Source organism: Adiantum capillus-veneris, chromosome 1 (assembly GCF_014529385.1).
Source record: "Adiantum capillus-veneris isolate H3 chromosome 1, ASM1452938v2, whole genome shotgun sequence".
NCBI classification, from domain to species: domain Eukaryota; kingdom Viridiplantae; phylum Streptophyta; class Polypodiopsida; order Polypodiales; family Pteridaceae; genus Adiantum; species Adiantum capillus-veneris.
In genome coordinates this window covers 4,050,268-4,194,446 of record NC_140931.1, presented here as the reverse complement: position 1 = coordinate 4,194,446, position 144,179 = coordinate 4,050,268, and the positions used below count along the sequence as shown (strand labels likewise).

At 43.5% G+C, this 144,179-nt stretch overlaps 1 protein-coding gene and 1 pseudogene across 1 annotated transcript; one reads left to right on the top strand and one right to left on the bottom strand.

The window, feature by feature from the left end:
• The first annotated feature begins 38,179 nt into the window (after positions 1-38,179).
• EMB2775 (ATPase family associated with various cellular activities (AAA)) lies at positions 38,180-100,592 on the top strand. The gene is made up of 11 exons (XM_086513727.1): positions 38,180-38,555; positions 38,696-38,806; positions 38,879-38,911; positions 39,200-39,368; positions 98,995-99,176; positions 99,247-99,383; positions 99,459-99,557; positions 99,634-99,703; positions 99,807-99,881; positions 99,975-100,020; positions 100,115-100,592. The coding sequence occupies exons 1-11, from the start codon at positions 38,472-38,474 to the stop codon at positions 100,171-100,173; spliced, it is 1,065 nt and encodes a 354-aa protein (XP_086369853.1). The 5' UTR covers positions 38,180-38,471; the 3' UTR covers positions 100,174-100,592.
• Positions 100,593-115,623: 15,031 nt separating this feature from the next.
• On the bottom strand, positions 115,624-119,159 carry LOC147464226 (uncharacterized; annotated as a pseudogene).
• Positions 119,160-144,179: the final 25,020 nt, after the last annotated feature.

Below are 144,179 nucleotides of genomic sequence, written 5' to 3'. Positions count from 1 at the left end.
GAATGCCAGCTCAAGGTGTAGAGCTCGACATCTCAACATTAATGGCCCATCCAATAAGGTTTAAGAATGTTTTTATAAATCTTAATTCTCATTGGTCCTCACTTTGGCCATCCAGTAGGATTCAGGCTTCATTGGGAGCAACCTGTCTAGGGGCTTGACATGTGTCCTATATGCCTTATGTGCAAGGGGTGATTCTAGAGAGAGAGATTGTGTGTGTGTGTGTGTGTGTGTGTGTGTGTGTGTGTGTTCTCTTTCATCCCCCTAGAAGGAGGGCTTGCCCCTTGCAAGTTGCAACCCACTTGTCTAATTGCAACCCATTTGCAACCTTGGACTTTGTATTCAAAGGGTCCATAATACCTAATGTTGGTAAAAGTCTTACCCATTGGTCCTAGGCCTAAGGACTTTATCACTATTCTTTGGAGACTTTAATGAAGCTTACCATTAAGTCATTTCAAGCTTAGGTATATATTGCTCTTCTCTCTCCATTTGGACCCCTATTGAGATAAGGTTATCTCTCCTCTTGGTCCCCTAATGAGAATAGATCTAACATCACATATCAATATTATAACTCTTGTTCAATGTTCTTATTAAATGATCAGTTTAGTTTGAGAAAATCATTTGGGATATGTAAATATTAGATTTTATGACACAATATACAAAGAGTAAAAAATTGAAAGCGTTGACAAGCACAAAATACGAGGATTTAATCAAGATATTATTTCCTGTTGATTGAGCTGAATTTAGTGCAATCAAAAGGTTGTGAAAACCTCTATTCACATTGTATACACATTCCAATTTTCAATTAATGCTTTCAAGTAAAGTAAAGAGGCGTGAAAAAACACGAAGACACAAAACCTAGAGCTCGATCCCAATTACCTCTAATATCTTGGCTAGATCCGAAGAGAGAGATAATTAGGCAAGAGCTTACTTAGCCTACTCCTAGAGAGTTATGAATCAATTTAGTGCACGCACACACACACACACACAGGGAGAGAGAGAGAGAGAGAGAGAGAGAGAGAGAACTGAATCTAGCATAGAGATGTAATCAGTGTAATTAGGAAATGCTAATTGCACGTTAGCTCTGATACTACATGTACTGCCTATGGGAGATAGACCAACAAGAAATTCATCATAATAATAGATTCATAACAATCAAGAATGAGTAGATTAGAGAGAATGCACTCAATGTAAAAAGAAATGAACTTCCTTGATTGATTAGAATTGGAGAGTATTACAAGCTTTGGATGGTGGCCATTTATAGGCTCAATGTGGATAAGTGTAATCAATGATTGAATGGATATGTGCCACAAATGGAAATGGCAAGGGTCATGTGAGCTACCGCAAGTATCACGTGGCTATCAAGTGTGTAGCATGTGTTTAGGGAATGAGTAGCATGTGTGAGGCTTATAGGTTCCATAGGAAAATTGTGACTATGCGCATAAATGGTATATGCTTGGCTTAAGGACTTGTTCTCACCATGAGTGTAAGCTACATGCTTACGTCAATAGATTCATTGGTACTATTAGATTGTACTACAGTAGCTACTTTTGCTTAAGTACCCATCTTGTACACACTTCTAGTGTTAATTTGTGGTTAATAGTCTAGTTTGTTTTCATCTTGCTACATTTTGTGTATTGTGCCATTAATCATCATGTAATCAGCATTACAAATGCTACAATTATCAACCCACTCTAATCCTTACAATGAGTATCAGAGACATGAGAAGTAGTTAAATTCTTATGCTTGTAGCATTCTAATTGTAATGTAATTGGCCTGATAACTTGAGAGTAGTAGAAATTAATGAAGTACTTTTGAGAAATTACTTTGTGAGCATAGCGGGTGAACATAATCAAAGATAGCAACATAATCATAGAAATTAGTTAACTTGGCATGAACAATACTTTTGCAAGAGAAAGAATTTAGAGAACATGACAATAGTTGAGGACTGGATTTATGTGGAGCCGGTCCCCCCTCCAATAGCCATTTGTATTATGATTTCTCCCATTAGGAGAGACTTGTTACAATACAATCTTTGTGTTCCTTGTGGCCTAGGTGATGCAAAAAGATGGAAAGCTTCATGCATCACAAGCACAACAGAAACTTTGTGGAAAGCTTTAACTATCCCAAGACCTCAAACACCTTCGAAGGTGGAGAGAGCTAGCAGATAATGAGGGTAGGGAAGAGGAAGAAGAAACATTTCATAGGAGAAAGGATTAGTTCCTCACTTATAGTCACTCTTCTTGCTAGCATACATAATAGCATAGTCATGAAGATGGAGAAGATGACAAGCTTAAGCATTGAAGCATGGCTCTTGGTTGGATTTGCACTCCATAGCCAAGAGTGTTGGTGTAGGCTCTTAACCTCTACTTGCTTGGAGAAGGAGAGGGAGCTCTTGCACTTTTCACAATGCACAATGAGAGTGTGTGTGAGTGTGTGTGGGAGAGTACACCCCTCAAGCAACCCCCTAGCTTGCTTTTGTCGACCCCCCCTTGTAGCTCATGCTTGAAGCTCATTGGACCCCTCCAGGCCTAGCCAAATCACAAGCAAGAGGCATTACAAGCAACAAGGGTAGCCTTGGGACAAGTGTCCCCCTTTCCCCTTTGAGATAGAGGACTTGATAAATGCAAAGACAATTAAATAAATCTCCTAGATTATCATTGGACCCCTTGGGTGGCCAACCAATAGGCACACCATGAGGGCAACATGAGGAGGAACTTGACAAGTTTCCCTTTTGCTTTCTTTGTACTAGGCATGCCTTGCATGAGTGTGTGTGTGTGTTCTCTCTCACCCCCGCTCATGCAGGGCTCGCCCCCTCCTTGTAGGGATTGAATCTTGACTTTTTGACACCTCAAGCCCCTCAAGCTTAGGCCCAGTTCCCACCACAAGATTGGCCTTTGAGCACTTCAAGCTTGGGCTGGGTTTGCACCTCAAGTACAGCCCTAGCATCTCAAGCATGACAAGCACCTCAAGCATCTCAAGCACCTCAGTCATCAAGCACCTCAAGCTCAGCCCTAGCTTACATAAGGTCAAAGGACTTTTACACTAACTATTGGAGGTCTTCAATGAAGCTAACCCTAAGGTCTTATGCTCCATTGGTTAGCCTTGCTCTTTAATAGACCATCTCTCATTTGGGCCCCTTTACCATTGGGCCCATGTTGAGATAGATCTATAAGCACATGTCTATATCTTAACCCTTGTTCCCGTTTATTCTCCCATATTAAATGATCAATTTAATATGAGAAAATCGTTTGGGTTGGTTAGATATTAGATTTTAGGACATTTTTACCTCTCTCTTGAAATCATAGTCGTCCTCGACTATGAGGTAAAAGAGATAAAGCCTTAGTCATTAGTTAATCTTACTTAGCGGGTAGAGGATCCCTTTTTACCCTACGACATCTTTCCAAGATGGATGACTAATCCAGTTGGTGCTTGGGAGACATAGCTGCCGCAAGCATGTCTGCCCTTTAGTCCATTTCATTCTGCCAAAGTAGAGTGACAATATGTACTTGGTGTTTGAGAGACATTGTCATCACAAACATGATTCTAAGCATGCATACTATTTAAATTTGTGCACAAGTTTTTTAAAAAAAGAACTAGTCTAATAAGACAAAAACATGGGTCATTTAAAAGAATTTTTTACATTTGCTTACTCTAATGTAGCATTGTAAGCAATGCGAAGGTTCATATTATCCTTAAGTTGTATTCCTTGCATCCATCTAGCATCTTCAAAAGGATAATTTTTAAACTTGATAAGATACCATCAAATAATCTTACCATGTCGTATGATTAAGGCACACGACAGGCAAGAATCCTATGGGCCACCAAAAGTACTATGTTAAACTAGCAAAAAGGTACTATGGTCCCTTCCATATTCTTAGGCCAATCAATGAGATGGCCTATCAACTCAAGTTTCCCAATCATTGGCTCATACACAATGCTTTCTATGTGAGCCTATTAAAGCCTTACAAAGGAGAGCCACCTCAAGAATTAACTATTGAAGACCCACCGGAGATCAAGGACCAAGAGGAGGTGTTGCAGCCCGAGTCCATTCTCCGACATGAAGACAAGGTATTAAGAGGCGGTAAGACTATCCGACAATATCTTATTACGTTTAAGAATTCTCCTTTTGAAGATGCTAGATGGATGCAAGGCATACAATTAAAGGATAACCTAAACCTTGTCAATGCTTACAATGCTTCCCAAGAGTAAGCAAATGTACAAAATGTTAAAAATGAACAAAGTTTTTTGTCTTTTAAGACTCTCTTTTTCTTTATTGTGCACAAAAATGAATTAGTATGCATGCTTAGATCAAGTTTGCGGAGACGACGTCTCCCAAACACCAAGTAGAGCTTGTCACTCTACTATGGAAGACTGATAGGACTAATGTGCAGACATGCTTGCGGCAACCTCGGGCTCTCAAGCGCCAAATGGACTAGTCATCCATTGTGGAATGATGTCGTAGGGTAACATACGGATCCTCTACCCGCTAAGAAAAGGACTCATGAATATGTTTTATCTTCTCTACACCATAGTCGAGGACGACTATGATTTCAAGAGAGAGGTAATGTCATAATAATCAATATCTAATTCTCCTAAATGATTTTCTCATGTTAAACTGATCATTTAATATGGGGAAGTGCCACGGGAGAAAAAGCTAGAATATTGGTTAAGCTAGCAGACCGGCCACAGTAGGGATCCAAAGGACGGAAAATAGGGATCCAAAGGGGGGGGCATGTGCAACAATGGGCTAAAAAGACCCTAAGGTTCAGCCCATTAATACTTCCAAAATGCTAAGGTTGCAAAATTCAAAGGTTGTGTCCAAAGGTCAACCTTAAGGGAATTGGATGCTTTGTGTATGTACAAAAAAGTCTTTGCAATCCCTACTTGGGATGGGGGCGAGCCTTGCATGTACGGGATGAGAGATAAAGCCACACACACACACACACAAGCTCCCTTTACACAAAGGGAATGAGGGACACATGTCAGCTCCCTAGGCCAGATGCCCACAAGGTGTACCCAATTCCTATTGGATGGCCTTGGAGGTGGACCAATGAGAATTAGGCTAGAGTAAATCTAGTTTAATTAATTTAAAACACTTAATAAAAGAACCAATGAGAATTAAGTCCTCTAGAAGACTATTGGACAGTCTCCCAAGGAGTCCAATGAGCATTCAGCATCCCAAAGGCTTGCTTGATTCCTATTGGCCAGGAGGCAAAGGGGTCCAATGAGAGTTTAGTTGAATTATTAAATTACCTAAAGCTCTCACAAAGGGGGAAAGGGTGACACATGTCAGAAGGCTATTACTTATGCTGCTTAATAGTCATTGGCTTGACCTGGGGAGGTCCAATGAGGGTAGAGCAAGAGGGCTCGCCCAAGAGAGAGAGGGGGCTGATTTTTGCAAGGCATTATCACACACACACTCACACAATCTCATGTGTGAAGAAAAGAAGACTATCTCTTCCCAAGCTTTAATGGAGAGCTCATCACCTACTCCAAGCTTGTGAGATAGAAGCCTACATCGACACACTCTTGGTATGTGGATGCAAATCCAACCAAGAGCCAAGCTTCAATGCATGCTCATCTCCTCTACCAATCTAATTACTAAGCTAAGCTATGCTAATATGAGTGATTTTGTTGCTCTCTTTACCCAAGCACTCTTGTAATTCTCATTAGGAATCTATTCTAATGAAATGCCCACTATGTTCATGCTAATTTCCACGACACACAAGTTTTTAGGCCATTAAATGTTACATTGGTATCAGAGCACAAGGTTTCTCTTTTCTTGCTCAAGAAGGGAGGTCCTCAAGCTAGCTATAAATGGTTGGTATTATTAATTGCCTGTGAGTAAGTAGAATAGGGATTTTTCAGCCTTGCAGTGCGCCTGCCTTCGTGCAGTTAACGGGGCATCAGCGTCGAGAGCTATGGTCTTAATAGTGGAGTCCTATGGGGCTTGCCTACGGCTTAACCACTATTGAGCTATTAGAAGCTTGACAGGAGCCGGTGCTGTTTTGGTGTTGAAAGACCCTCTCTTCTATTCCTTGCAATTAATGGTATTCAAGCCACGAGTACAGTAGCTTGAGTGCTTTTTCTAAAGGGGTAAAGAGGAGTAGCAACTAGGGCTTGAAGTGCCAAAGTACACCTAAAAGTTGTTAGAATGGTTGACAATAGTAAAGTGAGTGAAATTAATGTTGATAACTTTGATTTTGCTAATGAGCAAGCTACTAATGATGCTCCAATGCTTGTTAACTATCTTGTTTCTAGGCTTCAACAAGCCATGGGCAATCCATCTCTCCAAAGTGAAGTGCAATGGCAGCTCCGTGCTCACGGGATTCTCCAAGCTCATCACCATGACAAGAGAACACCTAGGAAGCCTCCTTGTGAGACTCCCAAAAGAGGTCTCTCTCCGATTCGGGAAGAAGAAGAGAATCCATACGAAGGGCTCAAGAATTTACTTCTTGATGATGCATCTCCTTCCCAAAGGAGAACTCAAGAGCCTCCACTGAAGGAACGAGAAAGAAGTGAGTCTCCCGCCACCTCGGCGGAGATGGCTCCATGAAGACGGCGGGCTAAACGCTCTCCATCACCACCAAAGCGGAGAAGACCATCACACTCTTCTCCACACCATAATTCAAAGAGGAATGATAAAAAGCAAGAGAAGAAAAAGGCGAGAAAGAGAACACCCTCTTCTCCATCTTCTTCATCCTCTTCCTCTTATGAAAGTGATGGTGAAGACGACGAAGATCAAGACAAGAAAAAGGAGAGAAAGAGGTCACCCTCTTCTCCACCTTCTTCAAATTCTTCACCTTCTCAAGAAAGTGATGGTGCAACCTTTGAACCATCAAAAAGAAGAGGCCATAGGAAATACTATACCACATGGAAGAGGTCATCCAAGCTGAAGAAGTTCAAAGAGGGAGGGAAGAGCATCTCTTTCCTTACCTATGATGGCACCTTTGGTGCTACGGACAAAGTCTTGGCCTTTATCCAACAGTTTGATGCGGCGTTTGGAGATGAGGGCTTCACGTAGTCCTCTAAGCTACGCCATGTATCTATGCACTTTCAAAAGTCCGCCAGACAATGGTGGTCTAGCCTACGAGCCAACGGTGAAGCTCCACGAACATGGAAAGCTTTAAGAGCTTCCATTATGAAGCAGTTTTTGGCCACTGATGCCAAAGACAAAGTACTCACCGAATGGCGAAGCTTAAAGCTCTCTCCCTATGAATCCATCCACAAATATGTAGACAAGTTTTGGGACCTACAACTCAAAGCCAGACGGCACATATCGTATGTGTGTCGACTATAGAGCACTAGATAGGATCACTATCAAGAATAGGTTTCCCGTTCCACGGGTACAAGACCTATTTGATAAGCTACAAGGATCGACCTACCTCAGTAGGATTGACGTAAAAAGTGGCTATCATCAAATAAGGATAGTTGATCAAGACATTGTAAAGACCGCATTTTGCACCACATTTGGTCTTTATGAATACATTGTCATGCCTTTTGGATTGACCAATGCACCAGCCACAGTCAACCGCTTGATGGAGAAGCTGTTCAAGCCTCATCGAACCTTCACTGGAGTGTTCTTTGATGATATTATCATCTACTTTAATTCATTAGACGAACACAAGCAACACCTCCAGGTAATATTTCAAGTTTTGAGAGAGAATAAACTTTATGTTAATCGAAAGAAAAGTGAATTTTTCTTGCAAGAGATTCAGTATTTAGGTCACATTATCTCTCAAGATGGCATCCAAATGGATCCATCCAAGTTAGAGGTAATAAAAGGATGGCCTAAACCAAGGAATCTTCATCAACTAAGAAGCTTTATAGGTATGTGTGCATGCTATAGACGCTTCATAGAAAAGTTCTCAGAAATTGCGGGACCATTACATGACCTAACAAAGAAAAGAGTTAGGTATACATGGTCTGCTAAGGAGAACAATGCTTTCGAAAAGCTTAAAGAAAAGCTTATCTCTCAACCTGTGCTTACACTACCGGATCTCTCAAAACCATTTGAGGTCCAATGTGATGCTTGTGGTGATTGCCTTGGAGCTGTTTTGCTCCAAGAAGGGCACGCCATAGGCTAGGAGAGTCGAAGGCTCGACCCTGTTGAGCAATCTCTAGGCATATATGAAAAGGAACTCCTTGTAGTTATACATGCCTTAGACTCATGGAAGCACTATTTATTGGGAACTCCTTTTATTCTGCAAACGAATCACCAAAGTCTTAAGTACTTCATGATGCAGACCAAGCTCTCCGACAAACAAATGAGGTGGGCAAATTTTCTTTCGCAATTTCATTTTCATATTGCTCACATTGCTGGAAAGCATAATCAAGTAGCTGATGCACTCTCAAGACGGCCGAGAGTGAATGTGGTTTCCATAGCAACTCACAATGATCTATCTTCAATGATAGATGAGTATGCTATTGATCCCGATTTTAGAGATGTGATTTCAACCCTTGCATTAGGGAAGAAAGAAGAACCATTTACTTTACAAGATGGTTATCTTCTCTACAGCAATAGACTATGTGTTACTAACTCACTACGTGAGAAAGTAATGTATGAATCACATGCTCCACCTTATGCGGGTCATAGAGGGATTCAGTCTACCTTAAAGGGAATTGAAACATATTTCTATTGGCCTACCATGAAAGTGAACATACAAGAGTATGTTTCTAAATGTGTGGTATGCCAAAAGACAAAATTTGATAGAGGGAAGCAACTTGGATTGCATCAACCCTTGCCAATCCCTAATTCACCATGGAAGATCATATCCATGGATTTTATCTTTGGATTGCCTAAGTCTATCCATGGGAATACGGGAATATGGACGATAGTAGACAGGTTCAGTAAACAAGCTCATTTTATACCTGTCAAAAAGACTATCAAAGCCCATCAAATGGCAACCCTCTTCATTTGACAAATTTTCAAGTACCATGGCTTGCCAATGTCCATAGTGTTGGATAGAGATCCTAGAATGACCAGTAATTTCTGGAAGGGTCTCTTTGAGAATTTAGGGACAAGGCTAAACTTTTCTTCGGCCTATCATCCACAAACGGATGGCCAAAGTGAAATAGCTAACCTAACAATTCTCAATCTACTAAAAGCCTATGTAACGGAAGTAGATCAAAGATCCCAATGGGAGAAGTACTTACCCTTAGTGGAGTATGCTTACAATAACACTGTACATACTTCCACGGGAAAAGCACCTTTCGAGGTAATAGAGGAAAGATCAAAAAGTCCCTTGCTACTTAAGGTACATGGGAAGATCTTCGCTGCAGATGAGTATAGCCGAGACCTACAAGAATCTTTCAAAAGATTAAGGATGCTATCTCTATCTCACACCAAAGGCAAAAGGCTGCTGCTGACAAGCACAGAAGAGCCCAAGCCTTTAAAGAAAATTATTGGGTCTTATTAAAGTTTCCCAAGGCTCGATTAAGGCACACGACGGGCAAGAATCCTACGGGCCACCAAAAGTACTATGCTAATCTAGCAAAAAGGTACTATGGTCCCTTCCAGATTCTTAGACCAATCAATGAGATGGCCTATCAACTCAAGTTTCCCAATCATTGGCTCATACACAATGCTTTCCATGTGAGCCTATTAAAGCCTTACAAAGGAGAGCCACTTCAAGAACCAACTATTGAAGACCCACAGGAGATCGAGGACCAAGAGGAGGTGCTACAGCCCGAGTCCATTCTCCGACATGAAGACAAGGTATTAAGAGGCAATAAGACTATCCGATGATATCTTATTAAAGTTTCCCAAGGCTTGATTAAGGCACACGACAGGCAAGAATCCTACGGGCCACCAAAAGTACTATGCTAAACTAGCAAAAAGGTACTATGGTCCCTTCCATATTCTTAGGCCAATCAAGCTTAATAGTCATTGGCTTGACCTAGGGAGGTCCAATGAGGGTAGAGCAAGAGAGCTCTCCCAAGAGAGAGATGGGGCTAATTTTTGCAAGGCATTATCACACACACACTCACACAATCTCATGTGTGAAGAAAAGAAGACTATCTCTTCCCAAGCTTTAATGGAGAGCTCATCACCTACTCCAAGCTTGTGAGATAGAAGCCTACATCAACACACTCTTGGTATGTGGATGCAAATCCAACCAAGAGCCAAGCTTCAATGCATGCTCATCTCCTCTACCAATCTAATTACTAAGCTAAGCTATGCTAATATGAGTGATTATGTGAGGAGATGTACATCTTTCTCGTAAGATACTCCTTCTTCCTCTCAATCTACTCTCATACCCTACTAGCTCTCACCATCTTCGAAGGTGTGTGAGGTCTTGGGTCTGAGACCGGGGATAATTAATGTTGTGTTTGCTAAGTGTTTTGCTTAGTGCATGAAGCTTTCATCTTCATTGCACTAGCTAGTCTTGAAGAAACACAAAGAATTGTATTGTACAATGTCTTTGATGGGAGAAACCATAATACAAAGCCTTTTGGAGGGGGGACCGGCTCCATGCAAATCCGGTCCTCAACTGTTGTCAATAGCTTAATTTCTCTCTCTTTTGAAAGTATTGTTCATGCTATCTAACTAGGTGTTATGCTTTTTGTTGCTCTCTTTACCCAAGCACTCTTGTAATTCTCATTAGGAATCTATTCTAATGAAATGCCCACTATGTTCATGCTAATTTCCGCGACACACAAGTTTTTAGGCCATTAAATGTTACATCTTCCCATGTACTTTGAGTAGCAAGGGACTTTAAGATCTTCCCTCAATGATCTCAAAAGGTGCTTTTCCCGTATAAGTATGTACAGTATTATTGTAGGCATACTCTACAAGAGGTAAGTACTTTTTCCATTGTGAGTGTTGATCTACTTCTACAACATAAGTCTTTAGTAGATTGAGTATTGTAGATTGGCTATCTCCACTTTTCCATCCGTTTGTGGGTGATAGGCCGAAGAGAAATTCAATCTTGTTCCAAGATTTTCAAAGAGACCTTACCAAAAATTAATGGTCATTCTAGGATCTCTATCTGACACAATGGGTGTGGGTAATCCATGGTGTTTGAAAATTTGTGATATGAAGAGAGTTGCCATTTGGTGTGCCTTAATAGTCTTTTTGACAAGAATAAAGTGTGCTTGCTTGCCAAACCTGTCGACTATTGTCCATATTCCCATATTCCCATGGATAGACTTGGGCAATCCAAAGATGAAATCCATGGATATACTCTCCCATGGTGAATTTGGGATAGGCAATGGCTGGAGTAATCCAGGCTGCTTCCCTCTATCATACTTGGCCTTTTGGTATACTATGCATTTTGAAAAATACTCTTGTATGTCCACTTTCATGGTAGGCCAATAGAAATATGTCTCTAGTCCTCGAAGAGTAGGTTGAATACCTCTATGCCCTGCATAGGGAGGAGCATGGGATTCATACATAATTTTTTTACGAAGGGAATGGGTAACACATAGCCTATTGCCATGGACAAGATAACCATCCTAAAAGGTGAATGGCTCCTCTTTCTTCCTCAAAGGAAGGGCTAACAATATGTCTCTAAAGTCAAGGTCAGTAGTATACTCATCTATCATAGAGGATAGATCATTGTGAGTAGCTATAGACACTGCATTAACTTTCGGTCATCGTTAAAGTGCATTGGCCACTTGATTGTGCTTATCAGCAATGTGAACAATATGGAAATTAAATTGCGAAAGAAAATTTTCCCACCTCATTTGTTTGTCAGGAAGCTTGGTTTGCGTCATGAAATACTTGAGACTTTGGTGGTCAGTTCGTCGGATAAATGGAGTCCCCAATAAATAGTGATTCCATGTGTCTAGGACATGTAGAATAGCTAAAAGCTCTTTCTCATAAATGCCCAAGACTCGTTCATCAGTAATGAGCCTTTGGCTCTCATATGCTATGACATGCTCTTCTTGAAGCAAAACTGCTCCAAGGCAATAACCACAAGCATCACATTGGACCTCAAATGGATTTGAGAGATACGAAAGCATGAGGATTGGTTGGGAGGTAAGCTTCTCCTTGATCTTATCAAAAGAATTTTGCTCCTTAGCAGTCCATACATACTTAACGTTCTTCTTAGTCAAGTCATGTAGTGGTCCTGCTATTTGAGAAAATTTTGCTATGAAGGGTCTATAGTATGTGCACATACCAATAAAGCTTCTTCGCTCATGTAGATTCCTTGGATTAGGCCATGTTTTTATTACCTCTAACTTTGATGGATCCATATGGATACCATCTTGAGAGATATTATGATCAAGGTATTGAATCTCTTGTAGGAAAAAAACGCTTTTCTTTTGGTTGATAAAAGCTTGTTCTCCCTCAATGCTTGAAAAATCACTTGGAGATGATGCTTATGTTCCTCCAAAGACTTGGAGTAGATGATGATATCATCAAAGAACACTCCAATGAATTTGCGATAAGGTCTAAAAAATTTCTCCATTAGATGATTCAACGTAGCTGGTGCATTAATCAAGACAAAAGACATGACTAGATATTCATAAAGATCGAACGTTGTGTGAAATGCGGTCTTCCTGGAAGGAGCTCAATGCGATGGTCATCATCCCCTTGTTTTGGAGGTAAGTCCATAGGGATATCATCAATGAACACATCTTGGAATCCTTTTAGAAAATTAGACAAGTCTAACTCTTCTTGATTCCTACCATTTACATTTGATGAAACATTAGGATCGTTTAGAGATTCTTTGATAAAAATCAAGTATGCAAAAACAAAGCTCTTCATTGATTTATCAAAAGCAGGAGGACTTACGAGTGGAAAAGTGCAACCATGCTCACTAGCATCTATATACATGTTCTTTCCCCTGTAGGTGAAGTAGATTCTCCTTTTAGGGAACTTCATATTGGCAACCATGCGATCAAACCATGGTTCCCCTAAGACAGCATCCTCATATTGGAGAGGAGAGATGAAAAAGTCTTCTTTGTCGACATAGCTTTGGACATGAAGCCTCAACTTCCCAATCAAGGGAGTAATGGAGGCTTGATGTCCCTTGAAAGTTGTGTCAGCCATTACCATATCTCCCATCTCGAAAGCTTGAATTCCCAGCTTGGTGGTCAAGTCCGTTGATATGAAGTTGTGAGTAGAGCCAGGGTCAAACAAGATGAAGGCATCATGATCTCTTACCTTTCCCCAAGCATAGGAAAGTGATGATCCTTTGCAATGAACATCCTCTTTTGGAGCTTCGATGGTGGAAGCCCTAGGAGTCTCATTGCGAGCATTCTTCTTGGGGCAAGAACGATAGCCATGTCCTTGCTCCCCACACTTGAAACACTTATGGTCCTTGCGAAAAGCTTCAAGCTCTTCAGGAGAGAGTTTTTTTTTCCCTTTGTAAACTCCCTTCTCCTTGGACCGATTGTTGTTGTTGTTGGAAGTGCCTTGGGAAGAATTTTGAGCATTGGTTTTTCCCTTTGCATCATTTTTCTCTTTGTTTTCCATGGGCTTGACATTCCATCTAGCCCCTTGATGGAAATTGATGCGTGAAGCAACCATGGTGTGATGGATTACTTCGGTGATAGAACCAGGCTGTTGAGAGTTGATGTATTCAGTCATCTCTTCAGGTAATCCCGCACAAAATTGTTGCTTTTGCTCGACAAAAGTCTATCTTTTGAAAGACAGTAGCCTTGAGATGTAAATCCCAAAACTTGTCTACATACTTGTGGATAGACTCAGGAGAGAAGCTTCAAGCTGCGCCATTCGGTAAGCACTTTCTCCTTTGCATTGCTTGCAAGGAATTGCTTCCTGATGGAAACTTACAGAGTTTTCCATGTCTTTGGGGCTTCGCCATTGCCACGAAGGCTAGCCCACCATTGACGAGCTGATTTTTGGAAGTGCATAGCTATATGGTGTAGCTTGAGGACTCCGTGAAGCCCTCGTCTCCAAAGATCGCATCAAATTGCCGGATGAAGGCCAACACTTTGTTGGTAGCACCAAAGGTGCCATCATAGGTGAGAAAAGAGATACACTTTCCTCCCTCTTTGAACTTCTTTAGCTTTTGTGATCTTCGCCATGCAGGGTATTGTTACCATATACATGTGGTAGTGATGTGTGTGAACACACTAGGACCGCCGGGGCATTTTCCTTCGTCTTAGTGTCCCGCCGTGTGCCTTGAGCTTCCTTCGTCTTCTCCAAGTTGTGTGCATGTCTCTGCAACCCTAATTCCAACAATTGGTATCAGAGCAGGTTGCGTCCTCCCGGGCTTAGTCGCCAGCTGCTCCAGCACACGCCTGGTCACTTTCTCCGATTTCAGTGAGCTTTGGCAAGCTTTGTAGGTCGACAAAAATTTTGGGTGTGCTCGTAGAGCTCAGTTTGCTCAGATTTTTTATTCGGGCTCATTTTGGCCTCCATTTCCGCTACAGGCAGTACTACACAAGCTATTTCGTCATTTTGTGCAGAATTTCTGTCAGTGCCGTTTTTTGCATAACAGATGCCTCATAGTCTTCTACGGCTGGTGCTATATAGCACGTGTTGTTCGCGCTCTGTTTCTCCTATTTTCGGGCAGTTTTCACATCAGGTGCAGCATTTACCATGGCTGACAACAACACAGATGTGTTCAAGATGTTTGCTGCTGAGGACAGGTTGGATGGGGACAACTACCCTATGTGGGCTTATATGATGCAACATGTTCTTGTGTCAAAGGGCATCTGGAACATTGTGTCGGGCATTGATGTACGTCCTGGTTCTGAGGATGTAGGCGATCTTGAGGATGTTGCAGGTCTTGTTGCAAGGATTGCTGCTATTAGAGTTGTTTTGCCTATGGTAGAACAAGCTCGTTGGGATGTAAAGGATGCGCATGCTCATGCATTAATTGCGTTGTCTGTGAAGTGCACCATTGTTCCTCACATTAGTTCAGCAAAATCTGCAAAACATGCTTGGAATATTCTAGTAGGTCTTTATGCAAGCCGCAATGAGGCTAAAATTGCTTTGCTGTGTAAAGAGCTGGAGTCAAAGATTATGCATGAGGAAGATGATATGGACACTATCCTTGCTGGTGTCAAGGATATCAATGAGCAACTTATTTCTGCAGGTGAAGTCATTTCAGACAGCTCCCTTGTGTAGACTGTTCTTGATGCCTTACCAGATTCCTACCAGACTTTTGCTAGTACTTGGAGACTGATGACCCAAGGAAATCTTGAAGTTGTCAAGTTTGATGCATTATGCACATTGTTGTTGCAAGAGTCACTTTCCAGAAAAAACAGGACGAGGCAGCATGCAATTGAACAGGCTTTTATTGCTTCTCAAAGAAAGGGTGGTAACAACAATGCAGCCACTTCTTATGGTTCTGCTACGGGAGTGGCAAAATTATGTTCCTAATGCTTCTGCTGGCAGCAATTCATCTGGAAATTCTGGCGATAAGGGCAAAAGGAAGATGCGTTGCCATTATTGTAAAGCTAATGATCACTTGATCAAGACGTGTCCTAAGTTGAAGGCCAAAGAGGCTAAGAAGAAAGAGGGTGGTTCCACTGCAAATGCTGGTTCCACTACAAATGCAGCCATTGTTGAGTCTTCTGTGAAAAGAGACTGTGATGCTGATGTTGATGCAGAATGGGCTTTTAGCGTAGAGTGCACTTACAATCCTGTTGTCCATGATGTATGCTTGTCAGTTGCTGCAGATTCACATGTGTGGTATTTCGACAATGGTGCTACAAAGCACATTACCTCACATCGTGAATTGTTTAACTCTCTCAAGTCTGTCCCTCATGGGAATTCAGTCACTTGTGCCAACAATGCCTCTTATCCGGTTCAGGGAGTTGGAAAGAATTTGCTTACTACTGCAAATGGTAGTTCCTTCACACTTGTCGATGCACTTTATGTACTTGGGATCAAGAAGAATCTCTTGTCTGTATCTGCACTTTTTAGACTTGAACTTGTACTCAAATTTGTGGATGACAGATGTATAGTTCATGATCTCAGTTTTGGTGATGAAATTGTTGCATCTGGCCTTTTGTTCCGTGGGCTGTATAAGCTCACTTTGTACGACAAGTGTGGACAAAATTTTGCAAATGCTGTTGCAGATTCAAGGGCTATTTCAGATACAAAAATTTGGCATGCACGTTTTGGTCATCTAAATTTTGCCAATTTGCTGCGTTTGCAAAAATCTGATATGGTTGCTTCTTTGCCGCCTCTTGAAGCACCTGTCAAACATGTTTGTGAAGGCTATATTTTGGGTAAGATGTAGCGTTCTAAGTTTCCAAAGGATGGTTCAGTTCGGGCCACATGCAGGTTGCAGCTTGTGCATAGTGATGTTTGTGGGCCCATGCAAACTCCGTCCTTGGGCAATTACCTTTACTTCGTGAATTTCATTGATGATTACTCCAGGCATGCATGGGTATTTCAGCTTAAAGCGAAGTCCGAAGTTTTTATGTGTTTCAAACAATTTCTGGCTATGGCTGAAAATGTCTCGAAATGTACTATGGGCACCCTTCGTTGCGATCGAGGGGGGGAGTATATGTCTCATGAATTTAATGCATTTCTGGCTAGTCGTGGGATTAAACACCAATATACAGTGCCTTATACACCTCAGCAAAATGGTGTTGCTGAGAGGAAAAACAGGTCACTAACGAAAATGGCACGATGTATGGTCAAAAGTCAAGCTTTGTCGCATTCTTTTTGGCTTGAGGCCATCATGTGTGCCACTTATGTACTTAACATGTGTCCTACGAAAGCTTTGCAGTCTATTACTCCATATGAAGCATGGCATGATAGAAAGCCTTCTATTGAGCACATGCATGTTTTTGGATGTTTGGCATATGCTTTGGTGCCACAAACACAGTGCAAAAAATTGGATGATAAGGCTGTCAAATGTATTTTTGTTGGTTACAGTGCTGAAAGCAAAGGTTACAGGTTATATCATCTGCAAACAAAACATATTCTGGTTTCACGGGATGTCTTTTCAGTGGTGGAAATACGAATGTAATTTCCAATGAGGCAAATGTACAACCTATGGGGTTTTCTGAAAATGTTACAGATCAGCCTATTGCCAAAATGGTTGGTGCACACTTTGCATGACAGTAAATTGGAAGCACCTTTGTCTAGTCGTACTCGTTTAGGCTCTCGCCATGCATCTCATGCATCAGATTGTTATGCTTTGGCTATGTCTAGCTTACATGATGTTGAGGAGCCTCTGTCTTTGATGAAGCACAGAACTCAAAAATTGGATGACTGCCATGCAGTCAGAATATGATGCACTTATAGAAAATGACACATGGACTTTATGTGATTTTCCTCCTGGCAAAAAGGCCATTGGTACGAAGTGGGTTTACAAGTTGAAACGCAAGCCGGATGGTGAGATCGATCGCCATAAGGCTCGACTTGCTGTAAAGGGTTATGCACAGCAAAAAGGCATAGATTAAGAAGAGACTTTTTCTCCCACTTTTCATATGACTACTGTGTGTTTTCTATGTGCATTGGCAACTCATTTTGGTAGGGATGTACATCAATTAGACATTGTTACTGCTTTCTTGAATGGTGACATATTTGAGGAAGTTTATGTAACGCACCCTCGCGGTTTTGTCATAAAAGGACAAGGGGACAAAGTGTGCAGATGTAAGAAGGCTTTGTATGGGTTGAAGCAATCTCCTCGTGCTTGGTATGAGAAAGCTGACACTCATTTGGTTAAACGAGGCTTTCGTAACAGTCCAACACAAAGCACATTGTATATAAAGCATGAGAGTGATGTACTTCTCATTGTGGTTCTTTATGTCGATGATTTGCTAATCACTGGACCAAATGAGAGACATATTGTTGAATTTAAGGCTGATTTGAATGCTACTTTCAAGATGAAAGATTTGGGGCCGTTGCATCGTTACTTGGGTATACAGTTTAAGCAGTGTGATGGTGGTATTGCCTTGTGTCAGAAAAGTTACATAGAGACATTGCTATGTAAGTTTGGACTTGAGGATTGCAAACCTATTGCCACTCCCATGGAAACAGGTTTGAAGTTGAGTCTACATGATGCTGGCGATCCTGCTGATGTCACTCTTTACCAAACTGCTGTTGGTTGCCTCATTTATGTATGCAACACGAGGCCGGATATTCAGTTTGCAATCTCATAGGTCAGCAAATCTATGCATGGCCCAGGGTCTAAGCATTGGCAGGCTGTCAAGAGGATTTTCCGCTACCTTAGTGGCACTTAACATCTTGGCTTGTTTTATTCCAAGGGGGGATCATTGCCGCCAGACTTACATGCTTTTTCGGACTCAGATTGGGCTGGTTGTTTTGACACGCGAGTGTCCACAAGTGGTTTTTGCTTCATGATTGGCAGTTCATGTATATCATGGTTGATCAAGAAGCAACTACTGTGACGACTTCGAGTTGTGAGGCCGAGTACAGGGTAGTCTTCACAGCTACGGTTGAGTGTGTATGGATCAGACGCCTTATGGTGGCTGATTTGGGTGTTGGACAGGACACTGCCAACACTATCTACATTGACAGTTAGAGCGCATTGGGAGTTGCGAGGAACCCAGTTTTTCATGCTCGCACAAAGCACATTGAGGTGCATTACCACTATGTCATGGAGAGGCTCTCAGCAGGAGAGATCAACTTGGCTTATGTGCCAACACAGGACAACCTTGCAGATCTTTTCACAAAGGCATTGTCTCGTGAGAAGCTTGAAGCTTTCCGCAAAGCTTTGGGCTTACTCCCCTTTGTGGACTTAATCATGTCCTTAGGGCATGGCACTTCCCTTTACTCATGTGCCAGCTCTCGTTCACCGCATCACTCCAGGGGGGATTTGTTACCATATACATGTGGTAGTGATGTGTGTGAACACACTAGGACCGCCGGGGCATTTTTTCTCTCTTTAGGAGGGCTTTTCCCCGAGCATTGTATATACGCCCATCACTCTAGGGCTATCCATCTTTCCATTGCATACTAAGTAACACACACTCTATTGTGTGCCTTGATCTTCCTTCGTCCTCTCCAAGCTGTGTGCGTTTCTCTGCAACCCTATTTCCAACAGGTATGATTTGCGATGTCCTCCCCTCTTGTATTCTCTAGGAGAATAGCCATAGCTTTTGTCGAAAGAGGAGGAAGGTGAAGAAGAAGGAGAAGAGGGTGACCTCTTTCTAGCCCTTTTCTTCCCTTGTTTCCTCTCTTCCCTTTCGAAATGACGAAGAGAAGGACTATGTGTTGATCTTTTCCTCTTGGGAGGAGTGGGTGATCGTCTAGACCGCCGTTTTCCTGGAGCCACATCTTCAGAGGAACTTAAAGTTTCATTGCTTTCTTGCTCTTTGGATTCCTTCTCTCGTATCAGAGAGAGTCTTCTTTTGGGGTGTCTTCAAGAGGCTTCCTAAGCTCTCTCTCCTCTTCGAGAGGAAGACAAATCCCATAAACACGAAGTTGTTGTGTAACTTTGGCTTGCAAAGCAGGGTTGCCCACAGCTTGTTGCAACCTAGTAACGAGATAATTGACAAACATGGGGGCATCATCATTAGCACCTTCATGTGCAAACTCAAAGCTATCAATGTTCATTCTACTCTCTTGGTTATTGTCAACCATGTTAACAAAATTTATGTGCATACTTAGTGTATGCTTTGGCAATTCAAAACCTTAGTTGCCACTCCTCTTAGCCTTTGAAAATTGGCTCTTAAGTATCTACACCCACGGCTCAAAGTGGTTAATGATAGAGAGTAGTGGAGTAGGTCTAACATAGCAGAGTTGCCGAGGGCTAGCTCCTTTTGGACTTCTTATGGCTCAATATTTGTAAAGCCGTAGGCAAGTCCCAAAAGACTCCATTATTAAGTCCAAAGCTCTTGAGGTGTGCACCATATCCCACGTAGTGGGCTCAACAAAACTGATAATAGATCCCAGTTCCACTTACCCTAATATAATTAACAATATCAACCATTTATAGGGTACTTAAGTACCTCTCTTCTTAAGCAAGAAAAGAGACCAAATGCTCTGATACCAATGTAATGGAATTGGCCTAATAACTTGAGAGCAGCAAAAATTAATGAGAGTACTTTCGAGAAATTACTTTGTGAGCATATGAAGATAGTTACATAATCATAGCAATTAGTTAACTTGGCATGAACAATACTTTTGCAAGAGAAAGAATTTAGAGAACATGAGAACAGTTGAGGACCGGATTTATGTGGAGCCGGTCCCCCCTCCAATAGGTATTTGTATTATGATTTCCCCCATTAAGAGAGACTTGTTACAATACAATCTTTGTGTTCCTTGTGACCTAGGTGATGCAATGAAGATGTAAAGCTTCATGCATCACAAGCATAACATAAACTTTGTGGAAAGCTTTAACTATCCCAAGCCTTAGTCCCAAGACCTCAAACACCTTCGAAGGTGGAGAGAGCTAGCAGGGAATGAGGGTAGGGAAGAGGAAGAAGAAATATTTCATAGGAGAAAGGATTAGTTCCTCACTTATAGTCACTCTCTTGCTAGCATACATAATAGCATATTAATGAAGATGGAGAAGATGGCAAGCTTAAGCATTGAAGCATGGCTCTTGGTTGGATTTGCACTCCATAACCAAGAGTGTTGGTGTAGGCTCTCAACCTCTACTTGCTTGGAGAAGGAGAGGGAGCTCTTGCACTTTACACAATGCACAATGAGAGTGTGTGTGGGAGAGTACACCCCTCAAGCAACCCCCTAGCTTGCTTTGGTCGACCCCCCTTGTAGCTCATGCTTGAAGCTCATTGGACCCCTCCAGGCCTAGCCAAATCACAAGCAAGAGGCATTACAAGCAACAAGGGTAGCCTTGGAACAAGTGTCCCCCTTTCTCCTTTGAGATAGAGGACTTGATAAATGCAAAGAAAATTAATTAAATCTCTTAGATTATCATTGGACCCCTTGGGTGGCCAACCAATAGGCTTCAAGCACACCATGAAGGCAACATGAGGAGGAACTTGACAAGTTTCCCTTTTGCTTTCTTTGTACTAGGCATGCCTTGCGTGAGTGAGTGTGTGTGTTCTCTCTCAACCCCCCTCATGCAGGGCTCGCCCCCTCCTTGTAGGGATTGAATCTTGACTTTTTGACACCTCAAGCCCCTCAAGCTTAGGCCCAGTTCCCACCACAAGCTTGGCCCTTAAGCACTTCAAGCTTGGGTTGGGTTCTCACCTCAAGTACAACCCTAGCATCTCAAGCATGACAAACGCCTCAATCATCAAGCACCTTAAGCATCTCAGTAATCAAGCACCTCAAGCTCAACCCTAGCTTCTCTAAGTTCAAAGGACTTTTACACTAACTATTGGAGGTCTTCAATGAAGCTAACCGTAAGGTCTTATGCTCCATTGGTTAGCCTTGCTCTTTGATAGACCATCTCTTATTTGGGCCCCTTTACCATTGGCCCCGTGTTGAGATAGATCTATAAGCACATGTCTATATCTTAACCCTTGTTCCTGTTTAGTCTCCCACATTAATTTTTATCAGTTTAATATGAGAAAATCATTTGGGTTGGTTAGATATTAGATTTTATGACACTAATTACTTGTCATTCTCACTAATAGAGTACTTGATTAATCATGTGTGGGTGTGCCCTCAAAAGAACCAAATGATCCACTACCCTCCTTAGCTAATTAATGATTGATTAGGAGAACCTATGCACATTAGCTAGCAAGTGTTTTGCATGCTTTCATTTCCCAATAAGCACCATTAGTTAACCTCTCAATTAGCCCCCACTTGATTGCAACAACATTGGTTTGGAATGAAAAATTGACGGTTTAATTGATTGATTGTATCTTTGGAAGACTGGAGTTTTGTTTTAAGTACACATAGCACCATAATCCTAATTTTTCATCCCCCATTAGTCTCTTCAATATAATCATCAATTTTTATTGCTCACATGAGCTTGAAGGCCTTCTCAGCCCAAGGAGAGCATTGATGATATTCCTTATTAAGTAGAGCTTACCATAGGTAGAAGAGCTTCTTGGAGACTATCTCCAAAGCCATCAAGGCCTACACAAAGCAATCTCTAGCAAAGGGAATACTCTCTCTCTCTCTCTCTCTCTCTCTCTCTCTCTCTCTCTCTCTCTCTCTCTCTCTCTCTCTCTCTCTCTCTCACCCCCAATCTCCCCTTGGGCGAGGGGCATCCCTGAGGGGGGTCCGTTAAGGTTAAGCTTTGCCCTGCTCTACTCGAGTTCTCATCCCAGTACCCTGCAGCTCTCGCGACTGCTACTTTGCCGTGCTCTACTCGTGTGCTCATGCCAGCCCCTGCAGTTGTGGCGACTCCTAGCTATGCTCTGCTCCAGTCTCGAGCAACATTGCAGATTCAGCTACAGCTTGTTGGTCTCAACAGTGTTCAACAGCCAGCAAACTGTATTTGCCGCCTTGGACTCCAACCGCTCGGCTTCTTTGTTTTTGGGCTAGATCATTTGACCTGCAGGTGCTAGTTCTCATGCACTTTTGCGACGATGACTACTCCTAGCACACCGGCTTCAGGTTCACACAAAAGTTTTCTTGTTGTGGCAGTTGCCCCCAAGAAGGACTCCTTCGCCCACCAAGAAGCCAGAATCTCGGCTCTTGAGACGCAAATCCAAGAGCTCATTAGGGAAAATGTAGCCCTCAAGAAACGCTTACACAAGCTCGAGCTCACAAAGGAAGAAGAGAGCCAGACTCTCCTTACAAAATCACGAGAGGTTGAAGCCTTCATTGCGGAGTCTATCACGAAGGTCCAAAAGGAAGTCCGAGAAGTCACAGATGGCATCACACAGAAGATTGGCACCGAGTTAAAGGCCGCCCTTCAAGAACCCCAGCTACAAGAATCCCTCGGTCTTAAAGTGACGATTGGAGGGCTCCCATAACCATGGTGTACCACCGAGGACACTTTAGAAGGAGCAATCATCAAGCTCAATGACATCCTGTAGCCAATCACTATTGAGCCCAACACAATCTCTTGGCTCAATGACACAAATAGACGCTTGCCACCTGGGCAATGCACAATTACCTTCAAGGACAAAGAGGAGTGGTTGAGGCTTTAATGTCAATCTCGCCTCCTCAAGGGAAAAAAAATTTGGATCGCTGAGGAGTTAACTACGAACCAGCTCAAACTCAAAGCAAGCAAGATCGAGAAAATGCATGACGCCCGTAAACAAGGAAAGTGGGCAGTCTATCAAGATGGACAAGCTCTCATTCAGGATTTTTGAACTCCTAAGAAGACCCCGTTGCTATCGGCAATAGTAACCACTTAGGTTTTTTTCCCTTGTTTTGTCATTTTCCCCCCTCCTTCCCATTTTAGGATACACAGCTCATGTGCCCGTTTGTATGTCCCCTTAAAAGCTAGTATTCCCACGCCGATTCTTTACACCAACCAATTGAGTTGTATTATTCATATGATGGAGCTACCTTTATAATGTGTGTATTTGGTCCCATAGGTCATATTTGACCTCCGAGGATGATAATCAATCGATCTATATATCAATCTATCTCTTTCTATTTGTCTACCACTCAAAGTTCAAATTTCGTGCATCCAAGCACACACACTTGGAAATGTATGTACTCATTTTCAATTATGGGGATGACATAGTGCTTGTGCTATTGTAAAGAGGTAGACATTGGCTTTGGAACACCTCCAAGCATTATGACCTCTCTAATCACACAATGGGTGAAAAGGGTGTTGAGAAGTTCAATGGGGATGGGTTCCACACGTGGCAAACACAATTGGGAGGTATCTTATGAAGAAAAAACTATGGTCCATTGTCAAGCCTAGGCCATCTAATGGGCATCTAATGAACCATCCACGAGTCTAGGCCATCTAATGGGCCATTCACAAGTGAGGGCACTCATACTAGAGCAGAAAGTACACAAGCTCAAGCCAAGGACGCATAAGCTTTGGAAATAATTATCACTAGACTTCATGATTAAATGTGTATTTCATTAATACTTGCACTATAATGGATATGGCCTACGAACTTTGAGAATAGCGGAATTAAAAGAATTAAAGTGAGAATTTTTGTGAGATAACTTTGAGAATATAGAGGGTGACCTTAATTGATGGTAGCAACATGAACATAGTACTTAATTAACTTGGCATGAACAATAATTTTGCAAGAGAGAGAGTACTAGAGAACATGACAATAGTTGAGGACCGGATTTACTACTTGGAGTCGGTCCCCCCTCCAAAAAGAGTTTGTATTATAGATTCTCCCATCAAGACAAACTTGGTACAATACAGTCTTTGTGTTCCTTGTGACCTTAGTGATGCTATGAAGATGGAAAGCTTCATACATCACGAGAATAACATAAACTTTGCAAAAAGCATTAACTATCCCAAGCCTCAGCCCAAGGCCTCAAACACCTTTGAAGGTGGAGAGAGCTAGCGAGGAATGAGGGTAGGGAAGAAAAAGAAGAATCATTCATAGGAGAGAGCAATAGTTCCTCACTTATCATCACTCTTCTTTCTCAACATAGCATAAGAGCATAGTAATGAAGATGAAGAAGATGGAAAGCTTAAGCATTCAAGCATGACTCTTGGTTGGATTTTCATTCCATAGCCAAGATTGTTGGTGTAGGCTCTCAACTTCTCAACAGGCTTGGAGAAGGAGATGGAGCTCTTGCACTTTGCACTCCACACAATGAGAGAATGTGTGTGTGTGTGTGTGTGTGTGGGAGAGTATACCCCCTCTCAAGCTTGGTTCACCTCTCTCTCTCTCTCTCTCTCTCTCTCTCTCTCTCTCTCTCTCTCTCTCTCTCTCTTATATTATTTAATTTTATCATTTGGACATGTGTCCTCTTTTTCCTCTTTGAGAGAAAGAACTTAATTATTTATTTTTATGCTTTAAATCCTTATTGGACCCCTTTAAAGCCTGTCTAATAGGATTCAAGCACATCATGAGGGTCACATTTGGAGGATTTTGACGTGTGTCTCTTATGCTTCTTAAGTCATTTGGTTTGAATTGAACACTTCAAGCACTTAGTCAATTAAGTATGGAAACTGTTATGCCTCTTGAGAGTTTATCTTTGAATTGAACAATTCAAGAACCTTAGTCATTTAAGCATGAGAATCACCTGAAGCTTGGGTAAGGTTCCCACAAATACTTTAAGCACTTTAGTTAGCAAGCCGACAACACATCATGCTTGGGTAGGATTCCCACCTCAAGGTCAACCCTAGCTTGCCTAAGGTCAAAGAAATTTTTAACACTAACTTTTGGAGGTCTTTAATGAAGCTAACCCTACTGTCTTTTAAGCTCCATTAGATGCATGTTGCTCTTTGATAGACTACCTCCTTTTGGACCCCTATTGAGATGTAACCATCTCACCTCTCGGTCCCTTGTTGAGGTAAATCTAGAAGCACTATTGCACATTGCTCTTTGATTCCTTTTGGACCCCTATTGAGATGCAACCATTTCTCCTTTTGGTTCCCTGTTGAGATAGGTCTAGAAGCACATACTATATCCTAATTCTTGTTCCCTTTTATTTTCCCATATTAAATGATTAGTTTAATATGAGAAAATCATTTGGTAAAGTTAGATATCATATTTTATGGCATTACCTCTCTCTTGAAATCATAGTCGTCCTCGACTATGAGGTAGAGAAGATAAAACCTAGTCATTAGTCCATGTTTCTTAGCGGGTAGAGGATCCCTTTTTACCCTACGACATCATTTCAGAATGGATGATTAATCCATTTGGTGCTTGAGAGACTTAGCTACCACAAGCATGTCTGCTCTTTAGTCCATATCATACTTCCAAAGTAGAGTGACAAGTTCTACTTGGTGTTTGGGAGATATCGTCACCACAAACATGATCCTAAGCATGCATACTTCTTAAATTTTGTGCACAATAAAAGAAAGATAATGAGTCTTATAAGACAAAAACATTGTTCATTTAAAATGCATTTTCATTAACTTACTCTAGTGTAGCATTGTAAGCATTGACAATGTTCATATTATCCTTAAGCTAGGTTCCTTGCATCCATCTAGCATCTTTAAAAGGATAATTCTGAAACTTAACAAGATATCATTGGATAATGTTACCGTTTCTTAGTACCTTGTCTTCGTGTTGAAGAATCAATTCGGGCTACAACACCTTTTCTTGATCTTCGATCTTTGGCAAGTCCTCCATTATTGGTTCTTTTGGTGGCTCTCCTTTGTAACGCTTGAGTAGGCTCACATGGTTAGCATTGTGAATGAGCCAATGGTTGGGCAACTTTAACTAATAAGCCATCTCATTGATTGTCTTAAGAATTTCAAAAGAAAGGACCATAGTATCTTTTTGCTAGTTTAGGATAACACTCTTGGTGGCTCGTAGGATTCTTGCCCGTAGTTTGCCTTAGACGAGCCTTGAGAAACTTTAGCAAGACCCAATCATTTTCCTTAAAGGCTAAGGCTCTTCTATGCTTATTAGCAACATCCCTTTTTGCCTTTGGTTTGAGATGTATATAACCTCTTTAATCTTTTGAATATATGCTTGTGAGTCTCAGCTATATTCGCCAGCAGTGAAGATCTTCCCATGTACTTTAAGTAGTAAGGGACTTTTGGATCTTCCCTCTTTAACCCCGAAAGGTGCTTTCCACATAGAAGTATGTACAATTTCATTGTGTGCATACTCTATAAGAAGTAGGTACTTCTCTCATTGAGAACGTTGATGTACTTCCATGACAGAGACTTTTAGTAGATTCAAGAATCGTTAAATTAGTTATTTCACTTTGGTAATCCGTTTGTGGATGATAGGCCGAAATTGAAATTTAATCTACTTGCTAGATTCTCAAAGAGACCCTTACGAAATTACTCGTCATTCTAGGATTTTTGTCCGACACTATCGATGTTGGCAAGCCATGATACTTGAAAATTTGAGATATAAAGAGGGTTGCCTTTTGATGTGCCTTAATAGTCTTTTTGACAGGCATAGAGTGTGTTTTCTTGCTAAGCATGTTGGCTGAAACAATCCAAGTTGCTTCCCTCGATCAAATTTCAATTTTTGGTATACCACGCATTTTGAAACATACTCTTGTATGTTTACTTTTCATGGTAGACCAACACAAATACATTTCTACTCCTCAAAGAGTAGATTATGGAATCCCTCTTTGCCCCACGTAAGGAGAAGCATAGGATTCATACATGACTTTCTTATTGTATGGGTGAGTAACACATATTCTATTGCCGTTTGGAGGATAACCATCCTTCAAGGTGAATGGTTCTATTTTTCTCCCCTAATGCAAGGCTGTAATTACCTACTTAAAGTCTCGATCAGTAGCATACTTATCTATCATAAAAGATAGATCATTTTGAGTTGCTATAGACACCACATTTACCCTTGGCCATTGTGAAAGTGCATCGACCACTTGATTGTGCTCACCAGCAATGAGAGCAATATAAAATTTAAATTCCGAAAGAAAATTTTCCCACCACATTTATTTGTCGGAAAGCTTGGTTTGCATCATGAAGTTCTTGAGGCTTTGTGATCCATTCGTAGGAATGAATGGAGCCCCCCCATAAATAGTGCTTCCATGGGTCTAGGACACATGTAGAACAGCAAAAAGCTCTTTCTCTAATGTGAGCTCTTTCTCATAAATGTTCGTTCATTAATCTAGGGCCGTATTGAGAGAGCCTTCGGCTTCTCATATGCTATGGCATTGCCCTTCTGAAGCAAGAAGCTCCAAGGGCAATCACCACAACATCACCTTGACCTCAAAAAAGGCTTGAGAAAATACAAAAGCATGAGCATGCTTTTATTACCTCCAACTTTAATGGATCCATACGAATACTGTCTTGAGAGATAATGTGACCTGAATATTGAATCTCTTATAGAAAAAATTCACTTTTCTTTTGATTAATGAAAAGCTTATTCTCTCTCACAACTTGAAAGATTACCTGGGGGTATCACTTGTACTCCTCAAGAGAATTTGAGTGGCTTGAGGATTTGAGTGACTTGAAGATTTTTCTCCATCATGAGTTTGAATGCGGCTGGAGCATTTGTCAGGCCAAAACTTGTAACTTATCAAATAGATCTTCTACCCGCGGCATGGGAAATCTTTTTTTTAATAATGATCCTATTTAGTGCTCTATAGTCGGCACACATATGATATGTGCCGTCTTTCTTTTGCACTAAAAGTAATGGTGAACAGAATGGAGAGGAGCTCGGCCTCACCATCCCTTTTTCCACCAATTTATACACTTGCCTCATGATCTCCTCTTGTTGAGCTTGTGAAACTCAATAAGGAGGTTTATTAGGCAGTGAGCTTCCTAGTAGAAACTCTATTGCAAGGTCATCATCCCCTCGTTTTGGAGGTAGCTCACTAGGGATGTCATCAATGAAAACATCTTGGAATCCATTTAGGAAATTAGAAAACTCTAATTCCTCTTGATTCCCTTTATTGCTACTTGTGAAAACATTAGAATCATTTACTAACAAAAAACATATTCATAAAAATAGAGCTTTTTATTGAATTATCAAAAGCAAGCATATTTACCAGGGATATGGTGTTCCCCGACTCATTAGCATCTATGTACATGCTCTTTTTCCTGTAGGTGAAGTAGATTCTCCTTTCAGGGAACTTCATGTTGGCAGCCGTGCGGTTGAACCATGATGCCCCTAGGATACCATCCTCATGTTGGAGAGGAGAGATGAAAAAGTCTTCTCTGTGGACGTAGATTTGGACATGAAGCCTCAAGGGAATAATAGAGGCTTGTTGTCCCTTGAAAGCTCCATCAGCAGTTACAATATCTCCCATCTTGAAAGATTGAATGCCCAACTTAGTGGCCAACTCCGTTGATACGAAGTTGTGAGTAGAGCCAGGGTCAAAGAGAATAAGGACATCATGCTCCCTTACTTTTTCCCAAGCATAGGAGAGGTATAAGCCTTTGCAATGAGTATCCTCTTTTGGAGATTCAACCATGGAAGCTCTAGGAGTTTCATTGCGTACATTTCTTTTGGGGCAAGAACGATAACCATGTCCTTGCTCCCCACACTTAAAGCATTTATGGTTTTTACAAAAGGCCTCTAATTCTTCGGGAGAGAGCTTATTTTTACCTTTGTAAGCTCCTTTCTCCTTGGCCTTGTTGTTGTTGGTGTTGCCTTGGGAAGAGTTTTGAGCATCGCCCTTTAGCTTCATTTCGATCTTTGTTTTCCATGGGCTTGAAATTTCTTCTCGCCCCTTGTTGGAAATTGATCCTTGAAGCAACCATAGTGTGGTGGATGACATTCAATGATAGTGCTAGGCCGTTGTAAGTTGACATACTCGGCCATTTCTTCAAGTAATCTTGCACAAAATTGTTGCTTTTGTTCGAAGAAATCTATCCTTTGAAAGACTGTAGCTTTGAGATGTACATCCCAACACTTGTCTACTAATTTGTGGATAGACTCGTTGAAGAGCAGCTTCAAGCTCTTACCATTTGGTAAGCACTTTGTCCTTTGCATCGCTTACAAGGAATTGATTCATGATGGAAACTTCTAGAGTTTTCCATGTCTTTGGGACCTCACCATTGCCGCGAAGGCTAGCCCACCATTGACAAGCAGATTTCTAGAAGTGCATAGCTACATGGTGTAGCTTGGAGGACTCTGTGAAGTCCTCATCTCCAAAGGCCGCATCAAATTGTTGGATGAAGGGCAATACTTTGTTGGTGGCACCAAAGGTGCCATCATAGGTGAGAAAAGAGATACTCTTTCCTCCCTCTTTGAACTTCTTGAGATTTTGTGATCTTCGCCATGTGAGGTATGATTTGTGATGTCCTTCCCTCTTGTATTCTCTAGGAGAATAGCCATAGCTTTTGTCGAAAGAGGAGGAAGGTGAAGAAGAAGGAGAAGAGGGTGACCTCTTTCTTGCCTTTTTCTTCCTTTGTTTCCTCTCTTCCCTTTTGGAATAACGAGGAGAAGGGCTATGGGTTGACCATTTCCTCTTGGGAGGAATTGGCAATAGTCTAGACCGCCATCTTCATGAAGCCACATCTTTAGAGGAACTTAGGGATTCACTTCTTTCTCATTCTTTGGATTCCTCGTCTCTTATGGGAGAGGGTCTTCTTTTGGGAGTCTCATCAAGAGGCCTCCTAAACTCTCTCCCCTCTTGGAGAGGAAGGGAAATCCCGTAAGCACGAAGCTGTTGGGTAACTTTGGCTTGCAACTCTCTTGGTTATTGTCATCCATGCTTATTATACTTATGTTTTTACTTAGTGTATCCTTTGGCAATTCAAAACCTTAGTTGCTACTCCTCTTAGCCTTTGAAAATAAGCACTTAAGTACCTACACCCACGGGTTAAATTGGTTAATTATAGAGAGTAGTGGGGTGGGGTATAACATAGCAAATTGCCAAGGGATAGCCCCTTTCATACTTTTTATGGCTCAATAATGGTAAAGATGTAGGCAAGTCTAAAAAGGCCCCATTATTAAGACCAAAACTCTCAAGGTGTGCACCGTATCCCACATAGTGTGGGCTCAACAAAACCAATAATAGATCCCAGTCCCACTTATCCTAATATAATTAACAAAATCAACCATTAATAGGCTACTTAAGGACCTCTCTTCTTAAGCAAGAAAAGAGAAACCAAATGCTCTGATACCACTGTAATGGGAATGGCCTATGAAATTTGAGAATAGCGGAATTAAGAGAATTAAAGTGGGCATTTTTGTGAGATCACTTTGAGAACATAGAGGGTGACCTTAATTGATGGTAGCAACATGAACATGGTACTTAACTAACTTGGCATGAACAATACTTTTTCAAGAGAGAGAGAGAGTATTAGAGAACATGAAAATAGTTTAGGACTGGATTTACTTGGAGCCGGTCCACCCTCCAAAAGGAGTTTGTATTATAGATTCTCCCATCAAGAGAGACTTGGTACAATACAATCTTTGTGTTCCTTGTGACCTTGGTGATGCTATGAAGATGGAAAGCTTCATGCATCACGAGAATAACATAAACTTTGCAAAAAGCATTAATTATCCCAAGCCTCAGCCCCAAGGCCTCAAACACCTTTGAAGGTGGAGAGAGCTAGCAGGGAATGAGGGTAGGGAAGAGGAAGAAGAATCATTCATAGGATAAATCAATAGTTCCTCACTTACCATCACTCTTCTTGCTTATCATAGCATAATAGAATAGTAATGAAGATGAAGAAGATGGCAAGCTTAAGCATTCAAGCATGGCTCTTGGTTGGGTTTGCATTCCATAGCCAAAATTGTTGGTGTAGGCTCTCAACTTCTCAATAAGCTTGAAGAAGGAGATGGAGCTCTTGCCCTTTGCACTCCACAATGAGAGAACGCGTTTGTGTGTGGGGGAGAGTATACCCCCTCTCAAGGTTGGTTCACCCCCCCCCCCTCTCTCTCTCTCTCTCTCTCTCTCTCTCTCTTATAATTTAATTTTATCATTTGGACATGTGTCCTCTTTTTCCTCTTTGAGAGAAAGAACTTAATTATTTATTTTTATGCATCTAAATTCTCATTGGAACCCTTTAAAGCATACCCAATAGGATTCAAGAACATCATGAGGACCACATGTGGAGGATTTTGACATGTGTCTTTTATGCTTCTTAAGTTATTTGGTTTGAATTGAACACTTCAAGCACTTGGTCGATTAAGCATGGAAACCGTTTATGCCTCTTGAGAGTTTACCTTTGAATTGAACACTTCAAGAACCTTAGTCATTTAAGCATGAGAATCACCTCAAGCTTGGGCAAGGTTCCCACAAACACTTTAAGCACTTTAGTAAGCAAGCCGACAACACCTCATGCTTGGGTAGGATTCCCACCTCAAGGTCAGCCCTAGCTTGCCTAAGGTCAAAGGACTTTTTAACACTAACTTTGGGAGGTCTTTAATGAAGCTAACCCTAAGGTATTTTAAGATCCATTAGATGCACGTTGCTCTTTGATAAACTACCTCCTTTTGGACCCCTATTGAGATGTAACCATCTCTCCTCTTGGTCCCTTGTTGAGGTAAATCTAGAAGCACTTATTGCACATTGCTCTTTGGTTCCTTTTGGACCCCTATTGAGATGCAACCATTTCTCCTTTTGGTCCCCTGTTGAGATAGGTCTAGAAGCACATATCTATATCCTAATTCTTGTTCCTTTTTATCTTCCCATATTAAATGATCAGGTTTAATATGAGAAAATCATTTGGTAAAGTTAGATTATATATTTTATGACACGCACCATTGCAATCCAAGCATGGAACATACTAGTGGAAAATTTTGGAACTAAGACAAAGCAAAGTAGAATCGGCTTGAAGAAAAGCTTGTAAAAGTTAGTCACATTGAGAGGATGTCTCTAGTCTCATCAATAGACTAAGGAGCATTGTTACCCACTGATTCACATACATCAATTGTGAGGTCCCCAAACAAGACAAAGTGGTAGTTCTCTTGAGTGTATTAAATCCCTCATTTGACCACATTATCATAGTCTTGGAAGAGAAAGACTTTGCAACATGTAGTTAGCTCATTGTACGGGGAAGAGAGGAAGCAATTGAAGATAGCAAAATCAAATGGAATAAGTGGAATAGAATTTGCTGCATCATCATTGGCATTAGCAGTTTTATCTAGTTCATCCAATAAAAAGAAGTGTTACAATTGTGGCAAGCTTGGACAGTTCTCTAAGGATTGCTTCCAATACAAATTTCGTATGCATTGTGGCAAGAAGGGATATCCACCATCCAAGTGTCTGAAGTGCGCGAGCGGGAGCGTGTGTGAGTGTGTGCAGCAATGGAGAAGAGAGAAAAAGAGGAGACCTTGTGTTTGCAGGGGCTAAAACACACTCTCTACATGTGAGCCCCCTTATTCTATTATGTATATAATGAATAAGTATAGTGGGCAGGCACATGGCCTAACCGGCCACATGGGGCTTTACCCCAACAATCTCCCACGTAAAGGTCAATGTGGCCGTGAGAGAGAAAAGAAAACTGTACAAAACCTGTACAAGGCCATCACAAGTATGACCTCAGCCAACGCCCACTGGCTCACTCAATCTGTGTGCATCCAACTCTAATTGTAGAGGAAGTATAGAGCGATCGACACCATGCTCCTCACCAAAGCTGCACACATCCTGCAGGTATCTCACCATACGCTGCAAAGTGCCCCTATGCTCAAGGCCAACGTCAGTCACTGCACGACTAACTGCTCCCACTGCAAATGCACCTACTGCAAATGCAATCTCGGGTCTCGGGATGAGTATCTCGCACACGAGACTCCCGAATGTTGATGCAACCCTGATAATCTCTTCCAATTTGACCATCTCAGTCAAATCTGGCTCAGAACTCCACTCATGGAAATCACCTTGACACCCGAACTCCAATCCATGGAATCCATCCTCGTGTCCATCGCATGTCACATGCGCACCAAGAGCATCTGTCTATCCTGAACCCTGTGTGGCAAGAGCAATGCCTAGCTCTAACTCACACACATCAGCCTCTGGCCTAAGCATATCCATGAATGACTGAATCAAAACTAGCTCAAAACTCCACTCATGGAAATCACCCCGACACCCGAACTCCGATCCATGGAATCCATCCTCGTGTCCATTGCATGTCACATGTACACCAAGCATCTGTCTGTCCTGAACCCTATGTGGCAAGAGCAATGTCTAGCTCTACCTCACACACATCAGCCTCTGGCCTAAGCATATCCATGAATGACTGAATCAAATCTGGCTTAGAACTCCACTCATGGAAATCACCCTGACACCCGAACTCCAATCCATGGAATCCATCCTCGTGTCCTTCGCATGTCACATGCGCACCAAGAGCATCTGTCTGTCCTGTACCCTGTGTGGCAAGAGCAATGCCTAGCTCTAACTGACACACATCAGCCTCTGGCCTAAGCATATCCATGAATGACTAAATAACGGTTGAATCCTCAACACTCAAGCCACCCATATCTGTCATCATATCCATGAATGACATGCCCTGCTGCACAACTTTCTGCACAACTGGCTCAACATGCTCACAAACTGGAGCATCATGCAACCTATCCACAAAGAAGACATGCCTCATCTCTTTGCATGGTTGCGTACTCACGAAGACTGTGCCGTCTTGCACATTACGTACTTGCATCGCATGAATCGTGCCAACACTAGCACCTCTAGCTATGACTAACTGTCCACGATGCAATCTGAAACTGTGCTCGTCCAACACTACCTGGCATCCACTGTCTCGTAACTGACTCACAGAGATCAAGCTCTACGTCAAACCTGGCACATGGCGTACATCTCGCAACACGTCTGATGCACCACTCGACAACAATAGTCGAACATCTCCTGCACCAACTATGTCATGCACTGAATCATCACCTAGACACACATGTCCAAGCATACCACTAGCATATGTGCTAAACCACTCATGACTCGGCGTGACATGAAATTTACCATCTCTATGTCTGTGAGATCGTCCTTTGACTGTATGCATCTCTCTTGACTCATTTGTACCAAAAGCATTGCACAATCTTTGCCATAACTCTCTAGTTGTACATGCATCCAAACCAATGCAATAGACAGGCTCACCAAGGTGTAATATGATCATCGAACATGTAAGCTCATCCAAGTCCTCCCACTTATTGTCAGTCATAGACTATGGCCTAGCATCCATGCCCTGTAGTGGCAACACTTGGCCTAACTGAGTCAATGCATCATGCGTACCTGCTTTCCAATGCTCAAAGTTTGAACCATCAAACTTTGTATGGAAAAGCACAAACCCTGACAATGATGTACATGCCAAATCCATGGCAATAACCTGTGACAAGACCAAGACAAATCGATTAATTGACAATAGCCAAAGCCTGCAAAGCCTGGCTAACTCATACACCAAGTACTGTCAAAATACAACATAAGTTGGCATAAGCTGTTTAAGAGAAGTATCAGAAAATATGGCAATCAATGTAACGAACAAGTGAGCAAAACCGCTCAAATGATGCCAAAAACCCCGCTCTAATCCAAGAGCACTATGTGATAATCGATGAAACTATCATCAACAATCTCCCTCTAGAAGAGATTACCACATGTATGTCAAATGACATAATCCGGTGAGCAAACACTCTCACAATGCGATGCCAAAACACTATGGAAAAGCAACCACTGAGTGCCAAATGCAATCAAAACACGATTGCAAACCATGCGCATAAATAAATAAACTCGCAAGAAAAATCCGACAGAGTTTCGCAGTATTTGGCTATCTAACCATAATAACCATACATGCCATAAATATGCTCAAAACCATGAGCAAATCATACGCAAAATCCGCACTCAAGCATACATGAGCTGCCCCAAAGTCTCAACTCCCTAAACTTGGAAAACAATCCTGTAATCCGAAACACAAAGTGCATCAACCGCAATTTACAAGCGAGACATATACTAGCATAAACCTGGATGCAAACCAACCAAAATATGACACAAATTGATGCTCAAGAAAGCTGAAAATCAACCCACATATGCCGTTGCAAGGTGAAGAATCTGAACTGCCAAAAAGCGCACATCATGTGCATCCACATGGCAATATAAACAAGCATCAAGCATGTACCAAATGTGTAGCAAATGAGCATCCAAATCAGCTGAAAATTTAGCTCACAATCATGCTAAAAGGGCTTGTAAAACTCTATGCAAATTTGTGCACCACACTTTCCGAAATCCGCTCAATCGCATAAGTCAATGCTCATGACATGTGATGATGAATCCACTTCCAAACCTGAGAGTCCATAAGAATGCCTACATCCACGAAGTATTCTCAATGTGTGTGCATAAATGTATTGAAAATATCAACCCACACTCTCTTAACTGAGAGCAAAATATCAATGCGCAAAACAAGAGAATGACAAAGCTCAATCCGAGCTCTCCGGAAGTAGCAAATCACCACAATAGGCATACGCAATCTTCAACTTTCCGAATACCCTGCAGCCTGTTAGCCCATATCTTCCAAACCATTCAGAATTTGCAGAAACTTCCTTCTGCAAAGTTGTAGACCACGCTAAAACGGGTGGGATATGGAGGGACCGGACCTCAAATATGCTGTTTTTACAGGTCAAAACAGATATGTAAAAATCTGCACCTGTGTACCCTAGACGTGCAGGTAATCTGAGTGACATCTCAAAATTGGTGAAGATTTTGAGAAAACTTTCTTCTGCAAAGTTGAAAAGGACGAAAAATCGGTCAAGATGAAGGAGAATCGGTTTGAATGAAGACGTTTTGGTAGGCCAAAACAGATCTGCAAAAACGTACTGCAGCTTTTGCTGCTTCTCCAGCTGCTTCCCCGTGAAGCTCCAATGGTGCTCCCAATCCCTGAGCTCTGATACCAGTTGAAGTGCGCGAGCGAGAGTGTGTGTCAGTGTGTGCAACATGGAGAAGAGAGAGAAGAAAAGGGGACCTTGTGTTTGCAGGGGCTAAAACCCACTCTCTACATGTGAACCCCCTTATTCTATTATGTACATAATGAATAAGTATAGTGGGCGGGCACCTGGCCTAACCGGCCACATGGGGCTTTACCCCAACAGTGTCAAAGAAGAGGTAGTAGTAGTTGGTCCAAAGGACAAGTTAACCTTGCCAAAATCAAAGATGACAAAGACAAGGAAGAAGTGGGAAGCAACCTCCTTGTTCACTACAAGGACAACGATTACAATGACATTCTGTAGAGGGTATGGGTGATCCTTGGCCTCTGTTCAAGCGGAGGGATTTTTACTTTGCATGATACCATGATCCAGTGAGACACTTTGTAGCATGTCTGGCAAAGTCAGTGTGACTTGAGTAGCACGTGTGGCATTAGTCTTTGTGCAGCTTGTTCACTAGTCCAAAGTCCAAGGGGAGGGTTGTTGAGTATATGGCCGTTGGCAAGTGTACCAACGTATGGTGTGTACCTTCCCTAGTATAGTCACTAGCTTGTGTGGCAGCTTGTCATGTGACTTCCACGTGATGTGGATGAGGTGCACTAGCATCCAAATGAGTTGTACATGAGTCCAACCACCTCCCTAGCCTCATAGGACATTTTGGCCTTTGTAGGGATGATTTGGGGTGCCTCTTGGTGCATGCTAGGGTTATATTCATTTGTACTACTACATTGTACTACACTAACCGATTCTATTTAAGTAGCCCATCTTGTACACACTTTTAGTGTAAGTTTATGGTCAATAATTTAGTTCATTTTCAACTTGCTGCATCTTGTATATCGTGCCATCGTTCATTGCTTACTTATCATTATGAATGCTACACTTAGCAACCCACCCCAATCCTTACAATTAATACAATATGTCATACAAAAGCTTCCAGATCACTCCCTAAATAGATGACCCTAGTCCACCCCACTACTCTATTTTGTAGCCGTTTTACCTAGTTTGCTAGTCCTACCAAACTTGCATGCTGTCGAGTCTCAAACTCTTATGTGATGAAAATCACGATGTATAGAAAAAAGGTTTGAAAATTAACTCTAAAAATTGATTTAACCATGCTTGTATGAGTTCAAATTTACTCTACTTAGGGTAAAGGTGCCAATATAGGGCCACTTAAAAAGTAGGATCCAATAGTGGGACATTTTGAATTGATATGATTTAATCTTTTGTTATGATGAATAATTTTGAACACAAGTGGCATGAAAAGAAAGTTCATTTTAAAGAGCTCCTCATTCCCAATGCTATTTGCATCATGAGTCTCAAGAATCTTAAACATATTTGATGTTTAATTTGAAGGTGTCTCAATGTTGGACCTTGGTTCGTTATTGGCATCTTTACCCTAAAGGCTTGCAATATTGATTGAACCATGTTTCATGACATTTGCAATCATATCAAGGATAGATAGACTTATCTACCAATAGAAAGTTTTATAAGAAAACTAAAAAAAAGAAAAAAAGAATTGTAGCTAAGCCAAAAACTTAAGGAATGACTAAGGCCTTACCCTTTGGGTGGGACAAAAACAAGTCACGTGAAAGGAGAGGAGGAGAAGGAACTAACAAGGCTTGCCCAAGGTTCCTTTTGAAAAGGAATTACAAGCTCTAAAAAGGACATGAAATCTAAAAAATAGGGGCTTCCTTGAGTGTTTCCAAACTTTTGGCAAAAGTTTGGCATCTATAGGCATAGTTTCATTTGGACTACTTGTTATAGGAGGTTTTTTGTCCCAAATTGGAGGCCAAGCATTTAATTCTGACCACCTTTAATGCCCTTCACCTACAACATCAAAGCAAATCCTCAATTTCTGCCACAACTTAACTCAAAGGGTGGGCACATGCACAAGAAAATAAAAAGTTGCGGCAAATGGAGCTGATGTGGCATGAAGATTCTCTTGCAACATCAAAATGCTTGAAAGCAAGATCCTACACATAGTTTACCGCAATGCTAATGATTTTTGCTGGTTCGGGCTAAATCAGGCTTGGAAAACTGCGCACATGTGTGCGAAGACATTCCAACAGCTTGTACCAGACTTTTTGGCTGTGGGAGGTGCAAGGAAATGCACTCTTCATTTGCGTACCCTTTCATCGTTTGAAACTCACCATGTGGAGGTGCTCTACTGTAGTGGGAACATTTCCAGTCTTGAACTCAAGGCGTATTTGCTGCGAGGAACATGTCACATGAGCGAATGAGAGACAGAGAGAGGTTTAATATTTGCGTCATTCTTCCCGCCATCGCTGGTCATCTGAAGGGCAGATATGTTGTGGGTAGACAAATACCGTCCCCATGCGCTCGACAAGGTGATGGTGCACGTCGAAGAGGCTCAGCAACTCAAGCAGCTGGTAGAGAGAGAGAGAGAGAGAGAGAGAGAGAGAGAGAGAGAGAGAGAGAGAGAGAGAGAGCACTCGTCTTACATGTTTGAGAGAGAAAGAGAGAGAAAGAGCGCTGAGCACGCGTCTTACATGTTTTATGAATAATATAGGTAGCTCAGGGTGATTGCCCTCACCTTCTCTTCTATGGGCCGTCAGGGGCGGGCAAAAAGACTCTTATCATTGCCCTGCTCCGTGAGATGTATGGTGCTGGAGCTGAGAAGGTACCATTTTTGCAGTCTTGGTTTCTGCTCTTCTTGACAAGACTTTCGTAATCATTACCTTATTTTGTGCAGATAAAAGTAGAGAATAAACCCTGGAAAATAGAGGTGATCTTCTCTCGTGTTTTTTGTCTGTCTCTGTGCAAGGCTGACTATGTTGATCTCAGATTTTCGTGTGATATGGGCATTCACCCGCACAGTATTGTATATATTACAACACCAATGCCTGCATTTCGTTTAGGTCATACAAATTTAACTCCTTGCTAGTAGACTCCTTATCTTGCAATCCACTTTCATAAAAATGAAAGCAAAGATTCTATATGCATTATTCCAGGCAAGAAGATATCACCCTTGATTATGCCGATTGGCCAGTTTAGCCTTACACAGAACTTGCAGGCAGGTACACGCAAACTGGAAGTAGAACTGACTACAATCTCAAGCAACTATCATGTGGAGTTAAATCCGAGTGACGCTGGTTTTCAAGATAGATATGTTGTGCAAGAGATTATCAAGGAGATGGCCAAGAGCAGGCCACTTGATGTTGCTGGCAACAAGAGCTTCAAAGGTAAGCTACCTAACAGATGCAGCCTCAAATTCCTAGCAAGTACTCATATAAGTTCTGCCATGTTAATGATATTTGTGCCTTGATAATATGTCTTATAATGGCATGGTAGACTTTGAGCATAAATGCATAAGCACGGCTAACAAAATAGGTGGTAGTTCATCAAGATATGTTGCATACATAAAAAATGATGGTAAAAAATGCTGCCTCCTTGATAAGCAGCCAGTAGCTCAAAGAGGTTCAAGTGATTGCTATTATTAAACTGGAGTGTGATGCCCAAAATGATTGGCTTTCTTTGTGAGGTCTTTAGAAAGAAAATCGAGGAAAATTCCATATGTGTGTGTGTATATATATATATATATATATATATATATATATATATATATATATAGAGAGAGAGAGAGAGAGAGAGAGAGAGAGAGAGAGAGAGAGAGAGAGAGAGAGAGAGAGATGGGGGAGGGTAAACGCTAAAGAGAGAGTGTGCCCAAAATGTTAGAAGCTTTGCTCATTGATCACAACATGCCAAAATTACAAGGGATGGGTCTGCATATATAGAGTAACAGACAAATTGCCCCACCCAAGCCAGAAAACCCCACGATCCTAATAAACGGCTTAAATGTTAATAAATGTTTAAACTTATTGAAAGTGACCTGCAACACACATTTGGTAGCACAAATGTAGAACATTGGTGACTCTGACCTTCGGCAACTCTAGGAACGGGTGTCTCTCCTCATGCCAGCTTACCGGGTGGACAACACCGTGGATTGCATCTTAGAGAAAAGGTGTGTCTACCACAGATATGGTTGGGCACAGCCACAAAACAGCCCCCACTTTCTAATTTGCTCCTAGGAGATACTGGAGCCATGACCGGACAAGAATTTGAATTGTAAAGGTATATGGCTAGAGGTGCAACTTGCAAGTTTTTGACTTCTTCCTCGAGAGTGGAACACTTGTGAGCTGGGAAATGATCTAGATACCAGTAGTTTATGCCTTTACGCTCAGTTTTGATGCATTCTCTTGGAGTGGTCAACAACAATACGTTTTGCAGATGTTGGTCGTGCAATTTTGAGTTAGTTTAATTGAGGAGATTCTTGATAGAATTGGATTTACTTTTGACGGATTGCATTTTACTTCCCGGATGTCTTTTGGGGGTAGTGGTTGGATGGTATACTTGCCAAAGGTGGCAATGGAAGATACAATGAAGACAAGAACTGACTCACGATTAGATGGACACCTCGAGTTCTATCTAGAACACTTGCAATGCCACATACATAAACAAGACACCTTTGGAGAAGAGAGATCACTGAGGTAGAAAGAGACATGACATTTGAGAATGAGAGAGAGAAAGAGATAGATCTCGGAAAGGCTCTCCATGCTGATAACAAGCTGCTCATACAAGTGACCAAGGGTGGTCCGGCATAGATTTGACATGCCCAATGGATAGACCCGAGGTACACACAATTGCGTGTTACCATATGCATGTGGTAGTGATGTGTGTGAACACACTAGGACGGCCGGGGCATTTTTCTCCTCTTTAGGAGGTTTTTTTCCGTGCATTGTATATACACCCATCATTCTAGGGCTATCTATCTTCCCATTGCACACTAAGTAATACACTCTCTATTGTGTGCCTTGAGCTTCCTTCGTCTTCTTGTTGTTGTGTGTTTTCTTGTAACCCTAATTCCAACAATTGGTATCAGAGCAGGCCACATCCTCTCGGGCTTAGTTGGCAGAAGCTCCAACACATGTCTGCTCACTTTCTTCGATTTCAGTGAGCTTTGGCGAGCTTGTAGAGCTTAGTCTTCTCAGATTTCTGATTCAGGCTCATTTCTACTTCCGTTCCCACTACAACCAGGTCTGCACAGATAACTTCGTCATTTTGTACAGAATTTTTGTTAGTGCCAATTATTGCATAATAGGTCCCATACATTCTACTACGGGTTGTGCTATATACCACGTGTTGGTCTCACTCAGTTTCTCCTTATTTCGGGCAGTTTTCACATAAGGTGCATGGATTTTCCATGGCTGACTACAACATAGATGTGTTCAAGATGCTTGTTGCTAAGGACAGATTGGATGGGGACAATTACCCTATGTGGGCTTACATGATGCAATATGTTCTTGTGTTAAAAGGCGTTTGGAATATTGTGGAGGACATTGATGTACGTGTTGGTTCTGAGGATGTAGGCGATGTTGAGGATGTGGCGGGTCTTGCTGCAAGGATTGCTGCTGTTAGAGTTGTTTTGCCTACAGTAGAACAAGATCGTTGGGATGTAAAGGATGCGTAGGCTCATGCGTTGATTGCGTTGTCTGTGAAGTGCACCATTACTCCTCACATTCGTTCAGCGAAATCTACAAAACAGGCTTGGGATATTTTGGCTGTCTTTATGCAAGCCGCAATGAGGCAAAAATGCATTGCTGCGTAAAGAGCTGGAGTCGAAGATTATGCATGAGGAAGATGAAATGGACACCTTCCTTGTTGGTGTCAAGGATGTTAATGAGCAACTAATGTTTGCAGGAGAAGTCATTTTTGACAGTTCACTTGTGCAGACTGTTCTTGATGCTTTGCTAGATTCTTATCAGACTTTGCTAGTACTTGGAGAGCTATGACCCAAGGAAATCCTGAAGTTGTCAAGTTTGTTGCATTATCCACATTGCTGTTGCAAGAGTCACTTTCCAAAAAAACCAAGACTAGGTAGTGTGTAGTTGAACAGGCTTTTATTGCAGCTCAAAGAAAAGGTGGGAACAACAATGTAACCACTTCTTATGGTTCTGCTGCGAGTTGCAAAACTTCTGTTCCTGGTGATAAGGGCAAAAAGAAGATGCGTTGCCATTATTGTAAATGTCACAAAAATACGGAAGCATAAACTGACGTTTAATTGCACTTCAAATACTCAAGAGAATTAGAGGGAGAGAGAAAACTTGACACTCCATTGGGGACCAGAAGATGGGCTGGTCTCCCCCCCGTAAAGAGAATATCTTTATTACTAAGGGAGAATCTTTACAAGCACAGGAACGGGGCATACGCCTGTCCTCTATTCTTTCTTCTGTTCTGTTCTGACTACTGACTGAGAAAGTGTTTCCACTTTCTTACTGCTTAGGGGATTTCCCCTCTTCTGCGAGACTGGTTGGAAGCTCTCGAAAAGCGAGTCTATCTTCCGAAACAGCTCATCGGAAGCTCTCACAGAGGAGAGTCCATCTTCCGTTATGTGTTGCCTTCATGCTCATTCATTCATGCATCGAACACAAAAGAGAAACAAGCAAAATGCACACGCACATGCTTGTTGTAATTTTCTGCACATAACTTGAAATTCTTACCTGTGCACACCCCTACGTCGAAACAGAGGTCTTCTTCGCGATGGAATCGCGCCAAACTTGATGTAGACTTAGAATAAGGAGAGAGAAGAGAATTTCTATGGCTGATCTGCTGAAAACAACCCTAATCAAGGTGATTAGGGGCTGAAAACAGAGAATTACAGCAGCCGCACTCTGCTAAGAGAGCGTCTATGGCAGCTTCTCGCGATGAAACTTCACCAGAAGGTGTCTATGACTGTGAGATCCCTTGTTCTTGACAATGGGAGCACAAGGCTACCACATATGTCGCAAGGGGCTGCTCTCAAGCTTCAATGGAGGGCTCCACCGCGTAGAGCACGCTCACATTAGGGGGGGTAGGTGCACGGCCAGCCCTGAAAATGGGGGAGGGGGGGCTCCTAAATAGCCATTAGGGAGAGGGGGCGCTAGGAAGAGAGAGAGAGGGTGAGGGTGAGAGTGAGAGTGAGAGTGAGAGAGAGTTAGTTTGCATTGGTAAGTGTGCCACTTCGCACACTTACTTTAAAAACTTAAAAACCATTCAACTTTTGACTTTAAAAACTTCTAGCTCATTAATTAAAAATGTGCAACTAACTAATAAATGCTACCAATGATTTTTTTATGAGAACACCAAAGGTCTGCCGGCGCAATGCCGCACTGGCACTGGCACTGCCTTTATCTGTTCACACTTGTCCGGCCTCCTGCCCGGGCACGGACCGTTAAATTTAATTTAACGAAACTTACCCTAAGGCTTTATTAGCTTTATTAGCCTTAGGGTCACTGTTCTAAGGACCCCATCTCATTCATGTGCTTGTACTGACGCGCGTATTTTTCCTGAGCCTAAAATCTGAGGCTACTGCTTACCCCTTTCTGAAGACCCGATTTCCCAATCACTAGGGCTTGAGGGTAATTTCTGCTAAGGTCCCTTTGAGGTGTTGTGGCTCGCATTTAGGCTCACCTGAGGCCTTAGAACTTCTAGGTCTATTCTGGTGTGCACACAACTAATTAGATAATTCTTTTCTCGTAAATAAATTAATTATTTACAAAGTCTGACTTAGTTACATCCCTCTTGGTTCTTAACAGTTGACCTCAACTGTAGAGCGTCAACATAACTGTGCAAGATGTCAGGGTAGTCCTTGAGATCGGACTCAGTCATCCACTTTGCATCTAAAGGAGTGTAATTCTTGAACTTGACTAAATACTTTCGATGTAGACTCCCCGACTTGAGTTATCTCTCCGAGTGGTGTATTATCTGTTCAGGTTGAAGGATTTCCTCAGTCTCTTCGACTTCTGGAGGATCTTCTTGTACGGGTGCCACTGGAGGAGGTCCAACATATGGTCGGAGGAGATTGACATGAAAAGCATTGTGGATGCGCCAGTTAGAAGGCAAATCCAATCTGAAAGTCACATCATTGACTTTATCTGTAATTTTGAAAGGGCCGTAAAATCTATGGGAAAGTTTGACAACTTTCCCTTTGCCGACCCGCTTTTTCAATCTAGCTTTCTCAAACCGAAGCAGCACATATTGTCCTTTTTCAAGATTGAGATTCCTTCTGTGCTTGTTTGCTTTTCTCTTCTGTTGCTCTTGAGTACGAAGAATCGCTTGCTTTACTTGTTGATGGGCAATATCAATATTGCGCACAAATTCATCTGCGGCGAAGATGTTTTCTTTGGTCACCATAATAGGAAGTAAGAGTGGCTTCCCATAAATAATTTCAAAAGGGGCTTTACCAGTTGAGGAATGTATGGTATTATTATACGCAAACTCAACTATTGGTAAGTACTGTTCCCATTCGGATTGTCGTTCCGAAACATAGCACTTGAGGAGATCTAAAACAGTGGCATTAGCGATTTCGCTTTGACCATCTGTTTGAGGGTGATAAGCTGATGAAAAATCAAGCTTAGTTCCCAAGTTTTCAAACAATGCCTGCCAAAATAGACTAGTCATGCGGGGATCTCTATCACTGACAATAGTCTTTGGCAATCCATGGTGTTTAAAAATCTGAGCTAGAAATATTCTAGCCATGTGATCGGCTTTGATCGTCTTCTTTACTGGAAGAAAATGGGCTTGCTTATTGAATCTGTCTACTATAGTCCAGATTGCATCATTTCCATTCTTGGATCGAGGAAGATCCGTAATAAAATCCATGGCAATACTTTCCCATGGCGTGTTAGGCACAGGGAGCGGCTGAAGTTTGCCATAAACTTTATGTCTGTCATATTTTACCTTTTGGCAGACTAAACACTCACGTACATATTTTTCAATGTCCGCACGTAGTGTTGGCCAAAAGAAATACCTTTCGAGGGCACTAGTGGTGGAAGCAATTCCCCGATGCCCGGTATAAGGAGAATTATGTGCTTCATCCGTCACCTTTTGTCATAAGGGCTGAGCTATGCATATTGCTTGTTGACGATAGAGTGTATTATCCCTGATAGAATAAGGTGGCTTTGAGTGACCAGCTTGAAGATCTGCCCAAATTGTGGCGAAGTTTGGATCTTGAGGATACATCTCGCTGAGAGATTCTAGTTCCTCATGATAAATTGTTGTTAGTGCATTGATCTTTGGACGCCTGGAGAGAGTATCTGCAACTGCATTCTTTGTTCCAGAAGTGTGTAAAATCTGAAAATGAAACATTGAAAGAAAGTTTGCCCATCTCATCTGCTTTTCTGATAACTTTCTCTGTGTGAGAAAGTAGCGAAGACTTTGATGATCCATCTTGATAATAAAATCAGCTCCTAATAGATAGTGTTTCCAAATGGAAAGAGCATGAATTACTGCCATTAGCTCTTTTTCGTATATGGAGGCATGAAACTCTGCATCTTTAAGGCGCCGACTTTCATAGGCTATCGCGTGACCCTCTTGGTTCAAAACTGCTCCTACACAATCTCCAGATGCATCGCAGTATACCTCGAAAGGTTTGCGAAGATCAGGGACGGTGAGAACAGGTCCGTGACTGAGTAGATACTTAAGCTTTTCGAAAGCTTGTTTTTGTCTAGACCCCCAATGGAATGGAATCCGCTTCTTTGTTAGGTCATGGAGGAGACCTGCTATCGCGGCAAAAGCTCGAATGAAACGCTGATAATAAGAACAGAGGCCAAGGAAACTTCGTACATCATGTACTGTAGTTGGCGTAGGCCATTCTACAACTGCTTGAATCTTATCAGGGTCCATTCTCACCTGGTTGTGAGATACTATATGGCCCAAATAGTGGATTTCTTTTAGAAAGAACTCACTCTTCTTAGCATTCACAAATAATTTGTGTTTGCGTAATTCTTCAAACACTAAGGCGAGATGCTTATAGTGTTCGTCTTCCGTCTCTGAGAAGATTAAGACGTCATTAAAGAAAACGCCTGTAAAGCTTCTGTATGAGTGGAAGATTCTATCCATCATTCTGTTGAATGTAGTTGGTGCATTAGTGAGCCCAAAAGGCATCACTAGAAATTCATACAACCCGAAGGTTGTTCTAAATGAAGTCTTATGCACATCCTGAGTTGCTATGCGGATTTGATGATAACCGCTCTTCAAGTCTATACGACTAAAGACACTGGCTCCTTGTAACTTATCAAGAATGTCGTCAATCCGAGGGATTGGAAATCGATTCTTGATTGTGATCTTGTTTAGAGATCTATAGTCTATGCACATGCGGAATGTGCCATCCTTTTTCTGTACTAGCAAGACAGGTGAACAATATGGAGAAGTACTAGGCCTTATTAAGCCCTTCTCCAAAAGTTCGTTAACCTGCTTGAGAATTTTCTCTTGCTGCATTAGACTAACTCGATAAGGGGGCTGATTTGGAGGAGAACTTCTTGGGATCAAATCAATTGTATGATTCTCAGGTCGCGAAGGTGGGAGTTCATTTGGAAGTTCATCTGCAAAACAATCTTTATATCTTTCTATTAACTTAAGTCTTTTTTGCTCTAAAGAGGAAGAAAGTTGTGAAACAGACACATCTCTCTCTCTTGCAAAAATCAAGTACGCTGAAACACACTTTTTCATTTCTTTCTTGATGGCAATGTGATTGGCGATAGGAATACGCCAATCACCTGCATCTGCAAGTACAAGATACTCCTTTCCTTTATGAGCAAAAGATAAGGTTTTTTCTGAACATAGTCAGGAATGGGATGCATCTTGTAGTGCCAAGGCATTCCCAAGATAACATCGCACCCTTCAAGTGAAGCTAGTAAGAAAGACTCTTGATTCTTGTAGTCGTCGACCTTTAGATTCAACTTCCCTATGATTGGAGTAGAGTTTGAGTTCTGCCCTTTGAAAGCCGATTGCGCTTGAATAGAGACTCCAAAACGATTGGGCTGCAAGTTCAGGTCGTCAGCTAGCTTGGTAGAGATGAAGTTGTCTATACTACCAGGGTCAAACAAAATAAGAGCCCGCTGGTTGTTGATACTACCCCATGCTTTGAGAAGAGCTCTTTCTTTTCCATCCTTGGTTGTATTTCCCTATACATCTGGGACTGCATTGGAAGAGGGTGGTTGTGGAGGTTTGGTTGGACAGTCACCCTTCATATGACCAACTTGTCCGCACTTGAAGCATCTTCCTTCACTAATGTAGGTTCGCAACTCAGCAGGAGAGAGATATCTCCCTTTCTTGGGCTGATTTGGCTTTGCTTCTGCTTCGGAGGCGGTTCTTTTCTTCTTTTGAGAAGAAGTAGAAGAGGTAGACTGCTCATGGAGAGCCTTCTGCTTAGCATGGTAAGTGCTTTGCTCCATCTTCCTGGGAGTACCCTTGTCATGTATTTCATCAGCTATACGGACTGATTCCATAAGTATCTGCAAGTTACCTCGAGGGTAAAGCTTCATAGCCTTTTGCAAGGCTTCATGCAAACCTGCTTCAAACTTGCGCATCTTCTCCGAATCGTCAATCTTCTTGAATGGAGTGACTTTCAAAAGAATGTCCCAAAACCTATCCACATAGCGTGGAACAGTTTCGTTCTCTGACTGTGAAAGTCGATCCCATTCTTTCTTTACCTCTTCCTCATAGTCTGGAGGAAGGAACTGTGCGTAGAACTCCTTCTTGAAAGCGGTCCAATCTTGGGGTTTGCGATCTTCCAGGATAAGGGTTAACCACCAATTGCTGGCGGTGCCTTTCAGGTACAAACTAACATGGCGAAGCTTGGATCTTTCTTTCAAATTCCCTTCAGCAAATGCAACTTCAAATTGGCGGATGAAAGCGAAAGCTTTGTCATTATCACGCCGTCCATTGTAGGTGCCGAATTTCACATCTCTATCTCCCGACTTGAATGTTTTCTGCCTATGGTGCTTCTTCTTATGGTGCTCCTTCTTTCTATGCTTAGACTCCTTGGGGACAGGAGTCCTTTCCCTTGAATGTACTTCTTGCTGCGACGGATCGTCGAGAAACATGTCTTCCGGAGAAACTATGTCTTCTAGATCCTTCATGAAAGAGAACTGAGGGGAATCAAGGGGATCCTGCTCTTGAACTTTTGGATTAAACCGCACATGACGTTCTTGAGGTTTCTTCTGCCTCTCGTGCATGCGGGAAGTTCCAATCAAAGGATCTTTCCTTGGTTGTGGCGCCTTTGGGTTCTGCAGGATTTCTCCCGACCCCATCGTCATTTTCTCCTTTCCTTTTTCAAGAGTATGGAGAATCTTTTGGACTTCTGGATGGGAGAGAGCTTTCTCCAACTCTTCCACCTGCTGTTGAAGGAGAGAGACCTCTATCTCGCGTCCTCCCATTTCTGCAGTCTGCCAAGAGTCGTCAATCCCTTCAGGAAGAGAGAGAGGACCTTGCTCTGATACCACTATGACAAAAATACGGAAGCGTAAACTGACGTTTAATTGCACTTCAAATACTCAAGAGAATTAGAGGGAGAGAGAAAACTTGACACTCCATTGGGGACCAGAAGATGGGCTAGTCCCCCCCCATAAAGAGAATATCTTTATTACTAAGGGAGAATCTTTATAAGCACAGGAACGGGGCATACGCGCATCCACTATTCTTTCTTCTGTTCTGTTCTGACTACTGACTGAGAAAGTGTTTCCACTTTCTTAATGCTTAGGGGATTTCCCCTCTTCTGCGAGACTGGTTGGAAGCTCTCGAAAAGAGAGTCTATCTTCCGAAACAGCTCATCGGAAGCTCTCACAGAGGAGAGTCCATCCTCCGTTATGTGTTGCCTTCATGCTCATTCATTCATGCATCGAACACAAAAGAGAAACAAGCAAAATGCACACGCACATGCTTGCTGTAATTTTCTGCACATAACCTGAAATTCTTACCTATGCGCACCCCTACGCCGAAACAGAAGTCTTCTTCGCGATGGAATCGCGCCAAACTTGATGTAGACTTAGGATAAGGAGAGAGAAGAGAATTTCTATGGCTGATCTGCTGAAAACAGCCCTAATCGAGGTGATGAGGGGTTGAAAACAGAGAATTACAGCAGCCGCACTCTGCTAAGAGAGCGTCTACGGCAGCTTCTCGCGATGAAACTTCACCAGAAGGTGTCTATGACTGTGAGATCCCTTATTCTTGACAATGGGAGCACAAGGCTACCCTACCACATATGTCGCAAGGGGTTGCTCTCAAGCTTCAATGGAGGGTTCCACCGCGTAGAGCACGCTCACATTAGGGGGGGTAGGTGCACGGCCAGCCCTGAAAATGGGGGAGGGGGGGCTCCTAAATAGCCATTAGGGAGAGGGGGCGCTAGGAAGAGAGAGAGGGTGAGAGTGAGAGTGAGAGTGAGAGTGAGAGAGAGTTAGTTTGCATTGGTAAGTGTGCCACTTGGCACGCTTACTTTAAAAACTTAAAAACCATTCAACTTTTGACTTTAAAAACTTCTAGCTCATTAATTAAAAATGTGCAACTAACTAACAAATGCTACCAATGATTCTTTTATGAGAACACCAAAGGTCTGTCGACGCAATGCCGCACTGGCACTGCACTGCCTTTACCTGTTCACACTTGTCCGGCCTCCTGCCCGGGCACGGACCGTTAAATTTAATTTAACGAAACTTACCCTAAGGCTTTATTAGCTTTATTAGCCTTAGGGTCACTGTTCTAAGGACCCCATCTCATTCATGTGCTTGTACTGACGCGCGTATTTTTCCTGAGCCTAAAATCTGAGGCTACTGCTTACCCCTTTCTGAAGACCCGATTTCCCAATCACTAGGGCTTGAGGGTAATTTCTGCTAAGGTCCCTCTGAGGTGTTGTGGCTTGCATTTAGGCTCACCTGAGGCCTTAGAACTGCTAGGTCTATTCTGGTGTGCACACAACTAATTAGATAATTCTTTTCTCGTAAATAAATTAATTATTTACAAAGTCTGACTTAGTTACAGTAAAGCTAATGATCACTTGATCAAGCAGTGTCCGAAATTGAAAGCAAAAGAGACTAAGAAGAAAGAGGCTTGATCTACTACAGGGTCCAATACAAGTGCAGTGATTGTAGAGTCTTCTGTCAAAGGAGATTGTGATGGTGATGTTGATGCAGAATGAGCATTTAGTGCAGAGTGCACTTATGATGCTATTGTCCATGATGTATGTATGTCAGTTGCTGCAGATTCACATGTGGTATTTTGACAGTGGTGCTACAAAGCACATTACCTCACATCATGATTTGTTTACCTCTATTGAGTCTATCCCTCATGGGAATACGGTGACTTCTGTCAACAATGCCTCTTATCTTGTTCAAGGAGTTGGAAAGATTGTGCTTACTTCTGCAAATGGCAGTTCTTTCACACTTGATGCATTTTATGTACCTGGGAAAAAAAAGAATCTTTTGTTTGTATCTGCATTGGCTAGACTTCGTCTCATAGTCAAATTTGTGGATGACAGAAGTACAGTTCATGATCTCAGTTTTGGTAATGAAATTGTTGCATGTGGTCTTTTGTGTCGTGGGCTGTATAAGCTCACTTTGTATGACAAGTGTGGACAAAATTTTGCAAATTCAGGTACAGATTCAAGGGCTGTTTTAGATGCAAAACTGTGGTATGTACGTTTTGGGCACCTGAATTTTGCCTGTTTATTGCGTTGGCAGAAATATGATATGGTTGCTTCTTTGCCGCCTCTTGAAGCACTTGTCAAACATTTTTATGAAGGCTGTATTTTGGGTAAAATGTAGCGTGCTAAGTTTCCAAAGGATGGGTCAGTTCGTGCAACATGCAGATTGCAGCTTGTGCATAGTGATGTTTGTGGGCCTATGCAAACTCCGTCCTTGGGAAATTACTTGTACTTCGTGACTTTCATTGATGACTACTCCAGGCATGCATGGGTATATCTGTTGAAAGTTAAGTCCGAAGTGTTTATGTGCTTTAAGCAATTTCTTGCTATGGTTGAAAATGTCTCGAAATGTACTATGGGCATCCTCCGTTCCGATCGAGGGGGAGAGTATATGTCTCATGAATTTAATGCATTTTTGGCTAGTCATGGGCAACACCAATGTACAGTGCTGTATATGCCTCAACAAAATGGTGTTGTTGAGAGGAAAAACAGGTCTCTTATGAAAATGGCACTATGTATGGTCAAGAGTCGAGCTTTACCACATTTGTTTTGGCTCGAGGTTGTCATGTATGCCACTTATGTACTCAACATGTTTTCTACGAAAACGTTCCAGTCTATGACTCCATATGAAGCATGGCATGATAGAAAGCCTTCTATTGAGCATATGCGTATTTTTGGCTGTTTGGCATATGCTTTGGTGCCACAAACACAATGCAGAAAATTGAATGATAAGGCTGTTAAATGTATTTTTGTTGGTTATAGTGCTGAAAGCAAAGGTTACAGGTTGTATCATCCACAGACAAAGCGTATTCTGGTTTCACGAGATGATGTGTTTTTGAAAGATTCAGTTTAGCCCTTGCTGTCATGTACTAGAGACAGTAATGTGAGCTCACAAGACATTTATGAGACATTGCTGCTTTTTTTCAGTGGTGGAAGTTTGAATGTAAATTCCAATGAGGCAAATGTATAGTCTATGGGGGTTTCTGAAAATGTAACAGATCAGCTCATTATTGATCCAGATATACATGATGTACTTGATGAGGAAAGGGTTGAAAAATGAGCAGGCTAGAGGTATGCCAAAATGACTGGTGCACACTTTGCGTGAGAGTAAATTGGATGCACCTTTGTCTAGTCGTACTCATTCAGGCTCTCGCCATGCATCTTATGCATTAGATTGTTATGCTTTGGCTGTGTCTAGCTTACATGATGTTGAGCAACCTCTGTCTTTTGATGAAGGACAAAATTCAGAAAATTGGATGGCTGCCATGCAATCAGAATATGATGCACTTATAGAAAATGACACATGGACTTCATGTGATTTGCCTCCTGGCAAAAAGACCATTGGTACAAAGTGGGTTTACAAGTTGAAACGCAAGCCGGATGGTGAGGATGATCGCCATAAGGACTTGTTGCAAAAGGCTATGCGCAGCAGAAAGACATATTATGAAGAAACTTTTGCTCCCACTTGTCGTATGACTACTGTTCGTTTTCTATATGCATTGGCAGTTCATTTTGGTTGGGATGTACAATCCGATATTGTTATTGCTTTCTTGAATGGTGACATTTTTTGAGGAAGTCTATGTAACGCAGCCTCGCGGTTTTGTCAAGAAAGGACAAGAAAGGTGTGCAAATGTAACAAAGCTTTATATTGGTTGAAGCAATCTAGTCATGCTTGGTATGAGAAGGTTGACACTCATTTGGTCAAACGAGGCTTTTGTAACAGTCCAATAGAAAGCACATTGTATGTCAAGCGTGAGGGCGATGTACTTCTCATTGTTCTTTGTGTGGATGATTTACTGATCACTAGTCCCAATGAGGCACATATTACTGAAGTTAAAGCTGATTTGAATGCTACTTTCAAGATGAAAGATTTGGGGTTGTTGCATCATTACTTGGCCATACAGTTTAAGCAGTGTGATGGTGGTATTGCCTTGTGTCAGAAAAGTTACATAGAGACATTGCTATGTAGTTTGGACTTGAGGATTGCAAACCTATTGCCACTCCCATGGAAACAGGTTTGAAGTGTAGTCTACATGATGCTTGTGATCTTGTTGATGTCACTCTTTACCAAACTGCCGCTGGCTGTCTCATTTATGTATTCAATACGAGGCCGGATATCCAGTTTGCAGTCTCACAGGTCAACATATTTATGCATAGCCCAGGGTCTAAGCATTGGGAGTCAGTCAAGAGGATTTTTCGCTACTTGAGTGGCACTTTGCATCTTGGCTTGTTTTATCCCAAGGGGGATCATTGCCGCCAGATTTACATGCTTTTTCGGACTCAGATTGGGTTGGTTGTTATAGCACGCGAGTGTCCACAACTGGTTTTTGTTTCATGCTTGACAGTTCATGTATTTCATGGTTGAGCAAGAAGCAACCTACTGTGGCCACTTCCAATTGTGAGGCTGAGTACAAGGCAGTCTTCACAACTACGGTTGAGTGTGTATGGCTCAGATGCCTTATGGTTGATTTGGGTGTTGGACAAGACATTGCCAACATCATCTACACTGACAATCAGAGCGATTGGCGTTGCGAGGAACCCAGTTTTTCATACTCGCACAAAGCACATTGAGGTGCATTACCACTATGTCAGGGAGAGGCTCTCAGCAGGAGAGATCAGCTTGACTTATGTGCCAACACAAGACAACCTTGCAGATCTTTTCACAAAGACATTGTCTCGTGAGAAGTTTTTGCAAAGCTTTGGGCTTGTGGATTGATCCTGTCCTCAAGGCATGGCACTTCCCTTTACTCTTCGTGTCAGCCCTCGTTCATAGCATCACTCTTAGGGGGGATTTGTTACCATATACATATGGTAGTGATGTGTGTGAACACACTAGGACCGTTGGGGCATTTTTCCCCTCTTTAGGAGGTTTTTCCCCCCGTGCATTGTATATACGTCCATCATTCTAGGGCTATCTATCTTTGCATTGCACACTAAGTAATACACTCTCTATTGTGTGCCTTGAGCTTCCTTCGTCTTCTCTAAGCTATGTGTGTTTTCTTGCAACCCTAATTCCAACATTGTGATTGCTACTGACACTACCGACTGCTCGTGCACATGAGACCACTGTCACGGTCTCCACATGGGTTGTCCTAGCCTCTTGAGAAAGCCTGGCTCTTGCGGTATCTCCTAGCAAGAGAACTTTTTTTTTTTTTCGAGAAAAAGATCCTTCTATTAGTTAATGAAAGCTGCCCATAGGGCTATAACCACCTCTGCAAGAGAGGGCTACAACAAGCATGATGGGGAGACTCTCCCAATGAAAGAACAACATATATACAATGAGGCTAAATCAAGGGATGGGAGGAGGGAAAAGCCACACAAGTGGTCGGTAGTGCCATCGGAGCACACCTTGGACAATGGTATAGAAAGGTCCAAGGCGCCAGAGTCGAAGGAAAGCCTCGCGGCGCTCCCGCATGCGGTCGGAGCTGCCCTGTAGTCCCTCAAGCTGTCCATTGAGAGTATGGATCAGCTCTAGCCAGAAGTCACGAAGAGTCTCTGCTGGCGGCACAGAGCGGGCCTCAAAAATGCGGAAATAGCGGGCCCGCCAAATGAACCACAATGTCAGGCCACTGATGAGCTCCCAACACTCCTCTCTCTCACTGCACCACTCCTGTGGAGTAAGCTCTGTAGCAGGCTGGAGTGTAGGACGCCCCCCCTGTGTCACTATCATCCTGCTGGTGGAAGATAGCTCAAACTGAAGTGCCGGGCCCGTGAGAGTGGACCAAGCCGTTGCCCCCCTAGTGTACTGTCTAGCCGTGGAGAGAGGAGGCATCGGCCGAAGAACTCATAGCCACACCTGCTGGGCCGAGGGACAGTCCCAAAGACTGACGCTGACTCTCCACCAACTGGTCACAGGCTGCACATGCGGTCGAGAGACCACTATGCACAAGCGAGCTGCCTACTGTTGTAGCTCTGTGTGCAACCAGCCACTGAAACAAAGTGACGCGCCTCGGATGTCTAGAGTCCCATAGCCTCTGCCAAAAGGCTGCCAAGAACTCGACTGTGAGGCCCTCCTCCTGCCAATGACGTGCTGCAGCGGGGCGGGCCTCTCTCTGTGTTGCAAGTATATGACGTCCAAGCCGAACAGTGTACTGAAAGAAGGGGACTCTTGGGTGGTCGCAGAAGAGAAGGGGTCCCTCCATAGCCACTCACTAGGATCCCACTGTACTCGTGCTAGTGGACAACACTCCCAAGCCCATAGCCTCAGTGTCCAGTCTCAAGAGCTGCTGGGTCAGGGTCAATGACGCAAGTCCTCCCACAGATGCCTACAACTCGGATCCTCTGAAAACAGCACTCTGCTACCTGCGGGGCCTCTACTGCAACTCGCTGTAATCGTCCCCTACCTTGAAGCTCGAAGAACAGGGCTGGGACAGTCTCTGAGCAGGCCCTGATTGAAATGAGAACCTCCAGTCGTGTGAAGGCTCCCATCCACCGGGGTGCTAGTGACTCGAGAGGCGTGAGCCACTTAGCTGGAACTGACTCTGAGATGTCCTGACACATGCTCTGCACCCCTCTCATGCCCTGCAACTGGAAACTTTGCACCTGGAAACCCTGCACCTCCTTTGACAAACCTGTGAACTCTAGCCTGTCACCTAGAGAGCGTGCTGGACCTGCTGCCATGGGACCCCAGGAAACATGAGGCCGACTACCAACCAAGTGGCCTCTCTGAGTGCTAACCATGGGGTTCCAGACGAGGGGCTGCCGTAGGCGCTCCTCCGTGCACATCGGCTGTCGCTGCTCCAGGCCATGCCGCAAGAGCTCCCAACAACGAAGCAAACTCACAGCGAAGCGGTCCTCCAGTCTCCTGCTCAAACCAACTCGGCGCATCTCTGTAAAGATCCATGTGGTCGAAGGTTGCCAAGGGCCTCCTGACTGAGGCACCCTGGCACGAAGCCTCTGCAACAAGAACTCCTTCCAGGGCTCCTCACCTGGAAGTTGTTCTCTGACTATGAACTTCCCTAGAAGGGCTCTGCTCTGCTATGCTGGATCAATGATCCCAACTCCTCCCTGAGAACAAGGAAGTGTGATGACCGACCAAGCCACCTTGGCTCGGGCCATCTGAGTGTCACATTCTGACCAAAGGAAGTTCCTGATCAGCCTCTCTACCTGGCTGATACAAGAACTCGAGAAGATCCAGTAGGAAGTGATGTACCACATAGTCGCCAACAGCACCTGGTTGGCAACTACTACTCTGCCAGCTAGCGAAAGTCGTGTTGAGCTCCAATGTAACAGCCTTCTCCTGATGGACAGGAGAAGAGGAGCAGTCTGCTGCTTGGGAGACAAGTCCAAACCAACCTGACAACCCAAGTACCGAACTGCAATCCCTGGGGGAATCCACCTGAAACCCTCTCCTGGCATCCAATCTGGCACAGGAGCACTACCAACCGAGAAAGCCACTGTCTTTCTCCAGTTGATCAGTGCGCCCGATGCACAGCAGAAGGTCTCCAGAGCCTGCTCACATCTGTGAAGATTGACCTCCTGGCCATCTAAGTACAAGGCTGAGTCATCAGCAAACTCAGCATCCAGTAACTCCTCTCCCCGAATAGGGAGTGCCAAGCCCTGAAGACCAACCTGCTGTGACACCAAAAATCTGCTCATCGCCTCCGCATAGAACAGAAAGAGAAAGGGGGCAAGAGGACAACCCTGTTTGACCGAGCATGTGAGCATGAAGCGCTCACCTCTCCCCCCTGCCAAAAGCACTTGACTGTGAGCTTGTCTGTACAAAGCTGACACCCCTCTCATCCAAGCATCTGAGAAGCCCATCTTGCTGAGAGTACCCTCTAGAAAGTCCTAGTCAACTCGGTCGTATGCCTTCTCAAAATCGAGAAGAAGAATCACAAGGTCCTCACCACGGAGCCGTGCCAGGGCAGAGGCTTCCCAAAAAGTGAAGATGTTGTCAAGGATACTGCGTTCCTTGACAAAACCTGTGTGAGTCCCATGTATAAGGCTCTCTAAAAGTGGCTGAATCCTCAAACTCAGAGCCTTGGCAAGAATTTTGTAGGCTGAGTGGAGGATGGTGATGGGGCGCCACTGTCGAATCTCATCCAAGGAGCCACCCTCCTTGGGAATGAGATAGATCAGGCCCTCACTCATTCTGTCAGGCATCACCCCCTGTGTACAAAATGTACTGAAAAGCACTACAAAGATCTGGGCCAAGCAGGTCCCATGTTAGGTTTAGCGGATTGAATATTGTATTTTCTCAAGATTAGTGATCTTTATTGCTCAAGGTTCCTTTTAGTTCTTAGGGAAGGAGAGAGCCTTCCGACTTATGGAGAGTGCTATGATCACGAACAAAGTGAGTGGATATTGTGCGTGCAAGTGAATGAGACTGAGAGAAGAGATACGACACCCAAGAGGTTGTAAAACCCTCCTCCAAAGGTCCCACTCTCGTGGGCGAGAGTGGTCTACTTTGATTGCACAAAGGTGTACAATGCATATGCAATGGACTGATGCAACTTGGACTATGCCGACGACGACGGTGGTGACGACGACGACTTGATGGCTGAAATCTGAGATCTTGTAATCGCTGAATTTCGGGACTGTTTCGGTGGCTGAAAATGACTGTTTTGGCTGCGTTTTTATGGCTGAAAATGGGGGAACATCGGCAACCAATCTGGGGGCTGATTTGCGACTGTGTATCTGCTGAAAACTGTGTGTATCTAATTGCTGAATTCTGCGTTTTTTTCAAGGCTGAATCTCTGATGTAAAAACGCTGAGGCTGCAGTTATCCTAGCGTTAGTAATGGGCTGAAAACGCTGGAAAAAGCTGAGGTTCTGCTGCTGGTTTGGCTGAGGATAAAAAACGCTGGACTGTTCCTGTTCTTGCCAAAAATGCTGGGCTGTGGAGATGCAAAAACGCTGGTGGGCTGCTTGTGAAAAACGCTAGCAAAGCTGAGGTTTTAGGCTGGCGTTTTTGTGATGACAAAACGCTAATGAGAGGGCTGATCTGCAGGGGGGACATCGCCAGAAGGTGGAAGCTTCAAGGCGATGGATCTGTTGCTAGAGAAGGAAACGCCAAGGGGATGGTGAGAGGTATGGCGAGGGTCTACTGCTGGGGGGGGGGGGAGAACTGCTGAGAAGTTGCCTGTTGAGCGGGAAGCTCCTGCTACCTCTTCTGCCAGAAAGTGCTAACTTGGGTTTGCTTATATATTAACTTAGCAAAATTGCCCTACCTACTTTTGTTGGAAAGTCACTTAAAAATAATAAGTGAAAATACCAATAAATAGAAAAATAGGCTAAATGCACTGGAAAATTCTCCTAACTGATGCTAATGGATTTTGATGGGAATTCCGATGATCATGCTGTGTGCAACCGGAGGATATGCATCTATGCTAAGTGACTGGGCATGTACGGTCTACGAATAGACTCCACAAAAGTGCAAGATCATTGCTAATCTAAATTGACTGGATTGACTGAACCCTGCAGTGGTGTAGCTTGTCCACGGACACATAGGGTTGGGATGTGTCACGTGACATCCCCTCCTTTTCAAAGTGAGGTATGGGTACCGAACTGTATGGCGTCGAGGGAGATCGCCAACAACATCCGGAATCTTGGAAGGGACTCTTCGCCGGCCCACTCTGATGTGGGTCGTGCGGTACTTGAACTTCATAAAGGTCTGCAATGCTTGCTTCTTTGGGCCGCGTCGAAAGCGACTCAAAGTCTCTTGTGGCTCCTTCGATGCGTCAACTTCGTCTAGAGTCATGTTTCTTTCGTCTTCAAGAATCTCCATGGCTGAAAATTCCTGAAACCATCTCCAACACAAAACCATGAACATACCCATTCCATGTAAAGTGAAGGAAAAAAATATTGTCTTCTCTAAAGAGTGTGTATGCATTGTAGATGAACATAGAGACGGAGTGACAACCCGTTCATCAAACACATGCAAACAATGAGGTCGAATCTTTTCTGTTTGATCGAAATCAATCAACTGTGGCAAATCACAATGGAAATGCCCATGCTTGGTGCTCATACTGTCATGTGCTCTTTCGGGAACTGTGTCATGCCAAGGAAGAGACATGAAATGTGACTTCCTTACATACAAACTTTTCAGCTTTTCATGAACAATCCGCACATTCGTGCTCTCATGAGAGAAACTTACTCAACATACAATATGTCATGCCTAGGAAAAGGGATCACATAACGATGCTGATTAAAATACAGGAAACGATCATGAATGAAACAATCGAACAATGTGTGCGTATCAATCATGTGAACACATAATACTTCCTGTGAGGGTGCTTTTGACCAAGGCTCGAGAGCCAAGATCGCTCCTTCGGGATCTATCGAATCTTCTTGTGGGGGATCTGTGGACCTCGACTTGAAAGCCAAGATCGATTCTTGGTGATTGATCGAATCTACAACGAGGTTAGCTTCACTAGAAAAAGCATCAACTAACACATCATCCTTGTGAACAATCACATCATCTTCATGCAACTCATCATGCTTGTGAGAAATCACATCTTGATCATGCAAATCATCATGCTTGTGAGAAATCACATCTTGATCATGCAAATCATCATGCTTGTCATTGTCATCCAAATCATTATGCAAATTATTGGCATCCAAATCATCATGCTTATCCTTGTCATTCAAATCATCATGCAAGTCATTGTCAATCAAATCATCATCATGCTTCACACAATCATGCAAATCCTGCGTGTCATGCTTGGGAGAAGAAGAGACTGAGAGAGTCTCCGTTTCCCGATCTTGTTGCATCTGTGCCTGCATTCCAGAAAATAGTCGCGACATCTCTTGCCTTATTGCTTTGTTCTGGCGATCAAACTTGGCTTGCATTTCTTTGTTCTCTTGATTAAATTCTGCTTCTCTTGCTTTGGCTTCCAAGCGTGCTTGCTCGATCTCACGCGCTATGGCTGCCATTCTTTCTTGGTACTGGCGCTCTATGGCCGCCATGTCTTCTTCCCAGGCTTTTCTTTCTGCTTCTTTTTCTTGGTCCAACTCCTCCATAGGAGTTAGTGCAATCTTTGTCGTAGATGGGGAAGGGTCGGAAAAACCTCCTGGTGGGGAAAATTCTTCTTCGCCTCTCTCATGCTCATCACCTCCGAGCGAAGTATCCATTCCGCTTCGAGTGATGATCATTCTGAAGTCGTGGGTTCTTGTGGTCTTGGTGCTTAAGTTCACGAGGAACTTGGGTTCTTGAGGGTCTTGAGGTCCTTGATTCGTGAGAATCTTGGGTTCTTGAGGTTCTTGAGTCTTGAGGGTCTTGGGTTCTTGAGGTTCTTGAGGTTTTCTTTCGCTTGCAAATCGCGTTGGAGAAGAATCATCTCTTCACCCGAGTTCTACCCTTTTCTGCGGGCGTACCCCTTGGCGGCCTTGCGCTCACACCAAGGTTGCTTTTTCCCACCTCATGTCGATTGGCCGGCCGCTGAGTGCACGGTCCGCTCTCAATGAGTGAAAAGAGACACAAGGGGAGGCTGGACAAGCCCTTCTTTCTTGGGATTCCTGTCACTCTTCAACAAAACACGATTAGGAATTGCCACGCCCAAGTAAACTTGGGTTCGTGCGATCGCAACAAGCAAAAAAATTCTTGTGGTTCTTGTGGTTCTTTCCTTGAGTAATGCAGAACACTTCCAAAGCTCTGATACCAATGTTAGGTGCATCGGAATGAATGTTGTATTTTCTCAAGATTAGTGATCTTTATTGCTCAAGGTTCCTTTTAGTTCTTAGGGAAGGAGAGAGCCTTCCGACTTATGGAGAGTGCTATGATCACGAACAAAGTGAGTGGATATTGTGCGTGCAAGTGAATGAGACTGAGAGAAGAGATACGACACCCGAGAGGTTGTAAAACCCTCCTCCGAAGGCCCCACTCTCGTCGGCGAGAGTGGTCTACTTTGATTGCACAAAGGTGTACAATGCGTATGCAATGGACTGATGCAACTTGGACTATGCCGACGACGACGATGGTGGTGACGACGACGACTTGATGGCTGAAATCTGAGATCTTGTAATCGCTGAATTACGGCACTGTTTCGGTGACTGAAAATGACTGTTTTGGCTGTGTTTTTATGGCTGAAAATGGGGGAACACCTGCAACCAATATGGGGGCTGATTTGCGACTGTGTATTTGCTGAAAACTGTGTGTATCTAATTGCTGAATTCTGCGTTTTTTTCAAGGCTGAATCTCTGCTGTAAAAACGCTGAGGCTGCAGTTATCCTAGCGTTAGTAATGGGCTGAAAACGCTGGAAAAAGCTGAGGTCCTGCTGCTGGTTTGGCTGAGGATAAAAAACGCTGGACTGTTCCTGTTCTTGCCAAAAACGTTGGGCTGTGGAGATGCAAAAATGCTGGTGGGCTGCTTGTGAAAAACGCTAGCAAAGCTGAGGTTTTAGGCTGGCGTTTTTGTGATGACAAAACGCTAATGAGAGGGCTGATCTGATGGGGGGACAGCTCCAGAAGGTGGAAGCTTCAAGGTGATGGATCTGCTCTGCTAGAGAAGGAAACGCCAAGGGGATGGTGAGGTATGGCGAGGGTCTACTGCTGGGGGGAGGGAGGGGGGGGGGGGGGGGGGGGGGGGGGGGTGGTACTGCTGAGAAGTTGCCTGTTGAGCGGGAAGCTCCTGCTGCCTCTTCTGCCAGAAAATGCTAACTTGGGTTTGCTTATATATTAACTTAGCAAAATTGCCCTACCTACTTTTGTTGGAAAGTCACTTAAAAATAATAAGTGAAAATACCAATAAATAGGAAAATAGGCTAAATGCACTGGAAAATTCCCCTAACTGATGCTAATGGATTCTGATGGGAATTCCGATGATCATGCTGTGTGCAACCGGAGGATATACATCTATGCTAAGTGATTGGGCATGTACGGTCTACGAATAGACTCACAAAAGTGCCAGATCACTGCTAATCTAAACTGACTGGACTGATTGAACCCTGCTGTGGTGTAGCTTGTCCACGGACACATAGGGTTGGGATGTGTCACGTGACATCCTAGTACTCCAAGAGAAAGCTGGGAGTCAACCCATCCTCACCTGGGCAGCTACCACGAGGGAGGGCCCTAAGAGCTGTGTGTAGCTTCTCAAGCTGAAGTGGCATCTCAAGCCTCTGGCGCATCTCCTCTGTCACAAGACATGGCATCTGTGCCTAAACCTTGTCCCTGCATGCATCCTGCCGCTCTGACTTAGGCTCAACCGACAGTAACTCGCGGTAAAAGTCAGTAGCAACTGCACGCATATCCTCGGGCTCACAAGCAACTGACCCATCGGGTCTCCTCAACTGAATGACCTTGGCCTGCGAGTGTCGAGGTCCCGCTGTCTCAAAAAAGGCAACAGTCACTCTGTCACCCACCCGAGTCCACTGAGATGCCTGTCGGTGAAAGGCAAACTCATGACGCCTCTCCTCTGTGCTAGCAAGCTCTTGTCGAGCTTGCTGTAACTGCTCCTCCAACCATGGACTGTCTGGATGCTGCTCCTGCATCCACTGTAGTGAAGCAATGCCTCGTTTGAGACGCTGCAGCCCGGCGGGCTAGAGACTCCTGAAGAAAAAAGTGGCTAAGCTGAGCTAGGCCTGAGGCCACTCTGTCTGCAGGTGAGACCTGGTTGTCCATGCCCTATGTCCAGAGAGCCTCTACCCTCTCTCTGAGTGCTGAGTCTAACAAGACTCTCTCTGGGATGCGAAGCATCGTGCTCCCAATCCTCTGCTTGTCTGCCACCGTGAGGATCACTGGAGCATGGTCCGAGAAGGAAGTCCCTGCCAAGATGCCCACTAAACCCCCCAAGTCACTGAAGTGGTCACTAGTTTAGAAGCGATCTATCTACGATAGATTCACTCCTCCCACTTTGCGGTCCGATCTAGAGAAGGCAAGACTGTCTGGGGGCCTCACAAAACCAGAGTGCTGCCATGTATCCGAGACTCTCAAAGTCATACAAAACCTCTCCCAAGCTGCCAACTCGACTCTATGCATAGTAGCATGGCTGCCACCAATCCTGTCAGAAGGGTCCTCCAACATGTTGAAGTCCCCTCCTACACACCAATGATCGACCTGCGGCAAAGACTCAACAATTTGTGACCAAAACTTTGCACGAGCACTCGCTACATTGGGCGCATAGATGTTCAGGAAGCCCACAAGGCCACCCTGAACCTGCATAGTAATCCACTCAGCCCTGCCTGGCACAATAATCCCTCTGCCCACAATGGCCTGCTGCAAAGAGTCCGCAATAGTCATACAAACCCCACCCTGGATGTCTCCAGGTCCAAAAGCAGCTGACCAAAAGGTATCATAACGACTACGCAAAATCTGACCACATCGCCGAATGCAGCTCTCATGCAGATGGTGCTCCTGGAGCATAAGGAGATCAATCTCTCCTCCCACAAGGCAACGCTGAAGCTCCTGACGCAATCGGCCCCGCTGTCGCTGAAACTGGGGCCCACCTAGTCCCTGCACGTTCCATGAGACGATCCTCATGGGGAGCGAGAGAGAACAGATGCTGCCGCAGTAGCAAGACGGGCTATCTTCGAGGCAGGCTTGGATGGGGAGTAATCTGCATCTGAGCGTCCTCTAGATAGGCGTGACTGCAGTGAGTGCCTAGCCCAAGCCCAAGCAGAGCGAGCCGTGCGTAGCGCAACCTCCTCTGTCCAGGAGTCCTCATGAATGTATACATAGCAAGGCAAACACTGCGTATCAACAAAGAAGTACACCACAATGTGCCTACATCCTGCTGAGTCTGGGGGTGTCACCGCAAGCTTGGCCAATGGCCACAAAGTCTGCAGCATATCTGTAACTCCAAGTTCTCCCATGTGGTGAGAGAACTCTTAAGACCTGTGTATGCAACCATCCCACCACTGAGTCAAAGGACCACTCTGTCTCGGCCCTACCACAGAGGGGGAAGGAGAAACCAACTGCTGAGTCCAGGGCCTCTGTCCCCCTAGCGGCGAGGAACAAAACATGGACCCTGAAACAGGCTGCCTCATGGTCTGCTGCGGAATCGCCGAGAAAACGAGTGAACCCATAGTCAAAGAAGTCCCAGCGGCATCGGATGTCAATGCTCGTCAGCCCATGAGGGATGGCTGCAAGGGAGGATGTCTGAATTTGCAGAGGGGGCCGCAAGAAGGGCTGACCCTCTCTCGCTAGGCGACTCGCGGCAAAGGCGTTGCCAAGAGATCTCCTAGCCGCCGGAGAGGGACCAGACTCCTGAGCCGACTGAGGAACTGGAGCAGGAGGGGGGGGAGAAGGAGCTGGGGAGAGTGGAGGAGAAGAGGGGCGGGATGGGGCGACAGAGGTAGAGGGGCGAGGTGGAGAGGCGAGGGGAGCAGAAGGCGGGGAGGATGAGGCACAGGGAGGGAACTCTGGGGGGGGGGGGGGGGAACGGCTGTTGAGGGAGAAGCGGAGGTGGGGGCTGGCGTAGGGATCTCCTCCTGCTCAAGAGGACCAAAACGGTTCCCCTTGGGAACCCACTGCTGTTGAGTAGGCACCCGAGGGCCACTGTGAGTGCCAGGCTGACGCTGTGGCCCTTGGCGTTGGCGGCCACGGGCCTATTGCCACCCCTCCTCCGCTGGAGCCCCAGGCTCGGAGGGTGGCTCTGCAGCTGCACGCGGTGCTGCTGGCTGTGGTTACGGGCCAGCCCTGGCAGGCTGGGGCTGAGACTGTGGTGCAAGTCGCGGCCTCCTCTGTGGACAGGCCTTCGCTAGATGGCCCATCTGTCGACAAATGAAGCAGTGGTTCGGGAGGCCCGCGTACTCCACACTCTGTCAAAACCAACCCCCACTCACGCGAGGTAAAAGGATAACCTTCGGGAGCGTATGGGTATCTCTGACCAAAACTCGAACTGAGGGAATGCCAGCCGCCTTGGCAGCTACTGATGCTGCCATGCGAGGTGTCTCCAGGACAGTCCCAATGGCAGAACCGATCCTGGAAAGAAGTGGTAGGTACTCCCTTCGTAAACCCGGAAAGCAGATTGAGATGAGATGTTTTGCCTCCTCTACTAGAACATCCGAAGCTGGGTCAAAACCATGTCGCCAGTGTCGAAAGTGGGCACATGATGCTCGGATGGCCAGTGGACTCATAGCTATGACCTTGGACGCCATCTCGGAGGACTCAAACTCGATCTGATAGTAACCCCGTCCGAGAATCTGGACATCCAAAATCTTTCCCACCTCTACGAGAAGGCGGGCTTGGAGAAGGTCTCGCAGCTCTCCTCTGCTAGGTCAGGTGCCGAGAATCTTGCAGATGACCGAGGTCGCCTGCAATCGCTCTACCTCTGCGGCAAGGCTCGCTTGCTCTGTAGGCGAGAGAGCAAGTCGAATGGTGGGCTCAGCGGGGTCGGGCGAGGGGGCTTTTGGCGAGTCCCTCTGTGGCGAAGTTGGAGCCTCCATCTGTGTCTACTGTTGTGGCGTAAGAAGGGGACGACGGGAGGGCGCTGCAATTGGGGGCGTCAACACTGCTCCAAGGAATTGAAGCACTGCCGAAAGTGCCGAACTGCAAGGAGAAGGACCCAAACGGGCAGACGAACGGGCCGGGGGGGGGGGGGGCGGGGGGGATTTTTCTCTTTTTTTTTTTCCTGGCGGGCTGTGGCAAGCGGGCAGGCAATGTACAAAAGGAGGGGCTGAGGGCGGGCGGCGGCAACTGGGGCTGAGGGTGGGGGCGGCAGCAGGGGCTGAAGGCGGGCGGACAGGCTGGGACAGGGGCAGCGCGAGGGGAGGCAGTGGGGGCTGAGGGTAGGCGGGAGGCAGCCAGCGGGAAGGCCAGGCAGCGATGGGCAGCGCTTGGGGGGGGGGGGGGGGGGGGGGGGGGGGGGGGGGGGTGTTTAGCGATGGCGCAGCGAAGAAGCACAGCAGTAGCGAGCGTGCGTGTCAATGCGTTGGAAGATTTTCCTAGCAAGAGAACTTATCTGGAGAAAGAGGGAGACATGTCTCGTGTAGAGAACATGGAACACCTCTCCGGTGCTTGCACCTTTGCTGCGGTGCTGTGCATGTGGGTTATCACATCCTCTTTGTGTAGATGCTGAGGAGAAAAACGCAAGGAGGATGTCTTTGCTGCCCATCAATTGCATGTGTGCTGCCCTATTGTAGGAGGGAAAAATGTTGGGGCTGAAGAAAACGTTGCGGCTGATTTGTAGCAAAAACGCTACCAGGTTGTCCATGTCCCTACCCATTGTACTTTTCTAGGGCTGCCTACTAGGGGCACCTGCACTCAAGGGCTTGTGCACTTTGTACTTCCCTGGGCCTAGTGTCCCTACCCTCTCATATTGTCATGGAAATGGAAGTGCGTACTTAGTTGAGATTATTCAATTAAAATAGTATAGGAATCTTCACGGAACAATACTTAGAAAATAAAGCAGAGAGAGAATACGGCACTAGGGGCCAAAAGATGAGGCTGATCCACCCCCTTGAGGAGATTTTCTTTTAACACTAGTTTGGTACCAAAACAAGACACTTTAAGTGTTCTTTTTTAATAAGTTTTAATTAAATGCTACTTGCATTAAACGATTTATTTAAGAAAACCCTCTTGATATGCTTAAATATGTTAGCTAGAGGGTCTTTTAAAAATATAACCTTGCATTTTAGAATTTAGCATGACCAAGAAATATACTCATCAAGTTGACCCTTGTAAGACTGCGATCGACGGTTTGAAGAAATCGCATTTATAAGGTCAAGAAAAAATGAAGCGACCTTGTAGGAAATTTTAGGTGACTTCCACAATTTTGCTATAGATAATTGAAAGTTTCATGTGAAGTATATAAAATAATTTTGTTGGATCTGACCGTGCGGCGAGGATCTGCTACGGGAAGGTGAGATCTGCGAGGTCTGGGACTTGTTCTGCAGAGTCTGAATACTGAAAACTGAAAACGTTGGTGCTACTGTGGATCTTGTCTCGATGGAACTGCAAAACGCTAGGGGCTGATCTGCAATTCAAAAACGTTGGCTGATTTGGAGTCTTCTGCAAAAACGCCAGTGGGTTTGTGGTTCTGCTGTCGCCGGTTGTCCTACAAATGCAAAACGCTAGGTTGATCTGCTATTCTACTGTCGCCGGGAATTTGCAAGTGCAAAAACGCTGGCTGATCTTGTTGATGACTGAAAAACGTTGAGTCTTCCTATCGGTGGGGTCTTGCTAAGAAGGTGCTTGCTGAATCCTTGGTTCCTGTTGCCTCTTCTGCCAGAAAGTGCTAGCACTGGGTTTTCTTATATATATTCATAGTCAAATTGCCCTACCTAGTTCCCTTCAAAAGTCACTTAAAAATAATAAGTGAAAATTGGCTAAAATAGGGAAAATAGGTCTGTGCATTGTAAAAATGCTACTGATGGGTTCTGATTGTAATCTGATTATCATGCTATGTGCAACCAGAGGATATGCATCTAATCTAAGTGTCTGAACATGCACGATCTGTGAACAGACTCACAAAAGTGTCAGATCATTTTCTAATCTAACTGAACTGAACCCATGTCATGAAGTAGCTTGTCCACGTACACATAGGGTTAGATGTGCACGTGATATCCCCTCCTTCTCAAAGTGAGGTACTCGTACCGAACTGTATGGCGTCAAGGGAGATTGCCAACAGCGTCTCGAATCTTGGAAAAGACTCTTCGCTGGCCCACTATGATGCGTGGGTCATGCGATACTTGAACTTCATAAAGGTCTGCAACGCTTGCTTCTTTGGGCCGCGCCGAAGGCGTCAGTCTTTTGTGGCTCCTTAAATGCTCCATCTTTGTCCATAGTCATGCATCTACCTTCTTCAAGAATCTCTGATGCTGAAAATTCTTTAAACCACTTTCAACACAAAAACATGAACATACCCATTCCATGTAAAGTGACTGGAAAAACTCTAGTCTCACTTAAAGACTGTGCATGCAATGTAGATGAACATAGAGACGGAGTGCCAAACCGTTCATCAAACACACGCAAACAATGAGATTGAATCTTGACTTTCTGATCTAAATCTATCAACTGCGGCAAATCACAATGGAAATGCCCATGCTTGATGTTCAATCCTTCTTGTGCTCTTTCGGATACCGTATCATGCCAAGGAAGAGACATGCAAACATTTCATCTTTTCATGAGAAATCCGCATACATCTGTGCTCATTCATGAGTGAATCGTGCTCAACGTACAATATGGCATGCCTATGAAAAGGGATCACATAAAGACGCTGACTAAAATACAAGAAACGATCACGAATAAAACACTCGATCAATGCGTGCTGACTAATCATGCGAACACATAATACTTCTGGGGGGGGGGGGTTCTGTGGACCTAGGCTCGAGAGCCAAGATCGGTTCTTCTTGAGGGGGTTCTTTGGACCTCGACTCGAGAGCCAAGATCGGTTCTTCGTGATTGATCGAATCTGCAATGAGGTTAGCTTCACTAGAAAAAGTATCAACTAAACCATCATCCTTGTGAACAATCATAGCTTGTTCCTGCAAATCATCATGCTTGTGAGTAATCACATATTGATCATGCAAATCATCATGCTTGTGAGTAATCACATCTTGATCATGCAAATCATCATGCTTGTGATTATCATGCAATTCATCATGCTTGTCATTATCATTCAAATCATCATGCTTATCATAATCATGCAAATCATGTGTGTCATGCCTTGGGAGAAGAAGAGACGGAGAGAGTCTCTTTTTCCCGAATCTCTCGCATCTCTGCCTGCACTTGAGAAAAGAGTCGCAACATCTCTTCCATGTGTCGGTTGTTCATTGCTTTTCTTGCTTTGTTCTCGCGATCGAATTCTGCTTCTCTTTCTTTGCGCTCACGATTCAATTCGGCTTGTCTTTCTTTGGCTTCCAAGCGTGCTTGCTCGCTCTCACGCGCTATGACTGCCATTCTTTCTTGGTACTTACGATCAATTTTTGCCATTCTTTTTGCTGTTTGTGCTTCGCGTTCTAACTTCCTTGCTTCGCGTTCTAACTTCCTGTCCATCATCATCTTGTCGAAAGCTTCCATAGGAGTTAGTGCAATCCTTTGGGTAGATGGGGAAGGGGGAGGGTCCGAAAAACCTTTTGGTGGGGAAAATCTTCTTCGCCACTCCCATACTCACCACCTTCATGCGAAGTATCCATTCCGCTTCGGGTGATGACCATCCACTGAAGTCCTGGGTTCTTAAGTTCATGAGGAACTTGGGTTCTTGTGGGTCTTGGGTTCGTGGGTTCTTGAGTCTTGAGGTTCTTGAGGTTCTGGAGTCTTGAGGTTCTTGAGGTTCTTCTTGAGCTTGCAATCTGTGCTAGAGAAGGATCTTCTCTTCACCCGAGTTCTGCTCTTTTTCGCGGGTGCAAGTGATCACAAACAAAGTGGATAAACACTGTGAATGAAGGTGTTGAGATTGAGAGATAGACAGAGAAGAATACGACACCAGAATGTTGTCAACCTCCGAAGGCCCCACTCTCTATGGCGAGAGCGGTCTTCTATTGATTGCACAAATCTCTACAATGCTTGGATTTGCCGACAATGTCGACGACGACAAGCCTGGCTGAAATCTGAAAATGCTAATAGCTGAAATCTGCAAATCTTTATCTGCTGAATTTTCACTCTATGTCGGTGACGATGTCAATGGCGACGATGCGACGACGACGTGCCGAAAATGTAGATGCTGAAATCTGCGTTTTCCGGGCTGAAATTGCAAACTTCACTGGATCTGAGCGTGCGGCGAGGATCTGTTGCGGGAAGGTGAGATCACTTGTTCTGCGGAGTCTGACTGCTGAAAACTGAAAGCGCTGGTCCTACTGTGGATGTTGTCGCGATGGAACCGCAAAACGCTAGGGGCTGATCTGCAATTCAAAAACGCTAGTGGGTCTGTGGTCTTGTTGTCGCCGGTTGTCCTGCAAATGCAAAACACTAGGCTGATTTGCCGTTCTACTGTCATCGGGAATCTGCAAGTGCAAAAACGCTGGCTGATCTTGTTGATGGCTGAAAAACGTTGAGTCTTCCTGTCGGTGGGGAGTCTTGTTGAGAAGGTGCTTGCTGAACCCTTGGTTCCTGTTGTCTCTTCTGCCAGAAAGTGCTAGCGTTGGGTTTTCATTCATAGTCAAACTGCTCTACCTAGTTCCCAACAAAAGTCACTTAAAAATAATAAGTAAAAATTGGCTAAAATAGGGAAAATAGATCTATGCACTGTAAAAGTGATACTGATGGGTTCTGATTGTAATCTGATGATCATGCTGTGTGCAACCAGAGGATATGCATCTAATCTAAGTGTTTGGACATGCACGGTCTGCGAACAGACTCACAAAAGTGCTAGCTCACTTCCTAATCTAACTGAACTGAACCCATGTCATGAAGTAGCTTGTCCACGTACACATAGGGTTAGATGTACACGTGACACTGACTCAATTCCATGTCGAAACAGAGCAAACACTGTCACTAAAAGCTCCATAGCTAAAGCAGAGAGCTCCCCTTAGGATAGAAAGCCCCCTTCCCGCTCAATCTAGGGAAAAGAGAATAAGTACCACCAGAAAGAAATCTAGGACAACCTGTAGTAAAACTGCTTCCTCTATAACTAATAGCAAAACATGAATCTCAAAGAACTCGAGACTCAAAGAGAATCAAACCATGGGTAAGCTCGAACTGTTAAGAATAGGAAGACTTGAAAGGTCGTCACCCTAGACCCAAAGAGAATCACACCATCGGTAAACTCGAATTCCTAAGAATAGGAAGACTGTAGCCGTGGCCAAATCTGCATATGAAGGGATGCCCCAAAGGTTGGAGCTCTTCAAGGGATGTATGGAAAAAGCATCCAAATGTTGCTGACTGCGGGAGTAGGAACAAGATGCTCCCACCAACTGCCGACATTGCATGCAAACTCGTCATTTGAAGGGTCTCAACAAATCTACTGTCGAACATCAAGAAAACCGCCCATATTAGGTTCCAAACCTGTCGAACAAGTGGTATTGACAAGTTTTCAAGAGATCGTAAACCTGTCCCACAATTGGTACTGACAAGCTCACAAAAGGGCAAAAGGTATGACCGGATATGTAGGGCCACACTACCATCAGTGAAGAGAGAACATGGAGATAGGAGTAGTCCACACTCCAATAAAACCTCTTGGAACTGTTGTCATTGTCGACTAAGCATTTGGAACCACATGCTCCACTCATCCAGTGAAGTCGGATAATCAAACAAGAAGTGGTTTTGGAGATACAAATATCCCCCTCTGCCTGTCAAAGCCAACTTCAACTCATGCATTGGAGCATGCACCTGATCTGGTGCATATCGGGATGAACAAGAGTCAACTAAAGCTGGGACTGGAACTCCCATCCTTAAATGGAAAAGAGAGAATCAAAAAGCATCTTTTCCTTCAAGAAGAAAAGAGATCCCCCTCTTTCATCCATAATCAACCTACTATCCATTGGATAGGTAGCTCTGTCGACAATTCCAAGAAGGATGTGCATTTGCAAAAGGGCACAACAAATCTGCCAGTCCATCTCCTCGAAGAAAAACACAGCCATAGAAAGCTACTCGAGAAGTGTTGAAGAAGATATCACTGCTATTTAAACACTCCTCTTTGAAGAAGAAGGCAGGAAATGAAGTTGTTCCCCGTCTGGATCCAAAAGCCGCATGCATGTCCCCTTGTGGATAGGCACGACAACATAACTCTATCTGGGAAGACCGGAACAATCCAACAATGTGACACATCCTATAGCCTCCATCGGGTTCCCTCTGTGGAGAGAGGAAACAAGGATAAAGGATGGGGAAGTTGTAGATGAGGGTCCACAGCTTCCATATACCCAAATCAGCTTCAAACTAGAGAAAAACAAGGAAAAAACAGCAAGCTTTCTCTCAATCAAGTCCAAAACGGCACTGGATCAGCCAAAATCCAAGCATCCAAGGTGGTCGTGTCACCTAGGGCTTTGATACCATGTCAAAGGTGGCAGGAGGAGATGCAATGAAGACAAGAACTGGCTCGTGATCCGGTGGACACCTTGACTCTGATCTAGAACACTTGCAATGCCACATACATAAACAAGGCACTTATGGAGAAGAGAGACCATTGAGAGAGAGAGAGAGAAAGAAAGAAAGAAGAAAGAAAGATTTTTAACGTCTATGTCAGGCCGAAATCGGCCTATGAGACAAATCAAATGTACATGGTGTGTATGTCATCCGTCTATCGGAAAGACAAATGAAACAAAAACTGATACAAAACTGAACTGAGTGTAGGTAGTGGGGTATCTGAGGAGGGATGGAGCTCTATCTCTAGGGGTATATGCATGTCTATATGCTCAAGGTAGTACAATCATGAGAATGCATCAAGCTATCTAGCTCCATCCTGTACTAATGGGGGGATGTAAGATGTGGTACATGGGCGGGTCTGGTGCCAAGGCTGCCCGGATGAAAGCTGTCGGGTCGGCCCTCATCCGGGCCACTCGCTCCTCAGTGGCACGGCGCTCCCGGGCTCGGATCTCCTCGATCTGTCGGTGGTGGGAGCTCGCGCCCCTATAGCCTGTGACTCGTGGTCGTCGTCTAGCTCGGCTCACCTCCGCCTGTGGGAGTGTCACTCCCCTCTGAGTGTCTGGTGGGGGAGGGGCGGTAATCCTCTGAAAGAAGTCTGTGAGCTGCGACTGTCTCCCCTCTGTCTGTGTAGCTGTGTGTGGCTGTAGTAGTGTGTCCCGATGGCTCTGTATCTCTAGTAAGAACCGTCCGAGCTGTCTTTGATCTCGAGAGTCCATGATCTCTCGGAGAGTGGGCTGTCCTCTGAATAGGGCCTCATACCTGCCTCTGATCTCAGTGTATGCTCTGCATCTACATACAAAGTGCTCCTCACTCTCCACCTCCTCTGTGCAGGCTCTGCAGACGCGCTCCTCCCTGGGAACACCAGTATGTCTCCCGATCTCAATCTCTAACCTGTGTGAAGCCACTCTCAGCTGACCAATCGCCACCCGTGAGCTATGTGGCATATATGTGTCCATGTAGCGTGGTCTCTGTATGAACCCCCCGGACAATATGGTGAGAAACTGGTCTCTGTAATCTGACATCCTCGTCCCCAAGCCAGGTGACTCCCAGACTCTCCTAGTGTATAGCTGCCACAGATCCTGTCTCAGTACCAAGTTCCTCTCACTGCGAGAGAGGTGAACATATGGTGAGTGGGGGTCGTACTGGAATGGTGGTAGGCTCTCCATGTCAAGACCGTGTCCCTCAAACCATGCTCTGACCTGTGAGTACCATGCTCTCTCATGCCCACTCTCTGATAGCTGTATAGCTGCCTCAAATGCTCTACGAGTAAGTCTGTCAGGAGGTAGCTCTCTCATCCTCTGGATGAAGCAGACTGTCTGGAATAGTGCCTCTACCACCATGGGTGGTGTGGCGAGCTCGGCTCTAATAATGTCATGTGGCACTGTCTTCTTGCTGCGGAGCAAGCGTGAGATCATACATACCTGTGGCCTCTCAAGCTGTGTCCACTGGTCAGCTGTCAATCCTGGTGCCCATACTGCCGCCGAGTACATCAAGGCCGGGGTGACTAAGGTGTCGAAAAGCCACCCCTTCGTGCGAGGTTCCTGAAAGTGTGCCTGGTGGCATCTCCGCTCTAGCATGGCCAGAGCTGCATATCCTCGGGTGAGCCTGTCAGCAGCAGCCTGCCTCATAGTGAAGGGTCCTGGTAGGCTGGTGAATGTGATGCCAAGGTAGACATAGGAGGTGACTACATCAACCTTTCCTCCTGCTGCTGTGAAGGTGGCAGCGCTCCTCACTGCACTGGATGTGTGAAAGATCATAACCTTGGTTTTGCCAAGGTTCACAGTCAACCCCTTGTGTGTGCTGAATTCGTCCAAGGCCTCAAGATGGCGTTGCAAGCCCTCGGGTGGCTTTGAAATCAACACAATATCATCAGCATATAACATGATGTGGACCGGAGTACCTGCCAAGTCGCTCCCCTCTCCCCCTGCTCGCAGTATGTAGTCGGAGATCTCGTCGATGTAGAGCCCAAAGAGTGTCGGGGAGAGTGGGCATCCTTGCTTAACACCAATGGTGCTAGCAATGGTCTCTGAAAAACCGCCTGGGCAACGAACTCGACCCGTCACCTTCTCGTAGAGAGCATATATGGCCCAAATCATCTCTGTTGGTACCCCAATGCTGTGAAGGCGCTGGAAGAGTCTCTCGCGTGGGACTGTGTCAAAGGCCTTGCAGAAATCCACAAAGCAGCAGTAAAGCCTCTTCTTCCGCGCCTTTGCCCCATCAATGAGGCAGCGCAGAACGAAGATGTGATCAGTGGTGGAGAAAGCTCGTCTGAAACCTGCCTGGCCTGGAGCTCGTAAACCCTCGATCTCTGGGTAGCAGCTGAGCTGTGCCTCAAGTACTGCTCCATATAGCTTGGCCATCGTGTGGCCAATCATGATAGTCCTGTAGTTCCCTGGATCCAGGGTGTCGCCAGATTTGTGGATAGGCACTATGGTGTGCTGTGTCCACTCCTCTGGGAAGCCCTCCCCTATAGCCCGGTTGAAGACATGTGCAATCAACGGGGCTATAGTGGAGGCCGCATAAATGATGTGCTCACTCTGTAATCCAGTATGGTCAGCTGATCGTCTGTGCTGCATGCGGCGTATGGCCCTCTCTACCATCTGTGCTGTAAAGGAGGAGGAGCACGTGGGGCGTGGCTCGTGTGGCTGTGGGATAGGAGGCTGTCCTGGCACCTCGTAAAGTCACTCTGCATAATCATGCCGTATCTGTGGATCCTCAATAGCTGTAGTCGGACATGGCTCGCGCAGGGTGCGCCATGCTGTCGCGCTATCCATGCTCATGAATAGGCGGTATAGCTCAAGCTCCTGTGCCTCTTCGAATGCTCGCCGCTTTTGGCGTGTCAGCGTCTTCATATGCAGTCTGGCCTCTCTCTCTGTGATCTCTCCTAAGGCTCGCTGTGCGCGGAGGCGTCGGTATAGCTCTCTGCACTCATCATCATACCAGCGGTTCTGAGGCATAGTCCCGGGGGGGGGAGTGCGTCCTGTGTGAGTGGTGTGTGGAAAGGAGCTAATAGCTGAAGTGTGGAGAACGGAAGAGATATGTGATGTGAGAACTGAGAGTGGTGTGGATGGGTGGAGGAGGCATAGGCCATGCTCGACCTCGGCCGAGTAAAGAGAGGCTAGCTCATGTGTGAAATGGATGGTGGTGTGTGGAGTGTGTGCTGTGGAGCTGTGTGGGATGGTATCTCCGGTGATGGAGAAAGAGAGGTATGTGTGGTCGGCTCCGATGGGTATGGGTGGAATGGTGAAGGATGTGATAAGGTGTGTAGCCTCCCTAGGTCCCAGAATATAGTCGACTGTACTCCCCCCTCCCTCTGCAACTCCATGTGGCATACAAGTCAGGCCCCCTGAGGTGGGCCACTGGACCATCCCGTTATAAATAACGAGACGGTGTTGGGAGCCAAGTCGAAGTAGATGTCGTCCGTAGGCTGTGACTGGAGCTCTGTCTGCTGTATCTCTCATAGTAGCCTCCTCATCTAGAGTGTGTAGTGCCTCTGGGTCCTCGTGGTCATATGCCTCACACTGCTCACTGCGCGTACGAGCATTGAAGTCTCCCATAAGGAAGACTTCACCCAGTGTGGAGTACTCCATAATCTCCTCCGTGAGGCATGCGTACGGTGACTCCTGCTCAATAGGGGCGAATCTGGAGCCTGTGGGAGCAAAGTAGCAAAGGGCAATGTAGACGATCCTGTCTCGTGAGAGCTCGAGGTGAATCCACATGTAGCGGGCCTGTGGGTCCCGGGCAACAATCTGTAGTCTATTGTGAAGCCCCTGTCTAAAGAGTATGGCCACTCCTCCTGAGCCACGAGTGGTGTGCTGGCGCATACACCCCCGATGTAGAGACTCCCACTGGAATCCATGTATCCGTGGTAGCCCTCTCTCTGGGCTCTCGTGTGTCTCTGTAAGTAGAATGATGTCTCGACCTCTCATCACCTCCTCAAGTCTCTCTGGGTGTGTCCATAGGTCTCCATTGCAATTCCAAACCGTGACATGAATCTCCTCGTGTGTCCCACAGGCCGCGAGTCCCTATGCGATGGTCTTGCCATCAATGATAACCCTACCATCTCGATATACTGCCTTCTTCCCTTCTTTGCGGGCTTGGTGGACTCTAGGCATGCACGCGCGACGGTGATCTTGTTGCATCTTTGTGAGGTCATCATCAAGATAAATCGGGGGGCCTTCTAGCCCTCTCAAGATGACCCTCTTTCGGAGGAAAGAAGTTCGAGACTCCTCGGAGGCGAATTGGAGGATGAGAGCTCTCTTCTTTGGATCTTTGCCGGCTCTCCAAACTTTGGAGAAAGGGATCTCTTCTGCCTTGTATCCCACTTTCTTGCATAAAGCTTTCCCATCGCTCTCGGGTGTAGACCCTTCTTCTTCTTTGATGCCGGTCACTCGCACATTGAGACGGCGAGCTTGTCGCATCTTCTCCTCCTCGATGGTTGTGTGTACGATGAGTACCTCATCTTTTTGGGCTTCCTCTCTTGCAACCTTCTTGATGTTCTTTTTGACCACTTCGACCCATCCTTCTTTGGTGGCCTCTAATTTGTCCTCAATGCTTGCGGTGAGGGCTTTGGTGATCTCCTCCTTGAGGGCTTCCTTAGCCTCCTCTTTAATCTCTCCTTCTTCGGGGGTGAGGGATGTGATGGAAGCATGAAGGAGATCGATTTGTGCCTTCATCTCTTCTTGCTCTTTCCTCCATCTCTCCCTCTCCTTTCCGTTCTCCCGTTCCCTTCTCTCCTTCTCCTCTTTGAGATTTTGGATTTCCGCTCTCATGTCCTCCTTCTCTTCGTTCCATAGCTTGATGAGGGTGGCTTTCTCCTCCTCCCATATCTCTCTCTCCATCCGCCATTCTTTCATGTCCTTCTCCAATTGTGCAAGCCTCTTGTTCGTGAGCATGAACGTTGTCTTCATTGTCGATGCCGGCGTCTTGATGATGGGGGAAGACATGGCTGTCTTCGTAACTACCCTCTCTTCATATTGTGAAGAAGAGGGGAGAAGGGGAAGAGAGGGAGTACTTGTGTGTATGCGTGTATGTGTGTAGTGTGTGTGTGGGTATGTATCCGTGTGTGAGAGATTGGGGGCAGCGGGCCTGGTGCACTTGGTAATGCTGCCACAGTGAGGCAGCGGCAAGTGCTACAGCCTTGGCAGCGTGCAGTCGCAACAGGTCAGCTACAACGGGTTCAGCAGCAGCAGCAGTGGCGCGCGCAGGGGGTGAAACAGCAGCAGCAGTGGCGCGCACAGGGGGCAGCAGCAGTGGCGCGCGCAGGAGCAACAGCAGTGGCGCGCAGAGAGAGAGAGAGAGCAACTATGTAAGGTTCAACAGTTGTTTCATAACTGTTAAAGCTAATAACTATAGAGCTCAATTTCCTAAGGTAATCTTGAGATCTAGTAATCAAGGGTAATCATTGCTTTTGCCACTACTTTTGTGAATGAATTTGCATACAAGCATTGGTATACCCTGATAAATCAAGAGAGAGAGAGAGAGAGAGAGAGAGAGAGAGAGAGAGAGAGAGAGAGAGAGAGAGAGAGAGAGAGAGAGAGAGAGAGAGAGAGAGAGAGAGAGAGAGAGAGAGAGAGAGAGAGAGAGAGAGAGAGAGAGAGAGAGAGAGAGAGAGAGAGAGAGAGAGAGAGAGAGAGAGAGAGAGAGAGAGAGAGAGAGAAATGAAATGAAATGTTATATTAACGTCTTCAAAAGGCCAAAATGACCTATGAGACCAATCAGTTACAAAATAGTGAATCTAATACCATGTCTGGGTACAAAAGAACTAGAAAAGAACTAGAAGTGGAACAAAATACTACTACTACTACTACTACAATCTAAAACTACGTGGGTGTAGCAGCTGATACAATAGGTACCCGGTAAACTGGATGTAACAGTGTGTGAAACAAAGATGGAAGAAATGGTGAGGATCCATCCTCATCTGCACTCTGGATGTCGAGAGAGTATGGCTCGAATCTTCTGTTGTAGTCTCCGTCGATGCTGTGTAGCTCCTCTCCTCAGTCGCGGTCGTCTGTATCTCTGTAGCTCCAATGCTCGGTCGATGAGAGTGCCAGTAGTGGTCGAATGAGTGTGGGACGAGCTCTGCAGTGGTGGCTGCTCCTCTGGCTGTCCCATATCTAGTGAAAAGAAATCTGTAATGTGTCTCTGGGACTGCCTCTCTCTAGCTCTCCCCAGTAAAGTGTCTCTATACCTGTGTAACTCAAGTAGATATAGTCCAAGACATCTCTGATCCTCATAACTCATGACCCTAGATAGAGGACCAAAACCCTCTCTGAATAAGCAGTGGAAACGCCCCCGTATCTCATAGAACACTGTGCAATGACATATGTAGTGCAACTCTGTCTCTGGCTCTCTCTGGCATAATCGGCATATCCTGCTGTCTGCTGGTATCCCTCTAAATCTACCAGTCTCAATCTCGAGCTGATGTGAGGATGTGCGTATCTGACCAATGGCACAACGCAAACCATGAGACATATGTGTGTCCATGTAGCTGGGTCGAATCACAAACCCATCTCCTGTGAGGTGGAGAAGATGCTCTCTATAGAAAGCCATCTTCGTGCTCAACTCCTGAGGCGGCTCTATCCATGTCCTCCTGGTGTCGAGCTGGATCAGGTCCTGACGAATGAGTCTAGTGATCTCCACCCGTGTAAGAGACAGCGAGGGTGCCTGAAGAGAATACTGGAAAGGGGGCAACCTATCCATGGTGAAGCCATGCGTCTGAAACCATGAAGTCATATGTGCATACCAGCATGAAGTGTCCCCCTGTAGAGCTAACTGTCTGGAAGACTCAAGGGCCAGTCTAGCATATCTGTCTCTAGTAGTATCCCATAGGCTGTGCACAAAGGACACTGATCTGGTAAGCGCCTCAATCTCCATGGGGGGGGCAGCTAGCTCTGCTCGAATGATCGCGTGAGGTACGGAGGCCTTGGCTCTAATCAATCGGGAGATCATAGATACCAAGGGCCTCTCCATACGTCTCCAACCATCCTGGCCTACAGAAGGTCCCCATACCTGTACCCCATACATCATAGCTGAGGCTACTAAAGTATAAAAGAGCCATAACTTTGTCCGAGGTTCCTGGAACTGAACCTGCGAACACATCCTCTCCAAGCCTCCCAAGGCCGCACAAGCTCTGGTCAGTCTAGTCTCTGCTGCTCTCCCCAAAGAAAACCTCGGCCCAGTGAAGACTATCCCAAGGTAAGTGTATGCATCTGTATACTCCACAATCTCTTGACCATACGTGAAGGTCGGTGCCGATCTCCTGATCCACTGCGGTGTGGTGTTAAACACCATGACCTTGGTTTTACCGAGGTTTACAGACAATCCACTATCCTTTGCAAAACTGTGTAATGCATCCAACTGTCGCTGCATACCCTCTGGTGAGTCAGAGATCAAGACAATATCATCAGCATATAACAACAATGGGATCCACGTCCCTGCCAGCTGGGCACCTCTATCACCCTCTCTGTCAATGTAATCAGACACCTCATCAACATACATACCAAATAGAGTAGGAGACAATGGGCAATCCTGTTTCACCCCGATAGTGGAGTGAACTAAGTCAGATATCCCCTCTGGGGTGCGTACATGTCCCATCACTGATCTGTATAAAGCCATAATCCCCCAAATCAACACTGTGGGCACCCCCATCTCCTGCAGTCTGCGCATCAGTCGAGCTCTCGGTACCATGTCAAATGCTTTGCGGAAATCCACAAAGCTACAATAAATCCGTCTCCCATGTCACCTGCCCTCCTCAATGATAGCTCTGAGTGTCAGAATATGGTCAAGAGTGGAGAAACCCCTCCTGAAACCTGCCTGTCCCTTTGCCCGTACACCCTCACCCTCTGCCCAGTTACTCAACTGCTGCTCAATAATGGATGCATACAATCGTGCCAGTGTGTGTTCAACCATAATAGTGTGGTAATTTCCAGGCTCTGTAGGATCACCTGCCTTGAATATAGGCACAATAGTAGACAACCTCCAAGTCTCAGGTAATCCCTCACACATGGCACGATTGAACAACACTGCAAGAACCTCCATCAGCATATCCCTAGCATGTATAAAGTGCTCCGCTACTAGACCGTCATGATCGTAAGCCCTCCTGGTCCTCATCCTGTCAATGGCTCTCTTTACCATCTCAGTGGTAAAGAAGGTGCTCGTAGGTGGACATGGCTCTGTAGGATCTGGAAGGGGATCCTGCCCAGGAACCGTATATAATGATGTCGCATACTGGCCCCACACATCAGGAGAAGTAATCACTGGGGGAGGGGAGTGCTCATGGAAGAGTCGCCATGCCTCGCCTGAGTCTCTACTCAAGAACAACTGATACAAGTCTCGCTCCATCTGGACCAGGTAAGCTCGTTTCTTATTTCGCACAAGGCGCCGGAAAGCAATCCGCGACTGTCTGTAGGTGATGACTCCTAAATGAAGATCCCTCTGAAGCTGGGCTCTCATCTCTCTGCACTCCTCATCATACCAACTATTCTGGGGCATGCTCCCAGAATGTCGCCTCCGATCCGGTTGAGTGTGTGGGTATGCCTATGATGCTGCATCATGTAGTGTCTCAGTCAGTAAAGTAGTGCACTCCTCTACTGAGAGACCTGGAGCAACTGTGTATAGACGATCCCAGATCGCCTCTGTATAAACCGAGTCAGTCTCTGGTGTAAATGTATAACGGGTGTGTGACCTGCCTCCTGATTTCTGGGCTGTACTAAACTGAAAAGATACGGACAGTGTCAAGAGAGCATGATCCACTGCTACGCCCACTGGTCTGGCTCCCACTGTGAAATCCTGAATACAAGGAATAAAGCTCGGCTGTGTCATAACATAGTCCACTGTACTGGCCCCATGTCTGTGTGGAAAGCATGTGAAGCCTGCTGCTCCAGGAAATCGCTGTAAGCCATTAAGTATGGCTAGCCCATGTGTAGTCGTCATCTCCGTGAGGTATCTCCCATACTCAGTCTGCTCTCTGTCATGTGAGCATCTGTCAAACCCCAGCTCACCCACATCCAACTCTCTAAGCATCTCATCTGAAGTGTCGTAGAAGACTGTCTTAGAGAGAGACACAGAGAGAGAGAGAGAGAGAGAGAGAGAGAGAGAGAGAGAGAGAGAGAGAGAGAGAGAGAGAGAGAGAGAGAGAGAGAGAGAGAGAGAGAGAGAGAGAGAGAGAGAGAGAGAGAGAGTTCTTCTAAGCAATCAACATGGCCGAATCACAAGATGGCATGAACTCTATTCCACTTGAGGAGCCGATAGCATTTCTCAAAGACCAGATGGCAGCACTTTCCATGAGCCTCGCATCACTTCACACTCTCTTGGAGCAGATGCAAACGCAAACCTCTTCCCGAAGTCATACTACTACTTCTCGGGTTGCAAATGCTGCTTCTCCGCCATCTTCTTCTGAAGCTTCAGTGGCCGACCATGTAAGGTGTAGCGGAATGAATGTTGTATTTTCTCAAGATTAGTGATCTTTATTCCTCAGGTTCAGCCTTCCGTCTTGTAGAGTGCTGTGATCACGAACAAAGTGAGTGGATATTGTGTGTGCAAGTGAATGAGATTGAGAGAAGGAGAGAGAAGAGATACGACACCCGAGAGGTTGTAAAACCCTCCTCCGAAGGCCCCACTCTCGTCGGCGAGAGTGGTCTAATCTTTGATTGCACAAAGGTGTACAATGCGAATGCAATGGACTGATGCAATGGGACTATGCCGATGACAACGACGGTGATGACGACGACGACGACTCGATGGCTGAAATCTGTGAACTTTTATCTGCTGATTTTCATGGTCTTCTCGGTGGCTGAAAATGACTGTTTTGGCTGCGTTTTTATGGCTGAAAAAGGGGGAGCATCTGCAACCAACTTGGGGGGAATCTGCTACTCTGTCTAGGGCTGAATTCCTGCGTTTTGTCACTGCTGAACTGCAGGTTTCCTAGCGTTAGTGTTTGGGGCTGAAAACGCTGGAAAAGCTGAGGTCTAGGCTGGCGTTTTTGTGATGAAAAACGCTGCTGCAGAGGTAGCGTTTTTGCTATGAAAAACGCTGGGCTGAATGGTACTGTGGGCGATCATGCAAGGGGGGGTGCTCGGAATCTGATGCCGCCGGCGGTAACTGCAAAGAGGGAAAACGCCAGAGATGGGGACTTGCCCGGCGAGGATGGGGATCCAAGAATCTCCATGGCTGAAAATTTGTGAAACCATCTCCAACACAAAACCATGAACATACCTATTCCATGTAAAGTGAAGGAGAAAAATATTGTCTTCTCTAAAGACTGTGTATGCAATGTAGATGAACATAGAGATGGAGTGACAACCCGTTCATCAAACACATGTAAACAATGAGGTCGTATCTTTTCTGTGTGAGCGAAATAAATCAATTGTGGCAAATCACAATGGAAATGCCCATGCTTGGTGCTCATACAATCATGTGCTCTTTTGGAAACTGTGTCGTGCCACGGAAGAGACATGGAATGTGACTTCCTGACATACAAACCTTTCAGCTTTTCATGAACAATCCGCATACATTCGTGCTCATCCATGAGAGAAACGTGCTCAACATACAGTATGTCATGCCTAGGAAAAGGGATCACATAACGATGCTGACTAAAATACAGGAAACCTTCACGAATGAAACACTCGAACAATGCGTGCGTATCAATCATGCGAACACACAATACTTCCTGTGATGGTTCTTTGGACCAAGGCTCGAGAGCCAAGATCGCTTCTTCGGGATCTATCGAATCTTCTTGTGGGGGATCTGTGGATCTCGACTCTAAAGCCAAGATCGATTCTTGGTGATTGATCGAATCTACAACGAGGTTAGCCTCGCTAGAAAAAGCATCAACTAACACATCATCATTGTGAACAATCACATCTTGTTCATGCAATTCATCATGCTTGTCTTTATCATCCAAATCATCATGCAAATCATGGTCAATCAAATCATCATGCTTCTCATAATCATGCAAGTTCTGTGTGTCATGCTGTGGAGAAAAAGAGATTGAGAGTCTCCTTATCTCGAATCCTTTCAACCTTGTCTTGCATATTAGCAATGAGAGATGGAGAAGGAGCATGTCCACTCCATGAAAGACAGTAGGAGAATCACTTTTGGCATTGAGAGTTAAAGTGTTAGCCTCAAAATCAATGAGAGCGTTAGTCTCACGAAACCATCGAATGCCCAAAATCATATCACATCCTGAGAGAGGAGAAACAACGAATCTTCTAGTGAAGGCCGTCTGTTGAATTGCAAACAACACATCAAGGCACTCCTCCGTGATGAGAGCGTCCATACCGGGACGAAAGCCAGAAACCTCGATAAGAGATCTCGGACTAACTTCGAGGCGGGCTCTCTCAACAAGAGAGGAACTGATCACATCATGCATACTACCTGGGTCAAACAATATGACAAAACGTACGACCATAAAATTTAATGAGAGAATCATCAATGGGAGGGTCCTGAGAAACTTGGGGCACACTCGTGTTATCATTCATTGCATTGACACATGTAGTGGGTGCTGTGGGTTCTTTAGATTCATTCGATTCAAGCTTAGGACATGTTCGTTTTATGTGACCCTTCATGTGACAATGAAAACAACGACCTTCCTTAGAATAAGTGCTTTGTTCTTTCGAAGTGATGCAACCTCCTACAATTCCTTGTGCTACCTTTTCATATGGAGTAAGCTTAGGTTTAGCAGTTGTGTTAGCCTTACCCTTAGATTCATTGGAAGAATTCTTTGATGAGATACTGTTGGTAGATTGGTTAGAAGAGTTATCATTCTTACCATTCTTACCGTTCTTACCGTTCTGCGGGCTCTGAGAAGTCTGCGAGGTACTTGTGGAAGTCTTGTTCTCCTTAGGCTTTCCCTTGTTGTGCTTCATCTTCTGCGCGAGAGCAATCGCTACCGACTTGTTGAGATCGATTGGATCGAATACCTCGACATCGTACTTGATATACTCGTCCAATCCAAAGAGAACAGCCTCTTTGCACTCATCATCCGACATGCGTAGTTGGGTACCTATCTGCAAAACACGGTTAGAAAAAGACATAACCGGCATACCATTTTGCTTGAGAGCGCGCCAATCGTCCTTCAATCGTGCGAGGTACTGAGGTGGCATAAACCGTGCCTTGAGCTTGTCTTGGAAATCAGCCCAACTAAAAGAGAGGGGCGTGAAATCGTCGGCTGCCTCTAGGTGCGCGGCTAGCTGTGCCTCTTGCTATGCGTGGTACCAATTAATGGCATCACCGGCAAGGTACATAGCTACCGTCAAAACTTTGCTATTTCCTGTCTTCTTAGTTGTGGCAAAATAAGCATTAAATTGATGCAACCAAGAATGAATAACTGTAGCATCCATACTTATTGAAAGTCAACTTTTCTGTGACTGGATGGTTGGAATCCGCGTCGTGGCTTGTGCCACTTGACGAACTTCCACGATCTTTGGGTGGTTCGGTCTTCGAGGCTAGGATTTGGGCAATAAATTCTTGATTGCGAAGCTCCCTTTGAGCTTCACGCTCGGCTTCCTTTTCTGCTTTTCGTGCATTTCGTTCATCGCGCTCGCGTTCGAGAGCAAGTCGATTTTCTTCTTGTTTTGCGGCAAGAGCAAGGCGCTCACGTTCCTGAGCAAGTCGATTTTATTCTTGTTTCGCAGCAAGTGGCGTTTCTTTCATCGCGCTCGCGGTCCTTGGCTTCTTGTGCACGGTCTTTTGTTACTTGTTCTTCTGCTTTGCTTGCAAGTTGTGCCAATGCAACTCGATTCGTTTCTTGTTGTTGTGCCATCATGTCCAACATCGACTTGACCATCATCTCCATAGGAGTGGGGACAACTCGTGGTGTAGATGGCGAAGGGGGAGGGTTGGAAAAGTCTCCTGGTGGGGAGAATTCTTCGTCGCCTCTCTCATGCTCATCACCTGAATGTGAAGTATCCATGCCGCTTCGGGTGACGACCATGCACTAGGATCTTTGGTTCTTAAGTTCTCGAGGAACTTGGTTCTTGAGGGTCTTGAGGTTCTTGAGGTTCTTGAGTTCTTGGGTTCTTGAGGATCTTGAGGTTCTTGAGGGTTTCTTTCGCTTGCAAATCGCGTTGCAGAAGGATCTTCTCTTCACCTGAGTTCTACCCTTTTCTGCAGGTGCACCCCTTGGCGGCCTTGCGCTCACACCAAGGTTGCTTTTTCCCACCTCACGTCGATTGGCCGGCCGCTAAGTGCACGGTCCGCTCTCAGTGAGTGAAAAGAGACACAAGGGGAGGTTGGACAAGCCCTTCTTTCTTGGGATTCCTGTCACTCTTCAACAAAACATGATTAGGAATCGCCACGCCCAAGTAAACTTGGGTTCGTGCGATCGCAACAAGCAAAAAAAATTCTTGTGGTTCTTTCCTTGAGTAATGCAGAACACTTCCAAAGCTCTGATACCCATGTAAGGTGCAGCGGAATGAATGTTGTATTTTCTCAAGATTAGTGATCTTTATTGCTCAAGGTTCCTTTTAGTTCTTAGGGAAGGAGAGAGCCTTCCGTCTTGCAGAGTGCTGCGATCACGAACAAAGTGAGTGGATATTGTGCGTGCAAGTGAATGAGACTGAGAGAAGGAGAGAAGAGATACGACACCCGAGAGGTTGTAAAACCCTCCTCCGAAGGCCCCACTCTCGTCGGCGAGAGTGGTCTAATCTTTGATTGCACAAAGGTGTACAATGCGAATGAAATGGATTGATGCAATGGGACTATGCCGATGACAACGACGGTGATGACGACGACGACGACTCGATGGTTGAAATATGTGAACTTTTATCTGCTGATTTTCATGGTCTTCTCGGTGGTTGAAAATGACTGTTTTGGCTGCGTTTTGATGGCTGAAAAAGGGGGAGCATCTGCAACCAACTTGGGGGGAATCTGCTACTGAGTCTAGGGCTGAATTCCTACGTTTTGTCACTGTTGAACTGCAGGTTTCCTAGCGTTAGTGTTTGGGGCTGAAAACGCTGGAAAAGCTGAGGTCTAGGCTGGCGTTTTTGTGATGAAAAACGCTGCTGCAGAGGTAGCGTTTTTGCTATGAAAAACGCTGGGCTGAATGGTACTATGGGCGATCATGCAAGGGCGAGGTGCTGAGAATTTGATGCTGTCGGCGGTAACTGCAAAGAGGGAAAACGCCAGAGATGGGGACTTGCCCAGCGAGGATGGGGATCCAAACGCTGGGGGTGCTAGGGGTACTGTTGAGAAGTTGCTTGTTGAGCGGGAAGCTCCTGCTGCCTCTTCTGCCAGAAAGTGCTAACTTGGGTTTGCTTATATATTAACTTAGCAAATTTGCCCTACCTACTTTTGTTGGAAAGTCACTTAAAATTAATAAGTGAAAATAACCAAAAATAGAAAAATAGGCTAAATGCACTGGAAAATTCCCCTGACTAATGCCAATGGATTCTGATGGGAATTCTGATGATCATGCTGTGTGCAACGGGAGGATATGCATCTATGCTAAGTGATTGGGCATGCACGGTCTATGAATAGACTCACAAAAGTGCCAGATCATTGCTAATCTAAACTGATTGAACTGACTGAACCCTGCTGTGGTGTAGTTTGTCCACGGATATATAGGGTTGGGATGTGTCACGTGATAGACCAGGAAGAACCGCTCAAACCAGAGGTTTTGCATTCGAAATTTTCTCACCCAAAGCGTGGTTTCTCAGAGACAACTAGACACAAAGTACCTTCGTGCGAGCAGCAAAAGTCTCAACATGAATATTCCTGGAATTACAGTTCTAAGCAACCAACTTCTTATTGGAATCATCAGCAACAAAAGCAGCAACATGAAGCTTCCAAAGGGTCTCATCTTAAAAAGCAATCAACCATATCAAGATGGGCTTACTTAGTGGCACATATATCCGACCCTAGTCGAGTAATCGGTCGTGAATGTTGCGACGCTAGACAAGTTTCTCCTCGCGAGCCATGCCCTACATTTAAGTCTTTCTTATCTGATGGTGGTAAAGTTGAAGATTTATTGATCCTTTCCTTGTGCAAGAGGATTCTTCAGAGGTCTAAGAGGCAACAACTCCCTCAACCTCTCCCTTCTCAACTGGAAGTCTTAATATCCGCTGAAACAGTTGAAGAATTAGAAGATTCTGGTTCTTGTGTGACAATGGACAAGCACATAACCCCTTCTTTGGTTGTGATCTAGGCAAAAAAATTTGCCTCGTCACCGTCCTTACATAATAAAGTCTTTGTCGTTAAACAGATACCATATGCTATGGTGAATGATAATTCTTCAAACTTGAAGATACCAATCCTTACCTTCAGTGGTGCAAAGGATAAATCAGATGCAGACTCTTGCAGCACGAATTTAGTTGTTGCAATTGAATCTTTTGACACAACTTGTTCCTCAGATAAACCTTTACAGATGGTTATACCTCCAAACACTACTCTGTCTCAGTCTACGATATCCCTTCAGGAGGATTTTACTCATCGAGATAAACCAATGGAATACCTTGCAGATTTCCAACCAATGGTCGTCACTCAACATAAAACTCAAGTCAATTTATCAATAGTTTCACTTGATGCAGATAAAGATTCAATCTTTTCTTTGGAAAAGCTCAAAGTTACAAATGACTTTAACAAAAGCACTAATCAAATTGTGGATGTGATACTGATACTTTTGACAAAGATGAGACAAGTTGTAGATATGATCAGTTTTCAGTTTGGCAAAATAGTTATGGTCCATAACAGTGCCATGACATTGGACTTAACAATTAGAGCTTTGGATGTAGAAGTAAGCAGAAATACATTTTCCTTCTCTCGGAGTTTCTACAACTATCCTGGGTTTTATTTTAAATGGGAGGGAATGTCACGATTGTGAGTGTGTTGCAATATTACATCTGCTCCTAGTTGCAGATACGCAAAGTGCCATGCCAAGGAGAACCCCTACGCTTGGATGGTCACGACTCTTCACTCAAGAGACATACCTCTTCGCCAAAAGCCACACTCCTTCGGCGACTAGTCATACCTCTTCGCTCTACGATTGCGACTCTTCGTCCAATGGTTGCAGCTCTTCGCCGAAAGGATGTGTCTTTACGTCTGTAACTAAGTCAGACTTTGTAAATAATTAATTTATTTACGAGAAAAGAATTATGTAATTAGTTGTGTGCACACTAGAATAGACCTAGCAGTTCTAAGGCCTCAGGTGAGCCTAAATGCGGGCCACAACACCTCAGAGGGACCTTAGCAGAAATTACCCTCAAGCCCTAGTGATTGGGAAATCGGGTCTTCAGAAAGGGGTAAGCAGTAGCCTCAGATTTTAGGCTCAGGAAAAAATACGAGCGTCAGTACAAGCACATGAATGAGATGGGGTCCTTAGAACAGTGACCCTAAGGCTAATAAAGCTAATAAAGCCTTAGGGTAAGTTTCGTTAAATTAAATTTAACGGTCCGTGCCCGGGCAGGCGGCCGGACAAATGTGAACAGGTAAAGGCGGTGCAGTGCAAGTGCGGCATTGCGCCGGCAGACCTTTGGTGTTCTCATAAAAGAATCATTGGTAGCATTTGTTAGTTAGTTGCACATTTTTAATTAATGAGCTAGAAGTTTTTAAAGTCAAAAGTTGAATGGTTTTTAATTTTTTAAGTAAGTGTGCCAAGTGGCACACTTACCAATGCAAACTAACTCTCTCTCACTCTCACTCTCACCCTCTCTCTCTCTCTTCCTAGCGCCCCCTCTCCCTGATGGCTATTTAGGAGCCCCCCTCCCCCATTTTCAGGGCTGGCAGTGCACCTACCCCCCCTAATGTGAGCGTGCTCTACGCGGTGGAGCCCTCCATTGAAGCTTGAGAGCAGCCCCTTGCGACATATGTGGTAGCCTTGTGCTCCCATTGTCAAGAACAAGGGATCTCACAGTCATAGACACCTTCTGGTGAAGTTTCATCGCGAGAAGCTGCCGTAGACGCTCTCGTAGCAGAGTGCGGCTGCTGTAATTCTCTGTTTTCAGCCCCTAATCACCTCGATTAGGGCTGTTTTCAGCAGATCAGCCATAGAAATTCTCTTCTCTCTCCTTATCCTAAGTCTACATCAAGTTTGGCGCGATTTCATCGCGAAGAAGACCTCTGTTTCGGCATAGGGGTGTGCACAGGTAAGAATTTCAGGTTATGTGCAGAAAATTACAGCAAGCATGTGCGTGTGCATTTTGCTTGTTTCTCTTTTGTGTTTGATGCATGAATTAATGAGCATGAAGGCAACACATAACGGAAGATGGACTCTCCTCTGTGAGAGCTTCCGATGAGCTGTTTTGGAAGATAGACTCTCTTTTCGAGAGCTTCCAACCAGTCTCGCAGAAGATGGGAAATCCCCTAAGCAGAAAGAAAGTGGAAACACTTTCTCAGTCAGTAGTCAGAACAGAACAGAAGAAAGAATAGAGGACGGGCGTATGCCCCGTTCCTGTGCTTGTAAAGATTCTCCCTTAGTAATAAAGATATTCTCTTTATGGGGGGGGGGGGGACCAGCCCATCTTCTGGTCCCCAATGGAGTGTCAAGTTTTCTCTCTCCCTCTAATTCTCTCGAGTATTTGAAGTGCAATTAAACGTCAGTTTACGCTTCCGTATTTTTGTGACAGTGGTATCAGAGCAAGGTCCTCTCTCTCTTCTTGAAGGGATTGACGACTCTTGGCAGACTGCAGAAATGGGAGGACGCGAGATAGAGTTCTCTCTCCTTCAACAGCAGGTGGAAGAGTTGCAGAAAGCTCTCTCCCATCCAGAAGTCCAAAAGATTCTCCATACTCTTGAAAAAGGAAAGGAGAAAATGCCGATGGGGTGGGGAGAAATCCCGCAGAACGCAAAGGCGCCACAACCAAGGAAAGATCCTTTGATTGGAACCTCCCGCATGCACGAGAGGCAGAAGAAATCTCCAGAACGTCATGTGCGGTTAAATCCAAAAGTTCAAGAGCAGGATCCCCCTGATTCCCCTCAGTTCTCTTTCATGAAGGATCTGGAAGACATAGTTTCTCCGGAAGACATGTTTCTCGACGATCCGTCGCAGCAAGAAGTACATTCAGGGGAAAGGACTCCTGTCCCCAAGGAGTCTAAGCATAGAAAGAAGGAGCACCATAAGAAGAAGAACCCATAGGCAGAAAACATTCAAGTCGGGAGATAGAGATGTGAAATTCGACACCTACAATGGACGGCGTGATAATGACAGCTTTGGCTTTCTTCCGCCAATTTGAAGTTGCATTTGCTGAAGGGAATTTTAAAGAAAGATCCAAGCTTCGCCATGTTAGTTTGTACCTGAAAGGCACCGCCAGCAATTGGTGGTTAACCCTTATCCTGGAAGATCGCAAACCCCAAGATTGGACCGCTTTCAAGGAGTTCTATGCACAGTTCCTTCCTCCAGACTATGAGGAAGAGGTAAAGAAATAATGGGATCGACTTTCACAGTCAGAGAACGAAACTGTTCCACGCTATGTGGATAGGTTTTGGGACGTTCTCTTGAAAGTCACTCCTTTCCAAAAGATTGACGATTCGGAGAAGATGCGCAAGTTTGAAGCAGGTTTGCATGAAGCCTTGCAAAAGGGTATGAAGCTTTATCCTCGAGGTAACTTGCAGATACTTATGGAATCAACCCGCATAGCTGATGGAATACATGACAAGGGTACTCCCAGGAAGATGGAGCAAAGCAATTACCATGCTAAGCAAAAGGCTCTCCATGAGCAGTCTACCTCCTCTACTTCTTCTCAAAAGAAGAAAAGAACCGCCTCCGAAGCAGAAGCAAAGCCAAATCAGCCCAAGAAAGGGAGATATCTCTCTCCTGCTGAGTTGCGAACCTACATTAGTGAAGGAAGATGCTTCAAGTGCGGACAAGTTGGTCATATGAAGGGTGACTGTCCAACCAAACCTCCACAACCACCCTCTTCCAATGCAGTCCCAGATGTACAGGGAAATACAACCAAGGATGGAAAAGAAAGAGCTCTTCTCAAAGCATGGGGTAGTATCAACAACCAGCGGGCTCTTATTTTGTTTGACCCTGGTAGTATAGACAACTTCATCTCTACCAAGCTAGCTGATGACCTGAACTTGCAGCCTAATCGTTTTGGAGTCTCTATTCAAGCGCAATCTGCTTTCAAAGGGCAGAACTCAAACTCTACTCCAATCATAGGGAAGTTGAATCTAAAGGTCGACGACTACAAGGATCAAGAGTCTTTCTTACTAGCTTCACTTGAAGGATGCGATGTTATCTTGGGAATGCCTTGGCACTACAAGATGCATCCCATTCCTGACTATGTTCAGAAAAAACCTTATCTTTTGCTCATAAAGGAAAGGAGTATCTTGTACTTGCAGATGCAGGTGATTGGCGTATTCCTATCGCCAATCACATTGCCATCAAGAAAGAAATGAAAAAGTGTGTTTCAGCGTACTTGATTTTTGCAAGAGAGAGAGATGTGTTTGTTTCACAACTTTCTTCCTCTTTAGAGCAAAAAAGACTTAAGTTAATAGAAAGATATAAAGATTGTTTTGCAGATGAACTTCCAAATGAACTCCCACCTTCGCGACCTGAGAATCATACAATTGATTTGATCCCAGGAAGTTCTCCTCCAAATCAGCCCCCTTATCGAGTTAGTCTAATGCAGCAAGAGGAAATTCTCAAGCAGGTTAACGAACTTTTGGAGAAGGGCTTAATAAGGCCTAGTACTTCTCCATATTGTTCACCTGTCTTGCTAGTACAGAAAAAGGATGGCACATTCCGCATGTGCATAGACTATAGATCTCTAAATAAGATCACAATCAAGAATCGATTTCCAATCCCTCGGATTGACGACATTCTTGATAAGTTACAAGGAGCCAGTGTCTTTAGTCGTATAGACTTGAAGAGCGGTTATCATCAAATCCGCATAGCTCCTCAGGATGTGCATAAGACTTCATTTAGAACAACCTCCGGGTTGTATGAATTTCTAGTGATGCCTTTTGGGCTCACTAATGCACCAGCTACATTCAACAGAATGATGCATAGAATCTTCCACTCATACAGAAGCTTTACAGGCGTTTTCTTTAATGACGTCTTAATCTTCTCAGAGACGGAAGACGAACACTATAAGCATCTCGCCTTAGTGTTTGAAGAATTACGCAAACACAAATTATTTGTGAATGCTAAGAAGAGTGAGTTCTTTCTAAAAGAAATCCACTATTTGGGCCATATAGTATCTCACAACCAGGTGAGAATGGACCCTGATAAGATTCAAGCAGTTGTAGAATGGCCTACGCCAACTACACTACATGATGTACGAAGTTTCCTTGGCCTCTGTTCTTATTATCAGCGTTTCATTCGAGCTTTTGCCGCGATAGCAGGTCTCCTCCATGACCTAACAAAGAAGCGGATTCCATTCTATTGGGGGTCTAGACAAAAACAAGCTTTCGAAAAGCTTAAGTATCTACTCAGTCACGGACCTGTTCTCACCGTCCCTGATCTTCGCAAACCTTTCGAAGTATACTGCGATGCATCTGGAGATTGTGTAGGAGCAGTTTTGAACCAAGAGGGTCACGCGATAGCCTATGAAAGTCGGCGCCTTAAAGATGCAGAGTTGCATGCCTCCATATACGAAAAAGAGCTAATGGCAGTAATTCATGCTCTTTCCATTTGGAAACACTATCTATTAGGAGCTGATTTTATTATCAAGACGGATTATCGAAGTCTTCGCTACTTTCTCACACAGAGAAAGTTATCAGAAAAGCAGATGAGATGGGCCAACTTTCTTTCAATGTTTCATTTTCAGATTTTACACAGTTCTGGAACAAAGAATGCAGTTGTAGATGCTCTCTCCAGGCGTCCAAAGATCAATGCACTAACAACAATTTATCATGAGGAACTAGAATCTCTCAGCGAGATGTATCCTCAAGATCCAGACTTCGCCACAATTTGGGCAGATCTTCAAGCTGGTCACTCAAAGCCACCTTATTCTATTAGGGATAATACACTCTATCGTGAACAAGCAATATGCATAGCTCAGCCCTTACGACAAAAGGTGATGGATGAAGCACATAATTCTCCTTATGCCGGGCATTGCGGAATTGCTTCCACCACTAGTGCCCTCGAAAGGTATTTCTTTTGGCCAACACTCCGTGCGGACATTGAAAAATATGTACGCGAGTGTTTAGTCTGCCAAAAGGTAAAATATGACAGACATAAAGTTTATGGCAAACTTTCAGATTGGATTTTCCTTATAATTGGCGAATCCATAATACTTTTCATGTCAGTCTCCTCCGACCCTATGTTGGACCTCCTCCAGTGGGGCCCGTACAAGAAGATCCTCCAAAAGTCGAAGAGACTGAGGAAATCCTTCAACCTGAACAGATAATACACCACTCGGAGAGACAACTCAAGTCGGGGAGTCTACATCGAAAGTATTTAGTCAAGTTCAAGAATTACACTCCTTTAGATGCAAAGTGGATGACTGAGTCCGATCTCAAGGACTACCCTGACATCTTGCACAGTTACGTTGACGCTCTACAGTTGAGGTCAACTGTTTAGAACCAAGAGGGATGTAACTAAGTCAGACTTTGTAAATAATTAATTTATTTACGAGAAAAGAATTATCTAATTAGTTGTGTGCACACCAGAATAGACCTAGCAGTTCTAAGGCCTCAGGTGAGCCTAAATGCAAGCCACAACACCTCAGAGGGACCTTAGCAGAAATTACCCTCAAGCCCTAGTGATTGGGAAATCGGGTCTTCAGAAAGGGGTAAGCAGTAGCCTCAGATTTTAGGCTCAGGAAAAATACGCGCGTCAGTACAAGCACATGAATGAGATGGGGTCCTTAGAACAGTGACCCTAAGGCTAATAAAGCTAATAAAGCCTTAGGGTAAGTTTCGTTAAATTAAATTTAACGGTCCGTGCCCGGGCAGGAGGCCGGACAAGTGTGAACAGGTAAAGGCAGTGCAGTGCCAGTGCGGCATTGCGTCGACAGACCTTTGGTGTTCTCATAAAAGAATCATTGGTAGCATTTGTTAGTTAGTTGCACATTTTTAATTAATGAGCTAGAAGTTTTTAAAGTCAAAAGTTGAATGGTTTTTAAGTTTTAAAGTAAGCGTGCCAAGTAGCACACTTACCAATGCAAACTAACTCTCTCTCACTCTCACTCTCACTCTCACCCTCTCTCTCTTCCTAGCGCCCCCTCTCCCTAATGGCTATTTAGGAGCCCCCCCTCCCCCATTTTCAGGGCTGGCCGTGCACCTACCCCCCCTAATGTGAGCGTGCTCTACGCGGTGGAACCCTCCATTGAAGCTTGAGAGCAGCCCCTTGCGACATATGTGGTAGGGTAGCCTTGTGCTCCCATTGTCAAGAATAAGGGATCTCACAGTCATAGACACCTTCTGGTGAAGTTTCATCGCGAGAAGCTGCCGTAGACGCTCTCTTAGCAGAGTGCGGCTGCTGTAATTCTCTGTTTTCAGCCCCTCATCACCTCGATTAGGGCTGTTTTCAGCAGATCAGCCATAGAAATTCTCTTCTCTCTCCTTATCCTAAGTCTACATCAAGTTTGGCGCGATTCCATCGCGAAGAAGACTTCTGTTTCGGCGTAGGGGTGTGCACAGGTAAGAATTTCAGGTTATGTGCAGAAAATTACAGCAAGCATGTGCGTGTGCATTTTGCTTGTTTCTCTTTTGTGTTCGATGCATGAATGAATGAGCATGAAGGCAACACATAACGGAAGATGGACTCTCCTCTGTGAGAGCTTCCGATGAGCTGTTTTGGAAGATAGAGTCTCTTTTCGAGAGCTTCCAACCAGTCTCGCAGAAGATTGGAAATCCCCTAAGCAAAAAGAAAGTGGAAACACTTTCTCAATCAGTAGTGAGAACAGAACAGAAGAAAGAATAGAGGACGGGCGTATGCCCCGTTCATGTGCTTGTAAAGATTCTCCCTTAGTAATAAAGATATTCTCTTTACGGGGGGGGACCAGCCCATCTTTTGGTCCCCAATGGAGTGTCAAGTTTTCTCTCTCCCTCTAATTCTCTTGAGTATTTGAAGTGCAATTAAACGTCAGTTTACGCTTCCGTATTTATGTGACAACGTCTAAAGTCACGTCTCTTCACCATGAGACGTGTCTTTTCATTTGTGTCTCTTCGTCTCCTATATAAGGAGCCTATTGTACTCTGTTTTTAAGCATTCGATCAAACAGACACAGAGTCTTTTGAGTTTTATCAGTGAGTCAAGTTCAGTTTCTTAAGTCTTAATCATGAGTTTAAGTACTTAATTAAGGATTAGTAACTAGAATCCTTACAAGCGGAGATGCTAGCGTAAGTAGATGTGGTGCGTATCTGGCGAGGGGAAGGGCTGAAAACTGAAAACGCTGGGCTGAATATGTTGATGCAAAACGTTGGGCTGATTTGTGACTTTGCAGCAAAAACTTTGTGTAGGCTAATGCAAAACGCTAAGGCTTGCTCTTTGCCAGCGCTCCTAGAATGTGCAAAATGCTGGGCCATGTGCTCCTCATATAGGACCTTTTAAGCCCGATCTGGAATTTTAGGCCAGGTCAGGAAAAATGTGTAAATGTGCGCACATGGGAGTTTTTTGACGATAACTCACTATTTTGTGACCCATTGACGAAATCGACAGGATTGACATGTTCCTCTAATCTAGACCTACATACTCGTCATGTCAGATGACCACCGAAGTGTAATAACATCTGTCAAAACGCTTGTACAATCCATTTATCAAGAGGGTTTTAAAACTGGGAAGCCTGAAAGAATGGACTAGTTCGGGCATGCAGGTCTTGCGAACAGGCTCACAAAATTGTTGGTACTAATCCTCCTAGGATTCTAGACACTCTTATCTAGGGAAAGGTAAAGAATTGGCTTTGGAAGTCGATGAAGCATGTCCACGTGACACAAAGCCATGTGCATGTGACATCCCCTCCTGCTTAAGGTGAGGTATGTGTACGGAACTCCATGCAGGCCATAAGATGATCTCGAATGAATGACCTAAATGATGTCCTCCATGGCTATTTTTGAGAGAGAGGCTCCCTCGGACGATGTGGAAATGTCCAAAAGACAGGGATGATGATGATACATCTACTTGCAACCAATGCACTGCCTCTTTGTCACGTGCGTACTTCACTTGCGCCACGTGGACATGGTTCTGCCATGGACTAGCATCAATCATAGCCTAACTTAGGACTGAGCCCGACACTTGTGACCCTCCAGCAGGACGTGCATGCCCAGGCCGCCGGTCGTAGTTGCATACCCTCTCTTGCACAATACAGTCATTTGAGCATGAGTATTTTCCAAAGCATAGAACACTTTTTGCCAACGTACATTTTTCACTTATTTATTAATAAGTGACTTTTGTTGGAAGAGTAGGTAGGGCAAATTGCTAAAGAAACTATAAAAGAAAACCATTGGGCACTCAATAGAGGCAGAGGAGTAGTAATCTAACAATAGAAGGAGCCTCTCAACAGAAGTCCCAGCAGCAGCTAGCGTTTTGCATCCATTGCAGAGCCCAACGTTTTTGGGCAGTTTTCAGCCATTAACGTGTTTGCAACAGTACCATCCCTTTAGCCTCGTCGCATCCCCGATTCCATTCCCGTCAGTAGATCCTCGCCGAAAAGCCATCCCTCGCGAAGAATTCAGTTTTCAGCCTCAGCGTTTTTCAATCTCGTTGTCACCGTCGTTGACCTCGTCGTTGTCACGATACAATTTCCAGTTCTCATCCCTAACCATCAACGCCGTATTCAGCCCTACAGATCAACCAGCGTTTTCAGTTTTCAACCTTGACGCCGTTGTTGTTGACACCATCGTCATCATCGACATCGTCATCGCAGATCTTGGACTTGACGACAACACCATCATCGTCATCATCACAGACACCATCGTCGTTGTCGTCGTCGACACAGACCCATCAAGAAACTCATCGTCACCGACAAAGATCCATCAGAACCTCGTCATCGTCGTCATCATCATCGTCGTCAACACAGACCCATCAGTACCTCGTCGTCGACATCACCGTCGTCGACATAGACCCAGCAACACCCGTCGTCGTCGTCGTCGACATAGAACGTCTCAGTACCTCGCAGTACCATCAGTACCTAGTACCCAGCATCAGTAGCATCAATACCCTTTAGCATCATCATCTCAGTATTTAGTCATTGTATCAACATTGTGCAAGAATAAAGAAAGTACTTGCTCTGGCAACAGAGCAACGGGGCCCTTGAGGGTTGGGACTCGAAATCCCTATGTTGTCTCTTTTCTCTCTCTCGTCTCTCTCTTTCTTTCAGTTCAGTTTAGTTATTTCAAGTGTCCCTTGTATTTGTGCGGAGTACTAGATCCGACAAAATCCTTATTCTCTTCCGTTGTCATAGTCACAAGGGACGCGTCCCGAGGAGTGGGGATGGGGGACGGTGCTCAAATGGATTTTTAGTGTAAAAAAGAGAGCGGGACGGAAAGTGGGGATGGGAAGCCCAAAAATGGGCTTCCCTTGTGACTATGTCTGCTGCACCTCATACTCTTGGATCAACTATTCCCTTGTTGGTTACCGCAACCTTTACTGTCCCAACTCGGATGGTGTGAACCAAACGATGCGTGTGGAGCGAATAGAATATGCAAACATTGATGCCCACAAAGGTTACCAACCAACCTATGTTGCTCCTACGCGGGAAGATTGGCGAGAGCAATGCCGAATGGGAGATGGAGATGCACATGTTATTTGGAATGCCCACGAACCATAGCAAGTACTTTGTATGATGTCTCATGAAACCACCAAATAATCTCTCAAAGATAGAGGCTCCTCTTCGGGCTTCAACTAGATTGCCATATGATGGAAGCTCTGGATGAATCCTTGTCTTTGAAATGGATGCGGCTGCGAATGTAGGCTCACGATGCCTACGAACTCCCACGATGGTTGTTCGGATTGGAACCCTTTGGCTTTGGATTAATGGCAGCCGATTGCTAAGAAGACGCAGATGATGTGGACTCGATGTGTTGCCAAAGATGTGTACAAATCAATGACGATGCAATGCCGATGGGATTCTCCAAGCAGATGGGAGAGATGGTTGTTCAAACAATGTCAAGACTTCAAAGCTAATAGGTTGGTTTGGATGGCGCGTTCGTTTGTAGTCATATGCCGCTAATAAATCGTTATACTCGGAATCAACATCTTCATGTTTCCAATGCATGTCTTCTATTATGCGATCTGTCATGTTGAAGAATTTAATTTGTGATTGCAAATATCCATGCTAGGATTTCTTTATGTCGAGGTGGTCAAGCGTGCACATCAAGCCAACTATCCTCTCGAAGGTGTACTAAAACTGTAATCCTTGGTGTATGATGTTTGCATTTCCTACACCCAAGGCGCACGGTCCTACGCATAATGGCAGGTCCTGAAGTTCCTTGAATGAGAGGAGCGTCCTTGGGCGAAACGCTACAACACACACTCAAAACACTAAAGAGATTCTTTTTTAAAGACTTAACGATTAGTGCAAAATCACAAAGCCCTAATACCAATGTGAGGTGCGACGGAATTGAAATGGTGAAGATCTAGACTTTATACTTCCACAAATATTTACTTCTTTCCTTGCTTGAATGTGTGCTACTTAGCACGAATGTTGATTTCTTTTAGAGAGAGAATGAGATAGGTAGGGATGTGTAGGAGAGAGAGAGAGAGAGAGAGAGAGAGAGAGAGAGAGAGAGAGAGAGAGAGAGAGAGAGAGAGAGAGAGAGAGAGAGAGATGAAATGAAATGTTATATTAAACGTCTTCAAAAGGCCAAAATGACCTATGAGATTAAATTGATACAATCCTTGTGGTCTAATCCAATGTCTGGGTACAAAAATAAAATGAAGTAAAGTGAAAGACTAAAACCTAATTTGGCCTTTTGAAGACGTTAATATATCATTTCATTTCATCTCTCTCTCTCTCTCTCTCTGTGACACACTTGATGAGGATGTGATGTATTGGTCTTTTAGGCCTTTTGTAGACGTTAATAAACATTTCATTTCATTTCTCTTTGCGTCTTTTTCCTTCATTGTGTTCAGTTCAGTTTCTCTTTTCAAGTGAAGTGAAGTAACCTTGTGTTTGTGCGGAGTACTAAATCCGGGCTAAATCCTTAAACTCTTCCGCTGCACCTGACAATTATTGAGCAACGGCATCTTTATTTTTTCATAATGCTACAAGCTTCTACTTAAAAGCTCTACTGGTTCGGTTATCTTTGGAGTTTATCCCTGAAATTAAAGGTACAGGAAGATGCTATAAGGCTATCACATAGTCATGAATAAAGGTTTGTGAAGAGTTTCTTTGATTGGAAAAGAGCTGGCTGTTCTCTTGCCAGCTCCTCACCCGAACAATTTGGTAGATGCTGGGCTTACTGCATATTGCAGGCACTTGTGATGTTGCATCCTTTTTGACTTGCTTGGATACGGGAAATCAGTGTGGGAAACGATTCGTAATTATGACTTTGGTGTTTAGAAATTTTAAGGCAGTGATGTGATATATTGAAAAGGTAGGCAAATATCTGATTTTCAATTGTGTCTGTGGCAGTACTCGTTTTGAATGAAGTTGATAGACTCTCGAAAGAGGCGCAACATTCTCTTCGCCGTACTATGGAAAAGTACAGTTCAGCTTGTAGGCTAATTTTGTGCTGCAACAGTGCCTCGAAGGTCATTGAAGCAGTTCGTTCGCGTTGCTTGAACATTCGAATAAGTGCACCATCTAAAGAGGAGGTACGTCATCTTATTATTCAAGTCTCATTTGTTTGAGAACATCTAACCAGTTTTGATGCTTTGGTTGCAGATTGTGAAAGTGCTTCAACATGTTGCCAAGAAAGAAGGCTTGCAGCTCCCTTTAGGGTTTGCTGCTCGAATAGCACTCAGTTCCAATAGAAATCTACGGCGTGCAATTCTTTCTTTGGAGGCATGCAAAGTTCATCAGTGAGTTTCTAGGGCTTCACTTAATTAGTAGACCTGCAGAGATGGACATTAAGGGGTGAGGCTTGTTTGTACCAGATATCCCTTTACTGAAGATCAATCTGTTCAATCAGCTGATTGGGAACAGTACATTGTAGAAATTGCATCTGATATTGTAAACGAGCAGAGTCCAAAGAGGTGGGACTGCCCGCAGTTGTTTAAACTTGGCCCTTAAGTGCATTTCGTCTGACCATGAATGTGTCTTAATTTGCAGATTGTTCTTGGTACGTGGAAAACTTTACGAGCTACTTGTCAATTGCATTCCACCTGAAATTGTGTTGAAGGTAAGGATGCAGTGGTAATTCTTCACCTTTTGAAAGGCAGGCAGTAGATTGAAAGCTTTTTGTAAGAGGTATATTGAGAAACTGAATTTGTGCTCTGTTTCAGAGACTCCTCCTTGAGCTGATGAAGAAACTTGATTCTGAGCTCAAACATGAAGTGTGTCATTGGGCCGCTTATTATGTAGGCTTGTAACTCTTCTCTTAGAAGCATAATCTAGTCTGGATTAACTAGTTTCTTAAACATTTGACTTATTGGCTTTCTTTGATTACATAGGAGCATCGTATGCAACGTGGACAGAAGGCTATTTTTCATTTAGAAGGTATTTGTGACTGTTCTATGGCAGACAATAAAGCTTATTGATTGCTTAACCCCTGTAGAAGGGCCTGAATGTTTTTTATTGACACCCTGTACAGCATTTGTAGCCAAATTCATGAGCATTTACAAAAGGTTCCTGATTGCTACGTTTGGCTAAGTGGAAGAGATTGGCTTTGTTCATAAATCAACCAGCATTTGAAGGGGAAGAGTACCCTCTTGCTTAGAAACCCTTTGTAGTTCCAAAACAACATTTTACCTGTTATAGTCATTGTTTGGATCGCTGAATGTTTTTGGACACAGCAATGGCAGCAAACAGGGCCTCCTTCGTACTCCTGCAAGCATCATCAACAGAGACGATCGTGTAGCTTTGTTCAAGTATAAAATCAACATGGTTGTTACCTTTTGAGGCAGCTACCTATGATGTGAAACCTTGCATGTGTTTTGTTACCTACGGAAAAACCTGATAGTCCCATTAACTGGCGATGACAAGGGATTGGCAAGGATCTATCATGTATGCTTAAAACGTTCTGTGCATGCAAGTTCATCACAAATTATGCTGGTCAGTACCATTGCTGATGCATGTCTCCTGGAATGTTTACTCCCGTTTGATTGCCACTTTCCTTAAAGAGCATTCTGCTAATATGGATTGTTATGGATTATTATGATCGATCCAAGGAGATCTTGGAGGGCAAGGGGTAGTATATGGGTGATTGGGTATCGTTGGAACTCAACCTGTGAAGGATAAACTAGCTGGATGGGAGTTTGGGTATCGTGATTCTTTCCATGTTGACGTCCGAACATTTGATCGCAACATTGGGCAAGGATGGGGCTCCTAATGCTTATGAGTGTTTTGCAACTGAATGCCACATGCTAATTTGTGCAAGACGGGCCACCAAGTAGTGAAGATAACGAAGGAGGATGCAAAGGCTGTGAAGGAGGGGAGGTACGTACTACTACTTAAAACAAGGATGAGAGAGTACCAGTGTTTGTAGTGGAGGGTTCAAAGCTCAGAAGTTGGGGGAACAAATGTAAGGTATCTAATATGGATGATCTTAAAATGGAGTGGGTTTATGATTGAGGTACGAGGATTAGTTAAGTGTAGTGAAAGACGAGGATTAGGTGGGGTTTCTATTGATGTTGCTGTTCACTGGACTCTCAATTACTCATCTGGGATTACTCCTTGCCCCATGCATTCTTCTACTATACATATTTTTACCTTGATTGTGTAATATCGTTTTTGAGAAGACTTTCGCCACTCGGCAGCACCTCATTGGAGGGAGACTATTATTATTAAAAAACAGAGGGCGAAAGATGGCGAAAGGTAGTGAGGTAATTCTGGAAAAGCAGTGGGGCACATCGTAGCCGGGGAGAGAGAGAATCAGGTGCGCAGCCTTCTGCTCCAGCGCAGAGAGAGAGAGAGAGAGAGAGAGAGAGAGAGAGAGAGAGAGAGAGAGACAACAAAGCTTCCTGTCCGGAATCATGTCGCGGGATAACAGGGGCAGGGCCAGGAAGCTCTGGAGAGAGAGAGAGAGAGAGAGAGAGAGAGAATCAGCAATGGGTCAGGAAGCTCTGGACAGAGAGAGAATCAGCAACGGGCCAGGAAGCTCTGGACTGTTTTTTGCTGCAGCAAGGGAGAGAGTAGAAGAAGAAGAAAAAAAAGAGAGTTTTAACGTAGTAGGACATTATCCCAAGAGACCTGAAAGATCTATCTGACGAGGAGAGTTGAACTCAAGACCTGTTTTGGGAGAGAGAGAGAGAGAGAGAGAGAGAGAGAGAGAGAGAAAGAGAGAGAATCAACAACGGTTGAACTAGCTTCTTGTCCGGAATCTTGTCTCCCTGTTGGGCATATACCACAATCAATGCACTCGAAGGCAGGGTCAGGAATCGTCTCTGCACTGTTTTCAGCAGATGTGAAGAGAGGACCACGAGCTCCGGATGCAATCGCCTACACGTGCAGCTTGAAGGCATCTTGCAGCATGCAAGATGTTGGTATGGGCAAAAGAGTTCACCATGAAACCAAGGTCACCATCTTCCTCTCTTGTGAGTGTACGAGGGAGGGGATTATGCATCTCATATGAGGGCCCTTGGACTACCATCAATACGTTTGTGAGCCTTGGAGACACTTCAGATAGTAAAACACTTGTGCATAGCAAATCATTGACGGTTTTAGCAAAGTTTCAACATTGCAAATGCTCTCTTTCATGGAGTGATATTTGTTCATTTCCAAGATGATATACTAAGACATGTTGTCGGATAGGTGGTAATCAGAGGTAAGACAATGATGTTCTCTTGGTGTTATGACCTATAGATAAGTTACCCTCTTTCCCATATGATAAGGAGTAACAATTAGCTGGATAACAATCTGATGGTGAGAAACATTAGGTTAGAGAGGTTTGATACCAAGTGTCATCCTAGTCATGTGACTTGGGACCTGATTCTTTCATAATTGATGAATGCATCTTGAGGAGATACATACACATGTTCAGGTATGTAACACTATACACTAGTGCTATAGTTGAGAACGGAGCTAAGTACAAGACATGCTCGGATGTAATACTCAGCAACCCCCAAGAAACATTGTAGGACACATGTATCCTAGTTTTTCTTGGGGATCATGCAATAAATTTATTTCTTATTATCGTTTCATATTTGAGATGATGGTGGTGTACAATTTAGATCATAGGCCATTATGGCTTTTAGTAGGCCTAAAGGCTCTCTCTCTCCATCAAAGAAGGTGGGGAGCAACAAAAAGAAATGACGACCTCATGGGTAGATGTCATCACAGAAACCCAACAAAAAGCAAAAAAGGTCGAAAACTGGATTGAGATTGTCAAGAAAGGAAAAGGCAAGGAAGTAATGCCAGAAATTAGAGCAGCAAAGGAAAAGGGGAAGATTGCTTTTTACAGGGATGGAAAGGTGGTGATATTGGAGAGACGTCCCGCATGACGGTGTGAGACCTATGGGGCCACACTAAAGATAGCAACCTGGAATTGTAATGGGTCACTTTGTCTTGATGTAGGGGCCTTTGAGGATAGCTTCACGTGGAGAGACATCATTTTCTACTCTGATGCATCAAGCACCTAGATAATCCATTCCACAGGTGAGCGGATATAGATGGGAGACAGCCTGCAAACAAGAGACTAGATCGGAGCATTGAGGATGGGACTTGGGGGGAGTGGCATTTCTATTCAGGGAGGAGTTGCAGCCATTGACACATATAGCACTCAAGGATGCACATGCTAGGTACATGTGGGTGAGGCTCAGGGCAGAGACGGGCAAATACCTCTACATTGCTATTTGTTACTTTCCTCTTAGTACGTCAGTATATGCATCACCTAGAGGACAATCCCCCTTTGCTATTTTGGCTAATGACATATGGGAGTTTTCCAAGGATGGTGACATTATCATACTGGGGGATTTCAATGTTGGATTGCCCACCACTATACAATATTTTATGATACTTCCAAGGAGATGCTTAGGGAGCTGGATGTCACAGAGATGGATCTATCCAGACTATCACAAGATGAGGATTACCCTGAATATGGCAGATACGTGATAGATATGGGAACCGCACATAGATTGGCCATTGTGAATGGCCTACAAAGATTTTCGACAGCTGGAGGTTTTACTTGCTTTCCACACCGACATGGTGCCGGCACAGTGGATTATGTTATGGCCCAGCCAGGTCTCATTCCATTCTTTCAAGATTTCGTGGTGGGTACTAGGCCAGTTGCAGTAGCAGTTGATCATGCAATCTTGTCTTTCACCCTAACCTTTCAGTTCAGCGCAACTCCATTAGGAGAGGTCCCCACACACACTCGGTATACCTTCATGAGGGGGAGAGATTCTGTGTATATGGATGAGATATACATGTAGCTATACACCCAGGAGTGAGGACGGCCGCTAGATGAACTCACTCAGATACTAATAGAGACGCTCCATAAGGCAGCATCAGAGGCATATCCCCACAGCCAATCAACACGAAGACGATCTGGGAGCATGCCCGAGAACAATTGGTATGATGAGGAGTGTAGAGAGACGAGGATCAAATTACAAAGGGAAGTGCTCATGGGTTTTACCACACATAGACAATCACGGATTATCTTTCGCCGCATAGTGTGACGAAAGAAAAGGGCTTATCTATCTTAGCTAGAGTGGGATCTAATTAGTTATTTATAAATCAGGACTCAGGCGAAGCATGGAGACTATTCCACGAGCATTCACCACCACCAACGGTCACCTCCACTGAGACATGGGGGGATTATGCTACACCTCTCTACACAGCATTAGGGCAACCGCCTCTGCCGGACCCACTAGACATGCCCAGAGACATGTTCTTTCTTTACTACCGAGAGGGTAAGGAAAGCCATTGACAGGATGAAGACAAGGAGAGCACATGGTCATGATGGTATGGTAGCAGAGCAATTCATCCATGCAAGAGATATGCTTGCAGAGCTCCTGGCTGTGATGTTTAATCGAGCCATGTATGAAGGCTTCCTGGAGACTTGGAGTATGTCTACGATTGTGCCTATTTTCAAGTCAGGAGATTCCATGATTCCCACGAATTATCGCACCATCATGGTTGGTCACACATTAGCTAGGTTGTATGCATCCGTTCTTGAGCAGGAGCTGAGTAGATGTGCATAAGAGCACCAGGGCAAGTAGGTTTCAGGAGAGGTTTCTCCACTCTTGACCAGACTCTGACACTTAGAGCTATTATTGAGGAGGGTAGACACCATGGCAAGAGGATCTATTGTAGCTTTGTGGATTCCCGCAAAGCTTTTGACACAGTGCCGAGAGCCAGACTTATACACTGACTATAGGACGTGGGTGTGCCTACAGAGATGATATGGGGTATTCTGGCTCTATATAGGACAATGATGGGGCGGGTACGCACTACTGAGGGAATGTCTGAGATGGTCCACTCCACTATTGGAGTAAAACAGGGATGCTTCCTATCCCCGACTCTTTTTGGGATGTATGTGGATGAGTTTTCAGACCTTGTAGAGCGTCAGGGGGGCTTAGCTAGCAGGGACATGGATTCACTGTTACTATATGTTGATGATATTGTACTGATTTTTGACTCTCTAGAGGGGATGCGACGTCATTTGGATGATCTGCATACATTTGCTCGTGATAGTGGATTGTCTGTCAATCTGGGGAAAACCAAGGTTATAGTGGGTCAGTAGGTCGGCACCCACATTTACGTATGGCCAGGAGACTGTGGAGTACAGAGATGCATATACTTATCTTGGGGTAGTCTTCTGTGGACCGGTGTTTTCACTAAGGAGAGCATCAGAGATTAGACTGACGAGAGCATATGCAGCTTTGGGAGGACTGGAGAGGATGTGTTCGCAGGTTCAGTTTCAGGAACCGCGAACAAAGATTTGGCCTTTTGACACTCTAGTGACTCCAACTATGCTCTATGGAGTTCAAGTATGGGGACCCTCAGTAGACCACCATGGGAGATCTGACAACACAGATGGATGGAGATGTATGGAGAGGCCTCTGGTCTCTATGATTGCTCGGATGATTTGGGCTAAGGCCTCAGTACCACATGAGATTATCCGAGCCGAGCTAGCCCCCCCCCCCCCTCTTGTGGTGGAGGCATTGACGAGATCAGTATCCTTTATGCACGGTCTATGGGATCTCCCCAGGGACAGATACGCTCAGCTTGCCATGGAGTCATCTCGACAACTAGCTCTACAAGGCGATACAGCATGTTGGTATGGACAGATGACAGCATGGTTTCAGTCGCATGGTCTCAACATGGATAGATTACCTCCGCTTCAATACTCCTTGGATGCACTGCACCCTTCCTGTCTCTCACACGGACAAAGATCACCAAACTCATATGTCAGGATCTGATTTAGCTAAATACCAGGAGCACATGGATACAGCCGACGCAGGAGTTGGGCACGAAGATAGCCTTCTACAGAGAGCATCTTCTCCAACTCACGGAGGACGGCTTTGTGACTAGGCCTGCATACATGGATACACACTTATCTCATGGGATAAGATGCGCTATTGGACAAATATGCACATTCTCACATCAGCTCCAGATCGAGACTCACCAATTTCGAGGGGTGCCGGTAGGGGCCAAGATATGTCACCTATGTAACTTAGAGCCAGAGACAGAGCTGCACTACACATGTCACTGCCCGGCATACTATGAGATACGTGACCGCTTGCACTGCCTGTTCAGAGAAGGGTTCGGACCTTTTTCTAGAGTCATGAGATACAAGGATCAGAGGTGTCTCGGATTGTTCCTGCTAGATCTGAACAGACTTAGGGAGAGCTTGCTGGGGACATCAGGGGAAAGACAGTCTTAGAGGACGAATCACAAATTTCTTTACACCAGCCAGAGAAGAGCCAACGGAGCAGTCATTATAGCAGATCTCAGAGCCTACTCATACTAGAGGTGCGCTGCTTGATCGAGCCACTGAGCTTGGCAGATCCAGACGCCCACGACCTCGAGGGGTCTCCCACTACCGACGAAGGCTGCAACAGAAGATACATATCACTCTAGCTCAACATGCAAGACGGCCAACCAGAGAACTGACCATGGAGGAGGTCGATGAGATCCGACAGTGACAGTGACTGATGAGAGATTTCATATGAACCCACAAACTCCCTCCCCCCCCCCCCCCCAAATTCATTTCTCCTTAGTGTTTTAGTGTTAGTTCTTTGTAACTTTGTAATGTCCGGAGTCAGACATGGTATCAAATTCACCAATTGTAACTTTTTGGTCTCATAGGTCATTTTGGCCTTTTGAAGACGTTAATATAACATTTCATTTCATTTCTCTCTCTCTCTCTCTCTCTCTCTCTCTCTCTCTCTCTCTCTCTCTCTCTCTCTCGTATTATGATGCTTTCCATGTATTATATGCAAACTTTCAATATATGCTATTGTTCAACTCCATGCCAAACCATGTACCGTCACAATCTGAAGTTCTTACTACTTTGACATGCAAACTCTCAACTTACACATGTACAACAATCCTCAGTATCCCTTTGGTTCTATTGTATCTCGTTTGTGGAAGAAAAGAGCCATCTATGAAATTAATGTTTATGCATAACTTTTACGCCAACAAACAATAAGGTTAATTTAAGGGCAACCAATGAACTGTGAACAAACAAAGATGAGTACAATAAAAGTAGAAAAGCTCTAGGATTCACAAGAAAGAGAATTAAAAAAAGTTTAAGGTGCCTTTTGAGGTTTTTATTTTTGCCATTTTGATTGACAATCAAAGCCTCATTTCTAGCACGCATATTTATTTGCAACTCAACACACTAGAAAACTCCCCAAATTTCAAGGCATATGGATTGTTACTAATCTTAAGCTGTGAAGAAATGACAGAATTTTGCTAAACATATGGTAGATCATTCTGAAAATCCCCTAGATTTATTAGCTTCTAGAATATTCTTCATCTTTAGCTTTCCTTTATATTTTAGACTTTGTAGAATTATTTCTAGGATCACCTTCATTAATACCCTTTGCTTATATGGATAAGAAACCCATGCTTCATTGCAATCTTGGTAGCAATTTTCATGCCTCCTAAGCAATCTAGAAAGGTTGGAGAGCATATATTGTTGAAATTTGAGAGGAGAAACAATCAATGTAATGAATACTTGTGTATCTATTTTATTCATGTTTTCATCATCAACAAGCATGCTATCAAAAGGTTCACATGGAGGAGTTATTGTTATCTTTTGATGGCTTGTTGATGATTTTGAATAATTAAGACATTTGTCATTGTATACTTAAGTTGTGGTGGAGAACTTGCTAGTAAACAGTGACCTATTGGTTTTAAATTTTTTCTTGGGACTGCTTAGAATGCCTTGGGTATGGTAAGACTAGGGGCTAGATGCTCTTTGTTACTTTTCTTGCATACTAAGGAAGATGGGACCGTACTTGCTGACCGTATTGATGGTCTTCGACCTAATGCTAAGCTCTTGTATTTTTTGAATCTGATCTAATTCTTGACACTTTGTTATGGCATAATGAGGTAGAATGGGCTACTCTGGGGTTTTTTTAATTGCTCCATCTGTTTTGAATGGTCTTCTACCTAATGCTAAGCCCTTGGTGATGCCCATTTTGAGGAATATAAGTTGTTGGGAAAGCTACTTGGATACTATATTACTCAAGGTTTCATCCATGAATTCTAGAAGGCTGCACACCAAGGTATCCTCTTACTCTCCATGATAGTTCCTAGCATGACCAGATCATTTGGACTGATTTCATAGCCTATACCTTTTGCGTATGGTTAAGGACTTTGACCTAAGTGTTGATTTCTTGGTTATGCTCATGGAAATTGACAATTAAAAGATCTTCTTGGATACACGCTAGTGTTGGGGTAGGCCAAAGCATATACATTCTTGAAACATGGAACTTTTTCAAGCTAAGATTTTGATTGAATAATACTTTTGGACTTCTCATTTAGTCTTTTGGGTATGTCAATGCTTAGGAATTCTTTGGTATGTTAAGACGTGGGGATGCCTACTCTATTTTACTATACCATCTTATTGAAATGGTTTGTTAATGTACCTTTTTTATGTTAAAAGGTTTGAAAGTGCTTGGGAACTTGGGACTGCTTGCTCTGTATTTTCTCACTTTTTCCTAGTTATAAGCCCTTGGCTATGGCATACTATTATGTATTTTTTTATGAACGTTTTAATTGTCGCTATAGGTATGGGGCCTAATGCTTAACTCTTGGTTTTAATGGACATTCGTAGTGCCCACCATATCGGTTGTAATATTGGTCTTTGACCTAATGTTACCACTTGGTGTTGGCATAGCATGGAAGATGGGGTTGCTTTGGGCTTCTGACTGAACCTTTTGATTAAAATGATTGTGTTTTGCTTGGCTCTCGGTGTTACTAGACTTTTATAAGTGTCCTTCTGAATGATAAATATGGGGACCATGTGTACCATATAAACTTGACCAATATGGGTTCTTGCGTTAAACTTCTGGACATCCGGTGTAGCCTCTATTGATTTATTTAAAACTTTGGGGATCATACACTTGGCATCAAATACTATCTTGATGTATTCTTCAAAAAAATACATTTTGGAAGGACTTAAGTTTGCTTCCTGTCTTATCTTGCTCCTTCCGATTATACTTGTTAACTTGGGCCTTGATTCCATACCTTTGGCCTTAGTTATTTTGAGAGAAATGGGAATTGTTGATTGTGCATTCTAAAAATTGGATTCTTTTTCTCAATGATGGATTTAAACCAAAATGAGATAAGATATGGGTCTTAGGTATGGATTCAATTATTTAACAAGCATGATGGAAAATGGTTGGGATAATCTCCACTGGCTCAAGCAATTAACAAATTGTTTGTATTCTTGCTATTGACTATGACCTTATAAGCAAGGCTTGGTTGTAGGTCCTACATTGCAACCCTTGTCATCTAGTCCAATGAGTAGTTTATTATCTTCTCTCTAAGTGTCATCTCAAGGTTACAAACAAATAAAAGGAGGATCCCATGTTTTCAAAACATGGGAATGGGAATCTATTGCTCACTCCTCTTTGATGATAAAAAAGTACAAATAATTAAAAAGTTCTTTGATTTTGGTTGATAGTAGTATAAGAGATTGAGGGCAAGCTAGTTGATTTTATTAAAAACACTTTAATTGTGGAAAAGGGTTCTAAGAACTAGTTCTTTATGAACAACACAAAGATGGAAAAAGTTTGTGGAATTTTTGTTATGAGTCATATATTTTTGGATTTATTGTCTTTAATAAACATGATGTGTTGAGGGATGTTAAGGTCTGAGCCATACATATTTGGATTTAGCTATGTTGAATGATGGTATGGATTGACTGGGTGATTTTGGTTTTGATGAAAGATTTTTTATGCTAGAAAAGGAGTTGCTATACTGAAAAAATTAAGTTTGCAAGAGTTTTTTTGATACGATTTAAACTTGTGGCATGGTAAGCTTATGTCGTTTTGAAAGACATTGGAAATTATTTGCCATTATTAACTCATTGTCTTAGAGGGAGTCAAAATTTTCCCAAAAAACACTTTAGTTGTTTAAGACCATTGTTCGGACAAATTTTTTGTTTTGTTTTTGACCAAACTCTTGAAGTAAACTAACTAGGATTTTACTTACTATAATAAATTATCTTTAATTGATAGGCTTTGTGACACATGTAATTTGTATCCAAGGATAACAAAATCTATTGTCTTGTGAAATGCAGGTTAGAGTCTTATCCTTGCTTAAAGGCATTTATGTTAGCTATAGTCCTACCTTGAAGATGAAGACCTAGTTTTGTCTATAGTCTTACTTCTCATCTTGTCATATATAATATGGTTGGTATTACTTTTTGTTTTGTTTAAATTGTACAAGAATGCTTCAAATACATAATTGTTTTTGTGAAAATACTTTCTTGTTGTTTGGAGTCAGTTTCCTTTTGAATATGGTGTTCTTTTGTGTAAAAGTAGTCTATTTAGAATAGAAAAAACACACACACACACACACACACACACACACACACACACACACAAAAGTAATTTTAAGGGCACATAAGAAGAAAATATTAATTCTAGTAGGTGTGGAAAGCACAAAATATCAAATGGCCCTAGCTAATGAATACGAGCATGCCCGAGAAAACACCTCCCAACTCTCTCTCTCTCTCTCTCTCTCTCTCTCTCTCTCGTTTATACACATTAACTGAGGTTGCAAACTTCTCTTCTCTTCTTTCTTCTATTCTCTCTTGTTTTCTTGTATCCACAATACCATTAAACATTTCCCATAGGTGTAACGATTGTGATGCAAACATTATAAACATCCCTAGTATGTTACCATACATCATGCAACAACGAGTGAAGAAGAACCATTACCTCAATGGCTGCCGCACTCTCGACATTCAACATCTCGCCTCAAGCTCAACTCAGAGTCTTTTACTCCCAACAAGCTACATAATTGCATCCAAAGAATGCAAACATGTTAACTAGTAGGTCATGTATATGAGCATACACCAAATCAATTTCACATGCAAGACCTACTGTTTTTCTTTGTATAAAGTTGTGGGCTAGTTGTGCAAAGTGTATGCTACTATGTGACGCATGGCCAAAACATCACCACAAAAAGTTTCAAGCCCAATATATTTCTTACCCAAAATGGGTAGCTTCACCTTGAAATGTTTCATCTTGATAAAGGGGGTAAACTTATGAGAAGAATTCATGTACTTCATTGACATTGAAGTAGTAAGAATGCCTAATGGAATTTAATTGTTATTACAAAGGGAAAAGTTGAAAAAATTGGGGATGATGACTTCTTTATCTCCTCCTCCTCATCCATCCATAGTCATCAAACCTCAATACTAAAGGGCATGGCGTAGTTAATGAAGCTCGGATGGTGGGATCTATGGTAGCAAAGTGACGGCGCAACATGCAAGGTAAACTCAACTGTCTAATTTTAAAGGAGCACCTTCGAGTTTAGTTTTTTTAATCCTAGTTTCCTTTTTCCTACAACTAATTACTTTATAGGTTTTTGTTTAGGCATTGGAGACATCAAAAAGCATGCGGGCATGTGGATACGGCATTGGGCTACCATAGTGCATGTTTTGGGTTTGAATCCAAGGGGCGACTGACCATGTGGACATTTTGTTTGACGTCCAATCTCCTCAAGATCTACACGCTCATATCTGCACCATCAATCCCATCTTGCGAGGTTCATTTAAGAGCCTGTGGGACTTAGTGTTGAGGGTCATCATATCATCTACATTAGCAACTTTGATGGCTAATGTGATATTTGTTTCCTTCATGTACACTGATGAATGTGCCTTGCTAACCTCAAAGAAAATTACAATATAAGCATCTAAGTAAAACTATGTCTATGCTCTTGGCACTTGCTTGCATTCTTTACATTCCTAGTAGTTTTATATAGCCATGGAAATCATGATTTCCATCTTGGTAATAGCTTTCAGCTTTTCAAAGTTGATGTCATTGCTTTGTGGGTAGCTCTTTGCCACAAGTCTAGACTTGCACCTCCTTATTGAACCATCAACATGTTTATCCAAAATGGGAGACACAACATTAGGCGGCATGTCTGAGGTACTCATTACATTCAATAAAAAATGGTGGTATATTGGTAAATGACCTAGCCCAAAATAAAAAATCACAACAAATGTCAATTCATTTATCTTTTGGGAATGTAATTTATGGAGGAGCTTCACATGTTAGAGATCACTTTCTTTGTGGTACTTTGAGATTTCCACAATAAGTGCACTTTGTGCATGTTGACGTTAGGTTGTGTCTTTGTGTTGTTTCTTACAAATTGATAACTCTTGCTATAGTTCCTGCTCTTTTGCTTGTATTTCTTACCACATGAGTACAAGGCACTATCTGTGATGGCTTTCGTCTTCTTGGTAAGACAATTTTATTCTTTAAGTAATAAAATCTTCTATTTCTTCTAACTTTGGTGCTGGTATGTTAGTCAATGTTGTGACTAAGCTTGAGTACTCATCAAGGTGAGATATACTTTTAATTAAGACAAATATCTTCATATCATCATCTACTTGCTTGTTGATGCCAGCTAGTTGTGCTAATAGACTCTTGAAATTATTTAAGTGTGCTGACATATCGGTAGAATAGTCCTTCTCAAGCCCAAACAATTGGATGAATAAGGTAATTTTTGATACCTTGCTTGTAGCTCCGAAGGTTTTTTCTAGCTTGTGTCGTCCTACAATCCCATATGTGGTGTATGTAGATATCATGCAGGTTTTCACCTATAATATAATGAAAATGGCCTATGAACTTTGAGAATAACGGAATTAAGAGAATTAGAGTGAGCATTTTTGTGAAATTACTTTGAGGACATAGAGGGTGAACTTAATGGATGGTAGCAACATAAACATAGTACTTAATTAACTTGGCATGAGCAATACTTTTGCAAGAGAGAGAGAGAGTATTAGAGAACACGACAATAGTTGAGGAGCAGATTTACTTGGAGCCGGTCCTCCCTCCAAAAGGTGTCCTAAAACATCATACATGAAGAATCCCAAATCCCGAGAAAAATTTTCCGAGCTAATGAAAGACCGAGCAAAATCTAGCAAAGTGTCTCAGCATGCCATAAAGAGGAGAGAGACATAGCCTTGCAAAAGCACATTCCAAACCTATAGAAAGCATCAAAGTTTTGTGTTTGTTGTTAAACTTGCAGTTTAACTAAAATTACAGTAAGCACATGTTTTACCCTACCAACATATGCAAGACTTGTCTCACACATTGATAAAAAGAGACTATAATGAAAAAAAAAGTCATTAACAATGTGCCATGCTTGATAGCAAACTAACAATATATTTTCTAAGAGAATACACCTACCACGACAATGTTCTTTGAATTGACACAAAACATCTATGCATATCAATAGGTATATGCCAAAATAGATGACCCACCGTATAAATATATGTAGATCAAAAGCAATGTCTACTCAATACAACAAGACACAACTCTAATTCCATGCAAATCTCTCCCCCATGTGCAATGCTACAATTGCATATTCATCCTTACATTTTCTAGTCCTTCGGACAAGTCAACCTTTGTTAAAGAGGATGATATAAAAGTCCATGAGCTTGAGAGTCCAATCCAAGCACCTTAAGAAACACACAACAAGGGAAATTTTAAGGCATGAATGTGGTTTATTTACTAACATTTTAAAAGAAAAATCCTTACATGCATATCTATGAAGATTTGAAATCATCACTTTGTAGGGTAAAGGGGCCAGTAGCGGAACACCTAACTTGGGGAGCTTCAATCTTCTTCCTTTGAGCTCAATTTTGAGTGCAGAGTAGCTATCTCATTCTTCGTCTTGCCATGAGGTTTCACCAAAATAATTTGTGAGTTTGTCGGATTTTGGATCCAAGAATTACGGTACGATGTTTGGAATCGGGTGTATAAACATTGGGGCCAAGGAGAACGCCCTCTAGGGCTCAAAAGAGTAAGGTGCATCTACAAAGTCTTGAAACCATGCCATGCCAATAAGGTATCTCTATTTCAAATGATCTAGCCATTCAACTTCCACTTTTCCATGCTACTATTGGTCCCAAATCATCCACTAAGTGGAGTGTGATCCGTCATAGCACTAGTAGTCATCACGCTACTTGCTCTTTAACCCTAAGCGACCCACTTTGAAAACAATCCCTTCATGGTCAAATAAAAGACATGGGTTTCATTGACATAAATGGAGATACCACTGTCCACTTAATATTCAAGGATCCCTTGCTATTGAATCATCCAAATAGATATTTATGCTCCCCTAGGTAGACAGTGTGCACACCTTGGACTTATGTGGAGAACAATAGTAGATTATTGTAGGGAAAATTGCAGCCCCATTTAGACATTTCTCTCTCTCTCTCTCTCTCTCTCTCTCTCTCTCTCTCTCTCTCTCTCTCTCTCTCTCTCTCTCTCTCTGTGTGGTGTGCGTGTGCGCACGCGCGCTAATACGAAGAGGAAAATGATATAAACTTTCTATCACCCAAGTGTGGTAGATTGGTTATGCCATTTCCCTCTTGAACAATAGGTCTTGAGTTCAACCCTCCTCGTCGGATAGATCTTTAAGGTCTCTTGGGATATTTTCTATGACGTTAAAATTCTCTTCTTCTTCTCTCTCTCTCTCTCTCTCTAAAAAAAACATAAAGCTTAGAAAAATTGAAGCATTTCAGAAGCACATTTCACAACTCTAATCACAATGCGAGGCCAGATCATCCTTCAGTGAGAGAGTGTTTGAAATGCTTGTCGTTTAGCCTTAGCCTGCTTACACTATACTTGTTGTCTACTGCAATTGCTACGGACTTCAAATTTGTCGAGTTTTCAACACTCGATAGCGTTTACAACTGTGTCTTAATACAGTGTTTTGAAATGCAATTGATGATGGAGATTTCGCTTGAGATTGCAGTCTTTATAGGTGTGAAAGCCCTCCTGATTGAAGGAAAAAAGCCAAAGACCTAAAACCGTTAATTGAGCGTGAAAGGATGAAAAAGAAGAAGAAAAAAATATGAACGATGCCGAATTTTGTATCTGCAAACAGCGCTGATGTCGAACTACTTCAGGGTAGCACTGGGAGGTCTTCCAATGTCTAAAATTTGTGCTTCAGACCATGGCAAGCCTACTAATGGTACTTAACACCAAATCCGTGTAGGTCCATGACCTTCTTTTCCTCGTTGCAGGCAGCAGTTACACATATAAGAACAGGAACATCCGTATCCAGATGAGAGTTGCAAGCTGCAAGTGCACCTGCTGTCTGCCGCTCGCTCAACCTTCCTTGGCTAATTATGTTACTCCTTCTTGGAGCAATAAGCCTTTATCTTCCTCAAAGCTCAAAGTTGACAAACCTGTAGCGGGCCTACCGCTTAGGGAGGTGGAGGAGCTTCTATTCAAGACCAACAAACATTTGTAATCAATTTGAAGTGCTGCAGAGGTTCAAAATAAACATGAATTGCTGCAGAGATTTGACTGCAAGAAGACAAAGTAGCTCATCTCTCTCTCTCTCTCTCTCTCTCTGTCTCTCTCTCTCTCTCTCTCTCTCTCTCTCTCTCTCTCTTTGGGAAAAGATTCTATATTATATTTACAAGAGCATTTTACAATTTACCATACTTCCTCATCAAACTGGGAGTTTGTTGAGGATATGCAATACTTTATCTCTGAGGCCTTTATCTTTCAACACCATGGTGTCTTCTAGCATCTTGTCTCTGATGACTTTCATAGGAACTGTATGGTTGAACCCTGTATACTTCTAAAAAATTTGCATGTTTCTCATTGACCAAATGAACCACAGAAACAAGATTCTAAAGGATTGTAGAGCAAACTGAAGTGCAGAGTCTTGTTGTGTGTTCACTTTATCAAAAGTGAGCTTGTGTTTTGTTATATGAACCCCCAAGATGTAATCCACATGTACTCAGCCCATTTCCACCATTCTGCAACAATTTTACAATGCCAAAAAACATGTCTCATAGTTTCCCTTTTCTTACATCTAGAACAATTCCCATTTGTGAAGCCTTTCCTGTTCAAGTTTGCAGCAGTGGCCAAAGTACCTGTACATACTCTCCACAAGAAGAATTTAAATTTAAACTTATTTGGTACAAGCCAGATTTTACTGAGTACATTGTTCCACCATGTTACATTCATATTGAGAGCCCATTGCTTGTTACATCTCTGATACATATTATTTGGGGGTAATAGCTCAGCATAAAACACTTCTGTATGAGAATTCCACCAGTTAGCTGAGTGGCCGGGCAATGTCCAGTATCTGAATTTGTCTCTGGCAAGCTGTATACATGAGCTTGCCAGTTAGCTTGGAGCTCAAGCTGGCTGCTCTTGACTGCCGCTTCTGATCTGCTCCCATGTTGCAGAACGTCGGCTGGCTGTCTCTCTCTCTCTCTCTCTCTCTCTACCTCTGCTCTAGCAAACATGCAGTTAGACCCTTCCTCTCACAAACATGATCTCGTTCACTACAACATGGAAGAATCTTGGCATGATCTCTAGCGAAAGAGTTTCAGGCAAATCTCTCTCTCTCTCTCTCTCTCTCTCTCTCTCTCTCTCTCTCTCTCTCTCTCTCTCTCTCTCTCTCTCTCTCTCTCTCTCTCTCTCTCTCTCTCTCTCTCTCTCTCTCTCTCTCTCTCTCTCTCTCTCTCTCTCTCTCTCTCTCTCTCTCTCTCTCGTGCGCACGAGGCCGCGTCTGAAGTTCAAAGAAATTTAAGAAACATCCATATGAATCACTTGGCCGCTTTGAATCTTAAGTGTGTTGAGCACCACACAGATACGAGTCATGATTTCCATTAAGAACCTGTCTGTAGCCATCCACGCCGGCGCGGACAGCTACAGGCAGTTTCTTTTTTCACCAAAAATATGAGGAGCGAGAACTTGGCAGAGTTGCAAGACCTACTGCGCTCAGGGCCAATGAAGGCAACAATCTAGTTGTTTTTCCAATCTCTGTGTTCTTCCCCACAGCGAAGCAAGTTCTCCACCTTTCTCTTTCATCTCATCTCGGAAAGCTAGACTTTGGGTTCTGACGGTTTGCCTCCATTTAGGGTTTTGCAGTGATGGTGGCCTGCGAGGTTTCACGGCGTCTCACTGTCATGGCATTAACAAGCCATCAAGAGTTATATTCACTGACGTGACTTGAGCTACCTATTGTCGCCATCGATCAGAGAAAAGCTTATGAGCATCGGGTGCCTAGTAGCGGTGTGGGCAATGCATCAGGGGCGCTGTGCGGTTCAGCTTTGAATGTTGTTATGGTTGCTAAGTCATAGATGCCGAATGCTTCCGAATGAAACCTGCCTCTAGCCATCCGCGTTGGCGCAGATGGCTAGAGGCAGTTGCTTTCCCTTAAATTTGCAGCCTTCATGATGAAGTATTGGAACTTTTCAAGGCTGAAGATTTTCATGATATTAGAGCAGTTTCGCACGGGCGAGGGGTGCTACCCTTGCCGTGCATCAGCTATTTTGGAGTTTTCTTATTTAAACCAGCAGTCGTTGTGCATGCAAATTGTTTGCTCGCAGCACTCGATCGGGGTTAGCAAAAGCAATTTCTAAATTTTCCAAAATCGGCAGAGTGGAGCAAAAAGAGCGTAGCTGGCTGGCGTTAGTAGGCGGGGGTCAAACCCTGCCCGTGCGTACGCACCCTTAAAGAAAATTTTCTATGCTCCAAATTTTGACTATCTCCATCCGTGCCGATGCGAAAGGTTATAGGCAGCTAGCCTATCTGCATTCTTTATCAAACAAGAATTACCCTTAAACTTGTAATGTTTATGATGAAGTATTTGAGCTTTTATAGGGCCCCGAATATTTTTAGGTTCTTGACCCCTTTGCATTGATATTAGAGCTGATGAGTTGCACTCGAGTACAGTGGGGTGAAAGTCTTGCCTAAAAACAAAAAGGCCGAAAGCTCAGTCTTGAAAATTGAAAGAGAATTCTGTTGAGCAGATTCTCTCCTCGTTCATATAAGAAGAGGACCGAATGAGAAAAACAAAGTCTAGAAATATTTCCTTCTATGTTTGCTATGAGTTTTGATCACCATGAGAGGGCGCTTTAGTACAAAGCGTACATCCACTTAACCCTAGCTACACCCACTCGCTCTGTTGTGACTCAACTCTTAAGTAACATTGTCTATGCACCAAAATCTGTGTCTAGCCATTTGTATCGGTGTGGATGGCTCGAGGTAGAAGCAGTGTGGATGGCTCGGGTAGAAGCGGTGTGCCATGATTATTTACTATGAACTTGCTCAATTCAACTCACAAATAATTGTGGAGTGCAAGTCTAAGTCCTCACACAAATTTTATTCAGAAAAATATAGAGCCACATGGCCTCGTCCTTTAAAACTATATCCCTTGATCGTTCCATAATGAAAACTAGCATTGAATATAGTATGTTCTATTGGAAAGAAATTGTATCTAAATTTTGCATTGTAGTTGTATCCTTGATTGTTTTGGTTACAGTTCATTCAATGTCCAAACCTTGCAACACTATAGAAAATAAGAGTTAGAAAATTTCAATTTGGCCTCATGATCTCAAGCTCATGCTCAAGCTCTTACTGGTTCTCACTCTATCATCTTTGGTCTTAACTGTGTGTGTTTACACTGCCTCATTCTCTATTTTAAGTCTATAAATAATATTCTCATGATTCTCTCTTGTTTCTCACATGGGATCTTCCCAAAGACAAATCAGATCCTTTGGTATAGAATTAGCCAGAGTCGTTTTCTACTGCTCTCATCACTCTCTCCTCTCTTTGGCTGAAGTAGAATGTGTCATCGAAGCTGTATTAAAAGAGCCATAAAATTTTCTTATGATTTTCATTGGTGACACATAAGTGGAGTACCTTGTTTGAACTCTTAAGAAGTTTGGTTCATCCTCATTGAGCTCAATTTCAAGCTCCTTTGTCTTGATACAATGATCTCTATGTGCATCATCATCATCGCTACTAGTATATCCATTGTATCTATTGTTGTGGTCATCATGTTGTCTAGGAGTCCATCAATCACCATCCATGTGGGTACCATCCCTTCTATATTAATTTTATTTTTGATGATCTCTTTAGGTTTATACCTTCTCTTAGGTTGATCATGCATACTGCAATCTCCATCATGGTGTCAATAATCTCTCCTGCTATCTCCACCATCATCTCTTTAGCAGCTTCTACCATCGTACCTATTTTCGTGTTCACTTTGGCTGTCATGTCTACCATCACCACTACTTATGTGTTGTTCCTCTTCTTTCAACTTACCCTCGTGCTCAAGCTCGTGTTGGTTCTCCCTGTGTCATTGTGGGTCTTAACGCTAAAAGTCCCTTCTATATTCATCCTTTTTGTCATGGTCGCTTTGGCTTCATACCTTGTCTCATGTCAATCATGTCTACTATGATGATCTCTATCATTGTATTGATCATGTCTACTATGATCTCCATCATCATCTCTTTTGCAACTTTTTCCATCATGCCAATTTCATGTCGATCATGTCTTATAATCTTCATCATTGCGTCAATCATGTCTACTTTGATATCCACCATCCTCTCTTTTGTTATATTTGACATTTTGCAACTAAAGCCCAATAAAAACCCCCCTTTACACATTTTGTACACTAGCGTTTCTTCACAAACCTTTAAGATTTTCTAAAAATCAAGTTTAAATGACCCACTTGTAAGTGTAAATTTGTAACTTGTATGAATCTATAATATACCCTCTTGTCAAACATATATAATACACCTACACACCTACAAGGTGCCTTGGGATTATACCAAGGAGAAAGACTTGCTTCAAGAGACATAAAGAAATTCACCTCAAATTTTGTACTATGAGAAGCATTGGTCAATGTTGTAGCTATATGAAAGATTCAAGCCAAATATAACCCAGTAAATATGCAGATAACATTTTCTTCAGATAGTATGGAATGGAGTAAGAGGAGAGAGAAACCTTTCTAGTGGAAACCTTTCTAGTATACCTTCAATTTCTTGGTCAAGAGCAATTAGAGAAAATTTTATCTCTTTATCTCTATCTTTTTCTATATCTCTCTTTAAAATGCTCGCTCGCTTAGTTGCCTTGCTCGGAAATATTTGCTCGCCATATGGTAAGACTCTCATACATGAGGCTTGTCTATTTTGCAAGCAAGGTGATGAATCCCGCAGAGAAGGGATACACTGAAATGGAGAAAGTGGTATTTGCATTTTTGTTTGCTGTAAGAAAGTTTCGATCGTATCTTCTTCCTGTACCATTTGTTTTTCTCACCTTGGAGCACAATCTACCATATGTAGTACAACGTATGAGCCTCTCATCTAAAATAGCAAAGTGGGTGCTTGAACTCCAGGAATTTGAATACACTTTCCTTGTAAAAGATAGCACAAGAGCAGGACTTGCAAACATTCTCACCTACAAAGTGAGAGAAAGGGAAGGATCACGGCTACAAAGAGAGGAAGGCTCAAACAGTTCAAAGAGAAGGAGATTGAAAATGCCCATACTTTGTGATTTGATGGAGCTTATCAATGCCAACATGACAAACCAGCAAGGAATCATCATTTTGAACCCACAAAAGGAGGTAATGGTTAAAACAGGTATCACTCTACCCAATGTCCACTGTAACAATGAGGCTGAGTATTAGGCTCTAACCCTTGGGATAATGCAAAGAATTAGGCATACAAAGACTTATTATAAAAGGCGATTCTTTGCTAGTGGTCAGGCAAATCCAAGGGGCTTGGAGGTGCAAGAATTGTACATTGTTTGAGTGTTTTAGTAGTGTAAGAGCTTTGATGAAAGGTTTTAAAGAAACACATGTACAACACATTGTGAGAACTCATAACAAGGAAGCAGACTTGCTTGCAAATGAAAAGCTTCAAATGGTGGTAGGAAGTGTGAAACATTATGAACCCAAATATCAAGGTCAAGAGGAGCTAAAAGACACTATTTTCTTCCTACAAGCAGGTGAGTGTCCCAACACTTAGATAAGGTGCAAATACATAGACTAATCAAGAAGGCCACACCTTACTAGTTGATCGGGGATGACTTATATCACAAAGGGAAAGATTTGGTCTTGAGGAGAGTACCAGGTGTGTAGGAGATAGAGAAAATTCTTCTTTCATGTCATGATGATGTTTGTGGTGGTCACTTTTCTCAAAATATTACAAGTAGGAAGATTTTACAAGCAGGGATTATTTGGCCGAGCTTACATCGTGATGTCCAACATTGGTGTAAGGCCTGTAAGAAATGCCAAATTGCTGGGGATAGACGACAAACATATGAGCCTCGAGTCCCAATAATATCCTATGGCCGTTTTGAAAAGTGGGGTGTGGATGCAATAGGTTCCCTACTTCTTACTTCTTCAGGGAAAGTTTTCACCATCATGGGTGTTTGACTACATGACACGATGGGCAGAAGCAACAAGCACAACCTGAACCCTAGAAATCTTATCAGATCAAGGCCAGGGTTTTAGGGCCGACCTTCTGAATGATCCCTTGAGAAGGTTAAAAGTGAAACACTTGCATTCCACACCATACTATCCTTAATGAAATCGATTGGTGGAAAAAGTGAATGGAATGATATGTAAGATCATTTCTAAGCAGGTTGTGGATCGGCCTAATGATTGGGATTGCCATTTGACTGCTGCTGCTCTTGTAAGATACCTCTTGTAAATTAGTAGTAGGAAAATAATATATCTATATTCCACCCCATATAAATAAATTATCAAAGAAATCAACTCTCCACTTGCCTTTACCAAAGATTATGGTCTAGCTTTACAAATCTTCTATGCCCTACATAGGTGGCCCAATATCTCTTAAGAATATCCATATAGTTTTTCTCCTTTGAAAAAAAGACTCAAATTGTAATTCTTTTCACAAGCAAATGCATTTGGGCCCTCCTCTCTTTGTTTAAGCATCATACCCTTTTGAAAAAGCATGATTCCTTGGATGCATACAAGCAAAGGGCCCATATAAGAAGACTTGGATGCAAAAGGTTCCCTAGCCTAGTTTGGACCTTCCAAACCAAATTTCTTGGTGCATGAACATGAGGAATAGTCAAAATTCATATCAAACACTTTGAGGAGGTCAAATTTGCCTTTTGAAGCATGCATTCCGAGCTACAGGTAAAAAGTTATGGTCAAAACAATGTAAATCTGTCTGAATCGTAGCAAAAGGGATTTGTAAATCAAGTAAATCAAGAGGGTAAGATCTTATCTTACCCTTACTCATCTTCTAGAAGAGTAATGAGTGTTCAAGGTCACTTGCATGTGATGGGACCGACCAAAAGATGCTTCCAATGCCAAAACAAACAAGTTGAGATATCCTACAAGAGCCACCCGTAGGGCATCATGGTGGGCCCCACATACATTATGCACCCATATGGAGCCTTCACGGTCTAAAATGCTATTTTTTGTGAGTAAATAATCCATTTTATGTCCAATATGCAATAAGTGGTCAAAGGACACTTAATTAGGGCGAATCACTCACCCTAATTAAGTGTAACATAATCCCACTCTTGCACATCTATAAATAGCCCCTCTTGGAGAGACTTGACACACACACACACACACACACACACACACACACACACACACACACACACACACACACACACACACACACACACACACACACATTTTCAACTTCATTTTGGTCTTGATCAATACTAGGGAAACATCGAACTCCCTCTTTCACATCCAAATCCCTCCCTCCTAGCCCTCCTCTTTGGAGGAAGTGCAACTCTATCCTCCGCTCTTCCTATTGTACAATCTCTTACTCCATCAACCCAATAAATCATTGTAGCACCTCAATAATTTGTAAATACATCATGATATCTCTCATGATCATTAAATCATCTTTGACAATCAAGTGTCTCTTTGCTATCTCTTATGGTGGTTTAATTTGTCACGGCATTGCATAGATGGAGATGAGTTCTCTATGCAAAGTGCGTTAGTTTTGTTGTAGGTGATTCCCTTGTGTTTTGAGAGGCAACTCTTGTGCACATGATCTTTGATGAGTGCTTGAGAAGAGGAGTTTGGATATATCATGGGTCTTCTTATGGGAGAAGGTGAAAGTATTTCCACGAATTGCATATTTACATTTGGTGCCTGGCATTGGGTTGCATAATTGTTGGTGGTGTCAAGTGTCCAAAGTGTACATAGTAAGGGTTCATCAAAGAGTATTGCTTGAGTGGGTGTGTGCAAGTGTTATTTGGTTGGTTTCCTTCTCCACTCCCAAAAGAATGTGGTGCCCCAAGTAGTGTACGTACTCCTCTACGAGCATTTTGTGAGGGTTGGCTCATTGATTTGGGTTTAGAGGCCCCATTCCAAAAAGCCCGCTCTCAACATCTTTAAAGTCAGGGTCAGTAGCACACTCATGTATCATAGAAGATAGATCATTGTGAGTTTCTATAGACACCGCATTGACTTTTGGTCGTCGTGAAAGTGCATCACCCACTTGATTGTGCTTACCAGAGCAATGTGAGCAATATGAAAATAAAATTGCGAAAGAAAATTTTCCCACCTCATTTGTTTGTCAAAAAGCTTGGTTTGCGTCATGAAGTACTTGAGACTTTGTTGGTTTGTTTGTAAAATGAATGGAGTCCCCAATAAATAGCGCTTCCATGTTTCTAGGACATGTAGAACAACTAAAATCTCTTTCTCATAAATGCCCAAGATCCGTTCATCCGTATTGAGCCTTCGGCTCTCATATGCTATGCATGCCCTTCTTGAATGGAGTCCCCAATAAATAGTGCTTCCATGTTTCTAGGACATGTAGAACAGCTAAAAGCTCTTTCTCATAAATGCCCAAGATCCGTTCATCCCTATTGAGCCTTGGGCTCTCATATGCTATGCATGCCCTTCTTGAAGCAAGACTGCTCCAAGGCAATCACCACAAGCATCACATTGGACCTCGAATGGCTTTGAGAGACCCTGAATCATGAGGACTAGTTGAGAGGTAAGCTTCTCTTTGAGCTTGTCAAAAGCTTTTTGCTCCTTAGGAGTCCATGAATACTTAATGTTCTTCTTTGTTGAGTCATGTAATGGTCCTGTTATTTGAGAAAACTTTTCTATAAAGCGTCTATAGTATGCACACATACCAATAAAACTTCTTAGCTCATGTAGATATCTTGGATTAGGCCATGCTTTTGTTACCTCTAACTTTGATGGATCCATACGGATACCATCTTGAGAGATAATATGACCTAAATATTGAATCTCTTGAAGGAAAAATTGCTTTTCTTTTGGTTGAGAAAAAGCTTGTTCTCCCTCAATGCTTGAAAAATAACTTGGAGATGTTGCTTGTGTTCCTCCAAGGACTTGGAGTAGATGATGATATAATCAAAGGACACTCCAGTGAACTTGCGGTAAGGTCTTAATATTTTCTCCATCAAATGATTGAATGTGGCTAGTGCATTGGTCAATCCAAAAGGCATGACTAGATATTCATAAAGACCAAACGTTGTATGAAACACGGTCTTTAGAATATCTTCATACACTATCCTTATTTTATGATAGAAACTTTTAAGATCAATCATACTGAAGTAGGTGAGCCTTGTAGCTTATCAAATAGATCTTTTACCGGAGGCACAGGAAATGTGTTTTTGATAGAGATGGCCGCATCAAATTGCTCGATGAAGGCCAATACTTTTATCGATGGCACCAAAGGTGCCATCATAGGTGAGAAAAGAGATACGCTTCCCTCCCTCTTTGAACTTCTTGAGCTTTTGTGATCTTTGCCATGCAGGGAATGATTTGCGATGTCCTCCCCTCTTGTATTCTCTAGGAGAATAGCCATAGCTTTCGTTGAGAGAGGAGGAAGGTGAAGAAGAAGGAGAATAGGGTGACCTCTTTGTTCTCCTTTTCTTCCTTGATTTCCTCTATTTCCTTTTGGAGTGATGAGGAGAAGGACCGTGTGTTGACCATTTCCTCATGGGAGGAGTTGGCGATCGTCTAGACTGCCATCTTCATGGAGCCACCCAGATCTTCAGAGGAACTTAGGGATTCATTATTTTCTTGTTCTTTGGAATCCTCCTCTCGTATGGGAGAGAGTCTTCTTTTGGGGGTCTCATCAAAAGGCCTCCTAAGCTCTTGCTCCTCTTGGAGAGGAAGGGAAATCCCATAAGCACGAAGTTGTTGAGTAACTTCGGCTTGCAAAAAGTAGGGTGTCCCCTAGCTTGATGCAACCTAGTAACAAGATAACTGATAAACATGGGGGCATCATCATTAGCACCTTCATGTGAAAAACCAAAGTTATTAATGTTCATTCTACTCTCTTGGTTATTATCAGCCATGCTAATTATACTTATGTGTTTACTTAGGTATTCTTTGGCAATCCAAAACCTTAGTTGCTGCTCCTCTTAGCCTTTGAAAATAAGCACTTAAGTATCTACACCCACGACTTGTATTGGTTAATTATAGAGAGTAGTGGGGTGGGTCTAACATTACAAAATTGCCGAGGGATAGCTCCTTTCGGACTTCTTATGGCTCCCGAGGTGTGCACCATATCCCACATAGTGAGCTCAACAAAAGCAATAATAGATCCCAATCCCACTTACCCTAATATAATTAACAAAATCAATCATTAATAGGCTAATTAAGTACCTCTCTTCTTAAGCAAGAAAAGAGAAACCAAATGCTTTGATACCAATGTAATGAAAATGGCCTATGAACTTTGAGGATAGCGAAATTAAGAGAATTAGAGTGAGCATTTTTGTGAAATTACTTTGAGAACATAGAGGGTGAACTTAATTGATGGTAGCAACATAAACATAGTACTTAATTAACTTGGCATGCACAATACTTTTTCAAGAGAGAGAGCATTAGAGAACATGACAATAGTTGAGGACCGGATTACTTGGAGCCGGTCCCCCCTCCAAAAGGCACTTGTATTATAGATTCTCCCACCAAGAGAGACTTGGTACAATACAATCTTTGTGTTCCTTGTGACCTAGGTGATGCAATGAAGATGGAAAGCTTCATGCATCACAAACATAACATAAACTTTGCAAAAAGCATTAACTATCCCAAGCCTCAGTCCCAAGGCCTCAAACACCTTTGAAGGTGGAGAGAGCTAGCAGGGAATGAGGGTAGGGAAGAGGAAGAAGAATCATCCATAGGAGAAAGAAATAGTTCCTCACTTATCAATATTCTTGCTTAGCATAGCATAATAGCATAGTAGATGAAGCCGAAGAAGATGGCAAGATTAAGCATTGAAGCATGGCTCTTGGTTGGATTCGCATTCCATAGCCAAGAGTGTTGGTGTAGGCTCTCCACTTCTCAACAAGCTTGGAGAAGGATATTGATCTTGCACTTTGAACTCAACACATTGAGAAAATGTGTGTGTGTGTGTGTGTGTGTGTGTGTGTGGGAGAGTATACTCCCCCTCTCATTCTTGGTCCACCTCTCTCTCTCTCTCTCTCTCTCTCTCTCTCTCGCATTATTAAATTATATCATTTTGGACATTTGTCCTCTTACTTCTCTTTGGGAGAAAGAAATTTATTATTTATTTTTATGCATCTAAGTTCTCGTTGGACCCCTTTTAAAGCCTATCCAATAGGATTCAAGCACATCATGAGGGCCACATGTGGAGGATTTTGACATGTGTCTTTTATGCTTTTTAAGTCATTTGTTTGAATTGAACACTTCAAGCACTTAGTCAATTAAACATGAAAACCGTTTATGCCTCTTGAGAGTTTATCTTTGAATTGAACACTTCAAGAACCTTAGTCATTTAAGCATGTGAGAAGCACCTCAAGCTTGGACAAGGTTTCCACAAACACTTAGCAAGCTGACAAGAACCTCATGCTTGGGTAGAATTCCCACCTCAAGGTCAGCCCTAGCTTGCCTAAGGTCAAAGGACTTTTTAACACTAACTTTTGGAGGTCTTTAATGAAGATAACCCTAAGGTCTTTAAGCTCCACTAGGTAGCAATGCTCTTTAACAAACCATCTCTCATTTGGACCCCTTTAACCTTGGCCCCATGTTGAGACATATCCATAAGCACATGTCTATATTCTAACCCTTGTTCCCATTTATTCTTCCACATTAAATGATCAGTTTAATATGAGAAAATCATTTGGGTTGGTTAGATATTAGATTTTATGACATATAATGCCCAGAGCCTTGTACTTTTTAAATTTCCCTTGAGCTGAGCTTTCTTGCATTTGAGTCCTAGCCTCATTGCTTCCTTGAAGGACTTCCCATAATCCTTTTTTCTTTAGGGGAAATTCGATCCTAGTCTGGCACAAAATTTATTGAAACCTTCTTTTAAAGCCATATTTCAAGGCGTCCTTACCAAATATTTTTAAGTTCTCGACAGTGTCTAAACCCTTTACAAGTTTTTTAATTGGATTTTTTGAATACTTTGTGAATAGAGATGCGTCTAAGCTTCATGGGTTCTACATACCAAGTCTTCATGCTGGGCATATTCGTTTTCTAGCATCGTGAATTCTTAGACCATGTATAGTTTTTGTTCAAGAAGTACCTCTTCCTCACAATTGACAGTGTCGTGCCGCTCCACTTCCATGATGGGAAAAAGAGCAAAGAAATGCAAATTAAGTTTCTTTGGCCTATACATTTATTGAGCAGTGACCAGGGCTTGATAATAGGCAAGGTTTGATGCTAAATGTATGCCAAATGCGGCTTTAAAGGGCCAAAACCTATGCTTTTAATGCTAAAAGTGGGTATGTTTGAGGTATGATTAGAAATGGAAGTTTATGGAGTAGAATTCTAGTGCTCAAGGTGCTCTACGGGCCTATCTTTACAGCTCGTCAATTCAAGCTACGATGAGGAAGTTATGCCACTTTGAAGTTGGGTTTGATTGCAGATCCCTACCAGATTGGACAATTGTAGATGAGGGACCAAGGATGACGTGAATGCATGAGCTTGAAGTGATCATCGCGTGGAGCACGTCGATATTTTGAGATTGGTAATCGAAGCTCTAGTTGCCAAGATATTAGCAGTTTAAGTTTCATCGGGGGCCGTTTTTGTAACATTTTGGTCGCCTTAGAGTGTGTGCCAACTGGGAGTTTTTGGGTATTGACCGGATTGTGGAAAGTGGTGCACTTAATAGGGCAATAAACAATCTAGGAGCATCTCGTCTGGAATGCCATCTCATGCAGTGACTTGAAAACGGGATGTATGCCAAATGTGTTGTGGTTGGTGATGCTCGGGTCGATATGTTATTAAATCTGGTTCCCTTACGAAAGAAGAATAAGCTATTGATGGTTTGTTTTATTATTTGGAAATTCTTCACTTGGAGAGCATTGATTGCAGAGGATGTCCGACCTAGCTACGTCACAGAAGCTTTGATGCTTTTAACTGAATGTGAAGGGACTACCAGGGGAAGGCCTTTCACCAAATGCAATCACCTATACTTATATCTTGAAGACAGGTGGCATTATACAGGCCATTAAAAGGGGCAACTAAATTCATGGTGATAAGCCAGTCGAGGGCTTTAGGAGGACATCTTGAGTCTCAAAAATGCTTTGGTCCATATATATATGTCAAATGTGGTGTATAAGGAGGGTGTGGCTGCCCATATAAGCCTAGACAAGGACCACCCAAATGCACAAAATGGATGGAGGAGGGCCACCCAAGGGAAGGAAAGTATGGCCGCCCTAAATTAACAGGGATGTGAAAAAGGGGGGAAAAGATTTCCCATGGAGTGCAGGCAGCGAACGAGCGGAAGTGGAGGGGAAGATGCACTTACGCCAGGTTGTGTAGGGCTCGGATGAGCATGGGCATAAGGCGAGAAAGGCTCAGAAGCCCATGGCGACCCACTTTGACTCCACTCCCGCCGGGTATGGTGCAGGTGTAGGTGCGACATGCCATGTCATCAAATTGCTTCCCATAGAAACTAGAGTGCTTCGTTAGCCGCATTTTTATTGAATCGAAGTGAAGGTTGTCACCTTAAGGTAATAGGATTTGTGGAATCTCTCTCTCTCTCTCTCTCTCTCTCTCTCTAGCTTTTCTCTTCTATGTTCTTGTTTTCTTGTGTTTACAATGCCACGATCTTGGTGTCTCAATTTTGATATGTCTAAATATGTCCTTAGCTATTAAATTGTATTAATTCTTTGATTCAATGTCGCTTTATTTTTTGCATTCTTGTTATTTGTGTGAGCATGGTTGTGTCATTCGAAAATTCAACAAGTATATATATTCTTGGAGAAGAAAATAGAGGGAGAGAGAGAGAGAGAGAGAGAGAGAGAGAGAGAGAGAGAGAGAGAGAGAGAGAGAGAGAGAGAGAGAGAGAGAGAGCTTGTTACCTTTTCTCAAAGCAAGTTTTTTTGTTTCTTAATTGGTTCTGTATCAAGTGCGTTATGATTGTGATGCAACAATTTTGAGTCGTGTACCTCACAAAAGAACCGTAGGAAGGGTTAGAAGTTATATAAAGTGATACGGATCGTTTAAAATATGTTCATTTTTAGATGTTGTCCCCTTTTTTATGTTTGGAAGAAAAAGAAAACATGCAAGTCTCCTTGCATGGGGGATTTTGCACAGTCCTGCCCAATTTTAATAATACGAGGGAATGTGCCATTCCCACGGTAGCGTGCAATTTCCAGTGTGTTCATTTCACTGTGTTCTCAGTAATGAGTAAAGAATACAAAGTATTTACATACCTTCTGTTTCTACATTCATTTGTCGATTGTCGTAGCCAACACGATGATGTTAGCTAAAGCTTCCTTTCCAAAGAGTCTCCTTGTCTCTGATGCTTCCATGGATCACACCATCTGTCTCACAAAAAATCTGCACGTCTTTGCCTCTGTTAAAAAGAGCAAAAAAGATAAAGAGTCTGCCATAGCCATGTTGAGGACATCCTACAATCAACACATTCCAAGAGATAACATTCCAGAAAAAGAACTTCTCATGCTTTCATGCGGGTACCGGATTTGGTATGCGAACTTCAAAAATGTGTTCCCCATACATTGGTGAAGCTCTGTTTGTCGTGTTGGATTGGTTCTGACAGCTCTTCGCTTTTGACGCTCTGTTTGTCTATGCTATCAACCATAGTATCACCAATCACATCTTTTTGCACAACCAACAATCTTGTTGTGAATTCTCCCACATGTAAGTGTCTTGCATTAGGCCATAAGTGTCACGTGACACATCCAACCCTATGTGTCCGTGGACAAGCTACAACACGACAAGGATTCAGTCAGTCCAGTCAGTCTATATTAGAAGTGATCTGGCACTTTTGTGAGTCTATTCGTAGACCGTGCATGCCTTCTGTTTCTACATTCATTCTGCTGCACCTTACAATAAGTCTTCATGGTGTAAGCATAGGAGAAATGACAATAAAGAACCCTTGCAAGCCCTCTACGAAGACATCCAATCCTGATGGGCTCGGTTGCTTGCTAAGAATTTCTACCACTGCAAGTACTCCAAATGAATTCACTAAATCTATTCTCTACGTGCATGGGAGTGTGTGTGTGTGCGCGCGTGCGTGTAGAACCGAATCTATCAGGCTCGGTTGCTTGCTAAGATTTTTTACCACTGCAAGTAATGCAATCACCTATGCGTGCATCTTGAAGCATGTGGCTCTACACAAGATGTTGATACGGACACAAAAATTCATGATGTGGTGTACTTCACAAAGCACAAAACTTGCTTTGGAAGCTTCTCTTCTTGTCCGGAAGGTCGTCTCTTGGAGTGCATTGATTGTTGCAGAATATGCCCAATAGAGATAGGGCCAAGAAGCTCGGGGCTATTTTCGGCAAATGAAAAGAGATGGCATCTCACCAAGTGCAATCACCTACACTTGCATCTTAAAGGCATGTGGCATTATGCGGACGTTGATATGGGAAAAGGCTATTGAAAAAACACATTGTGCTTGGAAATGGCTTGGTTGACATGTACGCCAAATAATTACGAAGCTCAAATAAGTGCTTGACGAGATTGTTGTCCAGAATTTCATCTCCTGGAACGCCCTCTCTCTCTCTCTCTCTCTCTCTCTCTTTCTCTCTTTCTCTCTCATAATAAATGTGTCAAGACAGAACTAGAAGTATTAATCTGCTTCAGAATGTAATCTCTCTCTCTCTCTCTCTCTCTCTCTCTTTCTCTCTCTCTCTCTCTCTCTCTCTCTCTCTCTCTCATTGTAGTGTGCAGTTCATAGGAGCAGATACGAAGATGACATTCTGAAGCAGATTAATACTTCTAGTTCTGTCTTGACACATTTATTATGAGAGAGAAAGAGAGAAAGAGAGAGAGAGAGAGAGAGAGAGAGAGAGAGAGAGAGAGAGAGAGAGAGATTTCATGAAAGAGTGTTAGATTTTTTTACCTGAGAGTGTTTGGGATACCGATCGTTTTGGTTTAGAGGTGTACCTCCACAAAAACTGGTTATTGATCGTAATGCTTCAGAGAGGTACCTCGCCAAAAACCACTCAATGTTCATGATCATACAAGATGTCAATGTTATTGTTTGTTGTTCCATTTTTATCTTTCAAAAAAAAAAAAACATGCAAGTGTCCTTGCATGGGGGAATTTGTACAATCTTGCCCAATTTTTATAATACGAGGGAACGTGCCATTCCCACGGTAGTGTGCAATTTTCAATGCGTTCCTTAACTGCATTCTCAATGTCAAAAATAAAAAAAATGGTAATGCTTACTCACCATGCGATTATCGTTCATGCACCCAAGTTGCATTTAACCTTCCGTATGACCGCATTGCTATGAACAAGCATGATAGTGGAGGCGGAGTGGATATTGCAAAGCTTGAAGCTGCACCACAAAGCTTTGGTATGGAAGAGCCGAGAGGGCTCTTTTATAGTGGTAGGGGACCCTTTACCCTCTTATAAGAGCACATCCAATAATTATTGCACTCCAAGTAACAACATTTATCACTGGAAACCGTTGCAATAGCATGTGAGCATCCTCTAGACTCCTGCAACTTGGGTACATATTTATAAATGTGGTACATATATGGAAATCACTTTCATGCCCTTTGTCGGTTATGTGTTCATGAATCGACTCCATGTTTTAAAGCAACAAGGTTGGTACAAGCCTTTGTCAAAGAAATGAATGTAACCCTATCTGACACTATTCCTCTCTGCACCATCGCTTCAAATAGCTGAAGAGCCTCCTCACCCAGTTTATTATGTGCATAACCGGCAATCAAGGCACTCCATGACACATAATCTTTGTAAGGCAGTCTATGAAATACTATATGAGCCACGTCCATGTTGCCGCACTTGCCGTACATGTCAACAAGGGAGCTGCCAATAAATGGGTTGATACCTAGGCCCCTCCCAATAACTTGGTCATGTACCCATTTGCCTCGCTCTTCAGCTACAATGCTGTAGCATGCTTTGACATCGCAACAAAGGTGACTTCATTCAATTGAAGACCCTCGCACTCCATTTGCTTTGTGCGATGAAGTGCTTCATCTGGTTGACCATGATGTGCATACCCAGTAATCAGTGTAGTCCATGTTACAATATTTCTGTGTGGAAATCTATTGAGCAACCGGGATACATTAGGCTTTTAGGCCATCAGAGACATGTCAACTAGCGTACCGCCAACAAAACCATCTGACTCGAAACCATTCCTGACAATATGAGCATGCACTTGCATGCCACTCTCTAAAGGGATTCCAGCAGTAAAGCATGCTTTAAGAACTGTTACATATAAAGATCATCTGCCAATACTCGTGAGATGAGCATCTCATGATGAAGAGCAACAGCTTGGTCGTTTTCACAGATGGGTCGAAATAATGTCACCCTAGGGAGAAGCAGTAGTTTTTTCTAAAATTCAGAAAATTTGATTAGCTTGGGTAATATTCCCAAAGGACGCATGCATCCAAATCAAGAAATATACCAATGTAATATTTGGGACCTGATCATCTTGTAATATGAACTTCTGAAGTGCTTTTCTAGCTAAGTAATTATGCACATCTGTACAGCTCTGAAGCTGACTCTGAAGCTCATTAAGAAGCCCTGGGTGATCCAAGCTATTACCACGATCAAGAAGGATTGGAAACGACCCTCCGCCACTTCCATCCACTTGCAAGGAACTACAAAGGAAGCATGCATCATTTTAGCTGCAACACTGCATGCCGATCTAGAGACAACAAAGCACAAATGCATGCGAGAAAACTGTTCTTTTTGTGTGATTTTCTTCCCACTTCCAAGGTGGGTGCAGGTAGCCGCAAGGTAATAATGGAAGAAAACCAGAGGACACTGGCATAACACCGCCGAAAAGCATACAAGCATGACTTCTTTTTTCAACAGCCCTTAACTAAAAATATCATCAACAATTCTTTTGCTCATATCAGCGTCTTGCGTAATGCCACATGCCTTCAAGATAAAGGTGCAGGTGATTTCATACATGTTGACCGAGGCAGTGCGAACCATAACGTTTTTTTTCAACAGCCCCTGACTAACGATATCATCGTGACTTCTTCTGTCCATCCTAGCCTCTTCCAAATTTCCACATGCCTTCAAGATGCAAGCATAGGTGATTGCACATCTAGAGAGAGACGCTCACTTCGCATTTGCTGAAAACAGCCCAGAGTGTTCTGTGTTAAGCATATCCCGCAATCAACGTGTTCCAAGAGACGACATTCAGGACAGAAAGCTCCTCAAGCAGTATTTGGTGCTTTCCCAAGAACAACACATTTCGCATATGTGATCATTGCTCCTATGTAGTGCCACAGATGTAAGCATAGGTGATTACATCAAGAGAAATGTCTTCACTTTGCATCTTGAAAATAGCCAGCCAGCTAGCCAGAGCTCTCTGGTCTTGTGACTGTTGGGCATATCCCGCAATCAGATGCACTTGAAGATACGACATTCCAGACATCAAGGAAGTGTCACATGCCTTCAAGACGAAAGCATAGGTGATTGCATTTCGAGAGGTGCCCTCACTTTGCATCTGTTGGAAACAGCCCAGGGCTCCATGGCGTCCTTCATTTGGCATACATGTTGACCAACAGCACCACAACATACATATGAACACCAAAACATACATATGAGGCAAAGAATTGGCAAGCACAACATGTTTCCAAGAGCTGTTGAGCAGCAATCCATGCAATGAGCACACTGAGAAAGACAATTGTGCTTTCTCAACCGCAACACATGTGGCATATACATCGACCAAGGCAGTGCCAAGCAGGACATCTTTCTTCAACAACCCTGCTCTTGTTGCACACATCCCGCAATCAATGCATTCCTAGAGGTGACTTTGCGAACAAGAAGCTCCTCAAGCAATTTTTGTGCTTTCTCAAGCGCGCCACATAAGGTAGTGCCAAGCACGACATCCTCTTTCAATAGCCTCTAACTAACAATATAATGGAGAATCTTTGTGCCCATATCGGCATCTTGCATAGAGCCACATGCCTTCAAGATGCATTCGTAACTAATTGCATCTAGAGAGAGCCCCTCGCTTCACTTCAACAAGACCTTTTTGGCCGTGCTCTTGTTACACACATCTCTCAAGAGGCGACATTCCGGCCAAGAAGCTACTCAAGTTCTTTTTGTGCTTTCTTAAACACTCCACATTTGGCTTACATATCAACCAAGGCATGCAGTGCCAAGCATGACATCCTTTTTCAACAACCTCTGACTAACAATTTAATTGCGAATTTTTGTGCCCATATCAGTATCTTGTGTAGAGTCACATGCCTTCAAGATACATACGTCGGTGATTGCATGTGGAAAGAGGCCCTCACTTTGCATATATATCAACCAAGACAATGCAAAGCATGCTGCACAAAGAAAATCTTGGAATTAGTGCATTCCAAGAGTGTACACTCCAAAACGAAGCTCCTCGAGCTCTTGCATAGAGCAAGATGCCTTCAAGATGTAAGCATATCCTTCAAGAAGAAAGTATAGGTGACCAAATCTGGAGAGATACACTTGCTTTGCGTCTGCTGAAAGCATCCTAGAGCATGACATGCTTCCCCAAGAGCCCCGGATGAGGTATGGCCTCGTTTATTCTCTCAACCATGTCAACGGCTTGTAGAAGGTCACATTCAGACTGAATTTGGAGAGATGGATTGCTGAAAACAGCCTAGAGATTTTTGTCGTGCGTATCCTGCAATCAGTGCATTCCAAGAGATGACATTCCGGCCGAAAAGCTCCTCAGCCACTTTTTGTGCTTTCTCAAGCGCACCACATTTGGAAGGCATCACCAAGCACAACATCTTTTTTCAACAACCTCTGACCAACAATACAATTGTGAATTTTTGTGCCCATATCAGCTTCTTGCGTACGTGATTGCATCTGGATAGAGGCTGCTGAAAACAAAATAGAGCTTTTTGGCCTTGCCCTTGTGGAGCAAATCATGAAATCAGTGCATTCCAAGAGTCCACACTCAGGACACGAATCTCCTCGAGCACTTGTGTAGAGCCACATCCCTTCAAGACGAAAGTATAAGTGACTGAATTGGAGCGATATACTTTCTTTGCATCCACTAAAAACAACCTAGAGAATTTTGGCCATGCTCCTATTGTACACATCCTGCAATAAGAGCATTCCAAGATGCCACATTCTGGACAGAATGCTTCTCAACCACTTTTTGTGCTTTATGAAGCACACCAACCACATTAGGCAGTGCCAAGCACGACATCTTTTTTCAACAGCCTCTGAGTAACAATACAATGGTGAATCTTCGTGCCTATATCAGTGCCATCTTGCGCAGAGCAACATGTCTTCAAGATACATGTGTAGCTGATTGGATCTGGAGCGAGTCCCTTGATTTGCTTCAACAAGAGATTTCTGGCCCTGCCCTTGTTGCGTGCATCCCGCAATCAATGCATTCCAAGAGGCGACATTCTGGCCAAGAAGCTGCTCAAGCACTTTTTGTGCTTTCTCAGGTATCCCACATTTGGCATACATATCGACCAAGGCAGTGCCAAGCACGACATCCTTTTGCAACAGCTTCTAACAAACAATATAATGGTGGAACTTTGTGCCCATATCATCATCTTGGGTAGAGCCACATACCTTCAAGATGCATGCGTAACTAATTGCATCCGGGGAGAGTTCATCGCTTTTCTTCAACGAGAACTTTCTACCCCTACTCTTGTTGCGCACATCTTGCAATCAGTGAATTCCAAGAGGCGACATTCTGTCCAAAAAGCTTCTCAAGCACTCTTTGTGCTTTCTCAAGCGCACCAGATTTGGCATCAACCAGTGCCAAGCAGGACATCATTTTTCAACATCCTGCTCTTGTTGTGCACATCTTGCAATCAGTGCATTCCCAAAGGTAACATTACGGACAGGAAGCTCCTCAAGCACGTCGTTTTGTGCGTTCTTAAGCTCACCATTATAGGCAGTGTCAAACATGACATCCTTTTTCAACAACCTCTAACTAACAACATAATGGTGAGTCTTTGTGCCCATATCATCATCTCTCGTAGAGCCACATGCGTTCAAGATGCATGCATAGCTGATCGCAGCTGGAGAGAGCCCCTCGCTTCACTTCAACAAGATCTTTCTGGCCTTGCTCTTGTTGTGCACATCCCGCAATCAGTGCATTCCAAGAGGCGACATTCCAGCCAAGAAGCTGCTCAAGTTCTATTTGTGCTTTCTTAAGCACTCCACATTTGGCTTACATATCGACCAAGGGAGTACCAAGCACGATATCATTTTTCAACAACCTCTGACTAACAATATAATTGCTAATTTTTGTGCCCATATCAGTATCTTGTGTAGAGTTACATGCCTTCAAGATACATATGTTGATAATTGGAGAGAGGTCCTCACTTTGCATTTGTTGAAAACAGTCAAAAGTTTTGCAGCCCTACCCCTGTTGCGTGTATCCCACAATCAATGCACTCCAAGAGATGGCATTTGGGCCCCTCACTTCAAGACTCAGGAGTCAAGGCCATAATGTCCATTCAAGGAATTGTGTGGCTGATGGCTTACGCGAGGCCTTTGTTGGAGACGACTACGGGACTGTGCTCTGCGGTGGCGATGAGGGCGAGCAGCACAGTGGGGCAAGCCGGTGCGCAGTGGGTGGAGCGAGAAAGCGACGAGGTGTGAGGAGAGAGAGAGAGAGAGAGAGAGAGAGAGAGAGAGAGAGAGAGAGAGAGAGAGAGAGAGAGAGAGAGAGAGAGAGAGAGAGAGAGAGAGAGAGAGAGAGAGAGAGAGAGAGAGAGAGAGAGAGAGAGAACTAGGAAAGTCGCTATTTTCAACAATCAACAATGCCACGTGGATTGCTGAGAGGCAGGAATTTCAAATTGGCTACTACACTAACGAAGTAACAATAGCGTTGTCGTTGCTTAGGGAACAGGGGAGCATTTAAAAGGGATTTTTTTGAAGCTAAAGGGAGGAGAATAGCGCGTGGATGAGAAGAAAAGGGTGAGAACCAAAGGGGATAACATGAGGGGAAGAGGGTGAAGGAAGAAGGAGCTCGGGAAGGGTGAATCTCGGGAGTCGGAGCTCGAAAGAAGAAGCGAAGGGCAAAGCCGATCTCTCGGCTTAGGATGTAAGGCAAAGAAGGAGCTCGTCTCTCTCTCTCTCTCTCTCTCTCTCTCTCTCTCTCTCTCTCTCTCTCTCCATTTTTATGAATGGCATGAAGTAGGGTAACAAGGCTCGAAGGCTCTCTTTGGCGAGCATAAGAAGGATAATAAGGGCACCACAAGGGAGACGATTGAGCCAATCTGTCTTGCTCTCTCTCGATAAGGTAAAGCATGAGGCTATAGCTATTTCTCTTTGGACTCGGCTTTGACATAAGCAAGAGATTAGTACTCTTGGTCAAATTTGGTAGCATTAAACTCCCTTAACTCTATCAGAATCGTTGATGGCAAACACTTGTAATTGAATTCCATTTTGGTTAATCATTAGCAGCTTAAAGCATTCAAGTTGTCAATTTTAAGCATTTAAGGTGTCGTCAGAGTCTTTTGCTTTGTGTTGTGCATCTTTTCTCTCCCATAGCAAGCAGCCTGGTGCTGACCCGGTTTACCTCGCAAACCCATTACCCCTGACAACAAGTGCTTTGGTTTTGTTTGTGATAGTGCTAGATGCAAACGATCTTTCACTCATTGGAGTTTCTCGCTTGAGAAGTCTTACCTCTTGACTACGTCAAGGGCAGTGTCTGTTCTCTTACACAGGGCTCTTAAAGTGCAGTAAAGAAAACCTTTTTGTTTGATAATTATGAAGTTAAGAAATGATGATCTTCCTTAGCAAGAGTTCCACAATTAAGCTTTGAGATCATAATGCAAAGCAATTAGTGAGACTACTCTATTGCATTGTTAAATTTGTTATCACTAAAGTTTTAACGAGTTGTTATGGGAAACCTTCAAAGAACATTTACCAAAAATTAGAGAGAATTGAGATGGCAAAAAATTTGTAGCACAGGACATTTGTTTCTTGCTAATGCAGACAATGAGCATTGTTAGAGGAGGTAGAGCATGTATATGAGCACTTTCCACGACTTTGATTAGCAATCCATATGATTGGAAATCCTCGAGGTCCCTTCTATGAAAAAACATCATGGCTTCATTGTGCTGTCGTTCGTAGTGTTTGAGAGCTGTGTTACATCACTTGCAAAGTGAGTTGTGTTTGTGAGCTCCTAAGGATCCTTATTCATTATCAAACAACTTCAACTCTTCCATGCCCCTTTAATGAAAATCGCCATTAGCAGCCTGCGCGGTTTTCAAATGTTGCCTTGTCTCAGCTTTGCCTTCATTTGGAGATTGGAAAGTTGCTCACTTATGAAGTATTAGACAAATTAAATAATCAATTTGGATTGTTTGAGCTTGAAAAATGTTTCATTGTGAACTGAGTGAACTTGCAGGCTCTTAACCATCCATGATTATTAGCAAAAATACAATAATAAGTGATAAATTACTCGGTTTTTAGTGTTGAATGGAATACTGAGCTTTCAAGGCTTGTGCTTTTGCTCTCAAGGTTGGTGAAGGAAGTGAACCATGCTGATCATTTCTTCTTGATTTCAAGTTTGCAATTGTTGAAGAAACATCATTGATAAAGATCCGCGTATTGTTGGAATTAGGGTTGCGAGAAAACACACAGCTTGGAGAAGACGAAGGAAGCTCAAGGCACACAATAGAAAGTGTACTACTAAGTGTGCAATGGAAAGATAGATAGTCCTAGAATGAATGGGCGTATATACAATGCACAGTGGAAAAAACCTCCTAGAGAGGGGAAAAATGCCCTAGTGGTCCTAAGTGTGTTCACACACATCACTACCACACATGTATATGGTAACAAATACCCCCCTGGAGTGATGTGGTGAATGAGAGCTAGCACATGAGTAAAGGGAAGTGCCATGCTCTGAGGACATGATCAGTCCACAAAGGGGAGTAAGCCCAAAGCTTTCCGAAAAGCTTCAAACTTCTCACAAGACAATGCCTTTGTGGAAAAATCTGCAAGGTTGTCCTGTGTTGGCACATAAGCCAAGCTGATCTCTCCTACTGAGAGCCTCTCCCTGACATAGTGTTAATTCACCTCAATGTGATTTGTGAGAGCATGAAAAATTGGGTTTCTCACAACTACCAATGCGCTCTGATTGTGAGCGTAGATAGTGTTGGCAGTGTCCTGTTCAACACCCAAATCAACCATAAGGCATCTGAGCCATACACACTCAACGGTAGCTGTGAAGACTGCCCTGTACTTAGCCTCACAACTAGAAGTGGCCATAGTAGGTTGCTTCTTGCTCAACCATGATATACATGAACTGCCAAGCATGAAACAAAAAACACTTGTGGACACTCACGTGTCAAAACAACCAGCCCAATCCGAGTGCAAAAAAGCATGCAAGTCTTGCGGCAATGATCCCCCCTTGGGTTAAAACAGGGCAATGATCCCCCCTTGGGAGAAAACAAGACAAGATGTAAAGTGCCACTTAAGTAGCGGAAAATCCTCTTGACAGCCTGCCAATGCTTAGACCCTTGGATATGCATAAATCTCTTGACTTGTGAGACTACAAAACAAATATCCGGCCTAGTGTTGCATACATAAATGAGGCATCCAACAATAGTTGGTAAAGAGTGACATCTAGAGGATCACCAGCATCATGAAGACTCAATTTCAAACGTGTTTCGATGGGAGTGGCAATAGGTTTGCAATCCTCAAGTCCAAACTTACATAGCAATGTCTCAGTGTAACTTTTCTGACACAAGGAAATATTAATATCACATTGTTTAAATTGTATACCCAAGTAATGATGCAACAACCCCAAATCTTTCATCTTGAAAGTAGCATTCAAATCAGCCTTAAATTCAGCAGTATGTCTCTCATTTGGTCCAGTGATCATTAAATCATCTACGTAAAGAACCACAATGAGAAGTACATCACCCTCACGATTTACATACAATGTGCTTTCAGTTGGACTGTTATGAAAGCCTCGTTTGACAAAATAAGTGTCATCCTTCTCATACCAAGCATGAGGAGATTGCTTCAACCCATAGAAAGCTTTGTTACATTTGCACACCTTATCCTCTTGTCCTTTCTTGACAAAACCACGAGGCTGCATTACAAAAACTTCCTCAAATATGTCACCATTCAAGAAACAAGTAACAATCTTTGATTGATGTACATCCCAACCAAAATAAGCTGCCAATGCACATAGAAAACGCATAGTAGTCATACGACAAGTGGGAGGAAAAGTCTCTTCATAATCTATGCCTTTTTGCTGTGCAAAACCCTTTGCAACAAGTCAAGCCTCATAGCAATCAATCTCACCAAATTTCAACTTGTTAACCCACTTCGTACCAATTGGCCTTTTTGCCAAGAGGTAAATCATATAAAGTCCATGTGTCATTTTCTATAAGTGCATCATATTCTGATTGCATGGCAACCATCCAATTTTTTGAATTCTGTGCTTCATCAAAAGACATAGGTTCCTCAACCTCATGTAAGCTAGATGTAGCCAAAGCATAACAATCTGATGCATAAGATGCATGGCAAGAGCGTGAACAAGTACAACTAGACAAATTAGGTGCATCCAATTTGCATCACACAATGTATGCACCAGCCAGTTTGGCCTACCTCTAGCCTACTCATTTTTAGCCCTTTCCTCATCAAGTACATCATGAAAATTTGCATTAGTAATAGGCTGATCTGTAACATTTTCAAAAACCCCCATAGGCTGTACATTTGCCTCATTGGAATTTACATTCGAGCTTCCACCACTAAAAAGAGGCAACAAAGTGTCATAAATTTCCTTTGAGCTTACATTACCGTCTCTACTACATGACAGCAAGGGTTGAATAGAATCTTCCACAAACACTACATCTCGTGAAACTAGAGTACGATTTGTTTGAGAATGATACAACCTGGAACCTTTGCTTTCAACACTATAACCAACAAAAATACATTTGACAATCTTACCATCCAATTTTATGCACTATGTTTGTGGCACCAAAGTATATGCCAAACATCCAAAAACACACATGTGCTCAATAGAAGGCTTTCTATCATGCCATGCTTCATATGGAGTAATAGACTGCAAAGCTTTTGTAGGACACCTGTTAAGTACATAAGTGACACACATGATGGCTTCAAGCCAAAATAAATGCGGCAAAGCTTGGCTTTTGGCCATACATCGTGGCATTTCAATAAGTGACTTGTTTTTCCTCTCAACAACACTATTTTGCTGAGGCATAAATGCACTATACATTGGTGTTTTATCCCACGACTAGCCAGAAATGCATTGAATTCATGAGACATATCCTCCCCCCCCTTGATCAGAACGAAGGGTGCCCATAGTACATTTCGAGACATTTTTAGGCATAGCCAAAAATTGTTTGAAGCACATAAATACTTCAGACTTCACTCTAACCGAACATATCGATGCATGCCTGGAGTAATCATCAATGAAAGTCATGAAGTAAAGGCAATTTCACAAGGATGAAATTTGCATGGGTCCACAAACATCACTATGCACAACCTGCAACTTGCAGGTGGCCCTAATTGAACCATGCTTTGGAAACTTGGAACGCTGCATCGTACCCAAAATACAGCCTTCACAAACATGTTTGATAGGTGCCTCAAGAGGCGGCAAAGAAGCACCATATTAGACTTTTGCAAACGTAGCAAACAGGAAAAATTGAGATGGCCAAAACGTGCATGCCAAAGTTTTGCATCTGAAATAGCCTTTGAATCCACAACTGTATTTGCAAAATTTTGTCTACACTTGTCATACAAAGTGAGCTTATACATCCCACAACATAAAATTCCAGATGCAACAATTTCATCACCAAAATTGAGATCATGTACTGTACATTTGTCATCCACAAATTTTACTACAAGACCAAGTCTAACAATTGCAGATACAGACAAAAGATTCTTCTTGATCCCAGGTACATAAAGTGCATCAACAAGTGTGAAAGAACTGCTATTTGCAGCAGTAAGCACAATCTTTTCAACTCCTTGAACCGGATAAGAGGCATTGTTGGCACAAGTAATTGAATTCCCATTAGGGACAGACTCAACAGAGGTGAACAAATCACGATGTGAGGTAATGTGCTTTGTCAGACCACTGTCAAATACCACACATGTGAATCTGCAGCAACTGACATCATGCATGCATCATGGACAACAAGATTATGGGTACACTGTGCAAATAAAAGGCCATTCTGCATCAACATCAGCATCACAGTCTCCTTTCACAGAAGACTCAACAATAGCTGCATTTGTAGTGGAACCAACATTTGCAGTGGAACCACCCTCTTTCTTCTTAGCCTCTTTGGCCTTCAACTTAGGACACTGCTTGATTAAATGATCATTAGCTTTACAATAATGGCAACAAATCTTCTTTTTGCCCTTTTCACCAAAACTTCTAGACGATTGGTTTCCAGTTGAAGCATTAGGAACATGTGATTTTCTACTTGCACAAGAACCATAAGAAGGGGCTGCATTGCTATTACCACCCTTTCTTTGAGCAATAATAAAAGCCTGTTCAATTGCACGCTGTCTAGTCTTGTTTTTTTTGGAAAGTGACTCTTGCAACAACAATGCGTACAATGCATCAAACTTGACAACTTTAGGATTTCCTTGGGTCATAAGTCTCCAAGTACTAGAGCAAAAGTTTGGTAAGAGTCTAGCAAGGCATCAAGAACAGTCTGCACAAGGGAATTGTGTGAAATGACTTAACCTGCAGAAATAAGTTGCTCATTGATATCCTTGACATTAGCAAGGAAATTGTCCATATCATTTCCTCATGCATAATCTTTGACTCCAGCTCTTTATGCAACAATGCAATTTTTTCCTCATTGCGGCTTGCATAAAGACCAACCAGAATATGACAAGCCCGTTTTGCAGATTTCGCTCAACGAAGGTGAGGAGTAATAGTGTGCTTCATGAATAATCCAATCAATGCATGAGCCTGCACATCTTTTACTTCCCAAGGAGCTTATTCTGTCGTAGATAAAACAACTCTAATAGCTGCAACAATCCTTGCAGCAAGACTTGCAACGTCCTCAACATTGCCTGTATCCTTAGAACCCTTGGACGTACGTCAATGCCTTCCACAATATTCTAGACACCCTTTCACACAAGAACATGCTGCATCATGTAAGCCCACATAGGGTAATTGTCCCCATCCAATCTGTCCTCAATAGCAAACATCTCGAACACATCTGTGTTGTTGTTGGCCATGATAAATGCATGCACTTGATGTGAAAACTGCTCGAAAAGAGGAGAAAGGAAGTGGAAACAACACGTGCTATATAGCACAAACTGTAGAATATTGTAAGGGACCTATTATGCAAAAAATGGCATTGATAGAATCTGTGCACAAAATGACAAAATAGCATGTGTAGTACTGCCTGTAGTGGAAACGAAGGCCGAAATGAGCTCGAATAAAAAATCTGAGCAGAATGAGCTCCTTGAGCTCATCAAAATTTTTATCGACCTACGAATACTCGCCAAATCTCACAAAAATTGGAGAAAGTGAGCAGGCGCGTGTGGAGCTACTGGCGACTAAGCTTGGGAGGATGAAACCTGCTCTGATACCAATTATTGGAATGAGGGTTGTAGGAAAACACACACACCTTGGAGAAGAGGAAGGGCGGCTCAAGCACACAATAGAGAGTGTATTACTTAGTGTGCAATGGAAAGATAGACAGCCCCAGAATAAATGGGCGTATACACAATGTACGGGGGAAAAAGCATCCTAGAGAGGGAAAAAATGCCCCGGTGGCATAAGTGTGTCACACACATCACTACCACATGTATATGGTAACATGTACCATTGGGCAAGAGCCACACATAGGCCTCAACATGGCCACCTATTTGGTCAGCTAGACCAA

Coding starts and splice junctions, on each gene's coding strand:
- EMB2775 (XM_086513727.1), top strand. CDS start 38,472: ATGTTGTGGGTAGACAAATACCGTCCCCATGCGCTCGACAAGGTGATG. Junction 38,556..38,695: donor CTCAGCAACTCAAGCAGCTG/GTAGAGAGAGAG, acceptor TGAATAATATAG/GTAGCTCAGGGTGATTGCCC. Junction 39,369..98,994: donor TGGCAACAAGAGCTTCAAAG/GTAAGCTACCTA, acceptor TGTCTGTGGCAG/TACTCGTTTTGAATGAAGTT.